This window comes from Acomys minous (genome assembly GCF_964271855.1).
Source record: "Acomys minous genome assembly, chromosome: 7".
Lineage (NCBI taxonomy): Eukaryota > Metazoa > Chordata > Mammalia > Rodentia > Muridae > Acomys > Acomys minous.
In genome coordinates, this window is record NC_140488.1 from 81359456 (window position 1) to 81484587 (window position 125132).

A 125132-nucleotide genomic window follows, 5' to 3' on the forward strand; every position below is an offset into this window, starting at 1 on the left:
AGATAGGGATTCTATAATCAATGTTATGTTTTTAAGATTTTATAAAAATTATCTGTAATACAGTGTTAGAAAGACAGCTCAGTGTACTTGTAGAGGACTGAAGTTCGGTTCCCAGTACCCAATGTGGGAAGGCTTAACAACATCCTGTAATTCCTGCTCACAGGAGATCTGAACCCTCTGACCTCTGCTACCAGTCACTCATGTGGACGTACCTCTCCCACATACATACAGTTAAAAATAAAATATATCTTTAAAAACTTGCTACAGCCGGGTGGCAGTGGTACAAGCCTTTAATCCCAACACTCCAAAGGCAGAAACATATGGATCTCAAGGAGTTCTCAAGGTGGATTTCCAGAAAAGATATGGCTGTACAGAGAAACCCTGTCTTGAGAGAACAAAAAAGGCAGGTGGGGGAGGTCACCCGGAAGCCCACCAGCCACATAGCCCATCTGTAGTGGGAACCACTACAATGTGCACCAGTATGTGATGGACAGATGGGAGAGAAAGAGAAGCTGGCCTGCTTGAACACTGTGAAGAGAGGTGGGACTGGAGGTGCCAGGGCGGAGAGGAACAGCCTCATGTGAGTAGCCTGAGCTGTCACCTGAGGCCACATTGAAGTCCTAGCCAGTGCCACCGCTGAGGGCCATGTCTGGGTCTCTGGCCATGCAGCAGCAGGGGTCTATGTCAATGTCCCAGGTCTGTGGTTCATATCAAGACTATGAAGACATCCCTGGTCTGTGCTGCCATCTGGTACCATGTTGATACCCAAGAACTGTGCAGAGCTGGTCCCAGCCTTCACTGGTTGCAGCACTCACAACAGGAGAGCAGGCCCTACACCTCACCTAGGCAGCATAGTAGAGCTGGTCTTGGTGGCATGGGTGCAGGAGATCTGCCCTTCCCACTTATCTGCCACGAGGTGGTGTGGGCTCAGGAGGAGATGCCCTCCCCTTCTTATCCCTTGCCACCGATGGCAGGCTGGAGAGCTGGCCCTGGGGTCATGAGAGCTGGAGAGCTGGCCTTTCTCCTTGCCAGCTACAATATTGGGTGAGCTAACCAAGGCAGTGCTGGAAAGCTCACCCTGGTGTTGTGGGTGTGGGAGAGCTGGCAGGCTGACCAACTCAGCTACCACCCAGACCCAGATCGAGGGTTTTGAGTTGGCCCATTCCAACATCTACCAAACCTGCAGGATCTCCATGACGTGGGGCAACAACAGGGTATCCAAGAGGAGTCCTGGTAAGGACTCAGTATTGATAGTGTAGCAGAAGCCAGAGGCCTCAAGCCAGACCAATGACTCACTGCAATGAACATTTGCAAGCAAAGATGTGTGGACAAAAAGGTACACTGTGGGACACACTAAAGTTTCCACGAGCTATTTTCTATGCGTATTTTATTTTTTGTTTTTTGTCTTATTTTGTGGGGCATGCTTGTAAGGGCAGAGGGTGGATATGAAGGAATGGGGAGATGAGTGGGATAGAGGTGCATGATGTGAAACTCAAAAAGAATCAAGAAAAAGCTTTTTATAGAGCAACACATTCCATGAAAATGCAGATACAACAATTGTGTTGTAGCCCCTTTGGATTATATTGAGTTGTTTTCAACTTTTTTGTCTGGTACAAAAAAATGTCTTGTCAGTTGTGAAAAAGAAAGACACATGCGCGCACACACACACACACACACACACACACACACACACACACACACACATTCGTAAAACCTTTCAATTTTGACTTTTACTACTGGGTTACGTATGGCCATTTTCATGCAAGGAAGTAATCTGCTTTGAACGTTACCCCAAACCAGGCCCTGCTATCCTCTTCCGTTCTCCCTTTCCTTCTCCATTATTTTGTTCCTTCACACACTTGCACTTCTACATTCATGCTATCTGCACATGATTTTATGTATCTATATAAAATCTTAAACACACAAATGAGAGACAAGGACTCACCAGGTAGCCCAGAGTGGCTTCAAACTCAATCCTCCTGCTTCTGTCTCCCGAACGCTGGACTGGGTCACCCCATCTGGATTTAATTTCCTTTTTGACTTTAAACCATAGCTTCTAAATGAGAGGTGATGTCATTCAAGGCTGAAAGAATTTTAGAAATCTATGATGGTATTAAAAAATAAGAATTGAGCTGGGTGTGGTAGCTTACCACTCAGGAGGCAGAGGCCAAGTGAATCTTTGTGAGTTCAAGGCCAGCCTGGTCTACAAAGCAAGTTTCAGGACAGCCAGGGTTGTTACACAGAGAAACATTGAAAATAATAATAGTAACAGGAGGAGGAGGAGAAGAGGGAGAAGAAGAAAAATTTAACACTTAAAGTTTGAGGACTAGAGTTGGAAATCATCCTGTGTTCTGAATGACCTTCAAATATCCTCCTAAACTTTCATGGAGGTGACAGTAAGCACTCAGCATCTGACCAACACAGACACCATACAAATTGAATGATGCTTGCACTTCCTTTTGGTTAGAATTTTCCAAGACTTGTTCAGCATGCCAAGAAATCTCACTAGCACAAGCAGGGATGTTTTGTGATCAGCATTTTCACTGAGCACCACCTGTGTCGGTCTCCATCTTGAGCTGTCACCACAGTGATACTCTGATAAGCATTGGAATCCCTTATGTTCTATGGTGTTGCCATGCCTTAAAGTTTGCACTATGAAATGCATGTTATTTTTTAGACATTTATTTCTCTTTTCTACTAAGCATTATACCATTTTATTACAAGTATGTAATACAGCATATGGTATCATCTGTATATTTCATTTCAAGCTAGTACAGGAGGCTATTAGCTACATTATAAAGAGATTATCAGGCCTTAGACTGCTGCTATAAATACATAATCCTTAGAATATGATAATACCTTTTCCTGTCCCAAGGCAGTTAATTAGTCTGCTTGCTATGTGACGCAAGAATGATTATCAGATTTTCAAGGCTTTAAGAGTAAAAAGATTGTTCATCCCTTCCTCAGTCTCTATGGTCATTATGGTGTACAATAACATCTTCATCCATTTTTTGATAACAATACTGACAGCTTTGCCATTTGTTCTCCGGAATATTTGATGCCCTCTTAGAAAAGGACATAATCAAAAAGGCCAGGGAATCAAATCTTGAAGGGAGTTTCACAGTGAAGAGAATCCAAGTTGCCTGGAGTTTAAAATTGTCCCTGGAGGCACTTGAAAGCAAGCATTAACAAGCACACTTATTTAGTGTTATGCCATGCACAGTGTCAATAAACACCTCAGTAGGGAAATAAGCAGTTAGTGTGATGCATAAGGTAACAAAAGTAAACATATAGTTTGAGCTGGATACAAATAAGAACCTACAGATCATGTTGTCAACACAGTCAAAAGAAAAAAGTGTGTCATCAGTGAGAAAACCTGTCATAAAGTGCAGGGTTGACCTTTGGCAAGATTGCAAAGTACCTGGTGTTTGTTTCTAGCACTTCCGTCTTTCTCTGGTGGCTGTCTCCACCCATTATACTCCTCACAACTGCAAGCAGAAGGCCCTCCATCAACACAGAATTAGCCAGCTGTTTTGAGATGAGAGGCAGAGATAAACAAATGACCTAGAGGCTTGCAGGACAGCAAGCCTCTAATACACAGCTTCAAAAGTCAGAAAGGCCCTCCCTCCACAACAAAGGAAGAGATAAATGACTCCCGAAAAGCTGCCACACATACAACATAAACAGAAAGACAAACAGACACACAGATGCACAATAAATAAACCAACCAAACAAAAACTATAGCTGAGTTCTTGTTTGGGGGAAACAAATTTCTAAACAACTTGCTTTTATCATTAATAAAAGCAAAAGTACCCAAGATTCACTGGAGGTGATTGAAGGCAGTAACTCAACAGTCAGCTTCATCATACAATTTCTGACTTTTTTTGGGAGTCCTCTAGTTAATTCTGAGTTACTAAAAGGCATGACCAGGCCAGAACAATGAAAAGCCTAAAGGTAATTTTTAAATAGCAAATTTAACTAAAACTCTATAATGAGGATTACGTAATTAACAAGATGATTCTAGATTAAGCTTTTCAACATCTGTTTTAAATGTTTATTTTAAAATCAGAAGAAGAATGCCAAATGTGGCAGTGCATACTTATAATCTCAGCATTCACAAGGCTGAGGATTGCTTAGTGTTTGTGGGCAGTCTGAGTTACATGGAGAATCACAGGCTGCGTAGCAAGATCCTACCTCAAAAAGAAAATCAGAGTGGCTGCATATAAAGGCAAATGGCCTTTAAACAGTTTGCTTTGGGAATTTACTTAAAACAGGAAGAGATTGTATTCGTTATTTGTCTCTATGCTGTGGCTAAATACCTGCCAAGCGTACTTTAAGTGAAGAAAGGTTTATTGTGATGCACAATGCAGGGGATATGGTCTATTATGGCAGAAACAGGAGATGGCTGGTCACAGTTGCATCCACAGTCAGGAAGCAAACAGCAATGAATACTGGTGCTTCTCTCTCTCTCTCTCTCTCTCTCTCTCTCTCTCTCTCTCTCTCTCTCTCTCTGTGTGTGTGTGTGTGTGTGTGTGTGTGTGTGTGTGTGTGTCTCTCCCTCTCTGTCTGTATGTGTCTGTCTCTGTGTCTGTCTCTGTGTGTCTCTCCCTCTCTGTCTGTGTGTGTCTCTCTCTGTGTCTCTCTCTGTGTGTGTCTCTGTCTCTGTCTGTCTGTCTGTCTGTCTGTCTGTCTCTCTCTCTCTCTCTCTCTCTCTCTCACACACACACACACACACACACACACACACACATAACCCAGAACCCCAGCCCATGGCATACTGTGACCTACAGTTGAGGTGGTCCTTCCTACCTCAAATGACACAATATAGAAAATCCATAACCATGGGCCAATCCATAACATTTGTCTCCTGGTGATCGTGGATCCCATCAACTTTGCAACTAAGATAAACGATCACAGATATTTTATTTATTTAATTTTTAATTTTTAAAAGATTCCTGGTATCTGTCTTCTGTTGTTTTGTTTTGAGTCAGGGCCTTTCCACATAGTCCTGGCTGTCTTGGAATTTGCTCTGTAGACTGGGCTGGACTTAAACTCACATAGATCCTCCTGCCTCTGCATCCTGAGTGCTGAGATTACAGGCCTGCACCACCATGCCCAGTCTAATTTTTATTTTTTATTTTTATTTGGAGGAGGTGAAACAGATCTCCCTATGTAATCTTGGCTGGCCATGAATGTACCCTGTAGACCTGCCTAACTTTGAACTCATGAAAATCCACCAGCCTCTGCCTTCCATGTGCTGGGATTAAAGCCATGCAACACTACCTCTGGCCTCTGATTTTATTTTAATTTCTTACTTTTTTTGTTTGTTTTTGTTTTTCGAGACAGGGTTTCTCTGTGTAACATCTGTGCTATCCTGGATTCACTTTGTAGACCAGGCTAGCCTCGAACTCACAGAGTCCAAGTGCTGGGAATAAAGACATGCACCACTACACCCAGTTAATTTTTTACATTTTTAAAATTTATTCTTGTGTATGGGTATTTTCCCTGCATGTGAATCTGTGGACAACATATGTGCAATACCCATGGAGGCCAGAAGGGGGTGGCAGAATCCCTGTGAGTGGAGTTACAATGCCTCCATATGGGTGCTGGGAATCAAACCTGGGTCCCACAGAAGAACAGCCGGTGCTATTAACCACTGATGCATCTTTCCAGCCCCTTATTTTACTTTTTTATAATGTGATTGTGTGGTCCCTGAGCATATACTTTCTTTTTACAACAGTATTTGACAATCTTTCCTTTCATGGAGGGTTTCAGATAAGCTTTGGTTAGCTCAGGCCAAAGAACCACAAAACCTTGAAACAGTGAAGAATACGTTTATTCTGTGTAAGCATGCTAATTGTTACTGGCTGGATAGGAACATGTGTAATTGTTATTGGCTGGCTTGGCAGACTCTTGGTTAATGCTTTTCATGTTCTCCTTGGGGGGAGGGCAACAGCCCTAACTTGTATACTCAGCAGCAAAGGCTTCTACTTCATCATCATCTACAATGTGAAAAGGCAGACCAGCTGGTCTCCAACTTCCTTCCAAGCTCTAAAATGCCAAAAGTAGATTATATTATAGGGATGCCCCTCTCTTTGTATCAGAGGGCTCAAAATAACCTACATAGGGTTTTCCTTGATAGTAATGTTTTCACTTCAAGAATTATTGATAGGAAGAGTGTATAAAATGTTTCATTTTTTTTCTTTTCCTTTTGGGAATCTTTTGTGGGTAAAATATTCACCAGGTAGACAAAGCCCAGAATATCCACAAATTGACAACCTCTTGGGGAGAGCAAGGGTTAAAGAATGGAAGTAGGTTAATGACAGAAGAGTGTATGCAATGAAAGCCACATTTGTCTCTGCTTCCACAAATATCTAGAATGTGGGAATAAGAGTCTTTCCCAGTTAGTATATATTCAGTGTTATCAGAAGTGATGTCTTCTATTTAATTTCAAGAACTGTCAGGAAAGTGTGTGTGACATGAAGCAAGAATGTTCCTAGGCCTGGATGTTCCCATTCATGCTAGTTTGAGGTGGATGAACATGGTAGTCCATAGCTAGCACTTTGAGGATCAGAGTACTTTAATCATCATGCTGAATAAGGGAAGTTTTAAAATGCAAATTATTTGCATGTAGAGCCCCCTTTGGCTAAAGAAGTAGTATTCTTTCTGAACATTGCCCAAAAATTATAAGTGCATCATTTAAAGTGGTTCAACTAAAGTTTCTTGATAAAAATTCTGCAGTCCAAAGTACCTTGGCAGTTTTTCAAGAAAATGTCAACATAGACAGGAGATTTGGGGCTATAAAGGTACAAGGGGAGGTCGCTTCAGCTGCTTGACTGGATCTCATTACCTTCCTGTGACTCTGCCTTCCTGTATTATTTCATTTTCTGATCCTATGACAAAAGACCCGAATCTAGGTAAATTCGAAAGAATGGAAGTTTAATCTGCTTACAGTTCTGGAGGCAGCAGATGCCAGCACCATGTTTCTGTTCAGAATCTGGTGTGCTGTGTCCCAGCACAGTGGAAAGTGAAAGGACAAGTGGCCTTAGGTACCTGAGGAAGAGGCAAAACACAAAGGATAGCCTTGGTTTATAACCGTCACTCTCCATGAACCTGATCTAGTTCTTCAAGATGGAGAATTCACTCCCATAAGAATAAAGCCAGAAAAAAAAAAGAATCAAGCCAGCACCTCTCAGTACTTGTTACACTGCAGACTACATTTCAACATGCATTTTGAAGGGAACAGGCCACAGCAAAGCCATGACACTCCCTTGTCAAGAGGGCATGAGTCTGGAAATATTCTGAATATACCCAAAGGTTGTATTTATGTGGTCACTGTGGAGTATATATATACTTTCAAGGAAGGGCTAATGTAAATAATATACAAGAGAGCCTGAAAGACAGTTATAAATCAGCACAGTCATATATATGAAATGTGCATTGTAGCTAAATTCAGAATTTATTCCAGAAAACTGCAAAGAAGTGACCCTTTGGAATGTGGAGTGTGTCCTAGGCTAAATAATGTCCTTCCTTCATCTTAACTTATTTTGTGCTGCTATAATAATATATGTGAGACTAGGTAATGTATAAAGAATGGAAAGGTATTCCATATAGTTCTGGAGACTAGCATGTCCAAGATTAAAGCACTGGTGCCTGGCTCCTGGTGAGAGCCTTTACACTAATCCTCCATTGCTGTGGACCTGAGACAGGGCTCAAATGTTATGACAGAGGATAACTGTTCACATCGTGACATCTAGGGAGTAAAGATTCTGAATTAAGGACCTGAGGCATACCTCCAGTGAGCTATATCTTCTACCCAGGGCTTGCCTCCTAGTTTCCATGCTTTCCCAACAGTGCCATCAAGTGATGAATACATCTCCAGATTGGCCTAATGATGAAGGCAGAGTCCATGGCTGTGTCAATGATTGGACTTATCAACCCAGGGACCAAGTCTTTAATAGTGGAGCCTTTGGGGAGACACTTCTTATGCACACTACAACAGCCTTCTTGCTGCATCCTCACATGGCAGAAGGCAAAAGGGCTAAAAGAGAAACAGTGTACCAACATGGAAGAAGAGCAGAAAAGAGTGCATTCACTTCTTTTTCTTTTTAAACATTTATTTATTTATCCATTATGTATTCAGTCCTCTGCCTATATGTACACCTGCATGCCAGAAGAGGGCACCAGATCACATGATAGATGACTATGAGCCACTATGTGGGTGCTGGGACTAGAACTCAGGACTTCTGGAAGAGCAGACAGTGCTTTTAACTTCTGAGCCATCTCTCCAGCCCTGCACTTACTTCTTTTATGCTGACATTATCAGTCTTCACAAGCCTGGACATAAAGAACTCCCAGAAGCCCACATTCACAATATCATTGTACTGAAGATTAAGTTTACAACCCATGAACTGGCCTGTGGGCTGTGGGGGCATTCAGGCCATAGCAATCCTCCCAGGTAGCCATTGCCCAATGCCACAAACCTGTAACTGCATTCTCTTAAGATGTTAGGAGGCTTTGCAGATATTAAGTTGATGATCTTGGCATGGGAAGATTTTCCTGGATTATGTGGATGGGCTCAAAGCCCTTTTAAGAGGGAGCCAGGAAAGTAAGGACCAGAGGAGGACATGTGACAATGGAGGTAGCCGTTGGAGTGATGTTGGTCTGAAAAAAAGCACAGGCAGCCTCAAGAAGTCTGCAGTTTTAAGGTTCTGCTGCCTTCTTCAGCAGCATTTGATGGGGGATCTTTTACACATTTGTAATAGATAGAAGTAAACCAGATTGGTTTTTAAAAATTGTAAACCATGTACCAAATTTCTGGCCGAAATTGTGTAGACTAACTTAAACATAATTGCATTCTATTAACCAATATGAGTGCATTTCTTATCCATACTTACGTTGAAATAAAGTTCTAAAAATAAGCATAAAACAAGAAAAAGAAGCCTGCAGTCTTAAGGTGGCCCGTGCTGATTAGTTTTTTTTTGTCAACTTGACACAATTTAGACCAATCTGAGAGGAAACAATCTCAGCTGAGAAAATGCCTTCATCAGATTGGCCTACATAGGCAAGCCTGTAGAACATTTTCTTAATTAGTGATTGATGTAGGAGGGCCCAGTTCACTGTGGGTGGGGCCACCCCTGGACAGGTGGTCCTAGGTTCTGTAATGAAGCAGGCTGAGCAAGCCATGAGGAGCAAGCCAGTATGCAGTGTTCCTCCTTGGTCTCTGCATCAGTTCCTGCCTCCAGGTTCCTGCACTGTCTGAGTGCCTGTGCTAGCGTCCCATGGTGATGTAGTTGTAAACGGAAATAAACTCTTCCCTTCCCAGTTTGCTTTTGGTCATGGTGTTTTATCTGTTTTATCACAACAATAGCAACCCTAAGACATTCCCTTAGAGCTTCTAGAATGAATAATGTCCTTCCTATTCTTTGATATATTTTTAAAGTTGATTTTACTTTTACTTAACAGTAATTGTGTTTATAATAGGTACAGTGTGGTGTTTTGATATATGCATGCGTCATATGATCAAATCATAAATTTAAATTTTTCCCTAGTTAAAACATTCAAAATATCCTCTTTTGTCTATTTTGACTTGCTCCATTTCTGATCTGGGCTAGTTCACAACCTCTTTAGGCAACCTGGTGGTCCTCCATTCCCAAGAGGTCACTATCAGGATGCCACAGTGCAGACACTTGGCATAGTGCATTGAGCCTAGAACTCCTGCACTCAAGTGACACTCTCACCTCAGCCTCCCCAGTACCTGGGATTCCAGGTATGTGCCACCATGCCTGGCCATTTTAGCTCCTTTAAAATGTAAAATGCATTACTATTATCTATACCTACCGTGCTGTGCAATAGAACATTAGACTATATCTCCACTATATCTAACACTTTGTGCCAATTAACCATTTCTCCTTTGCCTGCTCACAGCCTTTGATTTTTAGGTCTCGGACATTCAGAGCTGTGAGATACTAAATGTCTTGCTTTAAGCCACCAAGTTTGTGACCATGTGTTATAGAAGCTATCAGAAACTAGCACAGGAGTAAACAGTGTTTCCAATACAACAGGCATGGATTCGTGAGACCACTGTGGATAATGATTGGTAGAAGTGTTCAAAGAGTCGGCCACCTTAAAGACTTTCCTACTGCCGGCTGGAAACAATCCTAGGAATGGAGACTCAGTGGTGAGCAAACAGACATGGTGTAGCTGGTCTTTTGCTGCTTTGGGGGTTCTTTCTTTTAACCCTTTTCTACTCTTTTTCCTCCCCCTTCTCTACTCTTTTTCCTCCATCCATTCAACCCCCAACACTAAATATGAGAGAGAGAAAAAAGGGGAGAGAGGAAAGGAAAGAGATCCCTGAATAAAGTCAGGGTCGGAAAGGTGACAAACATTATCGTTAGACTATTTCATACTGATTAGGGGTGCCGAATTCCTTGAGGCACGTTTGATCTTCACCGTCAGGATGGCTAATTTCTTCTAGTTTCTTCTTTGAGCATGACTGCTTAACAAACCATGACCAACAGCAACCAATAACCAGCCAACCAACAACCCGCAACATCTCTCGGGCCCTAGCATTTATATATCCTCTAAAAAGGCCCCAGAATTCCAAACGTCACACAATTACAGACACTATCTGCAGCTGGCATGAGGCAAATCCTAATCACCTGCTGTGAAGCAGCCCCATACCCCCACACCTGGGATTAAGAAGAAAACAGTTTTATAATATTTCCATGTTTTTTAAAGAAACCAAAGTTCCAAAATTGTCACTATAGCATCTTCCAATATGGAACTTGAAGGAATGAGAGGAGGGCTGGCATTAAGCCAAAAATATATTCCCTCGAAGGTCTAGATGTGCTGGAGAGGAGAGATGTGTAGTGCTATGGAAGGAATTAAAAGGAGAGCCATTCACGTGGGTGCTTGGGAGACTTCCCTGAGATGTGATGTTCAATTCTGAGATAGAGTAGGAATTAGCTATTTTGTAATTGAAGGTAGAAAGAGTATTTCTGACAGAATGAAGATCATGGCCAAAGACTGCATGTGGGAAAAACATAACATGGTAAGGTGTTAATTTGAATCCAGTATTGTTAGAGCAGACAAAATAAGAAGTGAGTTGAACAGAGTAGGGAGTGAAACACGGTGACTGGGCCAAACAAGGGGCTATGGCCCACTGAAGGAGAGTGTTATGACCAGGTGAAGAAACATTTATAAAAATCACTCAGGCCTCTGGGTGTGGTGGTACACACCTTTAACGGCAGCATTTGGAAGGCAGAGGCAGGCAGATTTCTGAGTTCAAGGCTAGTCTGGTCTGCAGAGTTAATTCCAGGACAGCCAAGGCTACACAGAGAAACCCTGTCTCAAAAAACCAACACACACCCAGACACACACACACACACACACACACACACACACACACACACACCACTCAGGCCACAGTGGATGAAAGAATAGTTTGAGAGCAAGAGAGAACATGGGGCGAGCCACCTATAACTAGAGTAGTCAGATGAGAAGTAATTGAAGCCATGAGCAGAGAAGGACATAGAACTGGGAGGTCTGATGATGGATAGAATGCAAGAGAGGAGCAAGTGGGGGGTCTGGGAGTAATTTGTTGGTCCTTATTTTACACGGCTTGTTCAGCAGAGCCACAGAAGTCCCAGAAGAGAAGGAAACAAGCAGGAACATAATAGCACAATTTTGGATGTGTACACCTTGAGGGAATCACTGAGACATTGGTGTGGGAGTGGCCAGAGGCATCTGGGAGTATAGGAATCAACACCAAAATGGCAAAGTGAAGTCAGAGGGATAGCAGGGATGGTGCAGGAAAGAGAAACAAGAAAGAAACAGGCAAGGATCAAACTCTAAGGCACTTTTAGAAGTAGCAGCAGAACAGCAGTCACCAAGAGATCAAGCTGTGGCCAGAAGGCAGTAGGAGAAAAAAAAAAAGGTGGAATTGAACTCAGAGGAAAGAAAGGCTTTTAATGAAAGGAGTGATGCTGCGGTCAAATGAAATAGGACTAAAAAGCATCTCTTGAATGTGACAACCAGTGGCAGTTTTTAGCACAAATTTGCTCTACTGGATAATATGGCCTGTGAGGGTTAACTTTCATAGTCAGATGGACCAAGTGTGGAATCGCCTGGGAGATACAATTCTGGGCATATCTGTGAGGACATTTCCAGAGAAGTTGAACTGAGGGATGACCAACCCTGAATATGGGTGGCCCCATTCCATGGCCTAGGGTCAAAGACTAAATAAAAAGGAAAATGGGAGAAAGCAAGCTGAGTTCTAGCATTCATCTATCCTTTCTTCCTGACTGTGGGAGCAATATGACCAGCTGTCATATTGTGGTGGTCCCCAACCATGGAATTACTTTCACTGCTACCTCATATCTGTAATGTTGCTACTGTTATGAATTGTAATGTAAGTATCTGTGTTCTCAGATGGTCTTAGGTGACCCCCATGAAAGGGTCATACAGCCCAAAGGGGTCATTACCCACAGGTTGAGGCCCACTGCTTCAGACTGAGTCAAAGTGAACTTTTCTTCCCTTATGTTGAAATTTTCAGGTATTGTCGCAACAGCGGGAAAAGTAAGTACAGTAGCAGCAAACCTACCACCTTCAGTGCATCTGGTAGACAGTAGTGAGGATGGAGTTCTCAGGAAAAGCAGCATAGCTGAGGAAAGACTGCACATGTGCGCTAACCCCATCAGGAACTCTCTCTCTCTCTCTCTCTCTCTCTCTCTCTCTCTCTCTCTCTCTCTCTCTCTGTGTGTGTGTGTGTGTGTGTGTGTGTGTGTCTCCCTCCCTCTCTCCCTCTCACCCTCCCTCCTTCCTCCCTCTTTTCTTCCCTACTCTCCTCTCCGTCCCTCTGTTTGGAGCACTATGACAGAATACCATTGATTACATGGCTTATAAACAACAGACATTCACTTCTCATAGTTCTGGAAGGCTACAAACCCAAGATCAAAGTGTCAGAAGATCTCATGTTTGGGGAGGCCTTGATTTTTCAGAGACAGAACCTTCCTGCTGGGTCCACTCATGGTGAGAGGGAAATAGTAGCTGTCTAGAGTCTCTTTTACATTAGCACTATTCCAAGTCAGGAGAATGCAGCGTCTGCATCACACTGCAGGTGAAGACGTCAGCATACACACTGCAGGAGAGGGCACAAACGTTCAGACCATAGCACCATGCCTCCCCGCACACTTGTCTTTTGCAGCCCATCCTTTTTGCAGTCTCAGCTCCTTACTTGCTTGCTGCCATGTCTGCCAGGTCTCTGTTATTCTAATGTGTATTGTGAGCTCACTTGCTCTTTTCCTATTCTCTTCTCATTCTCTTGGCATTGGTGGAGAGGCTTTATGTCTCCTAGGGAGTGAGAGTTAGTAACATTTTCACTGCATTTGTTTCTTTTTACTTTTCTTTTTTTGTTGCTGTTGGTTTTGGGTGTGTGTGTGTGTGTGTGTGTGTGTGTGTGTGTGTGTGTGTGTGTGTGTTTTGTGTGTTTTGTTTGTTTGTTTTTGGCTTTTCAAGACAGGGTTTCTCTGTGTAGCCTTGACTGTCCTGGACTCGCTTTGTAGACCAGGTTGGCCTCGAACTCACAGTGTTCTGCCTGCTTCTGCCTCTCGAGTGCTGGGATTAAAGGCGTGTGCCACTGCTGCCCAGCTGTATTTGTTTCTTAAGCAGTGAAAATACATCGGCTCTTCACTGGGAACATGGCCACAGCCTTGCAGACAAAGGACAATAGGATGTTAGGCAGGCAAGTGTAAAAAAGGTAACAGGTAAGTCTCCTATCCATGAGAAGCCAAGAAGGCTGTCAGAAAAGCCCTAGGTTCAAGGTTAAGGGAAATAGTGTTGTTCTTGTTTTTTCCCCACTGAAAATCAGCTTGTGCTTGGCCCAAATGGAGTTCCTTGACCATGTGTGTGAAATACACACAGGAGTGAAACTTTCCCATGCTACAGATGGCGTAACATAAGAATGGGAATGGGTACAGCTTGGGTTGTGCTGCCAAACAAAACTTCCCTGAGACTGAAGTGACTTTCCCACTGGAACCAGTGATGACAGTGGGAGTCCTGAGAGGAAGAAAAAAACATGAAGGGAAAGAATAAATAAAGAATTCTGAGGGAAATAAGAAAGGAGCTATATTAACAGCTATGCAAGGAGAAACAATGCAAGCCTGATGTATCATTAGACTGCTTTGTGTTGCTGAAAGAGAAATAGAGTAATTGCAGAGCAATATCTGTTTCAAACTCCACTTTGAATAATATCTTCAATACAAACATAGCTTTCATTTGTACATTTTAAAGTAGGTATTTCATCCTCTTTTTACTATTTTCTTTTTCCTTTGTGTTTGGAAATTAGTCCCTCAGATAAAATAAAATGACTTCTTGTTCCCTGGGACATTACTTGTCCTAACTCTTCCCTCGGGATCTTTTGAATAAGTTAGTGCCTAAGGAACAATAGCCTCGGTGATGACACCAGCATCAGTAAATAATTTATTAGTGCAGCCAATGGCCCTCTAATAGACCCGGGTCTCCCTTTCAGAGGTCAGCAGAAGTTCAACCTTCTCCCTTTACAAGTGACGAAAGATGGAGGAACTGTCCACAACTCAGTGTGGCAGATCTGAAAGGGACACTTCAAGGCCAGATGTTTGCCCACATTATGGTATGCTGCTTGGATGTGAAACAGTAGCAGTGATCCTCATAACTGAAATCTAGCTGACAGCTGGAGAAGACTCTCTTCAGCCCTCACACTAAACTCATACTAAAGGCTTCGTTACTTCATTATCCCATTTCCAGATGAGAAAGTCAGGGCTCAGAGAAGTTAGATAAGTCATCGATTGCCACTGCATCAGTAAATGGTAGAACTGCCTAACTTTGTAGGATGACCATGTAGGGATTATGTAAATGTATCTAGGGCTGATCCTACTCATCAGTGAGGACAGGTGATGGTTCACTGGTGGCCTATGGCATGGCCAAAGGTCCATCCAACCAAAATTATCCACCTGCCTGCTTTGTTGTAGTGGCTAACAGTTGTACCCAGGGTTGCTACTAGAAAAGAACAAAGCCTTATGGCAATGGGGCACTGAAAAGCTGTCTCTTTTTGGCCAATGGGAAGGGGAATTATCAGAAGCAATAGGGATGGCTTAGTAGGATGGATCAGGTGGAGACTGAGGCATGATCTCTGGAGAAGGAAATGCTGTAATAAAAATACATACTGTGCAGTTCAGACTTGTCTGTAGAATGGGGGCTGGAAGGATATCTCAGGAATAAAGAGCTTGCCTTATAGGCATGGTGACCTGAGTTTTGTCCCCTAGAACCCACATAAAAGAGCTTGCTATGGTGATGCACACATGGAATCCCAGCACTGGGGAAGAGAAAACAGGTGAATTTTTGGAGATTTCTGGAGATTGCTGACCAGTTAGCCTAGCCTATTTGGTAAGTTTTAGACAAGTGAGAGAATATATATAGTGGATAGCACTTGAGAAACAACACCTGAAGTTCACCTCTGGCATGTGTGCATACACGGACATGTGCACATTCGAGCGCACTTGCACACGCGCGCGCGCGCGCGCGCACACACACACACACAGTGTATTCAGTGGGTGGGTCTATATCTTCATTGGGCTGTGGTGTTTATAAAGCTTGATTAACAGGTATTTATAACCCTGAATCAGTATGCCACGACTGTATTAATAGGGAAATGCGGTGACAGATGAGTAGAATTGATTTCATAATAATCTTGGGCTTGGGATATACAGATCCATTCCTTCCTGGCCTGCCTAAATAATGTGGTGTGTGTGTGTGCATGCGTGCGTGCGTGTGTGTGTGTGTGTGTGTGTGTGTGTGTGTGTGTGTGTGTGTGTGTACCCTTGGAGACAGAATAAGGTGTTAGATCCCCTGGAACTGAGGTTATAGGAGGTTGTGAGACTCTTAGTATGGGTCCTAGGAACCAAACTTTTGTTCTTTGGAAGAGCAGCAAGTGTTCTTAACTGCTGAGCCATCTCTCCGGTGCCTGGCCTGCTTTTAAAATAAACGACTGTAATCAGGTGTGGTGGCACATGTTTTTAATCCTAGTACTGGGGAGGCAGAGGCAGACAGCTCCCAATGGGATTCATCCTGCTCTGAATAATGAGTTCTAAGCCAGCCAGGGCTACATAGTGAGACTCCTTCTCATAACAAAACGAATCATGGGTAAGTATGAATACCATGAAACCAACGTCTAAAGCAAGAAATAAAAGCATTTGATGAAACAGCCTGACAACATCAAGGCTTGAAAAACAGGATATGAACAGATTAATGAAATCTTGAATTAATCTGAGAAGAAAGTATTTTGGTCAATTTGTAGATCTAAACATTTTCATATCTTTTGATTTAGCCATTCCATTTCTTTACCTGTAAACAATGTTTATGGCACGACTGTCTACAGTTTTCAGCAGTAAAAGGACAGAAGATAAATAGATGATAGATAGAAAGTGGATGAAAGGAAGAAAGAAATGAAGGGAAGGAGAGAGGGAGAAAAAGAAAGGAGAGAGCTACACCAGAAACAAACTAAATGGCCCTAAATCAACGCATGTAATGTGCCACGACACTTTGTAATGCTGAGTGCAAAAGCGAGTTTCCAGAAGTGTTCTGACAGTGCTCTTGTGTGGGTGGCAGTGCTAGAGAGTGAACCTAGGGCCTTCTGCATGCTAGGCAAGAGCTCCGCTACTAAGGCATAACCCTAGCTGTTTTGTTTTGTTGGTTTTGTTCTTTGAGACAGAGTCTCACTATGTATCTGTGGCTGGCCTTGGGACTTTACCAGAGACTGTGTAGACCAGGCTGACCTTGAAACCACAGAAATCTCTGCCTCCCTAGTTCTGGGGTTAAGTCGAGCACCACTGCCCCACCAAACCCTCACTATCCCACAGCCCTTTTACAATTTATTATTTTGTGACAAAGTTTCACTAAGTTTCCCAGGCTGGCATCAAGCTTATTCTGTATGCTGAGCAGACTCAGTACTTCTAAGCTTCCTTGCCTCAGCTTCCTGGAGTAGCTATAATTGCTGGCCTGTACTACAGTCTTCATTTATCAAGCCCAATGAATTGAAATAAAATTATATAATGTGTGTATGTTACAAAATTGGGTTGCAGAACATTTATTTATTTATTTATTTATGACACACAACAGGCCAGAAATGCTTAAAAGTTGCCTTCCTTTTCAAGGAATAGCCCTCAGCAACTACTGGTGGGAGTTGATTTACACATATTCTGGCTCCCTGGCCTCTCAGGTGCAGGTAGGATATAATAGTCCAAGTTACCCAACTTATATGGTTATCAGCCATTGATTAGGCTGCCCTGCTTCTCCTCTAGAAGTGTGTTTTGCCATCATCTCTTAAGAAAATCACTCAGTTTTCTTTCATTGCAACAAAAGAGCCAAATTAATCAACTGAAAAGAGACTTTTAGTGGGGGTGGGGAGACTAATTTAAAGCCAAGGCATTGTGTGTGCTAAGCGGACACCTACCGTTCAGCAATCCCCCTTGCTCAGGAAGTTTATGTAGGCTCACATTTATGGAGTGTTCAATCTATGGTCAGTTGGCCTGGTGCTGTGGGCCTGTGGTCAAGCAGTGCGTCATGGTCATGGTAGGAATGCCTGGTGAAGGAGGCCTCACCCATAGCTAAAAGTGAAAGAGAGAAAGAAAAAGACCAGTATCTTCTAATCTCCCACCCTCCCCCAACACCCCTACCCCCCACCCCCGTGAGGGCCCACCCATTGATTACCTAAAACCTTCCCTAGACTTTACTTCAGAAAGGTTTCACCGTGTCCCAGTAACACTACAGACCAGGGGTGGGTTTTCCTATGTGGGCTTATGGAGAACACTAATCCAAACCTGGAGCGATCTGCTTCAGGGAAAAACTAAGGTACTCTCCTATCTCAGATCCCAGGGAGGACACCTTCCATCTCGACACATGAGCTAAAGAGCCAGTATTAAGGAGTTAACATTGAAGCTCAGAATGGGGAGATGGCTCAGTGGGTATAATGTTTGCCATGCATGTGTGAGTTCCATAGTTCAGATCCCTAGCATCCATATAAATGTTGGGTGGATGGGATGGCCTGCCTGTAAACCTAGAGATTTAGGAGGTGAGGACAGGGGCTGACTGTCTATACTGGTTGTACCAAGTTGGCGACCTCTGAGTTCAAGTGAGGGACTCTGTCTTATTCTATAAGGTAGACATGGATCACAGAAGACCCTGATGACAACCTCTGGTCTCCACATGTAACTATCTTTAGCCAGGCAGTTAATAGCGCACACCTTTGATCCCAGCCACTGGGAGGCAGAGACTGGCAGATCTCTAAGCTCCAGGCCAGCCTGGTCTATAGAGCAAGTTCCAGGCTACACAGAAAAACCCTGTTTCAAAAAAAAAAATCAAAATCAAAACCCAAAACTATCTTTGTCTTCTCTGCTTCCTCTGCCTTCTCCTCCTCCTCTTTCTTGTTTTTAAAGATAGGGTTTTATAGCCCAGGCTAACCTTGAACTTGTTACATATCTAAGGTTAGCCATGAATTCTTGGTCCACCTACCTTCACCTCCCACGTGCAAGCATTAGAGGTGTACATCTCTGTACCTAGCTCAGGAGTCTTTCTTGAATGGGGAAAGTTGAGATTTTCAACAGCATTCCCTCTAAAATCCTAAGGTATGCTAGATAAGAGGAAAGTTATACTGTATTGCTTGTCACCAGTCGTGTGCTTATAAAGTTAGCATTAAGGACGAAGGGGATGCAATTATAATTTTTCCACGAGGCTTAATCTGTGCAAAGAGATTTGAATTCTGTGGAACATGCCCACACTCTCTTTTTTAAAATTTGGTTTTGCACCATGTCCCCTCCTTACATAAGTCTTCAGATCAATCATGGCACACAGAGAAGCCTTGGCAACTGAACGAGACCTGGAACAATGACCCAGTGTTGACTTTATTGGCAAGATTAATGTAAGGATTAAAGGCATACCTAACATAACCCTGGCACAAAGAAGCCCCGTGCAATACAGTTCCCTTCCTATTTCAGAAAGCAATAGGGGACGCACTGAAGGATATTTAGTGTAGCGCTGTCCCATATAACTCTAATGTGGACCCTAATGGGAGTCACAGATATCATTTGACATTTCTAGAAGCCCCACACTTAAAAAGTATAAAAGAAACAGGCTAAATCAGTTTAATAACATTTGATTGAGCTGACATATCCCAAAGCTTATCATTTCCACACACAGGTGACATACAAATGAACAAGAAGCACTGTCTTAATGTTTCCCTTGGTTTTCATACTAAGTCTTTGGAATCAGTGTGACAGTTACACATATAGCACATCTCATTTTTGACCAGGCCGAGTAGTGCTTGTGGTATTGTATCGAGCAGTGCAATTGTGGCATTGGATCTCCTTACATTTTGAAAGCTGGCCCTTTCTGGTCTATTTTATATGTCAAGCTGTGGGAATGGAACTACTTAGCTCTGGTCCTGTTCCATTAATATCATTAAGTTAGAGTTGTTTCATGATTCAAAAGGCAGATTAGTCTTCAAGAGCAACTCCCAGATTCGTTGTGAGGAATGACTTTCTTTTCTTCAAAAAGAAAGTTCCAGAAAGTTAGAGAAAGTGGAAGGCTCAGGATGGTGAAAAGAAATGAGGGTGACAATAAGTCTCCAGTCTCCAGAGACCCTCTGGGTAGCCGCATAGCCCTCCCTGATGGAATTCATAGCAGCTCTGAGATTCATCCAGATCATGTTCATTTTTTTAAATTTTTAATGGTTTGTTTGTTGTTGTTGTTTTGTTTTGAGATAGGGTTCTCTGTGTAGCCCTGGCTGTCCTGCCACTCACTGGTGACCAGGCTGGCCTTAAACTCAGAGATCTGCCTGCTGACTCCTGGAATTAAAGGCTTGTGCCACTACTGCTCTGTGTAAAGTTCAATTTCAATGACCAAATTGGTCAGACATAGGAAGGAAGCAGCGCCTTAAATAAATAAGGCAGATGAAGATATCATTAGGAGTCAGGCATGCCTGTAGTCCTAGCACTTAGGGAGGCAGAGGCAGGCAGATCTCTGTGAGTTCAAGGCTAGCCTGGTCTACAAAATGAGTTCAGGACAGCCAAGGTTACCCGGAGAAACCCTGTCTTGAATGTCCCGCCCCTCCAAAAAAAAAAAAAAGATATCATGAGGCTTGCTAGTCTAAGAAATGCTAAGTTTTTCAAGTAGCATGTGTTAGAAACGCCCATTTATAGATAAGAGAACAGAGGCTCAAAAAGGTTAAGGATATGTGGGCATTTTGCTCTGTATCTTTCTGTACCTTATTCTATGAAAAACTTGCATACTTTCTTCATAGATGACCTCAAATAAAAATTAAGGCATGATTTCGTGTCTTGCTTTTCCTTCCCTTAAATGGCTGCATTTTTTCATGTTCTCCTGTGAATTTCATGCAATGAACAGTTAAGATAAAAAAAAAAAACCTATGTGTATAGGAGTGTGACTGTGTGCATGTGAGTGCAGTATCTATGGAGACTAGAAGAGGGGGTAGGATCCCTGGCGCTGGAGTTATAGATGGTTGTGAGCCACCTAATATGGTGCTGAGAACCAAACTCTAGTCCTCTACAAGATCAGTACACACTCGTAACTGTGAAGTCACCTTTCCAACCCATAAAATGAATATTTAGTGACAAGGTAACTGTCCGTTAAGTGTATGTGTCATGATTTATTTGAGCAATGTCTTTTATTGTTTTTTTAAATATTTCTTCATTTTTATTTTATGTATATGAGTGTTTTGTGTGTGTGTATATATATATATATATATATATATATATATATATATATATATATATATGTCTATAATCCCAGCATTTGGGGAGGCAGAGGCAGGTGGAAACAGAGTGAGTTTCAGGACAGTCAAGGCTACACAGCAAAAGTCTGTCTCGAAAAACCAAAAAACAAAAAACAAAAAAACCCAAAAACAAAAATCCAGACATGGGGACATGAGTATATGATCCTCTGGAACTGTGGTTGCAAGGTTGCAGGTGGTTATGAGCTCTCATGTGAATGCTGGGAGTTGAACCAGGGTCCACTGCAAAAGCATCAAGTGTTCTTAACTGCTGAGCCATTTCTCCAGTCCCCTCTCTTATTGTTTTTCTCTTTGTGGATATTACAGGATATTATTTTGTTCTATATTTTAGGCACAAGAAGCATTATAATACTTTAGTTTTAATCAAATAACTCTGAATTAAATTCTCATGTATGAAGGAGGGATACAGAGGGCTTCTGTGACAACCCCTACCATTACCTCAATATCTTCTCCCTGCCCCCAAAAAGTAACAGCCTAAAAAGGAAACCATCAAAGAGAACTCTTAAAAACTGATAAGGAGCTGGGCATGGTGAAACATTACCTGTAATCCCAGCACTTGGGGGAGGTAGAGGCAATTGGATATCTGTGATTTTGCTGCCAGCCTGGTCTACAGAGCAAGTCCAGGACAACCAGGGTTATACAGAGAAACCCTGTCTTGAAAAACCAAAGCAAACAAATGAACAACAACAACAAAAAACTGTGATAAGGATGCTGAGGTGTAGCTCTCCCCAAGTGATGGCTTCTGGTGGGGATGCAGGTGAGAAAGGATTCAGTTTTTCTTTCTTTCTTTCTTTCTTTTTTTTTTCCTTCCTTTTTGTTTTTCTGTTTGTTTGTTTTGAGACAAGGTTTTTCTGTGTAGGCTTGGCTGCCCTGGAACTCATTCTGTAGACCAGGCTGGCCTTAAACTCAGAGATTCACCTGCCTCTGCTTCCCAAGGGCTGGAATTAAAGGTATTTGCTGCCACCTTGAAAGATTTGTATTTATGTGCATTGATGTTTTGCCTGCATGTATGTCTGTATGAAGGCATCATATCCCCTGGAACTGAAGTTACAGACATTTTGAGCTGCCATGTGGTTGCTGGGAATTGAACCCAAGTCATCTGTAAGAGCAGCCAGTGCTCTTAACTGATGAGCTCTGTCTCCAGCCCCTTCAGTTTTCTTTAGGGGGCTGGCCATTGGGAGTTTGACCACACTCCAGTGAGTGCATGGACAGCATATTAGACATGTTTTTTAAAATTTTGTGAGTGTGATAGTATGTATGATGTGAAATTCCCAAAGATCAATAAAAACATTATTTTGAGAAAAAAACTCTCATGTATAGAGGTCGCAAGATATCCAATAGTAAACATTAGTGGAGGGCTTGCAGTATCTGGACACTTCTTTGCATAAAGGTTAGAACACTTTTGAAGTAATATAAATTTACTCAAAATTTCCTAAAGCATACAGATGTATTGGCCTGTATAGCTGGAAGTTCAGAGAAGGCATAAGAGTTAGTTTGATAGTAGCCTCATGTCATTAAGGACCTATTTTCTCCCTGCTTCTGTGCTTCTGTTCTACTTTTTGCAATGTTAGCTTCCTTTTAGTCTCAAGATGGTTGCAAAGTGGTACTAATAGCTTCTTTTTTTGTTTTGTTTTGTTTTTTTTTGGTTTTTGGTTTTTTTTAGACAAGTTTTCTCTGTGTAGCCTTGGCTGTCCTAGACTCACTTTGTAGACTAGGCTGGCCTCAAACTCACAGTGATCTGCCTGCCTCTGCCTCCCAAGTGGAGTGCTGGGATTACAGGCGTACACTACCACACTAATTGCTTCTTTATTGGTATTCAGAGATGAAAAGAAGGTAGAGAGATGGAGAATAGAGGTCAAGAGGACTGTTTGAGAAGCTTCAAGGCTTTAGGAAATGTTTCCTCCTTTCCCATTAGCTTAAACTTTATCAGGTGTTTTGACATGGCAAAAGAGTATGGAGCTTCCTATTGGGACTCTAGGTGAGAGAAGCATGGGAGAATGGGGAAATAGAAGGATCCATAGGGTCCTAGAAACCTACAAGAAGAACTTTATGATGGGCAGATCTGGACCCAGGGGTCCTGCACAAACTATGACACCAGCCAAGGACAATATGTGCCGTAAACTTCAAACCCCTACCCAGATCTAGCCAATGGACAGAACATTCTCCACAGTAGAGTGGAGAGTGGGATATTACTTTCTCACATACTCTGGTGCCTCATATTTGACCATGTCCCCTGAATGGGGAGGCCTGGTGGCACTCAGAGGAAGGACAGCAGGCTACCAAGAAGAGACTTGATACCCTATGAGCATATAAAGGGGGAGGTAATCCCCCTCAGGAACTGTCATAGGGGAGGGGAATAAGAGGAAAATGAGAGGGAGGGAAGAATGGGAGGATACAAGGGATGGGATTACATTGAGATGTAATATGACTAAATTAATAAAATATATTTAAAAAGAGTACGGAGCTTCTTCCATTTTCTTTTCCTATTGAGGGCATTTTAGTTTGGCTAAAATTTGATCTCCTTGATGGGAAGCCCCAAGTCAAATTACCCAACCTGAAGTCAACAGGCCCAGATAACTTATTTCAGCTTCTGTTAAATCACTTGATTGTGCAGAATGCCCCAACCTCTCCAGCTAATTGCTTATCTAAGCTTCTGTTAAACTGTGTGCTTGTGCAGAACCTCCCCCTTTAGCTAACTGCTTATCTTAGCCTTTCTTAATCTGCTTGCTTGCACAGAACCACTCCTGAAGCTGCCGAAGCTGCCAAGCATGATACTAGAATTTGTGAGGTTGTAAATTTTGTTTAAAAAAATTGAATTTATTATAATTTATTCAGATTACATCCTGAATGTTATCGCCTTGCTTGTATCTTCCTGTTCCCACCCTCCCTCCCTCTCTGCCCTATTCCCCTCCCCTAGACCTCTGACAGAGGGAACCTCCTCCTGCACCATATGGCCACAGCCTATCAGGTCTCATCCAGATAACCTGTTTCCCCTTCCTCTGTGTGCCATAGGGCCTCCCCATCAAGGGGAAGTGATCAAATTGGGGACACCAGAGTTCATGTCAGAGGCAGTCCCTGCTTGTGGAGAATGAGCTATCCATTGGCTAGATCTGAACAGGGGGTCTAGGTTTACTGCATACATTGTCTTTGGTTGATACAGTAGTTTGTGCAGGCCTCCTGCCCCCGGATCCAGATCCACCAACCTTGATGGTCTCCTGAACCCTCTGGGTCCTTCTGTCCCCCCATTCTTCCATACCACTCTCACTGCTCCAGCAGCAAGTCCCAGCATCTGTCCTGATCCCCCACTGGGTGGAGTGTCTCAGGGGACATATATGTTGGGTTAATATCCACTTATATGTTAGTATGTACCATGTGTGTCTTTCTGGGTTTGGGTTACCTCACTCAGGATTTCTGGTTCCATCCATTTGCCTGCAAATTTCAAGATTTCCTTGTTTCTAATGGCTGAGTAGTATTCCATTGTGTAAATGTACCACAGTTTCTTTATCCATTCTTCGGGTGAGGGACATCTAGGTTGTTTCCAGATTCTGGCTATTACGATTAAAGCTGCTATGAACATTGTTGAGTGAATGTCCTTGTATGGTGGAACATCTTTCGGGTATATGCCCAGGAGTGGTATAGCTGGGTCTTGAGATAGAGCTATTCCCAATTTTCTGAGAAAGCGCCAGAGAGATTTCTAAAGTGGTTGTACAAGTTTGCATTCCCACCAGCAATGAAGGAGTGTTCCTCTTTTTCCACATCCTCGCCAGCATGTGGTGTCACTTGAATTTTTTATCTTAGCCATTCTAAGCGGTGTAAGATGGAATCTCTGAGTCGTTTTGATTTGCATTTCTCTGATTAGTAAAGATGTTGAGCATTTCTTTAAGTGTTTCTCAGCCATTCAATATTCCTCTGTTGAGAATTCTCTGTTTAGTTCTGAGCCCCATTTCTCAATTGGGCTATTTGGTTTGGTAGTGTTTAATTTCTTGAGTTCTTTATAAATTATGGATATTAGTCCTTTGTCAATGTAGGGTTGGTGAAGGTCTTTTCCCAGTCTGTAGGCTGTCATTTTGTTTTGCTGACAGCGTCCTTTGCCTTACAGAAGATTTTCAGTTTCATAAGGTCCCATTTATTAATTGTTGATCTTAGAGCCTGAGCTGTTGATGTTCTGTTCAGGAAGTTGTCTCCTGTGCCCATGAGTTTAAGGCTCTTCCCTACTTTTTCTTCTAACAGATTAATGTGTCTGTTTTTATGTTGAAGTCTTTAATCCACTTGAGTTTGAGCTTTGTACAGGGTGATAAATACGGTTCTATTTGCATTTTTCTACATGGAGACATCCAGTTAGACCGGCACCATTTGTTGAAGATGCTATCTTTTTTCTATTGTATGGATTTGGCTTCTTTGTAAAACATCAAGTGTCCATAGGTGTATGGGTTTATTTCTGGGTCTTCTATGCAAGACCAGCCTATTTCTATGCCAGTACTATGTTGTTTTTATTACTGTTGCTCTACAGCACAGCTTCAGATCAGGGATGGAGATTCCTCCGGAGGAAGATCTTTATTGTACAGGATTGTTTTAGCTATTATGGGTTTATAAAATTTAGTTTTAGTTTTAGTTTTAGTTTTGCTTTTACAAACCCCTTACTCTAGCTGGGTGTGATGGTGCACACCTTTAATCTCAGCACTCAGCAGGCAGAGATAGTTAGATCTCTGTGAGACCAGCCTGGGCTACAGGTGAGTTTCAGGATAGCCAAGGCTACCCAGAGAATCCCGGTCTCTAAAAGCAAAATAAAAGAAAACAAAAACCTAATTGGCTATACACTATGTCTGCATGGTCTTCTCTGGTGCCCCTCCCTGATAACAGTGTCTTGTCTTGAACCAAGGACTATGGCTAGAAATCAGAATGAAGCACGTCAGTTTTCAAATTGGCCCATATTTCTCATTATTGCAACTCATGTGAGCTATATTCTCTCTAAAGCACACATTTAATTCATGAAGAAGTAAACAAGAATGAGAGTAGTTATTAATAAAAGAGACAATAAATTTTATAGAGATTATCAAAGAATGTGCGCAGATACCCACAGAGGCCAGAGTAGAGCATCTGGTCCACTGGAGTTGGAGTTTACAGATGGTTGGGGGGCTATGTGATGTGGGTGCTGGGAACTGACTTCAGGTCGGAAGATCAGGAAGTGCTTATTACCACTGAGCCTTCTCTGCCCCTCCAGTTTCATTCATTTTTATTTGATGAGTAGTTGTTGTGCCTTTAAATAATGACAGATACTTTGGTAGAACATTGTCTACTGCGGAAGGGGACATTAATCATAGTAGAGCACAGTGCTAGAAAGGCTAGAGTGAAAGTTTCGTTTATTAAGAAACCATGTAGCAGGGGAAATGGATGGGCTTCTCAGATAGGGACGGGCTCCCTTCATGGTTAAGTGATTAGCTGCGATCTGAGGCATTTGGTAGGAGAGATGTGGAGTTAGGGTAGAGTGTGGTTCACATGTCAGAATCCTGGAGGGCTTGCATATGAGTTAACTGTTTTTGCATCACAAACCATCACCAGCTTAGCAGCTGGAAACAAAAAGCATTTAAGGCAAGGAAGTCTGAGCCTTTCAGAGTGTTGAGTCCAAGGATATCTATCTGCTTTGCATAAGTGTCTTTCAGAGATTGCACTGAGGTGTGAAGCAAGGCTTCAGGCCAGAGCTATGCCATCTCCAGTTTATTTGGTGGGAGGATCTGCTTCCAAGCTTTGAGGGGGGAGGAGAAAGAAGGGTAGTTGGAGGAGAAAAATAAAAACAAAAAAAGAGAGGGAAGAGGAGAGGTATGGGAGGAGGGGAGGGGCTGGGATAAGGGTGTAGGAAAGGGTACCAGGAGTATCTGTATTAGAACTCATTTGGTCCAAAGGCCAGAATACCTTAGTTTCTAAACAAAATATTTCTTTTTCTGCCCCAGAATCCTGTCCAGGAGAACATATTATATTTAGTTTTCACATCTCCTTGGGTTCCTTGCTGCTATGCCAGCATCTCTGATTTTCCTTGCTTTTAATGACCTTGATAGTTTTGAGGCATGCTGCTCAGGTATTTTGTGAGACATAGTAGTTTTCTAGCCTAAACTCCGAATGTAATCTCTCCACTTTTGACCATAATCTATTTGCTAGAAGCTAATGCCAAACCTAGTCCACATTCAGGAAGAGGGGACTTAAGGTGTATCTTTAAGGACAGGAGTATCAAAGAATTTCTGGTCAAGTCCTCGGGCCCTAACTCCAAAGTGTTGGTTTCAGTAGGACTGTGGTGGAATCCAAGAGTTTGCAATTCTAATAGCCTTGCAGGTCCTGCTTCTGTGAATGGGCCATAGATTTGTCTTAGGGTTTCTATCGCTGCACAAAGAGATCATAACCACAGCATCTCTTACAAAGGAAAAGTTTAACTGGAGCTGGCTTACAATTCAGAGGTTTAGTCCATCCATTATTGTCATGGCAGCATGGTGGCACACAGGCAGACATAGTGCTAGAGAGGTAGCTCAGAGCTCCATATCTGGATCAGCAGGCAGCAGGAAGAGACAGTGAGCCACTGGGCCTGGCTTGAGCATCTAAGACTTCAAAGCCCACCCCCTAGTGTAATACTTCCTCCAAAAAGGCCACACTTTGAGATGATTTAAACTCAAGAGATCTAATAATAACTACCAATAAAATCAACTTGCTTTAGTTTCTAGACTAACTGTACAAAAGGAGACCAATCTCATATATTTATATTAGAAATGATTTACTTTATTTGTTACAAATATAAGGGAGAGAAGTCATTAAATAACTGAGTCATTAAAATAATTGAGACACAGAAACACTGGTAGACTAGTCTTAGGTCACACAGCTTGTTAACGGACCATCACAAGTTTCCATTATACGGGCTTCTTCTACATTTCCCCCACTGTTAGGACTGTGCCACCTTTTAGGGGAGCATAAAATTAGGCACGTTAATTTTAAGTAATTAATATACCAGAATAAATATTTTTAAAGTAGCAATTTGTGCAGCAGAAAAGGAAAATAGGAAACAGTTGATGGGTAAGCTCAGAAAGATCAGCAGTGCTAGGACACATAGGCAGGAAAAAACTCTCTCTCCACAGGCATCCAACTTTTTACTTCTTGGTGATCCATAAGTGCTACAAGTAAAACTCTACCCATAGGCAGCACCCAACAGTAGACAACCACAGGCCACAACTTCTTTTTGTCTGCCCAAGCACTCCTCACTGCAGTCAATGCTCTCTTCTGTTCTTAATACTGCTGTTTAGAAAGGTTGTTACTAGCCTAGCACACACCTTTAATCCCAGCACTCAGGAGGCAGAGGCAGGTGGATCTCTGTGTGTTAGAGGCCAGCCTGGTCTACAAAGAGAGTCCAGGACAGCCAAGGCTACACAGAAAAACCTTGTCTCAAAAAACAATCAAATTGTTCTAAGTCTCTTTAGGCTTTGCTTTGAATGAAAAAGACAAAGTAGTCCAGGTATCACATGTTGCACTTGGAAATCTGGGAAGACCACTGGATGTCTCTGAATTCATGTGCTGTTTTTCTTTCAATTCAAACAGCAGAGGTGCAAAATTTTTATAAAGAAAAAAAGTGAACACATAACCAAGTGAAGGCATAAAAGCTTTATGCTAATAATTGGACCAAGAATGTTTTTACCCTTCTTTCTACTTGATGTTTACACATTACCAAAAAAGTAACATTGCTAAAGGATAAAGCAAGCATTATTTCGTGTATTCACATAGGAAGCACAGCACCAATTTCATATACTGAGACATGAATTCAAGTTCACTCACTGTCTTGCAAAGAAAACCTAGCACAGTGTAGACATAGATTCCTCACTAAAGTGGGATGAAACCGAGTCAGGGTGCTCTTGTGAGGGGTTGTGAAAGAGAGTGGTCAGTGGCTCTAATTTGAGCCTTTCCAATGGATGTGCATGTGGGGGCCAATGAAACAACTATGATTAATCCCAATCTACTGTTTTGGGGTAAGCGAATCTAGGAAGCATGGGAACTAAGTGTTAACGACCTTTTATTTGAAATTGATTCCTCCAATGGTAGTAGTGGTAAGAGGGGTATGAAGTAGTGACCCAAAGATCTTGTGCGTTTATTGGCCCAGTTGGTAGCTAGGAGGGCCAGGATCTGCAGCTAAGTGACGTAACAATCCTGTTTTATAACACCCCCCGTCCAACTGTGTTCACCAGAGTGAAGGTGGGCAGACGCGGAGCAGGATCTCCTTAGGCCAGGTTAACGGAGATTATGAATCCTTTTCAGTGGCCAGGGGTGGAGGGAGCGGGGGTGGGGGGTGGGGTGGGAGGGGAGTGGGAAGTTGGGGGGGCGGGGGTAGTCGGGAGGGGGGGGCGAACCTGTAGCTTCCATTTAATTCTGTGCGTAGCTGGAGAAGATTAAACAAAGCATGTAGTTAAGGCGCAAAGAATTTGAAAAAACGCAGAAAAGCAAGGAACAACTTAAAGCAAAGCAGTCAGCTGATCTGAGAAGGGCCTTCCGGAAGAGGGGCCTTGGCTTGGGGAGGTCTAAGGCCGCGCTAAAGATTGTATTTCAGGGTGTGAGCTCCCGGCGTCCTCCAGGTCTCAGAGCACCTTTTGCCCTCTGAAGACCTAATCCGGGGCGGGGCCAGCTGCAAGCAGCCTAGCTAGAGCCAGGCTGAGACCCACGAGCGAGGGCGGGAGGTTTGTGCACATTACCGGGACTTTAAGAAAGCTTTGGCGGCGGCGGCAGCCAATCAGCAGCGCGCGCGTGCAGCCGCATGCCCTTCGCGCCCCTAACATCCCACGCGCGCAGCGTACGTGCGGCGGCAGACCCCGCCTCTTCCAGGCGGGGTTTAAGAACCCGCGGGCAGGCGGCCACGGGCGCCTGACTGCTGCCCGTGTTTGTGTAGGTGCTGAGGCGGCGGGCGACTGCCCTGGTGGCGCCAAGGCCGAGCCCTAGGTGGAGGTAAAGCCCTGTGGGCACTGCCTCCCCGTTGTGGCTCGGCGTTGGCGGCCCCTGTGGCGGTCTGAGACATCTCCGGGGACAGGCGCAGAGCTCCGTGAAGATGCGGCTCTTCTTCAGGCTACTCAAGCAGCCCGTGCCCAAGCAGATCGAGCGCTACTCCCGCTTCTCTCCGTCGCCCCTCTCCATCAAACAGTTCCTGGACTTTGGTGAGTGCAATGCCTTGCAGCCACCTCCAAGGCCCCGAGGGAGTTAGGGGCCCGCCATCCCTGTCCTGCCTGCTGCTGGGGCTCTTTAACCTCTGGGCAAAGTCCATGGGAACCTCCAGGAGGGGTTATGGGGATGGATGTCTGGAAGCCTTCCTGGGGTTGGGGGAGGTGGAGGGGCAGGGCCTGAAACCCCCAGGCTCAGTTTCCTCCTAGGACCCTCATTCCAGCAGAACTCCCCGTCCATCCATCGTTAGCTTCAGATCTACTCGACTCAAAATGTACTGTCCTTTAAACTTCACAAAGAGATCTCTTGAACGTTTTTATTTTTAGAGGATTTTTTAATGGTTGGGTAAGACGTGTTTAGAAACATCTTGAGGTTGGTAAATCATGCAGTAGCATTTTGTTCCTTTTCTGCTGTGAGGTGTTGGGTAGCCTGGAGTGGCAGGACCTGACCGACTTCATTATCATGACGTCAGGAATAGTCACAGTCCTGGGCTGCAAATGCCTTAGGTGTTGGGCAAGAGCTGACCTGTGGGCTCCTGGCTACAGAGCTGGGCTTCTAGGACAACTCCAGCTTAAGTGTGAGGACCTTTCCTTGATGTCCCTTTCACCCTGTTGGCATCTGGGCTAGTACTTCCTTTATATGGATTGGGGTGGGAGAGGACTCCAAGAAAGGCTGAGGCCCACTTAGGCAGGAATAGATTCATCCACCTTCCATTAACTGATGTTTCCCCAGAGGATGCCATGCCAACTCCAGCAAGCCGAATGCAGTTGTGAAACACCCGAAAATAAACAAACAAAAATGGAACTTAGCATCCCCAAAGGAAAATCAAGATGACTTAGGCTCTCAATGCCTAGATCTGTTTAATTCATTTGATTTAAATGTCACGGGATGGTGTCAGGTATTAAAACTGAAAAATAGGTAGAACCTTCTGGGAAGACCAGATTTGCAAAATGTGATGTTGTCTATACTTGGGGGGAAACACACAGTATGGAAAGGGAGGTATTGGTCACTGGTTTAAGCTGATGCCAGATGCAATTGTAGAAGTTACCTTGCCAAAGATCAATGATGAAAGTCTAAGAGGAGTGAGAAGTAGGCCTTTGCATCTTAAGTTTTATTTTCAACACCCCTCCCCTCTGGCTACTTATAAAACTTATTTATTCTTAAACATTTTATTTATGTATGCTTTTGTGTTTGTGTGGGCACATGCGTTATAGTGTATCTGTAGAGGTCAGAGGACAGTTTGTACGAGTTGGTTCTCTCCTACCATGTAGTTCTCAGAGATCACTCTCTGGTGGTCCGGCTTGGCAGGAAGTGCCTTTACACACTGCACTTTCTTACCCGATTTCTGCTAGTCGAGTTTTGTAGGTTTGAGGCAGGTCCTGATTTCCCAGTGTAGAACGAAAATGTTGCTATTGCTATAAATAGGCATGTTTTCCTAAGTTAGGGTTAGAGATTGTTGTGAACATAAGAACCTTTTGTTAGAGTAAACTGAGACAGTAATTCTCAGTAAAAAGAACAAAAGGAATCTTGCTCACTCTCACCTTCAAAGTTTGTGAAAGTTTGAATAGTGTGCCTGAAAGTTCACTTGATTTATGCGATGGCAGAGTCTCCATGCTAATAGGCACTTAGGCAAGGATGCTATTTGAGTAGGAAACTGCAGTAGGGACTGGTGTAGTCGTGGATAATCTACGGGGTGAGTAGCTAGAATTGAATGCTCGCTAACTTAAAGCATTGAGATCAGTGGCTGGCGGCCAGGGACCCATGCCCTGAATTTCTGCTGTTAGTAGTATGTGGGTGGGATGTAGGGCACTGTTATTTTTAGAAGACCCCGGGGTCATTCTAAAACATCATCAAGGTTAAAGACCATTAACTAGGTCCATTTCTGGCTGATCTGCTACATCTCTTCTGTGTGAAGTATTTCTTTAAGCGCTTTTTAAAATAAGAATTTGTTGACTTACAGGAAAGATGTTTACTTCAAGTTTGCCAAATACAAACAGCCAAACTACTATGAATGTAACATTTATATAATTCCTGATTGTCTCCTGCTTCCTCTGCTATATGTAGCTTATTTTACTCATGTGTAATAATATAAATGTATATGTTAAAAAAGAAACATAATAAAAATATTTAAAAAAGAATTTGTTGACTATATTTTTACTGGATGTTAGGTCTGCAAGAATAACAAGTATTCTAAGTGGAGTATCCATTTACAAGGGTAGTACTGTATTACCATTCCCAAGGGCAAGATTTTTAAAAAATCCAACATCATCAAAAATTATATTTTCTTTTTTTGGCTCAAGATGATAGTTACATGGTTCTAAGTTCAAAAGATGCAGAAGGACCTAGGCAGGAAAGGCCTGTTTCCTACTTCTATTGACTAAACTTGCAACTTTTGCATAAGTTGCACTATATACTTTTATTTATATCTTGTTTTTTAAACTTAATGCAAAAGAACTTGCCTTATATGTACCTGTAAACTTCCTTTTCCTTTTTATTACTTCAGAGAGTTCATATGGGTGGACTGTAATTAGATACTCACAATTGATGTGAGTGGGGTGTTTCTAGACTTTGCTATGGCAACAAGTACTACAGTGAATTATTGTGTACATTGTAATTTCACGCATGTCTGGGTGTAGATAGAAGACAAATTCCTAAAGGTGACCTTGCTACAAAGAGGATGCACATTTGTAATTTTATTAATTGTTAACAAATTCCTTTCTATAGGACTTGTCTATTTGCCCACCTACTGGGCATTTTTTGAGACAAGTGTCTGTTCTGTGTTTCAGTACATGGTTGTCACACTTTTAATAGGTGAAAAATAATGCTTATATAGAAATGGTTTTTTTTCTTTGGGTAAATTTTATCTTGGCTTTTCATTATGAAAAATTGTAGCTGGGTGTGGTGGCACACTCCTTTCATCCCAGCACTCGAGAGGCAGAGGCAGGTGAATTACTGTGAGTTCGAGGCCAGCCTGGTCTACAAAGCGAGTCCAGGACAGCCAAGGCTACACAGAGAAACCCTGTCTCGAAAAAACAAAACAAAACAAAACAAACAAACAAACAAAAAACAAAAAAAGAAAAAGAAAAAGAAAGAAAAATTGTAAACATGGAAGTAGAAGGAATAGTTTGAACTCTTGGGTCATTATATTGAAAGCCTTATGTTATTTGTAGGTATTTGTGTATGTGGGATAGTAGTGTTTTTGTTTGTTTGTTTGACCAAAATTAGGCTTGTTTCAGAAAGACAGTGTTTTCCATTAGCACTAACTTATTCTTTTGAGTTAACTACTCTTTAAAGATTTGGTCTAACACTCCTGTGAAACTTTCCACAAGTTTCTCTAGTCTATGGATTTGGTCTGTGTAGATCTTTTGTGTATCTGGAGTTTATTTGAATAGATTTTTCTAGAAAATCATACTTTTCATAAAATTTTTGGGCCAGTTTGGGTAGATTAGATAACCTCTATCTCCATTTAGGACCTTGCTTTTTTGTGCTTTTAAACTTTTTTCTTTTGGTAAGTTTATAAATGTATATAATCCATTCTTACTTTCTCCCTCACCCATCTCCCATCCCTGTCAACCTCCACCACACACACAATCACTTTTCTAGATTCATAGCTTTTGGGTTGGTTTTATGGCCCATTTAATTTAGCCAGAGCCATTGGATTGGAGTTTAGTAGGGCCTTATTTGTTGAGACAGGATCTGGGAAACCTCTGTTTACACCAGGCTGCCCTCAAGAGATCTGCCTGCCTGTGCCTCCTGAGCTCTAGGATTAAAGACATGTGCCACCATGCCTGGGCTATATTGATTTATTTCTTTTTGACAGTCTTACTGTGTGGCCCAAGCTAGCCTAGAACTCACAAGCCACCTCCATAGTCTTCTGAGTGCTAGGATTAGAGGTAGGAGCCACTAAATGCATGTTGGTACTAGTCTTAACAGTCTTAATGTTTTCCCTTTCTTTCTTGATTTTTTTTTGTCTTTATTCTCCACCTTTCCCCCAACCTTTATTTTAGGTAAGGTTTCATTCTTCTAGAACTCACTGTATACCCCAAACTGGCCTTGAACTCTTAGTGATTTCCCCTGTCTCAACTTTTTTGAGTGAATTACAGGCATGAGGCACCAGGTCTGACTTCCACCTTCTTCTTGATTCAGTTAGCAGATGGTTTATTTGGTTAAATTTATTTCTTAGTTTTATGGCTTTTATCTTACAGTTCATGTTTACCTGACCTTGAGTCTCTGATACTTGTAGATAATTTTTGTTCTTTTTCTTTTCTTTCTTAAAAGAGTTGGATACTGGCTCCTTTTTTGTTGTTGCCTTTTATTTCTAGTCTTTTCATTTTATTTTATGTATATAGGTGTTTTGCCTTCATGTATGTCTGTTTACCACTTAGTTGCCTGGTACATGCAGAGGCCAGAAGAGGAAGTCAGATCCCCAGGAGCAGCAGTTACAGAACTGCCATGTAGGTGCTGGGAATTGAACCCAGGACCTCTGGAAGAACAGCCAGTGCTGTTAACTGCTGAGCCATCTCTCCAGCCCCTTTACTTCAGGTTTTAAGGCTTTTAGCTATGCCTCTAATCAGTGCTTTAGCAGCTGTTAGCTAGGTTATATTTGACCCTTACCCCCATCTCTTCCATATCCTGAAAGATGTTTATTCTTTCATGAATTAGGGTTAGCTTGAGAGTGCTGAACCTTACTGTAGGTTTATTATGTATACTAATTACCTTCAGTTTTACTGCACAATTGCAGACTGTTCTATAGAGTCTCTGAGTTCTTGATGTTTGTCTTTGTATGCGCTCATTTCCTGGGAGTATCTCTAGAGTAGCAGAAAGGCCATGCTCTCTTCTCAGGTTACAGAATTATATGTACCATATTGTTGTTTATGCTTTTCATACCTTGTTAAGATCCACTTGATTGGTTGTGGATCAAACATGAGAGAAGTTAGTCTTTTAATATTCTATTTTTCCATATGTCTCTAGTTTTTGTCATATGGTTGCTAATGTGATCCTTGATACTTATCTGTCATATCCTCATGGTGAGTTGTAGCCTTTAGCATTACTAGTTTAATGCTTTTTGGTCTGGATTCAGCCTTATTTGATGCTGAGATCCAGTTCCCTGTCTTCTTGTTTGTTTTCTTATTTTCAGTTTTTCTCAGTTACTTTGCTTTAAATATTTCTCTAAATGTAAAGTGGGTTTTCTTTTGTAATAATTGATTTCTTTTATATGGTAGTTTTAGCCTGGATGTACTTATTGGTATAAACCAATTGATCTGTCATACATAATGGCAAGCATCTATAGTTTTTCCTTTTTGTTTTTAATGCCTTAATTTTTCTTCCGTTCTATAACTTTCAAGAATATTTTTGAGCCAGGTGTGGTGGCGCACGCCTTTAATCCCAGCACTTGGGAGGCAACAGCAGGTGGATCATTGTGAGTTAGAGGCTGGTCTACAATGGGAGTCCAGGACAGCCAAGGCTACACAGAGAGACCTTGTCTCGAAAAACCAAAAAAAAAAAAAAAAGAATATTCTTATTTTTAGGTGTGTAAGTATTTTTGCTTGCATGCAAGTGTGTGCTTGGTGCCCTCAGAGGTCAGACAAGGGAGTCAGATCCCCTGAGACTGGAGCGAAGGATGGTTGTGAGCTGCCGTGTGGGTGCTGGAAATAGAAAATGGATCCTGTGCAAGAACAATTGCTCTTAACTTCCAAGTTATCCAGCCCCCCACTTCATTTCCTTAGATTAGACCTTCCTCTGTCCAGTCACCGCCTGCTAGCCTCATGGACCTCTTGAGCAGTTAAAATGTGGCTAGGTGGCTGAGAAAGTGAATTGATTTAATTTAAATATAAAGCAGACTTGATTCAGTTATTTTAAAATTGTGTCATGCGTAGGTATTCAGGTGTGTGTGTGTGTGTGTGTGTGTGTGTGTGTGTGTGTGTGCACGTGCGTGGTGTGGCGGCCAAAGGACAAGTTTGGTTCTCCTTCCTTAGGAACTAGATATTTTGTTTTGTGAGATAAAGTCTCTCACTTGCTGGGGGCTCACTGAGTAGGCTAGAGAGCCACAGTGATCTGTCCCTGCCCCTCCAGCATGAAGTCTAAGCCACCATGCCTCACTTTGTTTGCTTTTGAGACACGGTTTCTCTGTGTAACAGCTCTGGAATGTGTCTCTGGATCCACCTGCCTCTGCCTCCCAAGTGCCTGGATTAAAGGCAAGCACTGCTGCCACCACTACCAGCTGCCTGACATTTTTGTGTGTATTCTGGGCATGGAACTCAGGTTCTCATGTTTGTGAGGCAAGTACTTTACTGACTGACTTATCTCCGCATTCCTCAGTTATGCCCAAATATGTTTAGAATAATCTGGAAATAAGAATTTAACAAGTATAAGCCTTATTGAATCAAATACAGCTTCTGCATTATGATGTGCTGTACACGTAAGATACATAGATAACAGAGAATTAATACAAAACCAGTAAAATAGCTCTTAACTTATGAGGTAGTGAGGATGGACTCCAGAGCTTTAAAGTGTTTAGTAGGCCAGTGCTCTACCACTGAGCTATACTACACATCTTTTATATAGATTATATTAAATTATTTTACGTATGTCAGGATATACAAAATATAAAAATCTCATCTATTTTATGCTAATGCAATTGCTAAGAAATTTCAAATTACAATGTAGTTCATATTCTGTTGGACAGTATGGCTTCAAATAGTATGTAATTTATTAGTGGGAACACTGTAATGCCACATTTTATATACAAAAGAAAATTTTACTGATTTTATTTTCAATAAAGCTCTTCCATGTCCTGCTCTGTTTTCTTCCTTTCTTCTTTCTTTCTTTCTTTCTTTCGTAACATCTCTGGGTCCTAGTCTAATGTATTGCCTTTGAATAGCTGATAACATTATGGTGGTTCTTGTACCATTTGTACAACCCCTCAGTTCTGTCCCTTAAGTATTGTTTCTTTGAGTCAATAATTCTCTTAATGATTTTGTCTTAAGACTTTTTTCTTCTGATTAAGGATGATTAAGAAAGGGCCATCTTGGACTATCATGCAGTAATTAAAGAGACATTCTTCTGAATGCAGAGTGAGTTGATAGGAATCAGTTCACATTTTTATTAGTACTTGTTTTTCGTCTTTTACCCTCACTCTGCCTATTTCTGGTCCTCTCTTTAGCCACTATTGTCCCTCCCTACACACTCCCTGCACAGTCAATTCTGATTTATTTTCTCATTTACTCATTTCTCATTCACTTGTAATAAAGATATTTTTGTTCCTTTTTCTTTTTATTTCATCCTAACTCCTCTTTCCAAGAGTGTGGGTGCTTGCTACTTTGTAGCCTCTCAGCTCCTCAGCTGTTTTCTCTGCACAGCAAGAGTGGGAACTCCATAAATGACATGGACATTACATCACTTTAGTCAGTTACCGACGTTTAAACTTGCATAAAAATACAGCATCTCCCAAATAAAACCACCAGGAAGCAGACTGCTATACAAACCTCCTCTCTTTTTACAGAGCTCCAGGCTTGAGTCCTACCCTAACCCTGCCAGCTTTGTGAATCCTACAGGTGTTCGCTGTTAGACGGCAGCAGCAGCCAGTTCTACTGTTTTTGCTATTCTTGAAGTTTAAGGGCCCTGTTGTCTGTAGTTTTGCTTTTGAAATTATTTTAAGACTGTTACCCACTGAGACACCGACTTCAGTGCCAAATGCCTGCGCTCTGCAAAATCTCAAGGTTTGAAGTCATCTTGTTCGTCGACGCTTGATTCCCAGTAAACAGAATGGTGATTTCATTCCTGGAGAAGCTAAAAGGGCTTATTCAAAGACTGTTAGAAATGGGGGAGACAGTCTCATCCTTCTTTCTGAGCATGTTTATTCTGCTCCTTTACATGTGCACAACAGATCGTTTCTATAAGTAGAAAAGGGCTGATGTTGGGAGGGATTGCCAAGAAGTAGACCAACCTGTTTTAGAATTAAAAGGGGAGAGAACAATTTAGGTTAGGGTCTGGATATGGTATTTAGCTTCTTGCATCCTGGTCAGTATTTATAAAGACCTGGCTTGTAGGCCTTTATGATCTGATCAGTCTGGGTTTCCATGGAACCTCGTTTATTAGGCTCTGGGGTATCTTGAGGCATCTAAAGAAGGAGTTTGGGCTTTGTTCCTTTTATAGCACTTGCGTTGTCTTTCATGTGCTTTATTAGCTTTTTTTATACCATACAAGTTAAATTTCATTATAGCATTTTCATGTAAATCCTCTTGTGTTGATCTTCCTCTTCCCACTGCCCTCCCTCTGCTAGCCCACCTCCCCTTCCCATCTGCTTTCTTGTCACATGTGTTCTATTAACCATTTTTCTTTCCCTTCCATTAAGATGTCCTTCTAGTTTCATGACTAACACATGTGTGTGCACACATGCACATGCGCGCATGCACACACACACACACACCTAGCATTTGCGTAAAAAGAAAATATGTAGATTTTTTTCTTAACATAATTTCTAGTTCCATCCATTTCTTTAAAATATCATGATCTCATTTTTTATGGCTGATTAAAATTCATTTGTGCTTGCATACATTATCCTTTATTGGTTGATGGCTGTTTCCGTCCTTTTTTTTTTTTTTTTTGTTCTTAACAATGCAGCAGTGACCTTGTGTGTGCAGGTATTTCTATGGACTTGGGCTTCTTTGGCTATCCCCAGGAGTGGACGAGCTAGGTCATATATTCATCTACGTTCACATTTTGAGGCACTTCCATATTGGTTATCATAGTGGTTGCTCTCCTTCAAACTCCCACTAGCAGTGAAGAAGAGTTCTTTGAAGAGGACACAGCTTCACTTACTGACCTTGTTGGTGTCTGGCTGGTTTCCTCCTATTAAGCTTTTGGGAAATAGATCAGACTGTTGGCAAGATTTGGGAAACCTTAGCTTTGTGGCTAGATGCAATTAAAAAATATTGCCACTTTCATTTTTATATTGTATGTGCATTAAATTGTTTTACTTCAGTGATAATTCTGTCTCTTGGGTTGGGTAAATCGCTCTCTTTTTGGAATATCCTTGTCTAAGATTGTCTCTGATCAAAGCCTGTCTTTTTCCCTCATTGTTTTTTTAAAATTAGTAGATATTTAAGAGTATCTTTAGATTCATAGCAAAATTCTGCAAGTGCAAGTACCTCCCAAACACACAGCCTCCACTGCCTTCAACATCCTGTACCAGTGTGGGACCTGGAGTTGCCAGTAATCATTGTTAGAACTAATAAACCATCATTATCACCAAAAGTTCATTGTTTATACTAGAAATCATTCTTTGTTATCTGTGAGTTTTGACTTCCCCCCCCCCCGTTTTTCTTTTTTTTTTTTTTTAAAGATTTATTATTATGTATGTGAGAGCTCTGCCTGCATGTAAACCTGCACGCCAGAAAAGGGCACCATGTGGTTCCTGGGAATTGAGCTCAGGACCTCTGGAAGAGCAATCAGTGCTTTTAACCACTGAGCCATCTCTATGGCCTCTGTTTTTCTTAATAAAGCTTTACTGGAACATAGAAGTGTCATTCGTTACATACAGACTGTATCTTTAGTTTCCTCCACAACAGCAGAGTTTAGTTGTTGCCAGAAACTGTGTGTATGGTCCACAAAGCCCAAAGTGTTTATTGTCTAGTGTTGTTCTCCACCCCCTATCCCCCCACTCCTCCACCCCTACCCCCCAGTCCCCATCCCCCACCCCCCACCAGTCTAAGGCAGTATCAGCTCCCTCTTGAAAGAGTGAGCAGTGTTGCTCTTAAGGTGTATTAAATGACAAAGCTGTTTGTCTGCACCCTACTAGCATTCAGCTCTGCTTACATGGAATGTGACTTATTGGGTGGCTCAGAGTTTTCTAAATAATCTGATAGTTTACTTATGGAATGTCTTGTTTCTGAGTAGGATTTCCATATGAATGGCTCTGAAAGATTTCATAGGTTCAATTTACAGAACTGTCAGTAAATTTAAATGTGCGCGTTTCTCTGCAGGGTTGCCAAAATGAGATTTTGTGGTTTTAATTGTAGTACCTAATGTAGTTTTTTTCTGTTTTTGTTGTACATTCCCAACACTTTTGTTCTGCGTGAATATTTAGTAACGAGAACGTGGATTTTCAGTCATTTGCATAAAGTCCTTGTATGTTTTTGTGTTGGTAGTCAGTGAGGAAGATTTTGACTAGCGCCGTATGAGAACTGTGCGGGAGGCACGATGGGTGGGCCGCCTGCTGCTCTTAGGCCATCCTTTTTTCCATGTAGATTGGCATGGGGACTAGAACTGAAGTGTCTTGTATGTGTATAGGGCAGGGAGGGCTAATTTCCCATAATATATATATTTTTCCCCAGCAGAACTGAGTTTGGCCACGGCTCACATTAGGTATCCTTCATATCTCCCTTTGTTTGTTTGCCTGTCCCCTGCCAACAGGGTTTCCCTGTGTAGCCCTGGCTGTCCTCAGACTCACTTTGTAGACCAGGCTGGCCTGGAACTCATAGAGATCTGCCTGCCTCTGCCTCCCGAGTGCTGGGGTTAAAGGCGTGCGCCGCCATATCTCTTAATGAGAACCCTGCTGCTGATCATTGGTTCATCTTCTCTCTAGGACGGTGCCTTCTGCTGTAATGAATGACATAAAATTGTAGTGAGCAGTTAGCTCACACGGATCAATATTGATATGCTCACCCTAATTGAACACTTTGGGTTCTAAACCAATTGTACTTCATTTCCATAGGGTCATTCTTGCAGCTAGGATTTCATTTCATTCTTAGACTTGATCTGGGATTCTGCCATAACCTTTGCTTTGCACCTGTGACGTCTTGTTTCTTAGACTCATTTGGAGGTCAGTATACAGTAGTCTCACTGTTAGGAATAAATGATCAGCTCGTCTATATTTTCCACACCATGAAGCTTAATACTGTCCCATGTGGTGCTAGTCAGAAAACAATAGGGCCTTTTGTGGCATACCTGGCTTTCTCCAATAACTTGTGTTTTGATAGACAAGAGCATGCACAAAAAGCTCTGTGTAAGTGTGCCACCACACCCTCAGGCTTCCTTCTGAGCTTTCCTGGATATATTCCAGTACCATACAGTGCTTTTCTTAAGTTTGGTAGCAGATATTTCTTGATACCCAACTCTGATTTTATACAGGTTGAGTTAATTTTTTTTCCTGATTCTGCCAGTTAAATAGAAAGCGAAGTGGTCAGTTTTCTGTTACTGTTCCTATGCTTGTCACATAACATGCTGAAGGAGACACTTTTTTGGAGTAACCTCTTCTGAAGAAGCCTGCTTTGCTTCATACTGGATCCCTTATTCTCTAGAAAGTGTCCTTCCTGGACGTTACCCATCTTTGGCTAGTGCTGTTTACACATTGTGATGTCTTGTACATTGTAGATGTCTCTGGCCAGCGTACTCAGTCTTCTTTCCGTTTTAATCTGAGGTTGGCTTCACTGAAAACTATTTCAGTAGGAAATTAAATTAGACTTTATATAGCAATTAGAAAAGACTGAGTAGATGCCACTAGTATTTATAGACTACTTACCCAAACTTGGTATAAAATGTGTACCACTTGATTCTCAACAGCTGTACCCACTTTACAGATTAGGAAACTGAAATTCGGAGCAGGTGAGTTTCTGTTCACTTAGTCATCCTACCACTTCTTTATAGGTGAGAATGAACGTGCTGGATTGGGCAGGAGTGAAAGTGTGGGAAAACTTCAAAAGGTGCATAGTCATCACTTGTCAGACATTACCACGTTGTAAAGTACATCTCATTTCCTTATTGAATTTGTTCTGATGACTCCATTTGAGATCATCTAAAAAAGAAAGCGGAGAAAAAAAAAAAAAGACATGTAGCTGTGGTCAGTTTTCTACAAGGCTGAAAAAAGCTTTAACATGAAAAGACTAAACTATGTAGATGGCTAAATAATTTTGAATGCTTAATAAGGCCTCCATGTGAGCCTGAGGAATTCCTTGATTTGCTTTTCCTCATTTAGTTGTATATGATTAGATGGCTGTGTATGGTTCATGGTTCTCAGGCATAGCTGCTCAGGAGAATCGAATTGGGGTGTCTATAAATTGATAATGTTTCCCCACCTGCGCCACTTAATTCAGCCTCTTAGTGTCTAGGTGCTGGTAGTTTTGAGTTAAACGGTGATTATAATGTGCTTGGGGAGGTAAGATCCACAGTTAGGAAGTAGTAATGAAACAGTTTTATGGTTGGGGGTCACCACAACACGAGGGACTGTGTTAAAGGTCGCAGCATTAGGAAGGTTGAGAATAACTAGACTCTAGCTGATCACAGCTGTCTGGTGGAAGTTCCGCGTACATCCATGCCTTGCTCTACTCTCAGACGCACCATGGTGCCTTATTGTCACTGGATTTATTATTTACAAGTGGGATTCCTGGGTCATCTGGTAGTTCTGTGTTTGTGTGTGCATGTGCGTCCATGGGTGCAGAGGCCAGAAGACAGCTTTGGAGTGGTGTAACTCAGATGCCATCCATTTTGTTTTGCTCACCAGTGAGGCCCCTGCCTCTCTAGTGTTTGCATTGCAATTGTGTGTCACCATGTTCTGAGAAAAAAACAAGTCAAAGAGCTACCCGAAATTATGTCCTGTTAAAATTTCCCAACTGAACACAGTTAATGGATAAAATGCATTCCAAACTCCAGCATTTACTTGATAGTGTTATAAAAAAAAATACTATCTGGGTGAGCAGGATTATTCTTTTGGTTTTTCAGGCCCTGTTAGTACTTTTTCCTTTTATCATTTTCCTTCTTAACTTACTACTGCTATTCTTTAACCAACCCATACAGTGTTATAGCTGAAAGATGGAGGCAAAGATAGCCTTCAGAAACCCACACAGGAAACTGTTTTAGGGGCCACTGACTTCTCACAGTGAGACAGATCATGGAAGATATCCTCAGCATTCTCCTTTAATTATAAACATTCATCAGGCCATTTCACCGAACAGTAAGGTTTTTTTTCCCTCTTGGTTAAAGGCACCAGCTATTATGGAACAATCCTGTCTGGGAACTTGTGCTCTTGGGTGGCTAGACAAACACCTCGCGTTACCTCCTTGTGGAAGATGCTCCAAATTTTTGTGTGTGTGCCTATTATTCTCATGCTTTGGTGAATATTAAAGCTATATAGAGCTGTCCTAGACAAGGCAAACCATAGGGCTCTTTGCACATAAATAGCTGTCTCCAGCTTTCCAGTGAAAGGGCAGAGTATAAAAACCAAAGAGGCTGAGTAGCACATGCAGAACCCTAGCCTTAACTACCCAGCACTTAAACCAAACAACCAAGAGAGTTAAAGGATCATGCCACCAAGAAGAACAACCCTGGGAATATATTTCAAACTGGTGACTGGTTTCCATTTGCTAAGTCAGAATTTTCCAAGCCTCCTCACTGTTTCCTCTTTGTCATCTTCTAAATGGATACTAGGAAAAATTAAATAAGAGGAAGTGTATAGAGAAATGGAGACTAAAAATAGAAAATAAGAGTTAGGAAATGTACAGAAGCCAAGTAAGTGGGGAGCAAAGAATGGAGTCAAATAATTCAGAAGAATAGCTGGAAAAGACCTGTAAAAACAACCTTTGAGAGGACATTTATTAGAAACCAAGGGTTTCAGTGCATTTATTATAAAAGTGGTTGCTAGTACCCCTTGATTTAAGCTAAGTATTCAACATCTAGGATAAAATGCCTTTAATATATGAGGAAAGCCACAGAAAAGTTGTAAAAATCAGACATTTATTTTTAGGTTGACTAATTAACTAAAAAGACTTATGCTCCTGTTTAAGCTGATGTGTAATTAAGGTAGCTAAGTACAAAGAATTTGTTCTTGGGGCTAAATTAGAATGTAGGAGGGAAAACGTGGAATTTTTTCTAATAGCTAATTTGCCTTAAAAATAAAAACCTCTGAAAGCATGGTCACATCTTCCAAAAAGTCATTGAGAAACTGTGATAGATGCTATGGGGTATATCAAGACAAAACTTCACTCTGTGGGTTTGTAGCAGTCTGATCATCCAATTCCACCAGAGTCAAATACTTTCTGAAACTAGCTCTCTTACATCGTACCTAAAAGGCAAGTTTTCTAGACAGTACAGAGTTGACTGCTATATCATATAGGACTTTTAAAATAGTGAGTGGTGGGAACACTGAACACACTTCCATTTTTAGAAGTCATGTAGAGTTCTTAAAGTGATGTAGAGCTGTCAGATGAGCCGAATGCGGCCCACACCAGTCTGGAATAGAGACATGCTCTGAGGACTGACGGTGCGTGTAGCAGACATTTGATGATTGCTGCTCATGGCTTTAAACCGTTCTGCTTGATCATCACCAGGCATTAGTGGATGCTATTTGATGACATCTACTTCTAAGAATAAGGAATGCATCAGTGTTCATTGTTGAACACTAGCCTTCACTAAACCTCTATGAAGAATGTGCTTTTATTTTATGGGTGGTTAAAATGAGCTATAGGAGGGTGAAGAAGTCTGTGAGTGCTTAAGATTCAGACCCAAGTCTAGCTAAGAAGCCTACAAGATCTTGTTATTGTTATTCGGTCTGAATCATGAGGTTCAAAAGTTCTGAAAATAGAATTTTAAGTTTTGGCGCCGCACTTATTCTTTGGCAGAATCTGATTTGAGCTGACTTAAAAGAATGGACTATATACTACTTACTATAAATGTCCATATATTTCACGGTAGCTATATTGTATCTGTATAGTATTCCATAGCACATAAGCATGGCATATACTCTTTACTGTTTAAAACCTGGGATAGCTTTCAGTTCTGGAACCATCTAGTCCCATGGGTTTCAGAGGAGAGACATGGGCCTGCTCACTAGCTTTTGCTGGTCACAGCCTTCATCCTACCCCCGTGTTTCTAACTTTTGTTCCTAACCAGCTATAGACTGGATAATTTAAGCATGTAAACTTTTACTAGACACCCTCCGAAAAAAGCCCCTCAGGTTTTTGACGTTTTTACTTCATACTGGTACTTCCAATTTTAGTTCATTAGTACAGGGGTGTTTTATTTCTTCCACATTCCAGAATAGTCTTCTCCCTGTTAAGAAAGTATTAATAATCTTTGTTAAGGGTGGTGTGGTGGTTTGAATGAGAATGGTCCTGATGGAAGTAGTGTGTCACTAGGGGTGGCTTTAAAGTTTTAAAAGTCCATGCTATTCCCAGGGGCTCTCATTTTGTCTTGAATTTGTGGATCAAGATGCAAGCTCTTAGCTACTGCTCCAGTGCCATGCTTGCCTGCCTGCCTGCCTGCCTGCCTGCCTGCTTGCCTGCCTGCTTGCCTGCCTGTTTGCCTGCCTGCCTGCCTGCCTGCCTGCCTGTCTGCCTGCCTGCCTGTCTGCCTGCCTGCCTGCCTGCCTGCCTGCTTGCCTGCCTGCTTGCCTGCCTGTTTGCCTGCCTGCCTGCCTGCCTGCCTGCCTGCCTGCTTGCCTGCCTGCTTGCCTGCCTGCCTGCCTGCCTGCCTGCCTGCCTGCCTGCCTGCCATGCTTGCCTGCCTGCCTGCCTGCTTGCCTGCCTGCTTGCCTGCCTGTTTGCCTGCCTGCCTGCTTGCCTGCTTGCCTGCCTGCCTGCTTGCCTGCCTGCCTGCTTGCCTGCCTGCCTGCTTGCCTGCCTGCCTGCTTGCCTGCCTGCTTGCCTGCCTGCCTGCTTGCCTGCCTGCCTGCTTTCCTGCCATGCCTGCTTTCCTGCCTGCCTGCCTGCTTGTCGCCATGCTCACTGCTGTTATGCTTACATAGTCTAACTCTTTTAAACCATAAGCCCCAAATTAAATGTTTTCTTTTATAAGTTGCCTTGGTCATGACTTTTTTTAATCACAGCAATAGAAAAGTAACTAAGATGGATGGTGGGGGAACTTTATTCAAGTGTGACCACTGCAGTGAGATTTTATAGCAGAGGAGAGAGATTGGGCTCAGCTCTCAATTCACCATGGACAAGTTGGAGACTTACAGTTCAGGAACAGTGTATGTATGCATGGGTGGGGAAAGGACTAGTGGAAAGAAAAGTACTAAGAGGGATCAGTGCTTGGGGAGAGTCTTACTTACTAGATCCACTAGACTCATGCTGAAAACTGGAATGTTCAGATACCTAGAATAGACCCCTGAGTATCAAAGAGTGGAGGAGGACCAGGGTTGCGTTTGCACACATGTTGCCTTTACAAAGTTTGACCCCTGCCTTACAGATTAGGGCAGCTAAAGTTCAGAGGTGTGGTAAGGTAAGCCTTAGCAAATGTTTCACAATCCCATGATGGCCGACTTTGGACCAGAGAGTGTTTTTCTCCTTTATTTCCCACCTAGCCCCTAGCTATACGTTTGTAAAAGGTTTACAGAACTGCTCTGGCCACCAGACAGCCGGAAAAAGGAATCAGACTTCCTCTTTTAGGTGATCAGATGCTTTTTCTCTCTTCCTGCCCCATTTATGTGAATGCACACAACCATCTCTAGAAGATTCTCTGACTGTGTGTTGTCTTTTACGTCTTAAAAATGAGATATATGGTAATCTAATCTGTTTACATGACTCATATTAACTGAGTTGTATATAATGTTCAGTACATGATATAATTTGCGTAGTGTTAACATCAGGTTAAAGATAGTTATCTTCTTAAACATTGATCCTTTCTGCTTGTCAAACTTTGAAAATACTTCTAGATTTTTGAAATATATAGTACATAGTTGTTAGCCACATTGTGCAGCATTTTGCCAGAAGTTACTTCTTCTAACTTCAGCTTAGGAGCTATTGATAAAATCTCACCCCATCCCCACTATCCCTAACGTCTAGGAGCCATTATTGTAGTCTCAATTTCTGCTATTCCTTACGAGAGTTCACATGCTACTTGATTGCTGTGCCTGACTTACCCCACTGATAGATTTGAGTCTGTATGATAGTTTTCCTTCTTGGCCTTTTTATAGTGGATCATTCACCTGGGAGTACATTGTAGGCTGTTTTTTGAGATATACTAGTCTTATGGCTTAGAGCCCCTTGTTTGAAATCACAGAGCTTCTGCTTCCAGGATGGCTGAGCAATGTGTTTCTTTACATTGGAAGAACACTCTTAAAGAACAGGACTATTTACAGAGTGAAAGGATTATGTTGCTGCCCAGAAAACCCCTATGAACAATAGTGGATTTATATGCTGTGCTATTTCTGCACATGGCAATTTCCCTACAGTGTTTATTTGAAAACAAACTCAAATTATATCCCAGGTCACTTTTATATTGTGGCCGGTAACACTAGTTACATATTTGTGTTACCAAAAAAACTGCTTTCAAAGTTGCCTCTTGAAATAAATGTTCTTTTTCTCTTCTAATTAAGTGGTTTTCTTAAACTTGCTATTTCAGAGAATAAAAATCTAGCTAGACATTGTTATACTACTTAATTTTTCTTTTTCTGACCAGTAGTAATTCTATTAACATGGCAAGCATTTTTTTTGTCTCTGGATGTTAATTTTTGGAATTTTTCATCTCTTAATAGGAAGAGATAATGCATGTGAAAAAACTTCATATATGTTTCTGCGCAAAGAGCTTCCCGTGCGACTGGCTAACACAATGAGAGAAGTTAATCTCCTGCCAGATAACTTGTTGAGCCGCCCTTCTGTGGGATTAGTTCAGAGTTGGTAAGTAAATGTTGTGATCACCCCACAATTTTTGGGACATTTTGGCACTGGAACCATTTTTTTCACACAAGTGCACATATTATCTGGAAATAAGTCATTTGGGATAGCTAGGCTTTCCTTGCATTTAAGAGCTTTTCTTTTTACTATTCATTTTAAAACTTTAATGAAAGTATCTTAAAGCTTAAGACACTTTAACTTTTTTTGTGTGTTATAGACGTGGTTCCTCATTGGAAAAAGTTAGAGAATAAAAAGAATGGCAGTGCAGTGACCAGGAATCAGTGGAACCACTTTCATTGAAAAAAATTGAGGCAGTGTCTCTTGTATCCCAGACCAGCCATGAATTTCATCTGTAGCCTCGGTGACCTTTGCATTTCTGATCCTCTTGCCTCCTGCCTGCTGGGAGCATATGCGTGTACCAGCATGTCCAGCTACTGGAGAATGAAGCAGGGTTTTGACAATACAGAGGGCTAAGCAAATGCTGCAAATTTGTCCAGATTTGGATAGGGAGATGTTTTCTACTTTCAGTAACTCTCAGCCTTGTCTCTTTTATTTTTGCTTTAAAGATCTTCCATGAAGGAAATGCATTTTAGAACGAGTCATTTACAGGGGAACTTCACATGGAAAAATATCAGCTCCATGTTGTGCTGCATCTCCTGTGTAAGAGATCTTAAAGTTAAACCAGCTATAGCTCTGATTGTAAAACATGGATTTAACATGAGGGAGTGGTGTCTGTGACAGCTGTTCCCTCCTAGGCGAGATTGATGAGTGGGAGGCTATAAGAAAAGATGGTATGTTTTTAGACAGAGATTTGTATGTTTGGTGTACTCTGCTATAAAAGCATGGTGGAAGTGTCTGGAGAAACCTGGAGGCAAACATAGTGCTCTAATCAGGAAGAGTGTTGAGAACGAAAAAGGCAGAAAATGCTGGCTGTGGTCTTGTACTCTTCCTTGATGGATGAGTGGAGTTGACTGGTGCAGAGGACCATCATAAAAATCAACATGAGCTAGAAAACTAGCTCAAAATCAGTTTGTGGTGACCTGTCTTCTGATAGAGAACGTACATTCGATGGCTATTCCTCAAGAATAATGTAAGTTCTTGTGAAAAGCACTATTTTATGCTATGACCTGGCATGGCGTAGGGCTTGCCCTACCTCAGATGACTGGGAATGAAGGAATGACAGATGCACATACAGGAAAGCTGGAGTTGTGGGAGCCAGGCATTCTGATGGAGTTGCACCAACTCCCTGAGTTAAGGAGGCTGACTTATGCTTTACAGCTCAACAAGCAGGCAAGTTTAGCTGTTGTAAGTAGTGGGGTCTCTGTAGGCAAACAGTCTGAGTCTGTAAATCTCTGGTAGGAGGAAACTTCAGTGGGCATTTTCTGTATATGCTGTCAACATCCACACATGGACAGTTCCCATGAGTCTAAGGCATTGGTATCCCTGAAAAGCCATGCTCATGCCAACAACATGCATTTCCTCAGGATTTCACCGGACACACATTCACTCAGGACTTCTCCTCCTACCCACAGTTTTAGATGGTGTTAGAGGTTTGTTGTCTAATCCCCTTTCCAGAAAATCAGCAGGAAGCTCCTGTGAGGGGCAGAGTCCTTGGGCTACAGGAAAGGTCACATTTGATACTCTAGTTGCATTCTGCTCTGGATGGATAGCTTGTTTTAAAATGAAGGAGCAGCAAATGCTTGTTTGTATGAGACTTGTTTATTGCTTAAAGCTGTCATTGGAAAGTCTGCTGTAGAAAGTGTAGGGACCACTATGTTGATGTTCTTTGATCCAGTAGTTGGTAGCAATTAACCAGTTTTCATCACTTATGTAGCAGTTACTTCAGGAACATCAAAGTGATTTGCTGCCTCGGAAGTGTTTTCCAACATTAACCACTTCTCTGGTTCTCCAGGCACCAGCTGAGTGTTCAGCAATTCTGTCCAGTCCTGATACTGAGTATCTCAAGTCAACACAGACCCTCCCACAATTTCAGGGCTCAGTCCCTAAAGACTGACCATGCATCAGATGCCAACTGCAAGTCCTGGATTGCCATGCCTTTGACTGGCTTGTGCATTGAGTTTTCATGACCCACTTCTGAAGTTTGATAACTTATTAAAATGGGTCACAGAGCTTAGGAAGGTACTTTGTTTATATTTATAGGTGGATTGGAAAAGATAGACCCAGAAACAGCAAAATGGAAGAAATATATCAGACAAGGTGTTGGCGTGGCTTTGTAGTATCTATGCCTCCTTTGAGTGTGCTCTGTTGGTGCCTCCAGGTTTTCAACACAAAGCTTTTGGAATCTCCTAATTTAGGTGTTTTTTATAGTTTCATATCCAGGCCTCATGCCTCCACAGAGGCTGGGGAGTAGACTAAAAGTTCCAGCTCTCCAGTCCCTTGCTCATTGTTTTGATCAAGATTATGTTGACAACTGTTTAGAGGCCCCACACCCTAAGTGACCTCATAAGAATAACTCAAATGTGAGCCATAGGTGCTTCTTGGGAGTAACAAAAGATACTCCTTTCATTCTGGAAGTTTGAAGGTTTAGGAGTTCCTAGGAACCACGAATAAATTATAAATTTATTTTTGTATCATACACATATATTGGCAAAGTGAAGTATAGTCTCAGATTACTGTGTTAAACCTTTCTTGGTATCCTCTTCATCGTCCATGTCTACTTCAGACTATGCATGCCCTTTCTTTTTGTTCTTACACATTCTATTTTGAAAAGACAATTTCCTAGTAAGACTAGTAGAAATAATTGCCATTTACCTTCATCTAGCTTCACTAATAACATTTGGCTATATTTGTTCTTTCATAATTCATGTTTATGTTCTCTTTCCTACCTTGAGTGGGGAAAGAGAGTATGAATATATATGCACATGTGTATACATATGTAATATAACATTCACATATGCAAGAAAGAAATGTAAAAGTTGTCAGGGTCAAAATGGAATTGCTAGAGCTAGGGAGTTACTTAGAAAGATTTCTTCTGCATGGTTGCTTGTTAGCGACTAGTCCAGGATTCTGAATCCACAGTTCATACAGTGGCCAGCAACTTTTCAACCTCCAATACATTCTACCCTTCCACCCTTGTTTTAATCATTACAACCAACAGCTCTTGGATCATCTTTTCTTTAAAAGTCCCCTTGCTGGGCCTGGAGAGATGGCTCAGAGGTTAAGAGTACTGACTGCTCTTCCAAAGGTCCTGAGTTCAATTCCCAGCAACTACAAGGTGGGTCACAACCATCGATAATGAGATCTGGCGCCCTCTTCTGGCCTGCAGGCAGAGTACTGTATAGATAATAAATAAATCTTGGGGAAAAAAAAGTCAGCCTAGCTGGGCGTGGTGGCACACCCCTGTAATCCCAGCGCTTGGGAGGCAGAAGCAGGTGGATTGCTGTGAGTTCAAGGCCAGCCTGGTCTACAAAGTGAGTTCAGGATGGCCAAGGCTACACAGAGAGACCCTGTCTCAAAAAACCAAAACCAAACCAAACCAAACCAAAAACCAAACAAACAAACAAACAAAAACTAAAAGTCCCCCTTGCCTTGGAGTGTTCTAGGATATCTAGTAAGACCCTGTCTCAAAAAAAATCTGTGTCCTTTTTGAGGAATCAGCTGTAGATTTGGAATATTTGTTAGGATGCATTTGTGGTAGCAGACAGTCCAGCTGAGCCTGGCTGGTACATCTAGAAGGATGGGCTCTTTTGCTAGTTTGAATCAGAGTCGTGTAAAGCTAGCAGAGCGATGTTTTTGATAGTGTTGGCTTTGTTATCTGGTGAGCTGCTTTCCAGGTGGCAGACTAGCTGGAGAAGTTGCAGGTTTCATATTCATTTAACACACTGTACAAAAGCAGAGAGGTCAGTGTCTTTGCCAGTAACCTCTAGCAAGTCTTCTGTGTCCTTCATTTAGCCTGAATTGAAGCAGTAAGCCTATTCCTAAGACAGTACCCATGTTCAGGGATGCACACAATTCATAGTCTTAGCTATGGCCTATGGGACTCATGAGCAATTCTTGACTGATGGGCAATTACTGACAAGGGGAAATGGATCTCCCAGAGAAAAATGGGGCTACCTTCATGCTTTCGAGGGATCAAAGTAGCCCGAAGCACTTGAGGTACAGATGTGGAGTGAGGCAAAACTTGAGTGAACGCTTGATGTACTGTTGTGAAGAGGGAAGGCTGTTGGGCAGGTAGCTAATGTGCTGACTCTTCTCTTTTAGGTACATGCAGAGCTTCCTTGAACTTTTAGAATATGAAAACAAGAGCCCAGAAGACCCACAGGTTTTAGATACGTAAGTATGATGCCAATGACCTTAAAGTAAAAATACCTAGGCAGAAGAACATTTCAGTAACTGGAACTCATAAGACTCAAGAACTAAGGCCAGGCGTGGTGGCGCACACCTTTAATCCCAGGACTTGGGAGGCAGAGGCAGGCAGATCGCTGTGAGTTCGAGGCAGGTATGACAGTTTGCCGGTAATCCCAGTGCTTGAGACTCAAACTGGGGATCCCAGGGAATCTGACTAGCTGCACTCCCTGAATAACTGAGCTCCAGCTTCAAATGAGAAACCCTGTTTTGACAAGTAAGGTAGAGAGTGAGTAAAGAAGACAACTGAAACTAACATGCCCTCCACGTGTATATGTGCGCACATTCATGCACTGTCGTTCTAACACATGCACACCCACACGTACTACACACACATTTGAGAACACAAGAAAACTATAAATCAGACAACAGTTCTGATTGTTGGATTTTTTAAAACCCTGAGTTGAGAATTTAGCATAGTTCACAAAGAATAATGAACCTTCAATTGATCTTCATGCCCCAGTTCTATCTATCTATTTATTTATTCACTTTACATCCTGGCCGTGGTCCCTGTCCTCACCTCCCAGTCCCACCCTTCCTCCTTCTCCCCTTTTCCCTCCCCTACTCCTCAGAGAAGGTGAACACCCCCCTACCCACCTACCCCAGCACATCAAGTAGCATCAGGACTGAGCTCATCCTCTTCCCCTGTGGCCAGGGGGACGTGATAGAAAATCAGGCAACAGAGTCCATGGCAGAGACCGCCCCCACTCCCTTACCTGAGGACCCACATGACGCCTGAGCTGCCCATCGGCTACATCTTTGATATATTATAGTCAAGGTGAAGTGGACACCCGCTCAATATAAGCAGTTGTAGAGAATGTTCCATCTAGTGGTAGCTTGAAGAATGCAGTAGCCTCCATATATACATGAATTATCTATCTAATCTATCTACTTAAAAATATTTTCCAAGCCGGGCGGTGGTGGCACACGCCTTTAGTCCCAGCACTTGGGAGGCAGAGACAGGTGGATCTCTGTGAGTTCAAGGCCAGCCTGCTCTACAAAGTGAGTCCAGGACAGCCAAGGCTACATAGAAAGACCCTGTGTCAAAAAACAAACAAACAAACAAACAAAAAAAAGTTTTTCCAATGGGATATTACAACTATCAGAAAGTTGTAATGATTTTGTTTTGGATAAGCATGAAAGGGTGGTTTTTTTTTTATATATAACGATCTGAATTCTACTGCTGTCATTATGCACAAAGACTGCTGAATTCTCATGTTACTGGAAAGTATTTGTTTTACATTTTTGTTCTCCAAGAGAAATTAAGTAACCCTGTCACTCAATTTCTTCCTGATTGGGGTATACACAATGAATGCTGACAACTTTGTTTTTTTTTTTAAGTGTAGACTTAATCCACGTAATGGTGAGACAGACATTTGACGTGAACATGCTCCATGAAAAGAACCAGGGAAATGCTATACTGTACAAAAACAATCTTGGAGAGTTTTAACCCAGACATGTGAATTTACAAACAAGGAAATAGAGGTCATAGGTGTGGAAGGCTGTGCTCAAGGTTGTGACACTGCAGAACAGAGCTAGACCTATGAGTCATTGTTCCTTTTCCTCAGTACACTGGTTGTTTGCATTGTGCTGTGGCCAAAAATGCTGGTTCCAGCTGGGAGAAAGGAGCTTGGGTTTAGTTGTATTTTATCTAATGAATCTGTAAGTTATGAAATGTGCACGTATTGGGTGAGAGCCACACATACAATTGCTTCCTTATATAGTCACTTCTGTCATTTAGTGTATGACATTAAATGGATTGATTCCAAGAGCTTTGTTTCCTTAAGTCCTTAGTTGGGGACATTTTGAAATTCTCAAAATGAAACTGGCCTCAAGCTCTATAGTGAGGCTATAGATTTGGAGAAGTACATAATTAATTCCTATGGTCTTTCTGGAGTCCTGTCTCTCTAAAAAGTTTTTCATCACAGACAATTTGTGTAAATGGAGCATGTGTGCTAGGTCTTGATGACAGTAGCTCTTGCTGGCTTTATGCAGCTAGGTTGCAAAGCTAAGCTTTGTGGAGCCTCGTGCTCTTAGTGATGGGGGATGTAGAAGACGAGCTAGTGTCCTGGTAACAACCTTTTCTGTTCAGCAAGAACCTCTGTGTGATCACTAGCTTGGGGAATAATTTCTGTCACTCACATGGTCATCATGATGGAGATAGAAAAGCCCAGGAGGGTAGGGAGCTATTCTGAGAATTAATCCATCAAAATAAGCCTGTTCCTTTCAAGTAAAGATGTTTCCGCACTATAATGAATTGTTTCATTTTATAGATACTTAATTTATAAATACTTGGAAAGTACTTATAAAAAATTACCCATTAAAAAGTTTGTTGAGAATAATTGTGAACTTGGGCTTTTTTGTTTTGTTTTGGAGACAAGATTTCATGTGTGGATCAGTCTAGCTTTGCACTCACAGTGATCTGCCTGCCTATACCTCCTGAGTGTTGTGATTAAAAGTATGTGCTGCCAAGGCCAGCTAATTGTGAACTTCTAGTTTCAGAGTTCATGTATCTTTGCTGTCTTTGTATGTATATTTGTTACATAAACATTTCATTGAGAAAAAGAAGATTTCAGATAAGTAAAAGAAACTTATCCAAATTTCCATTACTAGAGGACAACCACAGCTAACATTTTCCTCTACCTTTATTTTCTCCTAAGTATTCATATTTATGAGTGTAAAGTTTTTTGTTTTTAAATACATTTATTTTATTACACATATATAAAGCAAACTACATACAGCAGGGAGAACTATGTGATAATCATGAGTTCTATAAATGTTACATTCATAGTGATTTGATTGTTTGTATTTGTCCATCTTGAAGTAAACATCTTTCCTGTCTTGTTGAGTCTAAATCTCTATATGAAATTCAATATCTATCCTATCTCAACTCTAATAACTTAACTTCTTTATCTTGATCTAAACAGATCTTATCTCCTAACCAACTAAACTTGATTGTAAAACTATACTATCTGGCCTTCAATTCCCCTCAGAGACTTGAGAAGGAATAAAACTTAAATTCCTGAGTGGCCTAGCAGTGTAGGTTAGTAACTTCCAAAATGTGCAAATTGACTTAGACGGTTTACTGCCTAAACAGTCAGCCAACACTCTATAACATTGGAGCCTCATCTTCGGCTTTCTGGCCCAATATCTCTGCCAGACTTATTTGCAGGGCAGGAACTATTGACTTGGCAGAGTACAGCCATTGACTCTGCCTGCATCTAAGCTGCCCATTTTTAGTCAGAATTCTGTTTGTGGCAGGGACGAGGACATTTTGCCCAGTGGCTTGTTTGCCGGATTTGAAACCATCTTCATAAGGAGGCTCTTTGATGCTCATCATCTTCTTTGAGGTTGGCTGGGTGTTGCCAGGAGTTAACTTGTCTTGTTGTCAAAGAAATTTAGGAATATAAAAACAACTTTAAATGCCATATTCTGTGTGTCTCTGAGGCTTTTGAAGACCTTATTCAACTATTTTACCTCATATATCTATCTGTTAGACTTAGGATATATATTCTTGTGCTAAAATCTGACAAGTATTTGACATGCCCATGTTTTGTATTAATATACTAAATTCTATACCAATGACTTAGGCATAACCTTCATTATGAGTAACAATTAAGGCCTTGAGTTAAGGAGTAGGTTCAATCATCTAGCTTTTGTTCTATTCTTCTTCTATGTTCCTATGTCTCCCTTTCTTTTCAGCTCCTATCTCCTTACCTACGTGCAAGATAAAGGAAAAGAGAGACATCCCTGAGTTTCACCTAGCTTTTTCTCTGTATAAGACCAATAATGACTTATGACCACCTCCCGATGAGAAGTATTTGTAGACCAAGAGAGAAAACAGAAACCAATAGGACCCCCCCTTAGAGGGAATGGGGCTTTGTTCTCTTAAGGTTTCTTCAGGCTGACTTGAGGCAAATAATACCTTGGAAGGGGCCCAGAATGATTGGAGAAAATGGTTAAGCAAGCCAGGGATTGCATTTGTGGTCCAGTTTCTAAATGGTGAGAGATTCCATGCTGAATCAAATGGAAATGGTAGTCCAAATTGGATCAGAAGTTTTCAACAATGTTGTCCAGGAAGCTGTCCGAATCTGATGGGTAACAGCAACATCTGAGGATGGAGCTAGGAGGATGCAGGATGTCAGCGTCCATCATGCTGAGAGGAATGAATCCTGTCAGGTCTGATTCAGCATCAGTGTCTGCTTCTTTTGCTCTGAAAACATGATTCCTCACAAGCATTATACAGTTGTTAACATTATATTTGTATGAGGTGTGCAGGATGTACAGAGCAATTAAGGCTGGTTTTCTGCTCATTGTATGAGTCGACGTAAGGTGTCTGCAAATCTTCCTTCATGCCTTACTAAGAGTGGCCTCTAATACTAAGTCACAGAGAATCTCTGGCCAACATGAGGCCTCTCTATGCCTTTTCATTCATATCTCTGCCAGTCTCAGAGCTGTTCCCATGTAGTAGGATTAGGAATATAAATTACCTGCTTGTTCTGCAGTTTGAATTCTTTATATCCCAATTGTACCACTCCACCTCATCCCCTCCCGATCCCACGCCCTCCCTCATCAACTCCCAATCCTATCCCCTCCCTCATCCCCTTTCCCTCCCTCCCCTAGTCCTTAGAAAGTGGAGCCCTCCTTCCCTAACATCTGACTTTAGGTTATCTAGTGTCCTCTGTACTACATATGACCTCTTCCTCTGTGGCCTGGCAGGGCCACCCTACACTTTACCCAGTATCCAGCTTCAATTCTCTGTAACTGTCCCTATCCCCCATTGGGAAGAGTCTCTCCAAGGATGTCTGTGTTGGGCTAAAATCCACATATAGATGAGTATATACCATGTGTGTCTTTTGGGGTCTGGGATATCTCATTTAGCATGATCATTTCTAATTCCATCAATTTGCCTGCAAAATTCAAGATTCCCTTGTTTTTAATAGCTGAATAGTATTCCATTGTGTAGATGTAACACAGTTTCTTTATCCATTCTTTAGTTGAGGGACATCTCTGTTGTTTCCAGGTTCTGGCTATTAGGAATAAGGCTGCTATGAACATAGTTGCGCAAATGTCTTTGTTGTATAGTGGGACATCTTTTGGATATATGCCTAGGAGTGGTATTTTTTGTTTTTCAAGACAGGGTTTTTCTATGTAGTCTTGGCTGTCTTGTAACACACTTTGTAGACCAGGCTGGCCTCGAACTCACACAGATCAGCCTTCCTCTGCCTCCCAAGTGCTGGGATTAAAAGTGTGTGCCACCACTGTCCAGCAATTTTTATAAAAATAAGTGTTTATGATATAGTTCTTGACCGTTATTAATAGTTTAACAGTATCACTCAGTGACACATATCTTAGAGAAATGCTTCATGAGGAAAATTTGTTTGTGTCAACACTGTGGATTATCCTCATACAAACATATGAGGACTACAACTTTACTTAGTAGCATAATCTTTTGGGGACACTGTTGTTTACAAAATCTATCATTGAAATGTTAATTGTGTAGTATGTAGCTATCAATACTTACACAAGCAAACACACACGCATATATGTAAATTGTCTCTTTTTTTGAGACAAGGTTCCTCTGTGTAATAGCCCTGGCTGCCCTGGGCTCTCTTTGTAGAACAGGCTGTCCTCGAACTCACAGAGATCCCCACCTACCTCTGTCTCCTGAGTTCTGGAATTAAAGGTACGCACCACCACTGCCCAGCATATACTTATATTATTAATTCTTCTATAGATAGGTCATGCAATTTGACCTACTAGTATTGAATTTGACTGGTTTGTAGTTTGTAAAGATACTTTTTCATGTGTATGAGTATATGATATATTTCATAGGTATTTGTGTATGAGAATACATGTGTAATGTTGTGTGTGTGTGGAGATCAGAGGGCAAATTTGGGTGTTGGTCTTTGTCTTACATTTGCATGAACTTCAGGGATCCAAACTTAGGTCAGTACGCTTACACAGCACGTCCATTTCTTCACTGAGTCATCTTGCTGGCATAAACACTGCTCTAAAAACAGCATTTGTTCTCTCTTTGTTTCACTGCCCCCCATTTTCTGTGTACAATATATGCATGTATATCTGTGAAAAGCAGTTTTTAAAAACAGCTATTCATCTTGTCCAGTTGTTTCTCAAGCACTGACCCTAGAAATGGAATTATCTTCTTTGGACTTCAGATATATTTGGTTAAATTGCCCTTAGAAAAAATGTTCCATTTAGTGCCCACACACAGCCTCCACTGGTTATTATTTGCCATTATAATAAAGAATGTTTTACTTTGCTTTTGTGCTGATAAATTGATTGGCATTATGCTTGCTTTTTCTTAGATTTTCCCACTAATGGCAGATCCTTCTAGTCTTCCAATAAGATGTTCATCTTCACTAAGTACAAGGACTCTTGTTTCTTATTTTATTCATAACATATTTTTCTGTAATTCTGCAGTCATGTTCTTTGTTTTTTTGTACTGTTTCTGCCCTTGGCAATAAGCTTAGAACAGCCTTCTTTATCCTAAAGTTATATACTTAATTCGGCTGATTTTCTTCTATTATTTCTGTGATTCCACTCAGAACATTTTTATCTTTTTAAAAATAAATTAATTTCTGTGTATGGTTTATGTGTACATGTGTCTGTGTGCATTTCCATGTGGAGATCAGAGGTTGACATCAGATGTTTTCCTTGATCACTCTCACCTCATTTGTTCAGACAGGCTCTCTCCCTAAACAGGGAACTTGATATTTTAACTAGACTGGCTGGCCAGTGGTCCCCTGGGACCCACTCGTCTCTGCTACCCTGGCTCTGGGATTACAGAGATGTGCTGCCATACCTGGCTTGTATGTGGGTACAGATCCTCATCACTTTACTCACCCCTAGCCAGCTCCCTAGTCTTAACTCGTATATTTTTCATTTACTTGGGGATTAAGGCTTGACATTTCTATATGATTTAAATTGTTGGCCCTCTAGCTTAGTCAGTTCAATGATTTCTTTACTGACTTACAATGTTACATTCATTTAAAAAACATTTTTAATGATTATTTTTATTCCATGTGCATTGCCTTTTCCTGCATGTATGCCTGTGTGAGGGTGTCATGATCCACTGGAACTAGAGCCACAGACAATTTGAGCTACCACATGGGTGCTGGGAATCAAACCTGGATCTTCTGGAAGAGCAGCCAGTGCTCCCAACCTCTGAGCCTCTACATTGTATTCTCTACATGTATGAGCCTCTACATACATATTCTAGTATGCTAAGTTTGGTGCACACCTACTCACTTAACCTTGAGCCTGGCTTCATAATTTAATTTTACTGCTTGACTTATTGTCCTGTTTTTAAGTTACTGTATTTTTATATACATGTTTTTAAATTATTTATTTTTAATTCTATGTATATGGCTGTTTTGTCTATGAAATATGTGTACCACATGAGTGTTTGGTGCCCATATAGTTCAGAAGACGGTGTCAGCTCCCCTGGGACTGGACTTACAAATGGTTGTGGGCCACCATGTGTGTCTTAGTTAATGTCCTATTGTTGTGAAGAGGCACCATGACCACAGCAACTTTTGGGGTGGCGGGGGTTCGAGATAGGGCTTCTCTTTGTAGCCTTGGTTGTCCTAGAACTCACTGTGTAGAATGAGCTGGCCTCAAACTCAGAGAGATGTGCCTTCTTCTGCCTCCCGAGTGCTGCACAGCAACTCTTATAAAGTAAAACATTTAATTGGGGCTGACTTTCAGTTTCAAAGGTTTAGTCTGTTATCTGCATGACAGGAAGCATGGTGGCATTCAGGTAATGTGGTGCTGGAGACGTAGCTGAGAGTTCTACATCCAGATTGGCAGGCAGACGGAAGACAGAGTTGCCGGGCCTTGACTTGAGCATCTGAAATCCTAAAGCCCACAGCCAGTGACGTGCTTCCTCCAACAGGCCATACCGTCTAATAGTGCCACTCCCTATGAGTCCACGGGAGCCGTTTTCATCTAGACCACCACAGTGTGCAGAGTGGGTCCTCTGGAAGAGCAGTCAGAGCTCTTGACCACTGAGCCATCGCTTTGGCCCCTTCCCTATGCATCCTTACAATAATGGGCCAGAACGCTTGACGGTGGTCTGTGTGTTTAACTTTGGGATGGCTGTCTTCCTAGTGTTAAATACACTGGCTCAAGTAACCTGCTGCCTCTGCGTTTGAGTATCTAGAAGCATGAGTATGTGCCATTGGTCCCAGCAAACACTTAAGGACTTTGGTAGGATTATCTTCATGTTGTCAGGAGAAATGTTGATATGTTCAGGAATTCTTTAGTCAAAAAGCACTTATAAAATCCCAAAATGTCAGTGCATTCCTAAAAAAAAAAGTATTTGAACTCTTAAAAAACTTTATTAAAACCCTTTACTTTGTGTAGCTCTGAAAGAACTTCAGTAGTAAGTTTCAAGCCAAAGCTTGGTTTCGGTTTTAGTGTCCGCGACTACTTACTTTTACTATCTATGAGAGGAAGTTTCTACTTATAAAGAGGTCCAGCAGGTGGCTGGACAGAGGTGGGAGGTGGGTTCCGGTCCATGAAATATAAACTTACCACATTTTGTTTCCTTCCCATACAGCTTTCTCCACGTTTTGGTTAATATCAGAAACAGACACAATGATGTTGTTCCTACAATGGCCCAAGGTGTGATTGAGTACAAGGAAAAGTTCGGATTTGATCCATTCATTAGCAGTAACATCCAATATTTCCTGGATCGTTTTTATACCAACCGTATTTCTTTCCGGATGCTTATTAACCAGCACAGTAAGTCGGGTTATGTTGAGTCTAGATTTGAAAAGTTAACCATATTAATTTTTTTGAAAAGTTTTCATTTTGCCTCACTTTTAATTTGCTGACTTAGACTTTTGGCTGTGAAATTTCATTTCTAGTTTGGTTTTTCTTAAGTGAGTCTTTCCGATTATAAAAATATTTTTTTCTTTTTTTTTTTTTTTATTAATTTATTCTTGTTACATCTCAATGGTTATCCCTTCCCTTGTATCCTCCCGTTCTTCCCTCCCTCCCATTTTCCCCTTACTCCCCTCCCCTATGACTGTTCCTGAGGGGGATTACCTCCCCCTCTATATGTTCATAGGGTATCAAGTCTCTTCTTGGTAACCTGCTGTCCTTCCTCTGAGTGCCATCAGGTCTCCCACTCCAGGGGACATGGTCAAAGGTGAGGCACCAGAGTATGTGAGAAAGTAATATCCCACTCTCCACTCTACTGTGGAGAGTGTTCCGTCCATTGGCTAGATCTGGGTAGGGGTTTAAGGTTTACCGCCTGTATTGTCCTTGGCTGGTGCCTTAGTTTGAGCGGGACCCCTATGCCCAAATCTGCCTATCATAATGTTCTACTTGTAGGCTTCTAGGACCCTCTGGGTCCTTCTACTTTGCCTTTCTCCCATGATTCTCTCATCTAGAATCCCACTAGAATGTCCTCTCCTCTGTCTCAGTTTCCTGGTAAGTGAAGGCTTTCGTGGGACATGCCCTTTGGGCTAATATGCAGATATAAGTGAGTATATACCATTTGAGTCTTTCTGCTTCTGGGTTAACTCACTCATTATGATCATTTCTAGCTCAATCCATTTATCCACAAATTTCGGGAAGTCCTTGTTTTTAATAGCTGAATAGTATTCCATAGTGTATATGTACCACAGTTTCTTTATCCATTCTTCTATTGAGGGACACTTCGGCTGTTTCCATGTTCTGGCTATTATGAATAAGGCTGCTATGAACATGGTTGAGCAAATTTTCTTGTTGTGTGCTGGAGCATCTTCTGGATATATTCCAAGGAGTGGAATAGCTGGGTCTTGAGGAAGCCCTATTCCCATTTTTCTGAGATAGCACCAGATAGATTTCCAAAGTGGTTGTACTAGTTTGCATTCCCACCAGCAATGAAGGAGTGTTCCTCTCTCCCCACATCCTCGCCAGCATGTGGTGTCGCTTGAATTTTTGATCTTAGCCATTCTGATGGGTGTAAGATGGAATCTCAGAGTTGTTTTGATTTGCATTTCCCTGATGACTAAGGAGGTTGAGCATTTCTTTAAGTGTTTCTCAGCCATTTGATATTCCTCTGTTGAGAATTCTCTGTTTAGTTCCATGCCCCATTTCTCGATTGGGTTATTTGGTTTGGTGGTATTTAATTTCTTGAGTTCCTTATATATTTTGGATATTAGACCTTTGTCAGACTTAGGGTTGGTGAAGATCTTTTCCCAGTCTGTAGACTGTCGCTTTGTTCTCTTTACAGTGTCTCCTGCCTTACAGAAGCTTCTCAGCCTCATGAGGTCCCATTTATTAATTGTTGACATTAATGTCTGGGCTGTTGGTGTTCTGTTCAGGAAGTTGTCTCCTGTGCCAATATGTTCCAAGCTCTTTCCCATTTTTTCTTCTAAGTGACTTAGTGTCTCTGGTTTTATGTTGAGGTCTTTAATCCACTTGGATTTGAGTTTTGTACAAGGTGACAAATATGGGTCCAGTTGCATTTTTTTACACATAGACATCCAGTTAGACCAGCACCATTTGTTGAAGATGCTATCCCTTTTCCATCGAATGGATTTAGCTTCTTTGTCAAAAATCAAATGACCATATGTGTGTGGATTCATATCTGGGTCTTCGATTCGATTCCACTGATCAACCAGCCTGTTGCTGTGCCAGTACCATGCTGTTTTAATTACTATTGCTTTATAGTACAGTTTGAGATCAGGTATGGAGACTCCTCCAGAGCACCTTTTATTGTACAAGATTGTTTTAGCTATTCTGGGTTTTTTGTTTTTCCATATGAAGTTCAGAATTGAACTTTCAATGTCTTTAAAAAATTGTGTAGGTATTTTGATAGGGATTGCATTGAATCTGTAGATTGCTTTTGGTAGGATGGCCATTTTTATTATGTTAATTCTCCCTATCCATGAGCAAGGTAGATCCTTCCATCTTCTCATGTCATCTTCAATCTCTTTCTTTAGGGTTTTGAAATTTTTTTCAAACAGGTCCTTCACTTGCTTAGTTAGAAAAATATTTTAATCAGTGTTTTTTGTTCAAAGCTGTCCTTGGAAGGCATTTGTGATGCTTACATTAGAGGCAAGACCACTGCCTGCCTTTCACGACCTCTGCTGTTAAATTTCTATTAAGACAAGGGACTGGCTTTAATGGCAGCTGCATTTACTTTCTCAATAATTATTTATCCAGGAGTACAAACATGCATTTTCTTTTTTTCGTTTTAAAAACACTAATACTGGAAATATTGAATGAGCATGTTGGATATATAAACAGTTTCCTTTTTTTCTACCGTGATAGCTAAAATCTGAGGAAGCAAAATGTCCATGATGCCACATATTGAGAGTTTTAGTCTACTCTCCACAGTCATAGACAGGGAGAAAAATCTAAAATTCTTTTAACACAACAAGCATCTTGACTGATTTTCAGTGTTGTCAACTTGGTTGATTTTTTAATTCTAAGGGAAAAACATCCACATATTTGGAGTCACCCGTGCTAAATCAGAGAATGAACAAAGCATTTTTAAAACTCAATTGATTTATTAGATAGATGAATGTTACAGAACTATTAAGTATGTGTTTAGAGCCAGGCAGTGGTGGTGCACACCTTTAATCCCAGCACTCCGGAGGCAGAGGCAAGTGGATCTCCATGAGTTTGAGATCAGCCTGGTCTACAAAGTGAGTCCAGGACAGCCAGGACTACACAGAGAGACCCTGTCTTGAAAGACAACAACAACAACAACAAAAACCCTAAAAAACAAAGTATTTATTTATATATTTTTAGAAGCAAGTAATTGACAATTTATAGAGAAAAGGGAGCCTAAATACTAGCTAGCTAATGTACTGAGATAGTGACGATTTCCTTATCTAAGCATAGATGTGCATATATTAAACTCATACACCTGTTTTTCCTGGTTTTAATAATTTAGACTTCATGCATTGGCATATACCCACGTTTACTATGTTTTATCATCTCAAATAGTTTATTTTTTGTTTAGGTATTCTCCTTTTGTAGAATCTAAAATTATTCCCAAGTTTCGATTGATTTAATATAAAGTATACGTATAAAATTTAGTTTGAGTTGCTATTTTTTTCTTTACAGCTTCTTTAGGCTTTTATTTAGGAATACAAATTTGCAACTATTGTGTAGAGCAAAATGGGGTATTTTTCTAAAAGTACTTGAACAAATACTGTTTGTGGACACAGAATAGAAAAAGAGCCTCTGTGATGGAGACATTTGCAGTGCTGCCAGTGAAGGTTCTACACAAATGGCCCAGACTGCATGTTGTAAATATTTAGTGACTGTAATAAATGGCTACAAGTCTTGAGCATGGAAGTAAGTGTCTTGATCTAGTTTCCATCAGCTGAGGAAGAAAGTATTGGGCCCATGACATGTCCACTGCTTTAGGATCTACTGGCTGCCACTGATGGGACTTAAAGTACATCCTTCATCCTTTTGGCTGATGTATCTGCTCAGCCATTAGCTGTATTACATTACTCTAAGTCATTGCAGATGCTGAAATGATTCTTAAAAGATCCTTTGACAGTTAGAAACTTATTTCTGTGCTTGACCATCCCAGCCTGCTGTGTTTCAATCCCTTTCTTTCTCTTTTGTGTTCATTTAGCACTTCTGTTTGGTGGTGACACTAATCCTGCTCATCCTAAACACATAGGAAGTATCGATCCCACCTGTAATGTAGCTGATGTGGTGAAAGGTAAGGATACCAACCCAGTGCCACAGACCATGGCAGCGATAGCATTGTGGCTTATTTGAGGCAGCTCAACTGTGGGCCTATGTTGCTGTGTAGTCGGTGATTCACTGGGCCATGATAGGCCTAAGCCATTTAATCCAAATAGGAAATATTTCTAGATCAGAAAACAATGGATCATTTCTAATATTCAAACTCCAATTTCTACTTTGTTGGTCAGGGTTGTACTTGTAGTTCTTTCTTAAACAATAAACATTTCAAGAAGCTCCAAATTTTGGCTTGCCACCATTTTCAGCCATTCCCTTGTTATAAAATGAGTCTGAATTCACATTTGCCACATCTATGTGTCTTTTGTTGCATATTCCTGGTGTGAGAAGCTATACAGCATGTGGGCTTAGCTGGATGTACACTATGCCAATAGACCCAGGGCAGAACAGGCCAAGTACACATGAATTCCTGGTACACTGGGGACTGTGAGTTTCAATACCCGTTCCCCATTATTCATTTAAAATAAATGCTAGATACTGTCGGGAAAGCTCAGCTGGCTGTAGTCCACTAGGTTCCAGTACTTCTTAAATTTTTATGTCGTGCAAATTTGTGTTCCCAGTTTGTCTCCTTCCCCAGACTGTATTTCCACATCTGCTTCTTGTCTCACTTTAAACACTCCCTGACAAGCTACATGAGCGTACTACGTTCTGGTTTTCATCAAGGACCTTAGGTGCTATTCAGCAGCCACTGCTAAAGATAGTCTGTGCAGTATGGGTTTCAGGGGCTGCCTGGGTCTCTGGTTGCCTAGAAGACATTTACTCACATTATTTCAGTTCTAAGTGACCAGGTCCAGCTGATCCATGGGTGCCTTTTCTCTTGAATTGTTGTTGATATAAGGCAAGGGAACATGTCTTTCCTGGTTTGATAACATAGAACCTTGGAGTGCCTATAGAGAAAAATGATCTGTAAATATTCTGTGGCTTGATAAGTTTTAGACATTTACAAATGTTAATTTTATTATTAAAAATGTGGACATCTGGCAGTGGCGCCATACACCTTTAATCACCAGCACTCAGGAGACAGAGGCAGATGGACCTCTGTGAGTTCAAGGCCAACCTGTTGTACAGAGCGAGTTCTAAGACAGCCAAAAAACCCTGTCTTGAACCCCGACCCGCTACAAAAACAGTGGCCTAGAGAGATGACTCCGCTGTTAAGAGCATTTGCTGTTCTTACAGAGGACCCAGATTCCTTTTCTAGTACCCATGTAGTAGCTCAAAACTGTTGTAACTCCAGTTCTAATGTCCTCTTCTGACTTCCTCTTCTAACCACATGTATGTATATATACAGACATATATGCAGGCAAAACACTTGTACAGATTAAGTAACGTAAAACAATTTAAGAAATTGCAAGGGCCTGGACAAATGACTCCGTGTCTTCCTGAGGATCCAGGTTCAATTCCCAGCACCCACATGGCAGCTCATAAACTGTAACTCCAGTTCCAGACACACAGGGAAAACACCAGTGCACATGGAGTAAGAATAAATACATTTAAAAAAAGAAATTTCAAATTAAAAAGTAGCACACACTGGAATTAACTAGTCCCAAAGTCTAGTTTTTTATTGATAGTGATAACTTTTTAGTCATAACTTTAGAGATAGAGCGTCAAGAGATATTTTTAAATGTCTGTACATGGTATGTAATAATGGATTTGCTTCAAATTTAGACAGAAGATGGGAAATATAAAAAAAAGCCTGGGCCTATGTGAAGACTAGGTTGAGGCTTTCGTGAGTGCGTGGCAGTTCATCGTACTGTGGTTTACACTGGGTACATATTTGAAATTCTTCATGATAATGTTTTTAAAATATCATCATTATCTCATTCCTTTCTTTACAATATAAAGTCTGACTAATTTTTAGGGAGCCTATAGCTGAGGACCAGAGGAATTTGATGTATCTTGGGAGTTTCATGAAACGCAACAACTTCTGTAGTACGGAGAGATTAAGCAGTGCCACGGTGCATCAGAGGCCTTGTAGAAACCAAGGAGCAAGTTCCCTGTGACTTGACTGCTAAGAGCTGAGGGAACTTAAGCGTTATGACTGTTACTGTCAATGTTATTCCAGTATTTAGTACATATTAACTAATATATACTTTGATCTCTAACTTTTGCATAAGTATTTCAAGATGGCCAGAGGCTTTTGCATTGCTTAGGGACAAGTTTTATACCAAAAACTAACTGAAAGATTATGCAGAATAAGGCAACAAATATTTGAAAGAAACTCAAAAGCCGGAAAGTTTATGCCTGAGTCTCCCAGTCACCCTCAGTCAGTCAGCTTTCTATTGCTGTGAAAAATACCCAAGGAAATCCATCTAGGGGAAAGAATATTTATCATGTTGGTACAGTTTCAAAAGTTTCAGTGCACTGTTGCCTGGCCCCATCCTTGTGTACCTGTGACAGTGTAGAGTAACGCGGCAGTGAATGTGTGCCAGAGCAAAGTTACTTCTTTAGGGTAGCTGGGAAACACACAGAAAAAGGAGACAGTCCCATTACCCCTTTCAAGATCAGTGACCTAACTTTTTCACCCTTATCCCCGCCCCAAGGTTCTGTCTAGTAGCACCATAAACTGGAGGCCATTTAATGGCCTTTCGGTGACATTTAGGTTTCAAAAACATTTTTTAAAAACCAACCAATTTTCTTTGTTTATTTTATTCACAAACCCAGTCTCTCCCTTTTCCCCATTCTCTCAATATTTTTGCTGTGCTGGGCCTTAGCCATAGTGAGCAAGCACTTTACCATCAAGCTTTATTTCCAGCCTTTTTATTTTTTATTTTGTTACATGGTTTTACCATGTCTACGAGGATGGCCTTGAATGCACTTTGTAGCTCATGTAGGCTTTGAGCTTGTGATCCTTCTGCCTTAGCCTTCTTAGTAGCTGGTATTATAGGCCTGCACCGCCAGGCACAGCCCACTTACAGACTTATCTTCACTCTTTTAAAAAGAATTCTCCTCATAAAATGCCTCTTGACTGTAGCCTTCTCTCCCTCTACTCTTCACAGTCTCCCCTGCCATGGCGTCCCTCCACCCCAAATCCATTGCTCCTCTGATTCCCTTGAGAAAGGAGCAGGCCTCCTAAGGATATCAACTGTACATGGCATAACGAGTTACAGTAAGACCAGGCACAAACCCACATATCAGGGCTGGATGAAGCAACCCAGTAGGAGGAAAAGGATCCCAAGCACAGGCAATAGAGTCAGAGGCAGCCCCTACTCCCACTGTTAGGAGTCCCACAAGAACAAGCTGCGCAACTACAGACAGAGGCCCTGGCTCAGACCCGTACAGGCTCTGATTTTTGCTTCAGTCTCTGTAAGCGTCTATGAGCTCTGCTTAGGTGATCCTGTGGACCTTGTTTTTATGATGTCCTTGACTTGTCTGGCTCCTACAATTCCTCCTCTCCCTCTTCCTCCTTACCCTCTTCCATAGGAGGATTCCTGGAGCTCCACCTAGTGTGAGGCTGTGGGTCTCTGCATCTGCTTCTATCAGTTGATAGATGAAACCTTTCTGTTGATTATTGGACTAGGCACCAATATTTATAACAGAATAGCATTAGGAATCATTTCACTGATGCTTTTTTGCCAGTAGTGTTTGCTTCTATCATGGGTCTCTGAGCTATTCACCCTCTAGTTCCTGGCCATCCAGGAAGTGTCTACCACTAACTTAAAACAAAACAAAACAAAACAAAAAACGACACTTTCTGCCTAGTATATTGCAAATAAAGTTTAGTATAGTCTATTGTGTGATCTGGGGGGGCGGGGAGTATAACTAAAGCCTAGATTCTTGGTGAATTTCTATGTAGTAACTGTCACTCCCCATACTCCTCTGTCACTCCACTTCCCCAACACAAACATGCCTGCGCGCACGTGCGCGCACACTCTCTCTCACACACACGCACACGCGTGCACACATGCACACACACACACAAGCACGCGCGTCCTACCGCCATACTTATGAGGTGAAGCTGGAGGACTAACACATTCTCTCTTCCTCTGTGCATCTTTCAATATTATCATCTCTCATTAGCCTCTTTTCCTTAAGTTAAAAGCACTGGAGGGTGGTATCAGATCCAGACGTGTACACTGCTACATCTACATAATCAACTTTATTGCAACCTTCCTTCCCATCAAAGTGCTTTAAAAGTATCTACATTTATAACACTGTTTTTATAATACTAGATATTGAACCTAAGGTCTCACATGCTGAACAAACACTCCACAAGTGAACTATATTCTGATCCTCTTTTCATTTTTCATTTTGGAACAAGATCTTGTTATGTTGCCGGGCTTGCTCTGGACTCACTTCTGTAGCCCAGGCAGGCCTTGAACTTGTCCTTCTGCATGAGCCTTCAGAGTAGCTGGTATTGTGGGCCTGCACCACCAGAACACCTTTTTTGGCTTCCTTAGCTGTGACAAGCTTGCATGGCTTAAGCATAGTTAAATGTCCATGCCAATTGACCCCTTGTATATGTACATTCATGTGCTAGTGTGTGTACACATGTGTTTTACAACCTTCACAAGTCTTAATGAACTAAAACTGATCCCATACTCACAGTTTTTGAGATATCCTATAGAGCGTTTTTTGTGTAGAAGGGTAGGAACCCTGTTTTATTTTTTGACTAGACAAATGTATAAATGCATAGAAGTAGGAGTGCATCCAGCATAATGATAACTGCATATACAGAAATCTGTTAAGCAGGCCTTCCTGTGGCTTATTCAGAATATTAATTTTTACCTCTATACATCTGTAAATTATAGACTCAGGGCAGTAAATGCTAGAATTGGTGTTATAAAGCAACTCCTATTATCCTTTATGAGGAGCCTTCTGTTGTGTCCCTTTTCCCTCCTTTCTTTGTAAGAAACCAGAAAATCCTGTGATGAGAGTGTTTTAAAGATACAAATTTAAATCTTTGCTTTGGTACAGAAGTTGACTTCCACAGCATTGATAACTTTTCCCTGTCATTTTTGTGTGTTATTATTGCTTAGCATGAGAGCATTCAAATGGCCTCCTGAGTGCATGGTATTATTTCAGCTCAAAAATAATATCTTATGCTCTCAATTTGGCCTCCTCAGGTTGCAAGTAACAGACTCACTCTAGATCCAGGAATAGGTTTATTAAAATAACTGAGTAGGTCCTATAGTCAGGGCATGAAACACTTTACAGTCAGAACTTTAAATACTAGAATAAAGAAACAAACATTCCAGGTTGTTTTCTGGGTATCTTGTAAATGGAGTTGCAAAATACAGCTTCTCTACTTGCCCCCCCCCCCTTTGTATGCCCTGGCTAGCTTGACTGAGCCTACTTAGGACATTGCCAAGTACTCTAGGCTTCCTGCATCATGATTCTTCTCAGTGCCCTGTATTTCATGCTCATCCGGAATGTCCCATCTTGAGTTTCCAAAAGATAGAGTTTATTGCTTCAGTTCATCTTGTTTTTTCCTGTGACTATAAGTTTTAATAGTCTGGCCATGGCTGGCCTGTGGATTCATTGTCCTTATGTTAGATGTTTTCTCTGAACTTCCCCAGTTGGCTCTGTTTATGAGATTGGAGGATCTACTGCTTTGAAAAATTGGTGGATTCCATTTAGAATGGATTTTTGGTAGGAAGGCTAATAATATATATTGTATTGTATTTCTTTGTAACTTAAGGGGTTTCTAAAAATTAGCATATTGGTTCTGGAAGTTTTTTCCTAAGGGAGGACATCAGTCAGTATGGTGTTTGTAGACATTCACCATAGGTGGCCGGGGTCAAAAAAGTGCAGAAGGTGAGCGGATATCTAACCCATCAGCCTCATCCCCAATTCAGGTATGGATGGGAGAGTGAGTGCATGTGCAGCAGGAAGGCTACTGTTTTTGTCTTGTTCTTTGTTAAGACAGGATCCCATGTAGCCCAGGCTCAAACCTGCTAGAGCTGAGAATATTATTTTATGTGTCTGGGTACTTTGTGAGCATATATTTCTGTGTACGACATGAGTGCTGGTGCCCACAGAGGAGGAGTGCTGGTGCCCACAGAGGATGAGTGCTGGTGCCCACAGAGGAGGAGTGCTGGTGCCCACAGAGGAGGAGTGCTGGTGCCACAGAGGATGAATGCTGGTGCCACAGAGGATGAGTGCTGGTGCCACAGAGGAAGAGTGCTGGTACCACAGAGGAGGAGTGCTGGTACCACAGAGGATGAGTGCTACTGCCAAAGAGGATGAGTGCTGGTGCCACAGAGGAGGAGTGCTGGTGCCCACAGAGGATGAGTGCTGGTGCCACAGAGGATGAGTGCTGGTGCCCACAGAGGAGGAGTGCTAGTGCCACAGAGGATGAGTGCTGGTGCCACAGAGGATGAGTGCAGGTGCCACAGAGGATGAGTGCTGGTGCCCACAGAGGAGGAGTGCTAGTGCCACAGAGGATGAGTGCTGGTGCCCACAGAGGATGAGTGCTGGTGCCCACAGAGGAGGAGTGCTGGTGCCCACAGAGGATGAGTGCTGGTGCCCACAGAGGATGAGTGCTGGTGCCCACAGAGGATGAGTGCTGGTGCCACAGAGGATGAGTGCTGGTGCCCACAGAGGATGAGTGCTGGTGCCCACAGAGGAGGAGTGCTGGTGCCACAGAGGATGAGTGCTGGTGCCCACAGAGGAGGAGTGCTAGTGCCACAGAGGATGAGTGCTGGTGCCCACAGAGGATGAGTGCTGGTGCCCACAGAGGAGGAGTGCTGGTGCCCACAGAGGATGAGTGCTGGTGCCCACAGAGGAGGAGTGCTGGTACCACAGAGGATGAGTGCTAGTGCCACAGAGGAGGAGTGCTGGTGCCACAGAGGATGAGTGCTGGTGCCCACAGAGGAGGAGTGCTAGTGCCACAGAGGATGAGTGCTGGTGCCCACAGAGGATGAGTGCTGTTGCCCACAGAGGAGGAGTGCTGGTGCCCACAGAGGAGGAGTGCTGGTGCCCACAGAGGAGGAGTGCAGGTGCCCACAGAGGATGAGTGCTGGTGCCCACAGAGGATGAGTGCTGGTGCCACAGAGGATGAGTGCTGGTGCCCACAGAGGAGGAGTGCTAGTGCCACAGAGGATGAGTGCTGGTGCCCACAGAGGATGAGTGCTGTTGCCCACAGAGGAGGAGTGCTGGTGCCCACAGAGGATGAGTGCTGGTGCCCACAGAGGAGGAGTGCTGGTGCCCACAGAGGATGAGTGCTAGTGCCAGAGAGGAGGAGTGCTGGTGCCACAGAGGATGAGTGCTGGTGCCCACAGAGGATGAGTGCTGGTGCCACAGAGGATGAGTGCTGGTGCGACAGAGGATGAGTGCTGGTGCCCATAGAGGATGAGTGCTGGTGACCACAGAGGATGAGTGCAGGTGCCCACAGAGGATGAGTGCTGGTGCCCACAGAGGAGGAGTGCTGGTGCCCACAGAGGAGGAGTGCTGGTGCCACAGAGGATGAGTGCTGGTGCCCACAGAGGATGAGTGCTGGTGCCACAGAGGATGAGTGCTGGTGCGACAGAGGATGAGTGCTGGTGCCCACAGAGGATGAGTGCTGGTGCCCACAGAGGATGAGTGCTGGTGCCCACAGAGGAGGAGTGCTGGTGCCCACAGAGGAGGAGTGCTGGTGCCCACAGAGGATGAGTGCTGGTGCCCACAGAGGATGAGTGCTGGTGCCCACAGAGGATGAGTGCTGGTGCCCACAGAGGATGAGTGCTGGTGCCACAGAGGATGAGTGCTGGTGACACAGAGGATGAGTACTGGTGCCCACAGAGGAGGAGTGCTGGTGCCCACAGAGGATGAGTGCTGATGCCCACAGAGGAGGAGTGCTGGTGCCCACAGAGGATGAGTGCTGTTGCCCATAGAGGAGGAGTGCTGGTGCCCACAGAGGAGGAGTGCTGGTGTCACAGAGGATGAATGCTGGTGTCACAGAGGAGGAGTGCTGGTGCCACAGAGGAGGAGTGCTGGTGCCCACAGAGGATGAGTGCTGGTGCCACAGAGGATGAGTGCTGGTGCCACAGAGGATGAGTGCTGTTGCCCACAGAGGATGAGTGCTGGTGCCCACAGAGGATGAGTGCTGGTGCCCACAGAGGATGAGTGCTGGTGCCCACAGAGGATGAGTGCTGGTGCCCACAGAGGATGAGTGCTGGTGCCCACAGAGGAGGAGTGCTAGTGCCACAGAGGATGAGTGCTGGTGCCCACAGAGGATGAGTGCTGTTGCCCACAGAGGAGGAGTGCTGGTGCCCACAGAGGATGAGTGCTGGTGCCCACAGAGGATGAGTGCTGGTGCCACAGAGGATGAGTGCTGGTGCCCACAGAGGATGAGTGCTGGTGCCCACAGAGGATGAGTGCTGGTGCCCACAGAGGAGGAGTGCTAGTGCCACAGAGGATGAGTGCTGGTGCCCACAGAGGATGAGTGCTGTTGCCCACAGAGGAGGAGTGCTGGTGCGACAGAGGATGAGTGCTGGTGCCCACAGAGGATGAGTGCTGGTGCCACAGAGGATGAGTGCTGGTGCCACAGAGGATGAGTGCTGGTGCCACAGAGGATGAGTGCTGGTGCCACAGAGGATGAGTGCTGGTGACACAGAGGATGAGTACTGGTGCCCACAGAGGAGGAGTGCTGGTGCCCACAGAGGATGAGTGCTGATGCCCACAGAGGAGGAGTGCTGGTGCCCACAGAGGATGAGTGCTGGTGCCCACAGAGGATGAGTGCTGGTGTCACAGAGGATGAGTGCTGGTGCCCACAGAGGAGGAGTGCTGGTGCCACAGAGGATGAGTGCTGGTGCCACAGAGGAGGAGTGCTGGTGCCCACAGAGGATGAGTGCTGTTGCCCACAGAGGAGGAGTGCTGGTGCCCACAGACGAGGAGTGCTGGTGCCACAGAGGATGAGTGCTGGTGTCACAGAGGAGGTGTGCTGGTGCCACAGAGGATGAGTGCTGGTGCCCACAGAGGAGGAGTGCTGGTGCCCACAGAGGATGAGTGCTGGTGCCCACAGAGGAGGAGTGCTGGTGCCCACAGAGGATGAGTGCTGGTAACACAGAGGATGAGTACTGGTGCCCACAGAGGAGGAGTGCTGGTGCCCACAGAGGATGAGTGCTGTTGCCCATAGAGGAGGAGTGCTGGTGCCCACAGAGGAGGAGTGCTGGTGTCACAGAGGATGAGTGCTGGTGTCACAGAGGATGAGTGCTGGTGACCACAGAGGATGAGTGCTGGTGCCACAGAGGATGAGTGCTGGTGCCACAGAGGATGAGTGCTGGTGACCACAGAGGATGAGTGCTGGTGCCACAGAGGATGAGTGCTGGTGCCACAGAGGATGAGTGCTGGTGCCCACAGAGGAGGAGTGCTGGTGCCCACAGAGGATGAGTGCTGATGCCCACAGAGGAGGAGTGCTGGTGCCCACAGAGGATGAGTGCTGGTGCCCACAGAGGATGAGTGCTGGTGTCACAGAGGATGAGTGCTGGTGCCCACAGAGGAGGAGTGCTGGTGCCACAGAGGATGAGTGCTGGTGCCACAGAGGAGGAGTGCTGGTGCCCACAGAGGATGAGTGCTGTTGCCCACAGAGGAGGAGTGCTGGTGCCCACAGACGAGGAGTGCTGGTGCCACAGAGGATGAGTGCTGGTGTCACAGAGGAGGTGTGCTGGTGCCACAGAGGATGAGTGCTGGTGCCCACAGAGGAGGAGTGCTGGTGCCCACAGAGGATGAGTGCTGGTGCCCACAGAGGAGGAGTGCTGGTGCCCACAGAGGATGAGTGCTGGTAACACAGAGGATGAGTACTGGTGCCCACAGAGGAGGAGTGCTGGTGCCCACAGAGGATGAGTGCTGTTGCCCATAGAGGAGGAGTGCTGGTGCCCACAGAGGAGGAGTGCTGGTGTCACAGAGGATGAGTGCTGGTGTCACAGAGGATGAGTGCTGGTGACCACAGAGGATGAGTGCTGGTGCCACAGAGGATGAGTGCTGGTGCCACAGAGGATGAGTGCTGGTGCCCACAGAGGATGAGTGCTGGTGCCCACAGAGGAGGAGTGCTGGTGCCCACAGAGGATGAGTGCTGTTGCCCACAGAGGATGAGTGCTGGTGTCACAGAGGATGAGTGCTGGTGCCACAGAGGATGAGTGCTGGTGCCACAGAGGATGAGTACTGGTGCCCACAGAGGAGGAGTGCTGGTGCCCACAGAGGATGAGTGCTGGTGCCCATAGAGGAGGAGTGCTGGTGCCCACAGAGGAGGAGTGCTGGTGTCACAGAGGATGAGTGCTGGTGTCACAGAGGATGAGTGCTGGTGACCACAGAGGATGAGTGCTGGTGCCACAGAGGATGAGTGCTGGTGCCACAGAGGATGAGTGCTGGTGCCCACAGAGGATGAGTGCTGGTGCCCACAGAGGAGGAGTGCTGGTGACACAGAGGATGAGTACTGGTGCCCACAGAGGAGGAGTGCTGGTGCCCACAGAGGAGGAGTGCTGGTGCCCACAGAGGATGAGTACTGGTGCCCACAGAGGATGAGTGCTGGTGCCACAGAGGAGGAGTGCTGGTGCCCACAGAGGATGAGTGCTGGTGCCCACAGAGGATGAGTGCTGTTGCCCACAGAGGAGGAGTGCTGGTGCCCACAGAGGATGAGTGCAGGTGCCACAGAGGAGGAGTGCTGGTGCCCACAGAGGAGGAGTGCTAGTGCCAGAGAGGAGGAGTGCTGGTGCCACAGAGGATGAGTGCTGGTGCCCACAGAGGATGAGTGCTGGTGCCACAGAGGATGAGTGCTGGTGCGACAGAGGATGAGTGCTGGTGCCCACAGAGGATGAGTGCTGGTGCCCACAGAGGATGAGTGCTGGTGCCCACAGAGGATGAGTGCTGGTGCCCACAGAGGATGAGTGCTGGTGCCACAGAGGATGAGTGCTGGTGACACAGAGGATGAGTACTGGTGCCCACAGAGGAGGAGTGCTGGTGCCCACAGAGGATGAGTGCTGATGCCCACAGAGGAGGAGTGCTGGTGCCCACAGAGGATGAGTGCTGTTGCCCATAGAGGAGGAGTGCTGGTGCCCACAGAGGAGGAGTGCTGGTGTCACAGAGGATGAATGCTGGTGTCACAGAGGAGGAGTGCTGGTGCCACAGAGGAGGAGTGCTGGTGCCCACAGAGGATGAGTGCTGGTGCCACAGAGGATGAGTGCTGGTGCCACAGAGGATGAGTGCTGGTGCCCACAGAGGATGAGTGCTGGTGCCCACAGAGGATGAGTGCTGGTGCCCACAGAGGAGGAGTGCTAGTGCCACAGAGGATGAGTGCTGGTGCCCACAGAGGATGAGTGCTGTTGCCCACAGAGGAGGAGTGCTGGTGCCCACAGAGGATGAGTGCTGGTGCCCACAGAGGATGAGTGCTGGTGCCACAGAGGATGAGTGCTGGTGCCCACAGAGGATGAGTGCTGGTGCCCACAGAGGATGAGTGCTGGTGCCCACAGAGGAGGAGTGCTAGTGCCACAGAGGATGAGTGCTGGTGCCCACAGAGGATGAGTGCTGTTGCCCACAGAGGAGGAGTGCTGGTGCGACAGAGGATGAGTGCTGGTGCCCACAGAGGATGAGTGCTGGTGCCACAGAGGATGAGTGCTGGTGCCACAGAGGATGAGTGCTGGTGCCACAGAGGATGAGTGCTGGTGCCACAGAGGATGAGTGCTGGTGACACAGAGGATGAGTACTGGTGCCCACAGAGGAGGAGTGCTGGTGCCCACAGAGGATGAGTGCTGATGCCCACAGAGGAGGAGTGCTGGTGCCCACAGAGGATGAGTGCTGGTGCCCACAGAGGATGAGTGCTGGTGTCACAGAGGATGAGTGCTGGTGCCCACAGAGGAGGAGTGCTGGTGCCACAGAGGATGAGTGCTGGTGCCACAGAGGAGGAGTGCTGGTGCCCACAGAGGATGAGTGCTGTTGCCCACAGAGGAGGAGTGCTGGTGCCCACAGAGGAGGAGTGCTGGTGCCACAGAGGATGAGTGCTGGTGTCACAGAGGAGGAGTGCTGGTGCCACAGAGGATGAGTGCTGGTGCCCACAGAGGAGGAGTGCTGGTGCCCACAGAGGATGAGTGCTGGTGCCCACAGAGGAGGAGTGCTGGTGCCCACAGAGGATGAGTGCTGGTAACACAGAGGATGAGTACTGGTGCCCACAGAGGAGGAGTGCTGGTGCCCACAGAGGATGAGTGCTGGTGCCCATAGAGGAGGAGTGCTGGTGCCCACAGAGGAGGAGTGCTGGTGTCACAGAGGATGAGTGCTGGTGTCACAGAGGATGAGTGCTGGTGACCACAGAGGATGAGTGCTGGTGCCACAGAGGATGAGTGCTGGTGCCACAGAGGATGAGTGCTGGTGCCCACAGAGGATGAGTGCTGGTGCCCACAGAGGAGGAGTGCTGGTGCCCACAGAGGATGAGTGCTGTTGCCCATAGAGGAGGAGTGCTGGTGCCCACAGAGGAGGAGTGCTGGTGTCACAGAGGATGAGTGCTGGTGTCACAGAGGATGAGTGCTGGTGACCACAGAGGATGAGTGCTGGTGCCACAGAGGATGAGTGCTGGTGCCACAGAGGATGAGTGCTGGTGCCCACAGAGGATGAGTGCTGGTGCCCACAGAGGAGGAGTGCTGGTGACACAGAGGATGAGTACTGGTGCCCACAGAGGAGGAGTGCTGGTGCCCACAGAGGAGGAGTGCTGGTGCCCACAGAGGATGAGTACTGGTGCCCACAGAGGATGAGTGCTGGTGCCACAGAGGAGGAGTGCTGGTGCCCACAGAGGATGAGTGCTGGTGCACACAGAGGATGAGTGCTGGTGCCACAGAGGATGAGTGCTGGTGACACAGAGGATGAGTACTGGTGCCCACAGAGGAGGAGTGCTGGTGCCCACAGAGGATGAGTGCTGATGCCCACAGAGGATGAGTGCTGGTGCCCACAGAGGATGAGTGCTGTTGCCCATAGAGGAGGAGTGCTGGTGCCCACAGAGGAGGAGTGCTGGTGCCACAGAGGATGAGTGCTGGTGTCACAGAGGAGGAGTGCTGGTGCCACAGAGGATGAGTGCTGGTGCCCACAGAGGATGAGTGCTGGTGCCCACAGAGGATGAGTGCTGGTGCCCACAGAGGAGGAGTGCTGGTGCCCACAGAGGATGACTGCTGGTGCCCACAGAGGAGGAGTGCTGGTGCCACAGAGGAGGAGTGCTGGTGCCCACAGAGGATGAGTGCTGGTGCCCACAGAGGAGGAGTGCTGGTGCCCAAAGAGGAGGAGTGCTGGTGCCCACAGAGGAGGAGTGCTAGTGCCACAGAGGAGGAGTGCTGGTGCCACAGAGGATGAGTGCTGGTGCCCACAGAGGAGGAGTGCTGGTGCCCACAGAGGATGAGTGCTGGTGCCCACAGAGGATGAGTGCTGGTGCCACAGAGGATGAGTGCTGGTGCCCACAGAGGAGGAGTGCTGGTGCCCACAGAGGATGAGTGCTGGTACCACAGAGGATGAGTGCTGGTGCCACAGAGGATGAGTGCTGGTAACACAGAGGATGAGTACTGGTGCCCACAGAGGAGGAGTGCTGGTGCCCACAGAGGATGAGTGCTGGTGCCACAGAGGATGAGTGCTGGTGCCACAGAGGATGAGTGCTGGTGCCCACAGAGGATGAGTGCTGGTGTCACAGAGGAGGAGTGCTGGTGCCACAGAGGAGGAGTGCTGGTGTCACAGAGGATGAGTGCTGGTGACACAGAGGATGAGTACTGGTGCCCACAGAGGAGGAGTGCTGGTGCCCACAGAGGATGAGTGCTGATGCCACAGAGGATGAGTGCTGGTGCCCACAGAGGATGAGTGCTGTTGCCCACAGAGGAGGAGTGCTGGTGCCCACAGAGGATGAGTGCTGGTGCCCACAGAGGAGGAGTGCTGGTGCCCACAGAGGATGAGTGCTAGTGCCAGAGAGGAGGAGTGCTGGTGCCACAGAGGATGAGTGCTGGTGCCCACAGAGGATGAGTGCTAGTGCCACAGAGGATGAGTGCTGGTGTCACAGAGGATGAGTGCTGGTGCCCACAGAGGATGAGTGCTGGTGCCACAGAGGATGAGTGCTGGTGCCACAGAGGATGAGTGCTGGTGCCACAGAGGATGAGTGCTGGTGCCACAGAGGATGAGTGCTGGTGACACAGAGGAGGAGTACTGGTGCCCACAGAGGAGGAGTGCTGGTGCCCACAGAGGATGAGTGCTGATGCCCACAGAGGAGGAGTGCTGGTGCCCACAGAGGATGAGTGCTGATGCCCACAGAGGAGGAGTGCTGGTGCCCACAGAGGATGAGTGCTGTTGCCCATAGAGGAGGAGTGCTGGTGCCCACAGAGGAGGAGTGCTGGTGCCACAGAGGATGAGTGCTGGTGTCACAGAGGAGGAGTGCTGGTGCCACAGAGGATGAGTGCTGGTGCCCACAGAGGATGAGTGCTGGTGCCCACAGAGGATGAGAGCTGGTGCCACAGAGGATGAGTGCTGGTGCCACAGAGGATGAGTGCTGGTGCCCACAGAGGATGAGTGCTGGTGCCCACAGAGGATGAGTGCTGGTGCCCACAGAGGATGAGTGCTGGTGCCACAGAGGATGAGTGCTGGTGACACAGAGGATGAGTACTGGTGCCCACAGAGGAGGAGTGCTGGTGCCCACAGAGGATGAGTGCTGATGCCCACAGAGGAGGAGTGCTGGTGCCCACAGAGGATGAGTGCTGTTGCCCATAGAGGAGGAGTGCTGGTGCCCACAGAGGAGGAGTGCTGGTGTCACAGAGGATGAATGCTGGTGTCACAGAGGAGGAGTGCTGGTGCCACAGAGGAGGAGTGCTGGTGCCCACAGAGGATGAGTGCTGGTGCCACAGAGGATGAGTGCTGGTGCCCACAGAGGATGAGTGCTGTTGCCCACAGAGGAGGAGTGCTGGTGCCCACAGAGGATGAGTGCTGGTGCCCACAGAGGATGAGTGCTGGTGCCACAGAGGATGAGTGCTGGTGCCCACAGAGGATGAGTGCTGGTGCCCACAGAGGATGAGTGCTGGTGCCCACAGAGGAGGAGTGCTAGTGCCACAGAGGATGAGTGCTGGTGCCCACAGAGGATGAGTGCTGTTGCCCACAGAGGAGGAGTGCTGGTGCGACAGAGGATGAGTGCTGGTGCCCACAGAGGATGAGTGCTGGTGCCACAGAGGATGAGTGCTGGTGCCACAGAGGATGAGTGCTGGTGCCACAGAGGATGAGTGCTGTTGCCCACAGAGGAGGAGTGCTGGTGCCCACAGAGGATGAGTGCTAGTGCCACAGAGGATGAGTGCTGGTGCCCACAGAGGATGAGTGCTGTTGCCCACAGAGGAGAAGTGCTGGTGCCCACAGAGGATGAGTGCTAGTGCCACAGAGGATGAGTGCTGGTGCCCACAGAGGATGAGTGCTGTTGCCCACAGAGGAGGAGTGCTGGTGCCCACAGAGGATGAGTGCTGGTGCCCACAGAGGATGAGTGCTGGTGCCACAGAGGATGAGTGCTGGTGCCCACAGAGGATGAGTGCTGGTGCCCACAGAGGATGAGTGCTGGTGCCCACAGAGGAGGAGTGCTAGTGCCACAGAGGATGAGTGCTGGTGCCCACAGAGGATGAGTGCTGTTGCCCACAGAGGAGGAGTGCTGGTGCGACAGAGGATGAGTGCTGGTGCCCACAGAGGATGAGTGCTGGTGCCACAGAGGATGAGTGCTGGTGCCACAGAGGATGAGTGCTGGTGCCACAGAGGATGAGTGCTGGTGCCACAGAGGATGAGTGCTGGTGACACAGAGGATGAGTACTGGTGCCCACAGAGGAGGAGTGCTGGTGCCCACAGAGGATGAGTGCTGATGCCCACAGAGGAGGAGTGCTGGTGCCCACAGAGGATGAGTGCTGGTGCCCACAGAGGATGAGTGCTGGTGTCACAGAGGATGAGTGCTGGTGCCCACAGAGGAGGAGTGCTGGTGCCACAGAGGATGAGTGCTGGTGCCACAGAGGAGGAGTGCTGGTGCCCACAGAGGATGAGTGCTGTTGCCCATAGAGGAGGAGTGCTGGTGCCCACAGAGGAGGAGTGCTGGTGCCACAGAGGATGAGTGCTGGTGTCACAGAGGAGGAGTGCTGGTGCCACAGAGGATGAGTGCTGGTGCCCACAGAGGAGGAGTGCTGGTGCCCACAGAGGATGAGTGCTGGTGCCCACAGAGGAGGAGTGCTGGTGCCCACAGAGGAGGAGTGCTGGTGCCCACAAAGGATGAGTGCTGGTGTCACAGAGGATGAGTGCTGGTGCCCACAGAGGAGGAGTGCTGGTGCCCACAGAGGATGAGTGCTGGTGCACACAGAGGATGAGTGCTGGTGCCACAGAGGATGAGTGCTGGTGACACAGAGGATTAGTACTGGTGCCCACAGAGGATGAGTGCTGGTGCCACAGAGGATGAGTGCTGGTGCTCACAGAGGATGAGTGCTGGTGCCCACAGAGGATGAGTGCTGATGCCACAGAGGATGAGTGCTGGTGCCCACAGAGGAGGAGTGCTGGTGCTCACAGAGGATGAGTGCTGGTGCCCACAGAGGAGGAGTGCTGGTGCCCACAGAGGATGAGTGCTGATGCCACAGAGGATGAGTGCTGGTGCCCACAGAGGATGAGTGCTGTTGCCCACAGAGGAGGAGTGCTGGTGCCCACAGAGGATGAGTGCTGGTGCCCACAGAGGAGGAGTGCTGGTGCCCACAGAGGATGAGTGCTAGTGCCAGAGAGGAGGAGTGCTGGTGCCACAGAGGATGAGTGCTGGTGCCCACAGAGGATGAGTGCTAGTGCCACAGAGGATGAGTGCTGGTGCCCACAGAGGATGAGTGCTGTTGCCCACAGAGGAGGAGTGCTGGTGCGACACAGGATGAGTGCTGGTGCCCACAGAGGATGAGTTCTGGTGCCACAGAGGATGAGTGCTGGTGCCACAGAGGATGAGTGCTGGTGCCACAGAGGATGAGTGCTGGTGCCACAGAGGATGAGTGCTGGTGACACAGAGGATGAGTACTGGTGCCCACAGAGGAGGAGTGCTGGTGCCCACAGAGGATGAGTGCTGATGCCCACAGAGGAGGAGTGCTGGTGCCCACAGAGGATGAGTGCTGGTGCCACAGAGGATGAGTGCTGGTAACACAGAGGATGAGTACTGGTGCCCACAGAGGAGGAGTGCTGGTGCCCACAGAGGATGAGTGCTGATGCCCACAGAGGAGGAGTGCTGGTGCCACAGAGGATGAGTGCTGGTGCCACAGAGGATGAGTGCTGGTAACACCGAGGATGAGTACTGGTGCCCACAGAGGAGGAGTGCTGGTGCCCACAGAGGATGAGTGCTGTTGCCCATAGAGGAGGAGTGCTGGTGCCCACAGAGGAGGAGTGCTGGTGTCACAGAGGATGAGTGCTGGTGTCACAGAGGATGAGTGCTGGTGACCACAGAGGATGAGTGCTGGTGCCACAGAGGATGAGTGCTGGTGCCACAGAGGATGAGTGCTGGTGCCCACAGAGGATGAGTGCTGGTGCCCACAGAGGAGGAGTGCTGGTGCCCACAGAGGATGAGTGCTGTTGCCCATAGAGGAGGAGTGCTGGTGCCCACAGAGGAGGAGTGCTGGTGTCACAGAGGATGAGTGCTGGTGTCACAGAGTATGAGTGCTGGTGACCACAGAGGATGAGTGCTGGTGCCACAGAGGATGAGTGCTGGTGCCACAGAGGATGAGTGCTGGTGCCCACAGAGGATGAGTGCTGGTGCCCACAGAGGAGGAGTGCTGGTGACACAGAGGATGAGTACTGGTGCCCACAGAGGAGGAGTGCTGGTGCCCACAGAGGATGAGTGCTGGTGCCCACAGAGGATGAGTACTGGTGCCCACAGAGGATGAGTGCTGGTGCCACAGAGGAGGAGTGCTGGTGCCCACAGAGGATGAGTGCTGGTGCACACAGAGGATGAGTGCTGGTGCCACAGAGGATGAGTGCTGGTGACACAGAGGATGAGTACTGGTGCCCACAGAGGAGGAGTGCTGGTGCCCACAGAGGATGAGTGCTGATGCCCACAGAGGAGGAGTGCTGGTGCCCACAGAGGATGAGTGCTGTTGCCCATAGAGGAGGAGTGCTGGTGCCCACAGAGGAGGAGTGCTGGTGCCACAGAGGATGAGTGCTGGTGTCACAGAGGAGGAGTGCTGGTGCCACAGAGGATGAGTGCTGGTGCCCACAGAGGATGAGTGCTGGTGCCCACAGAGGATGACTGCTGGTGCCCACAGTGGAGGAGTGCTGGTGCCACAGAGGAGGAGTGCTGGTGCCCACAGAGGATGAGTGCTGGTGCCCACAGAGGAGGAGTGCTGGTGCCCACAGAGGAGGAGTGCTGGTGCCCACAGAGGAGGAGTGCTAGTGCCACAGAGGAGGAGTGCTGGTGCCACAGAGGATGAGTGCTGGTGCCCACAGAGGAGGAGTGCTGGTGCCCACAGAGGATGAGTGCTGGTGCCCACAGAGGATGAGTGCTGGTGCCACAGAGGATGAGTGCTGGTGCCCACAGAGGAGGAGTGCTGGTGCCCACAGAGGATGAGTGCTGGTGCCACAGAGGATGAGTGCTGGTGCCACAGAGGATGAGTGCTGGTAACACAGAGGATGAGTACTGGTGCCCACAGAAGAGGAGTGCTGGTGCCCACAGAGGATGAGTGCTGGTGCCACAGAGGATGAGTGCTGGTGCCACAGAGGATGAGTGCTGGTGCCCACAGAGGATGAGTGCTGGTGTCACAGAGGATGAGTGCTGGTGACCACAGAGGATGAGTGCTGGTGCCACAGAGGATGAGTGCTGGTGCCACAGAGGATGAGTGCTGGTGCCCACAGAGGATGAGTGCTGGTGCCCACAGAGGAGGAGTGCTGGTGCGACAGAGGATGAGTGCTGGTGCCACAGAGGAGGAGTGCTGGTACCCACAGAGGATGAGTGCTGGTGCCCACAGAGGATGAGTGCTGGTGCCCACAGAGGAGGAGTGCTGGTGCCCACAGAGGATGAGTGCTGGTGCCCACAGAGCATGAGTGCTGGTGCCCACAGAGGAGGAGTGCTGGTGCCCACAGAGGAGGAGTGCTGGTGCCCACAGAGGAGGAGTGCTGGTGCCCACAGAGGATGAGTGCTGGTGCCCACAGAGGAGGAGTGCTGGTGCCCACAGAGGAGGAGTGCTGGTGCCCACAGAGGAGGAGTGCTGGTGCCCACAGAGGAGGAGTGCTGGTGCCCACAGAGGATGAGTGCTGGTGCCCACAGAGGAGGAGTGCTGGTGCCCACAGAGGAGGAGTGCTGGTGCCCACAGAGGATGAGTGCTGGTGCCCACAGAGGATGAGTGCTGGTGCCCACAGAGGAGGAGTGCTGGTGCCCACAGAGGATGAGTGCTGGTGCCACAGAGGATGAGTGCTGGTGCCCACAGAGGATGAGTGCTGGTGCCCACAGAGGATGAGTGCTGGTGCCCACAGAGGAGGAGTGCTGGTGCCCACAGAGGAGGAGTGCTGGTGTCACAGAGGAGGAGTGCTGGTGCCACAGAGTATGAGTGCTGGTGCCACAGAGGAGGAGTGCTGGTGTCCACATAGGATGAGTGCTGGTGCCCACAGAGGAGGAGTGCTGGTGCCACAGAGGAGGAGTGCTGGTGCCCACAGAGGATGAGTGCTGGTGCCCACAGAGGAGGAGTGCTGGTGCCCACAGAGGATGAGTGCTGGTGTCACAGAGGATGAGTGCTGGTGCCCACAGAGGAGGAGTGCTGGTGTCACAGAGGAGGAGTGCTGGTGCCCACAGAGGAGGAGTGCTGGTGTCACAGAGGAGGAGTGCTGGTGCCCACAGAGGAGGAGTGCTGGTGTCACAGAGGAGGAGTGCTGGTGCCACAGAGGATGAGTGCTGGTGCCCACAGAGGATGAGTGCTGGTGCCCACAGAGGATGAGTGCTGGTGCCCACAGAGGAGGAGTGCTGGTGCCCACAGAGGATGAGTGCTGGTGCCCACAGAGGATGAGTGCTGGTGCCCACAGAGGATGAGTGCTGGTGCCCACAGAGGATGAGTGCTGGTGCCACAGAGGAGGTGTGCTAGTGCCACAGAGGAGGAGTGCTGGTGCCCACAGAGGATGAGTGCTGGTGCCACAGAGGATGAGTGCTGGTGCCACAGAGGATGAGTGCTGGTGCCCACAGAGGAGGAGTGCTAGTGCCACAGAGGATGAGTGCTGGTGCCCACAGAGGATGAGTGCTGTTGCCCACAGAGGAGGAGTGCTGGTGCCCACAGAGGAGGAGTGCTGGTGCCCACCGTGGAGGAGTGCTGGTGCCCACAGAGGATGAGTGCTGGTGCCCACAGAGGATGAGTGCAGGTGCCTACAGAGGATGAGTGCTGGTGCCCACAGAGGAGTAGTGCTGGTGCCACAGAGGAGGAGTGCTGGTGCCCACAGAGGATGAGTGCTGGTGCCCACAGAGGATGAGTGCTGGTGCCCACAGAGGATGAGTGCTGGTGCCCACAGAGGATGAGTGCTGGTGCCACAGAGGATGAGTGCTGGTGCCCACAGAGGATGAGTGCTGGTGCCCACAGAGGATGAGTGCTGGTGCCCACAGAGGATGAGTGCTGGTGCCACAGAGGATGAGTGCTGGTGCCCACAGAGGATGAGTGCTGGTGCCCACAGAGGATGAGTGCTGTTGCCCACAGAGGATGAGTGCTGGTGCCCACAGAGGATGAGTGCTGTTGCCCACAGAGGAGGAGTGCTGGTGCCCACAGAGGATGAGTGCTGGTGCCCACAGAGGAGGAGGGCTGGTGCCCACAGAGGATAAGTGCTGGTGCCCACAGAGGATGAGTGCTGGTGCCCACAGAGGATGAGTGCTGGTGCCCACAGAGGATGAGTGCTGGTGCCCACAGAGGAGGAGTGCTGGTGCCCACAGAGGATGAGTGCTGGTGCCCACAGAGGATGAGTGCTGGTGCCCACAGAGGAGGTGTGCTGGTACCCACAGAGGATGAGTGCTGGTGCCCACAGAGGATGAGTGCAGGTGCCCACAGAGGATGAGTGCTGGTGCCCACATAGGATGAGTGCAGGTGCACACAGAGGATGAGTGCTGGTGCCCACAGAGGATGAGTGCAGGTGCCCACAGAGGAGGAGTGCTGGTGCCCACAGAGGAGGAGTGCTGGTGCCACAGAGGATGAGTGCTGGTGCCCACAGAGGAGGAGTGCTGGTGCCACAGAGGATGAGTGCTGGTGCCCACAGAGGAGGAGTGCTGGTGCCACAGAGGATGAGTGCTGGTGCCCACAGAGGAGGAGTGCTAGTGCCACAGAGGATGAGTGCTGTTGCCCACAGAGGAGGAGTGCTGGTGCCCACAGAGGATGAGTGCTGGTGCCCACAGAGGATGAGTGCTGGTGCCCACAGAGGATGAGTGCTGGTGCCCACAGAGGATGAGTGCTGGTGCCCACATAGGATGAGTGCAGGTGCACACAGAGGATGAGTGCTGGTGCCCACAGAGGATGAGTGCAGGTGCCCACAGAGGAGGAGTGCTGGTGCCCACAGAGGAGGAGTGCTGGTGCCACAGAGGATGAGTGCTGGTGCCCACAGAGGAGGAGTGCTGGTGCCCACAGAGGAGGAGTGCTGGTGCCCACAGAGGAGGAGTGCTGGTGTCACAGAGGAGGAGTGCTGGTGTCACAGAGGAGGAGTGCTGGTGTCACAGAGGAGGAGTGCTGGTGCCCACAGAGGAGGAGTGCTGGTGTCACAGAGGATGAGTGCTTGTGCCCACAGAGGAGGAGTGCTGGTGCCCACAGAGGAGGAGTGCTGGTGCCCACAGAGGAGGAGTGCTGGTGCCCACAGAGGATGAGTGCTGGTGCCACAGAGTATGAGTGCTGGTGCCACAGAGGAGGAGTGCTGGTGTCCACATAGGATGAGTGCTGGTGCCCACAGAGGAGGAGTGCTGGTGCCACAGAGGAGGAGTGCTGGTGCCCACAGAGGATGAGTGCTGGTGCCCACAGAGGAGGAGTGCTGGTGCCCACAGAGGATGAGTGCTGGTGCCCACAGAGGATGAGTGCTGGTGTCACAGAGGATGAGTGCTGGTGTCACAGAGGAGGAGTGCTGGTGCCCACAGAGGAGGAGTGCTGGTGTCACAGAGGAGGAGTGCTGGTGCCACAGAGGATGAGTGCTGGTGCCCACAGAGGATGAGTGCTGGTGCCCACAGAGGATGAGTGCTGGTGCCCACAGAGGAGGAGTGCTGGTGCCCACAGAGGATGAGTGCTGGTGCCACAGAGGATGAGTGCTGGTGCCCACAGAGGATGAGTGCTGGTGCCCACAGAGGATGAGTGCTTGTGCCCACAGAGGATGAGTGCTGGTGCCACAGAGGATGAGTGCTGGTGCCCACAGAGGAGGAGTGCTGGTGCCCACAGAGGAGGAGTGCTGGTGCCCACAGAGGATGAGTGCTGGTGCCACAGAGGATGAGTGCTGGTGCCCACAGAGGATGAGTGCTGGTGCTCACAGAGGATGAGTGCTGGTGCCCACAGAGGATGAGTGCTGGTTCCCACAGAGGATTAGTGCTGGTGCCCACAGAGGAGGAGTGCTGGTGCCCACAGAGGAGGAGTGCTGGTGCCCACAGAGGAGGAGTGCTGGTGCCCACAGAGGATGAGTGCTGGTGCCCACAGAGGATGAGTGCTGGTGCCCACAGAGGAGGAGTGCTGGTGCCACAGAGGATGAGTGCTGGTGCCCACAGAGGATGAGTGCTGGTGCTCACAGAGGATGAGTGCTGGTGCCCACAGAGGATGAGTGCTGGTGCCACAGAGGAGGAGTGCTGGTGCCCACAGAGGATGAGTGCTGGTGCCCACAGAGGATGAGTGCTGGTGCCCACAGAGGATGAGTGCTGGTGCCACAGAGGAGGAGTGCTGGTGCCCACAGAGGATGAGTGCTGGTGCCCACAGAGGAGGAGTGCTGGTGCCCACAGAGGATGAGTGCTGTTGCCACAGAGGATGAGTGCTGGTGCCCACAGAGGAGGAGTGCTGGTGCCCACAGAGGAGGAGTGCTGGTGCCCACAGAGGAGGAGTGCTGGTGCCCACAGAGGATGAGTGCTGGTGCCCACAGAGGATGAGTGCTGGTGCCCACAGAGGATGAGTGCTGGTGCCCACAGAGGATTAGTGCTGGTGCCCACAGAGGAGGAGTGCTGGTGCCCACAGAGGATGAGTGCTGGTGCCACAGAGGAGGAGTGCTGGTTCCCACAGAGGATTAGTGCTAGTGCCCACAGAGGCCAGAAGAGGGTACAGGATCTCCTGGAATTAGAGTTACTGATGGTGATGAGCTGCTGTATAGGTGCTGGATTGAAGCTGTGTCCTGGTCCTTTGGAAGAGTAGCCAGAGCCCTGAACTGCTGAGCCATCTCTCCAGTCCAAGATTAATTTAAAATAGTTGAGGAAACAACTACTTAGATTGTACTAACAGGATATAATATTGTTCTACTACCAACTGGAAATGACTGATAAAATGGTGCATTGTTAAGAAGGCATTAATTGGAAGCTTTGGTGTCTTTGGTTTGGCAAGGTAGTTTGAAAACATCTTCTTCTGTTGTTTTGATTACCATTTTTTATTACCACATTAAAATACTGGTGTGTTTTTGTTTAAAAAAAAAAAAGAAAGAAAAAGAAAGAAAGAAAGAAAAGAAAAGAAAAGAATCTTGAGGCTGGAAGAATGGCTTAGCAGTTTAAAGCACTGACTGCTCCAGAGGCTGTGGATTATTTATTTATTTATTTATTTATTTATTTATTTATTTATTTATTTATTATATGAGTACTCTGTCTTCATGTACACCAGAAGAGGGCATTGAATCATAATACAGATGATTTTGAGCCATCCTGTAGGTGCTGGGAATTGAACTCAGGACCTCTTAACCACTGAGCCATCTCTCCAGCCCAGTGGGCTCAATTCTTATTGCCCACATGGTAGCTAGCAACCATTTGTAACTCTCATTTCAGAGGATCTGGTGCCCTCTTCTAGCCTCTATTGGTACTGCATGCGCATGGTATGCACACTGGACATACATGCAAAACACCCACTCACATAAAATAATAAATAAAAAAATCAGAGCCAGAGAGATTGTTCAGTGGATAAAAGTGCTTACCATGCATGTACACACATAGACAAACACACATAAAAGATAAATAAAAATGGTGTTTTATGACTTTGCAATCTTTTATGGCTCTTTATGTGTACTTTTTTTCTGAAGGGAATTTTAAATTTGAGTTTGTAAGATTTTTTATTATGTTAGACTTAGTTATTGTCTATGACATGTTTAGTTTAAAAATTCCAATATTCCAATTCTAGCTCCTTATGTGTGCAAATGAGTGATCCAATGGGTTAAGTATAAAATCTGATAGTTGATGTAAGAGTTATATAGAAGTTTTGGAGTAGACAAGTCTAATCAACTAACCTCCATAATCTGTTAGCATTTCCTATTGTATTTCTGAGACCTGTTTCATGACTAATGATGGCTCTGCTGGAAATAATCAGTTACCGTTGCAACCATTCTCTTTTAAAAAGATTTATTTATTGATTATGTATACAGTGTTTTGCCTGCATGTACACCTGTATGCCAGGAGAGGGCACCAGATCTCATTATAGATAGTTGTGAACTACATGTATGTGGTTGCTGGGAATTGAACTCAGGACCTCTGGAAGAGCAGCCAGTGCTCTTAACCTCTGATCCTTCTCTCCAGCCCCCATTGCAACCATTCTTAATGCAATGACTATCACTTATGTGTACTCACAATGACAATTTCCCATGTTTCCTTTTTAAGGTTAGCAGTAAATACTAGTTGAAATATAGTACAGGTAAAAAAAAATAGTTTGGCAATATCTTTTCAAAATTTTGATTTCTAATTTTAAAATAGGAAATTTTCATTAGAGAACTTACTATAAGAAGAGCTTACAAAAACTCTAAATGAAAAGAAGTTTCCAAACTAGTAGATGAATTTTAGTTGTTGGGATTTTAAAAAAAGAGGTTGTAATTTATGTTAAATTACTTAGGTAAAAAATGCCCCATTTTAGTTTTACCAAACTCCCAGTAGCTTTGTGATCATTTATGTCATGGAAGAGAAATATGACATAGCCTTGAATTTTCAAGCAATTGAATGTAGATTCCCTCCAAAATTACTTGGCTAGCCTGGAAATCACTATGTAGACTAGGCTGGCCTCCCAACTCAAGAGATCCACCTGCTTCTGCCTCCTCCTCCTCCTTCTTCTTTTTTGGGTTTTTGTTTGTTTGTTTGTTTGTTTGTTTTGGTTTTTCAAGGCAGAGTTTCTCTGTGTAGCCTTGGCTGTCCTGGACTCACTTTGTAGACCAGGCTGGCCTCACAGAGATATACCTGCTTCTGCCTTTCAAGTGCTGGGATTAAAGGCATGAGCCACCATGCCCAGCTCTGCTTCTGCCTTCTAACCCTGAGTGGTGGCATTAAAGGCATGTGCCACCACACCTGGCCTACATGCTGATTTAAAAAAAAAAGTCTGTCCCTAGGCTTCAAAATAGAGATACTGCCTCAGAATTTCCAGGGGATTATTTCATAATGTGAACTATTTTTACACTCGACCTTATCCAAAACACTAGTAAGTAATAGTTTACACTCCTTAAATTTGCTAATTCACATTAATACTCTGGGACTCTAACCTCCAATCTAACTAAAAGGAACACCTTCTGTTGGCACAATTTACTGAATACTGAAAACTTTAGTATTGGCCAGAGAGGATTGTTCCATTTAGCAAATGCTTTATTTTTTGTTTTTATGCTGTTTGGGATTGAATGGAGGCCTTTCATATACTAGGCAGGCACTCTACTACAGAGTTACAACCCTTACTCCCATGCTTACTGTATATGTGTTTTATCCAAAGCATCTTAGTATCCTATGAGGATTTATGCATGTTAATATATATTTTATTAGTAATATTCTCAACATTCTCTTGGCCGGTGTGTGAGAGTTTACATTGCAGTGTCTTGGGATTTTCAAGAGTAATGAGATAATTCTTAGTTAAAGCATTGATCCACTGCATAGTATAATGAATCTAAAGTATTCTTTTTCACATGTGGTCTTTGGAGCCACACTAAGTTTGAAGCTGGCTGTTTTTATTTGGACTCTTAGTATGTTTTCAGTGTTATTGTCCTCATAGTAATGGTGATTCTAATGCCATGGCTAATTAGAACATTGAATTGGGCTAGTTTCTATCACTGTTTTATAGTGAACAGAATTTCAATATTTAAACATTATTATATATCTTTAGGAGTTGTGGTACATTAACTTTGTATATTGATAGGAAAGCATTGTAAATTTCAGTATTTGGGGTCTTAAAAGTTCGTGGTCAGCTTTTGTGCTATCACGTCACTAGGTGGAGATGTAGCATTGTTTGGTAGACTAGCCAGAGCAAAAGAGCTGCTTCTTGATTCATATTCATGTTCGTTCTCTCTCTCTCTCTCTCTCTCTCTCTCTCTCTCTCTCTCTCTCTCTCTCTCTCTCTCTCTCTCCAGAATACTTTACATATAATTGATGAGGTTTATTATGTCCTAGGGAAAATTTTTGCAAATTTAACTTCCACTTTAGTGTCTATTTTCACACTTTTAATTCTTGTAAAATTATTTTCTGCTCTTACTGCTATTTCCTTTTTGTTTTTTACTTTTATTGTATCTTGTCAGAATTAGTCTGATTTCTCTGTATTTTGTGCTTAATTCTAAAAGCTTAATGAGATGTGAGTTTTTAATGTTTGGACAAATAATATTAGATAATTAGAATATAAATTTCTGATTTGATAGCAGTAGAAGAAAAATGAACGTAGAATTTGAACATACCCTGTTCTTACCTTTGTATTAAGGTATTAATGTCAAATTTTAACATTTAAGTTTTCTAGAGCTTATTTATCTCCATTTCTGTCTTTTCTGAGAACATTGCAAATGTACCCATGAAACATCTTAAAGTAATTTGTAAATCTCACTTTTGGAAATTGTAAAGGTGAAACTAAAAAGTCTTGTTCTGATAAATAATCAGACAGTTCTCAACTGTTTAAATGGAGTTACCATATAGTTCAGCATTCTTAGGTACATGAGAAACAAAAGCATGTTCACACAAAAGCTTAGACATGAATATTCATAGCAGTATTATTCCTAATAACCAAACAGTGGAAACATCTCAAATGTCTTATCAGCTGATAAGTGGGTAAAGAAAATGTGATATATTTGTACAGTGGCTATTACTTAAAATTTTTTTATATTATGAAGTTTAAATATATGGAATGGAATACTGGTTCATGTTATAACATAGATGACCCTTGAAAATACTGTCTTAGTTTCTTTTCCTTGCTACAATAAGTTGCCCTGACAAAAGCAACTTAGGGGAGAAAGGGTTTATTTGGCTCTAAATTCCAGGTTATATATAGCCCATCATGGCATGGAATCCATAGTGGAAGGCCCTTGATAGGATGGGTACACTTACATCCACAATCAACATCAAAGAACGGTGAATCAATGCCTGCATGCTAGTGGTTCACTTGCTTTCTCCACTCTTAGTTTAGAATCCCCTTCCTAGGGAATGGTACTTCTCAAATTGGCCAGGTCTTCCCACCTGAGTTAATATAATCCGACTCGACTTTAGACCAGTGTCTCTTGTTGAGACTCCTTTTGCAGGTGATCCTCGATTATGTCGAGTTGACAGAACTAACCATCACAAACACTATGCTGAAGGAAAGAAAGAAGTCACAACAGACCACATATTACAGGATTCCGTTTATTTACTATGTCCAGAATGGTAAATCAGAAGAGGAGAGAAGGGCGGTCGCCAAGGACTGGGCAGAGAGGAATGACTTAGAATAGTGTGGGGTTTCTTTTACAATGATAAAAATGTTGATTGTGATAAGCGGTGTACAACTTGCAGATAATACTAAATGCCAACGCATTGCATGGTCACTATAAATGGATGAATTGTATGAGAATTATGTATCAGTAAAGGTTGAAAGCGCGTTACCAAACGGCTTATGCTATCAAGCCAAGGAATCGTGCGGTTGGCCACCTAAATAGGCTAGACTAAGTAAGTTATGTGGAATATTATAAAGTAAATATGTCACAGATCCTCACCTCATATTGGTTTTGTCATTCTTTTTCTTTTTAAAAATGATTTACCGTTCAAGAGAAAAGTTAATAAATATGTCATGAGGCACTTCTACTTTCTAAGTTTATTCCCCACCTTTTAAACTTTGTACAGCCATCTTCTAGCTAGCTTTGTAATGGTCTTCATTTTCTTGCCTGATGTCTATCTATTTTTCCTGTTGGAACGCAAACTCTTGCACCTTAGACTTTATGTCATCTGTAAGCTGTTATCCTTAACCAACTAAAGGACATTTTAAAGAAATAGGTGGATTTAATAATTTAAATTCTGATTCTCATGAAAACCCGTTTACTCAAGTTTTTCTTGATGGTTCATTTGTCAATAGCTGGAAAACTCTTAGCTGTTGGCAACTTTTAAAGATTCATTTTATGTGTATGAGTGCTTTGCATCCATGTACATATGTGTACCATGTACATGTTTGGTACCTACAGAGGCTAGAGATCCCCTGGAAGTTGAGTTACGGGTGGTTATGAGCTACTGTGTGTGTGCTTGGAATTGAACTTGGGCTCTCTGCACGAGTAAACCATGCTCTAAATCACCTAGCCGTCACTCCAGGTCTGACTTGTCACTTTTTTAAATTATAGAAAGTATTGTTTTCCTACAATTTTAATCAGATTCTGTAGTATTTAGATGCACAGCTCTAAGTATATAAATTTTTGCGAAAAGTATTTTTTAGCAGTATTTAAAAGCTAACCAGGTATGTGCTTGGCATAAACTTAGCTTTATTGTTGCTAGTCTATGATCCTAATATGGCTGTGGGTGTTAAAACTTAGAATGTATTGAAACCAAAAGCGTGTTTTAACAGATAATATTGGATTCATTTAAAGTCACTTCAACAGAGGATTTGTTTCTGTGTACGTACCCACATGTTTCTATCGGTTATTAATGCAACAATTCAATTTTTCTTTCTTAACAGATGCATATGAAACAGCCAAGATGCTCTGTGAACAGTATTACCTGGTAGCTCCAAATCTGGAAGTGGAAGAATTCAATGGTAAAAGATAAAGCATTTAGATGAGCCCAGGATGGGTGGTATGGCCATAGGCAAGAACAATTATTTTAGTGTTAAATACAAAGAAAGTTACTTAAATGCTGATTATACTCAAGCTGGATTTCCAAGTGACCCTACAATGGTACTGCCTTTCCATCTGTGTGTCCCTTCAAAATGGTTCCTATACGTTTAGCCAACTGGGAATATTATTATAAGTCACTTTTCAATAGGAATGTGCAGTGTGTCCATTCCCTTGGGGATTAGTCTTATGCTGTCACCTTTTCTTTTATATGTGGTTTTTTTCCTGCTTAGCCTCCAGTTTCTGCTTATCATTCTTAAGGAAAGTTATCTGAAAGTAAAAGTCCTTATGTCTGTATAGAATCCTGTTGGCATTTATTAAGTACTGCTTCAACTAATGTGGTTTTGGGTAATGACTGTGCAAAATAGACTTTATTATTTTGAATCTCAAGCATAAAAAAACCCAGACCACTATTTTCACTGACTTTTAAAAATGTACTATTAGAGGGAATATTCATATTCTGTTCATCTTATTTTAGAATGTCAACAAACCTCTACTAATCATCCGGTACAGCCACTAGGCCAGGCTAAGGGAAAAATCACAGCCAGAAACATTTTACATGGTTTGAAAAGGAAGAAAAGAAATGTCAACTGTAATATTCCCAAAGAAAAGTACACATAATTGAGCAAGCCTTTAGATGACTCCTAGAAAATGTTGTTTAAACTTAAAAGAAGAAAACAAACTGTAAAATGTTTTTCATTTCCTTGAGATTTGGACTGAAAAGGTTGAATTGAATTCTGAGGCTGTTTATATAACTAATGATGCTGCTTGCCACAGGATAAACTAAGCACTTAGCTTGCTTCTCAGGCCCCATTACAACCACAAAAAAAGAATCCCATAAAAACAGCAAAGGAAGCCAAGGAGGCTTATAAGTGGACCACTGTATTAGTCCCTTCAGGCTCCTAAACAAAACCATCAGAGACTGGGTGGATTAAATAACAGACATTTGTTTCTCGTGGGTCTGGAAGCTGAGAGGTAGAAGATCACAGTGCTAACAGATTTGGTGTCAGTGAAGGCCCATTTTCTGCCTTACAGATGACTTCTTGATGTGCCTTTACGTGGAGTAAGGGACTGAGGCGCTCTCTGGGTCCCTTTTATAAGAACACTAATCCCATTCATGATGTTCCACTCTTATGAACTAATGAACTTGCAAGTGTCATCATTTTAGCAATTAAAATTAATTGAGAGGAACACAGACACTGTGTCTGTGGCAACCCACTAGTGCCAATGTGTGGAGGAACACAGCCAGATAGAAGTATGCTAACTGATAGGACAGGACAAGACCAACCAAAAAGGAGTAGGCTGCTGCCGAGATGGCAACCATTTTTCCCAGTTATCCAGGAGAGGAACTGTAGGGGCAGAGCTGAGTGGCGCAAACAATTAGAATGGGAAGGAAGCTGAAGGACCAGGATTAATTAGCTGAAAGCTGCTCTAAGGGGAGCCTGGAGAGATGGCAGGGAACTCTGTCTAGGCTCTGCCACCAACAGCAGCGTGAGAGTGCATTGTTCAAGAACAACTTATTGGGTAGGTTATGTGAATAATATTACTCCAAAGTAAACCCTTCTTTGTTGGTAGTAAAGGTTATCTCTGTGCCCGCTTTAGCTCCCACACAATGAGACCTGTTACATTTATTAAGTTTCAAGCATCATAACTGGACAGATATTGATCTATATCTCTTTTTCTCTTTCTATTTCCTGTGTCTTTCTTTCTCTGCTATCTAGTGTTAAAGAGTGAAAGGGTCAGGGTAAGGGATGAAAAGGGAGGGATATAACAATAACAGGACAAAGGGGTAGAGAGAGGTCACCATGGAGTAGTCACCACGGGACAAGGATGAAGGTGAGGCAGTCAGGGCAAGACTAGAGGATAGGGAATGGGGCACGTGGCTGGGAAGTAGGCCAGACTAGCGTAGTCAAGTTTGAATAGATTGCTATCTACACAGTTATGATGCTTGAAGCTTATACATAAATGTAGCAGCTTTCTGTCTCATTATCTGGAAGCTAGAGTAGGTGTAGAAATAACCTTTAATGCCAGCACTTCTTCATTTTAGTATTTGAAGGCTTCTCTGGTCACAGTCTACCTTACTAAGGGCTTATTCTAAAACTAGTGGAATCTTGGTTATATTTCAAAAACCCCAAATCAGCCTTCTCTGTATGAGCCATATCCAAAGGGAAAGGAACACTAGCTACCTCAAGTGATGAACTCAGTTCTAAAGTGAGTTCCTAAAGAAAATCACAACCACAGTATGTCAGACCAAATTTGGCAAAAGCCAGTAGCTTAAACAATACCTAACTGGCATTGAATTTCTCTGATGTACTATTACTGCCAGAATATGCCTCTCTTTACCAAATTCTAAGAATGATTTTAAATTCCAAATTCTTTACCTAGACAAACTCTCAACTGAGTCAGGATTATCCCGTGCACACTTTAGTAAAGTAGGTCATATAACTGGGTCAATGGGCTGTATAATACGGATGTAAAAAATTCATGAGGCATTCTAGAACCTCAGAAATGGCCATGTAGCATGTTTGAAAAGTAACTGAATCTGATTTGAAAATTCCTAAGGAATAGAATGGATACCAAAAGAAGAAGCTGGAAGATTTGGTCATGCAGCGAGGCTACCCAAGAGGAGAATAATTACATACAGTGGGGAAATGGATAGCATATTAAGAGAGACATGCACTGTGTAGTGGTTATTTTTCTGTCATAATAAAATGCCATGGCCAAAAGCAAATTAAGGAAGAAAGAGTTCATTTTGGCTTATGGTTCCAGGAGGACAGTGTCCTTCATGGTGGGAAAGGCATGTCATGGCAGCAAGGGAAGGAAGCTGGCTGATCATATATTCATTAGCACATAGGAAAGAGATGGAAGAGAGAAGGATAAAAGTAGTCAGGAAATAAAATCATTCCTCCAGAAAAGCTTTGCCTCTTAAAGGTCCCATTAGTTGCCTCCCCCTAACAGCATCACCAATGGGGGACCAAGTATCCAAATACATGAGCTTTGGCGGGGATGTTTCTCATTCAAACCACCACAGACTGTATGTGATGCCTTCTAAAGGGGTGATGTGATGTTGAGCAGTTGAAAGAGTATAGACAGAATCTACTTCACTGTAAGACTAAAAGTATTTCCTCCAAGTAACACATGAGTCATGTCATGTCATTGGACTCAGATAGCGTATTGCCAACACTACTGATTTTTAACTTTCTTAACAGAGCCTGCAGGGAAGAGATAAAAGAATACAGGGTATAGAAGAGAATTTAACTACATAATATTTTAAATAACTTATCATCAAAGGGTTTGGGGTTTAAAAACATAGCTCCCTTGGTAGAGTACTTATCTAAGATACATGAACCGCCCTTTCCTGGCACTTCTAAAAATGCTTTTAAGCCAATTGTATTAGCTATGGTCTGTTGCCATGATAAAAATACCCAAGATTACAACCTAAAGGAAGAGAGATTTATTTTAACCAGTGATTTCAGAGGTTTCCATCCATGGCGGTTTGACTCTATTGTTACAAATGTGAGTCTGATCCACAATACAGAATATCTATGAGTGTGGCTCAGTACAAAACCATAAACTACTTAAAACATTTAGGGTCATCCCCTCTGTGTCCTTGGGGCAGGAGTAGCCCTGTAGGTCCTATGGCAGGAAGCAGCATTATGGCAGAGAGGATATGATGGGCTACAGTTGCCAGGAAGCAAGAGAGAGGAAGAAGCTAGAGTCCAACCAAGACTGATTTTTGAAGGCATGCCTTCAGTGACCTGTATTCTTCACACTAGGTTTTACCTCCTGAAGGTTCCACCACCTCCTGTTAGCACCACAGTCTGACAACCACGTCTTTAACATCTTGCCTTTGGTGATACATGAGTTGCAAACCAACAGAACTGAGTGTCCAATTTCAGCATCACTTCTGTTACCATGGTCATATCAGCTATTCCAAAGCCTGTTTGCTCATCTGTAACTGATGCTACCACTACATATTATCATAGGGATACAACTTCATGGTAAATAGAGAAGCTTATAATAAATTGCTTAGAACCAAATCATTATTATCTCAAATTTGTGTTATTAATTCCTTTATTAGAGGAGATGCTAAGTTATAAGGCATATCTGTTCAATTTGAGAAAGTTCGTGTTTCAATGTCCCACCTGATAGCAGGTCGTGAGGAGGAAGAAGGACTTGATGCTGAGCGTCTCCAATCTACCTACTGTTCTTAGTGCTTTGCATGAGGCTCAGTTTCTTGGGTTTGTCTCAGAAGATCCCTGGGCCACGGAGAATACTATAGATATTCAGGGTCTCGTTGTGGCAGAATGTTACGTGAACCTCATAGTCTACTCTACACTATGTCCTGTTTGCCATAATATAACAGCATTTGTAATTAGGTTACTTTTGTCTCTGTAATAATGGAAAAACAAATCAAGAAGGAATGGTTTAGGCTCACAATTTGAAAGGTTGCAGTCTCTTGATTGCATTTCTTTGGGCCTGAGGCAGGGCAGCTCTCACGGCAACAGGAGAATTTGGCAGAGGAAGCTGCTCCCCTCACAGCAGCCAGGAAAGAGCAAAAAGAAGGGGACTAGGGACACGATGCCTTCAAGGACATGGACCAGGAACCTACTTTCCGCCAGGCCCCACCTTGTCTTTTCCATCATCTCCCTATGCTGTCATTAGATTATGTGTCTATCAGTGGATTAAGCCTTCATTTTATCAGAGTTCTTTTACCACATTCATCAATTTCCTAAAGCCTATCTTCTGGCAGCTAGTCAAGCCTTTCAACATGAGCGTTTTAGTGAACACTTCAGATTCCAGCCAGAATAGTGTTGTTAAGTCCAGTTCAGCACTCCTTCTCATTTGGCCCATATTCTCACAAATGACTATTGGGGTTGATAGCAGATCTGTCCTCCAGATTTGAAAAATTCCAAATGATGTCTGGATGTCCTTATGTGATACTAAGAATGCCATGGCACAAGTGATACTATAACAACAGTTCTGTTCAACAAAGTTTGAAAGATCTTGACTGATTTACTCAGGGTCACAAAGCTGCAGTGAAGGCAGTGGAGTTAGTCACTGCAGTTCTGCTTGATTCTGAAGCATGTGTTTTTGCTCAGTTGTGTCATTCAATGTGGGAATCTGTATTATTAGTCTTTTATGGAGGTTTGTTTGAAGTACTTGGAGAATAGAATACAAGTATCATTTTTTAACTTTCTTCTACTTGGCTCCTTATTCATTGATGGCTTTGTCTCTGTTTTCAGCCAAAGCACCAAACAAACCTATTCAGGTAGTTTATGTGCCGTCACATCTGTTTCACATGCTATTTGAGTTGTTCAAGGTAAGTGGAATTTTAAAATGTGAAGAAGTCTTCATTTTAAATGGCTTTGATTCTGGGCATAATGGATTCATTAGATTAGCATAAGAAAAAGATTTTGCATAACCGTTTTTAAAAGTCTATTTCTGATACCCTGTGGGCTTTATAATCTGTACACTGTGAGATGAAAAATTGCTGTGTACAGTATAGTTTTGCGAATATTAGTACATATTGATTTTGAAACTTAATTATACTTTGGCGACTTCACATCAAATCCATACTGTTTTTCTTTCAGTTAGGAGGTTACAGATGCTTTTTAGATTTTCAAACCTGGAAAAGGATTTATTGGTGATTACTAGACCAAAATAAAAACATGTCTCTGTGTATCTGTGATTCTGGAGCGTTAACTGTGCTGATGCATTATTTGTTCCAGTCTTGAGAGATTCTGTAACCATTTTATCATTTGAATCAGCTCAGAAGACCTGATAGAGGCACAAGAGGAAAAGTGTGGAGCCTGGGCTAAAAAGGAAAGAAAAAAATATTTTCAGACTCTCTACAAGCCTGAGTTGTTGTTTTTGTTACCCAGGGGCCACTGAAATTTGTAGTGAAGTTATGAGTAAGGGTATTTGAGCTAACATTTCATTACTCTTAATGTATAAAATACTAAATTGAACACCTAAAGAACCAATTCTTCCCAAGGACAAGAATGCCACCGGTGGGCATTCAGTTGTGAGCTTTCTCTTCATCTGCTGTGACCTTTCAGTCTCTCTCTCTGCCCCCTTTCCCCCCCTCCTCCCCCTCCCTCTCTTCGTTTTTCGAGACAGTTTCTCTGTGTAACAGCTCTTGCTATCCTGGAACTCACTCTATAGACCAGGCTGTCCTCGAACTTACAGAGATCCACCTGCCTCTGCCTCCCAAGTGCTGGGATTAAAGGTGTGGTGGCTTCGGTATCTCTTTTTTATTTTAATAATTTATTCAGATTACATCTCAATTGTTATCCTATCGCTTGTTTCCTTCCATTCCCCTTCCCTTCCTCCCTCCTGCTTTCAACCTATTCCCCTCCCCTAGGTCTGTGACCAAGGGGGACCTCCTCCCCCACTATATGGTCATAGGCTATCAAGTCTCATCGTGATAGCATGCTTGTTTTATCCTTTTATTTTTCAGTTCATTGACTGTTGTGGGAAGTATGAATCCCTTTAGATTTTCTGTCTGCATTTGAGGAGAGGTGCTTTAAAAATGCAACTGATAAATAGGACTTAAAGTGCACAAACCAGCTTCTACAGCCTCATTACATGTGATAAAAAACATTCTTCTTGGTTGAGCTGAATAATTTTAAAACCCTACAACCACCGGGTATGGTGATACATGTCTTTAATCCCACCACTGGGTGGCTAAAGACAGGTGTATCTCTATGATTTCAAGGCCAGCCTAGTCTATATAGTGAGACCCTGTCTCAACCACTACTCCCACCCCCACCAGATCCCCAAAGCCAAAAATAAAAGAAAGAAAAATGTTTAACATATGGAATGGGGTTACAACTAAATGCAAAATAGAATATAAGGAAAAATTTCCTTGATGGGAATCCATAGATAGCCAAGCTCAATAGAGGAAAAAATCCATATAAATCTTATTAATAGCACCTTCACAAAGCAATTATCATATATAAGTAATCTTGTACTTGTTTCTTTTTTGAAATTGTGGTTTTTTAGGGCTAAGGGTATAGCTCAGTGGGAGATTGCAAGCTTAGCATGTGCATGGCTCTAAGTTCTAACCCTAGCACCAAAAATAATTTAATTTTACTTAGTCAGCAGCATGGTTTTTTTTAACTTACTATTTTAGAACTCAATGAGAGCTACAGTTGAACTACATGAAGATAGAAAAGGGGGCTACCCGGCTGTTAAAACTCTCGTTACTCTGGGTAAAGAAGACTTGTCCATTAAGGTAATCTTTTGCTTGCATTTTTACTTTAATCATCGGTTAACTTAATAGTATTGTATTTAGTAGTCTGAGAGGGAAGGAAAGAAAACTGTCATTTTTTGAGTGTTATTTGTAAGTAAAGTCATGTATTAGTGCTTCCTCAGCAATGAACCTGACCACTTAGATTGTGGTAGTCCCATAAGATGCTATTGTCTAGTGACATTATAGTCATCTTGTTCTCTAGAAGCATCTTCTATGATATTTGCATGATGACATTGACTACTGGCACATTTCTCAGAATGTGTCCCTGTCATTTATGGACACATGACTATATTATGCTGGATTCTTGGCTTAAGTTACCTCATTAATTGTTCATGAGCAGGACCTCAGTCCTAATCCTATCAAATTTTGCTGTGCTACTCTGTCCCCTTTGTTTACACTGGGGGACAGCCCTTACTGATTTTAGAGTATTCTAGCATGTACTTTATTTAATGGTCTCTCATCACCTCCCTCTTAAGTACCGATTGACTCCTCTTTTATTTTTAACATTTTGTACGCTGCAGATAAGTGACCTAGGTGGTGGAGTCCCACTTCGAAAAATAGACCGTCTTTTTAACTACATGTACTCAACTGCTCCCCGGCCCAGCCTGGAGCCTACAAGAGCTGCTCCCTTGGTAAGCATGCAAACTGCTACAGAAGGGAAGGTCTTTCCCACAGGCGTAGCGAGCTGCACATCTCAGGTGGTTGTTCTAGCCTTGCCTGAATGAGGATGTTTCTGGCATGGTTGGAGCCGATGCACCTTTCCGCCTTAGCTATTTAGTTTGTGAGTTCTTTGGCCTGAGAGTACTTTTACTAATTTGTCCAAGAAATACTCCAAGCTGAGTGTTTCACTCCCAAATGCTTTTCTCTGTGCTAAGAGAGCCACTTCTCATTGTGCACCTCCCTCAGAGAGGTGGACAGCACCCATGGGTGAGCACAGGGACTACTTAGAGTGGATGACTACAACTTAGTAGGAGGTACTTTAGTGCTGTGTACCTTATAGGCCCAATTCCCCGAGAGCTTTTGAGTCACCAATGACAAATTTGTTTATATAATTAAAATACTTAATTATGAAAACATTGACATTTTACATTGAATAATCTAAGTGCAAAACATATAGGTGATGTGTGTATTTTCCGAGGTCTCTTTGTAGCACTCTAGAAATAACCTTCAGCCTTTTTCAGGCAATAAGAAAAGCCTCTGGTTACCATGGTAGCATTTATTCCTGGTAGGGCCACACTTTCTTCCCCTGCTGAGTGTTTCTAATTGACAAACAACAATTGAAGCCTTTGTCATTAAACACAGCAATGTATCTATCAGTCTGCAAAATGGCTCAGGGTATAAATTAAGTTTCATTTTAAAGTCCTACCTGACTGATAAGCACATAAGATTATATTTTATTTGTATGAATAAAATCAAACACTTTGCATTGTTATTTGAGGCAGAGTTTGTTAACTCAGCATGTGGAAAACTGAGGAAGTCATTTATACAGGAGTCAAGAAAATTCATAAAAGACCAATTCGGAATAGTATTGCCTTGGTCAGGGGCTGGTGCAAATTTTGTATCTTCTTTAGTTGTTTAAAAAGAATATGGATTTTGTATTTCATGTCTTAAAATAGCATCCTGAGGGTAGCTTTTTATGCCATGATTTTCATTGTGAAACAGATGACTCCAAGGGACCACCCATTGTTTATCCACCTTCCCGTTATATAGATGAGGGAAAGAGGGTCAAAGCAAATTAATAGTAGAGCTGGTCCTGGCAGTCTGTAACTTTCTGGTATATGGTTGTGGCTGCTTCTAAAGAAATGCTTCCATCAGCATCTCTCCCCTTTAATAAAGTGTCCTTAATTTTAAAGTGGATACATGGCTGTATGCTACAAGAAAAATTTCTTTTCCAAATGGCTTAGAGTTTTACATATCTGCCTTCCTTCATATAGCCTAAATTGAACAGATTTTTAACTATTTTATATGTGTAAGTGTTTTGCCTAAACATATGTATGTGTGCACCACACATGCATGCCTAGTACTCGCAGAGATCAGAAGAGGACATTCGATCCTCTAGAACTGGAGTTACAGATGGTTGTAAGCACATGTGTGCTGGGAACTGAACCTGGGTCTTCTGCAAGAGCAGCAAGTACACTTAACTGCTAAGCCATCTCTCTAGCCCTGATGATAGATTTTTAAAGTGTGTGTGTGTGTGTGTGTGTGTGTGTGTGTGAGAGAGAGAGAGAGAGAGAGAGAGAGAGAGAGAGAGAGAGAGAGAGAGAGAGGAAGGAGAGAAGTCAGAGGACATTTTTATAGAGATGAACTCTGTCCCTTTACCTTTTTGTTGGTTCTAGAGATTGAACGATTGAACTCAGGTTATCAGGATTGCACAGCAAGTGCTTTGACCCACTCAGTCATGTCACCAGTTACAAGATCTATCTCTTCTGTGGTTGTGATTTTGAGACAGTCTGATGTCATTCAGGTGGGCTGAGTGCTGCCTGAAGCTAGGACATCCCTGAACTCTTGATCTTCCTGTTTGGAGGACAAACCGGTGTGCCACCCCAGTTTAGGGGATGCTTGGGAATCAAATCTAGGGTCTTTGGTATACTTGGCTGGCATTCTACCCACTGAGCTACAGCCCCAGTGCAACCCATGTATTCATATGCACCCATTTTACTTAGTTAAGTTTATAGATGATACCTTTTTACGTTAGAAATAGTGTCCTGTTGATGTTGCTGGACAAGTGATGTCTATGTGCACTATGAGGTGTGGAGCCATCCTGCCTCTGCATCATGCAGTTGAGCCAAATGATACATTTCCATGACAAGGTACAGCCAGAAAGCCACTATTTTACAACTTAGAGCATGGCATAGCCTGATCTCCACATATCCGAATTTCATTTTGGGGGAATATCTACTATGCCTCTTAAGTCTTTGATGCTTTGGGAGGTCAGAGGACAACTCTGTGAGGTAAAGTCTCTGCTTCTGTCTTTCTGTGGGTCCTAGATATTGAAGTTAGGTTTGTCAACAAAACTGAGCCGCCTTACTAAGCTTTACTGTATGGTAGATAGTACACAGAGGTGGCATTTATTATATCATATAATTCTTTTCAGCTCAGAGGTGAGCTTTCCAGTTCATGGTGAGAACAGTCTTAAAGAAGTTGAATGAAGTGCTGTCACACAGAAATGTGGCTTTCAACTTAGCCCTCAGAGTCAGAAGCCTCTTTCTTTATGACCCTATTCCTGATCCAGATTTAATCCAAAGTGCAAAAGCTTACTGCATAGCATCTCCCCATACCACCCATGAGCACCACTGAGCTCAGTCTATGGAGTGAGTTCCAGGACAGCTAGGGCTATTACACAAAGAAGCCCTGTCATGAAAAAATTTCAACCCTTGTGCTATTAATTCTCACTTTAGACAGCAGGGAAATCTGATAATGAAACTTGGAAGTGAATGTGGTTTTATGTTGTCATCAGATCAAATTCCACTTGATTGGGTATTCACTTTCTAACCTAATATTTTTATTCATTGAGGATTTCATACAGCATGTTTTCTATTTGATCATATTCACTCCCCACTTCTCCCCCCAGTTTCCCTACTCCCTCCGCTTCTCATTTTGGATCCTTTCTGTTTTTAAAGACAGACACTATCTTGAAGCAGATCCCCTGATCCTCTTAACAGTCCTTCTGTCCACCTTTTCAGGATGCTCCCTGAGCCTTAAGTATAGGGATTGTGTTAGAGGGCTGTCAACTGAGGGCAGGCACCCTAGTCATTTGTTCTGTGCATTTTGACCAGTTGTGGCTTTCTGCAATGGTCTCTGTCTGCTGCAGAAAGAAGCCTCTTTTTTAAGCTTGTATTGTGCTGCGAGTACAATAAGTATACACTTTTTAAAAGTAACCCTTGGAGCTCAGGGTATTGTTCAGTTGCTGGGGTCGTTGCCTGGTATGCATGAAGCTCTGCATACCAAGGCATGGTGGTTCCATGCCTATAATCCCAATACTTAGGAAGTGGAGGCAAGAAGATCAGGAGCTCAAGGTCAACCTTAGGTACATAATGAGTTCAAGACCAGCCTAGGATACACAAAACCCTATCTCAGGAAAGCTACTCTGACTTTATGCTCAGACATAGCTAAAAACTTTCTTTAAAATTTAAAAAGAAACATTAATCAAAAATGAGGGTTTTTTCCTTGTTAACCAAACTTGAAAAGTGTTTTTTGTTTTTTGTTTTTGTTTTTTTTTTAGGTTGGTTTTGTTTTATTAGTAGAAATATGGAATTTTGGGTCATAGATTATAGGCACAGCATTATAGAGATTAAGTGACTAATTCGTGTGATTTAAATTCAAATCAGGGATTTGTTTTTAATCTTCTGTAAGTGGTCCCCTCTGAAGCATTTGTCCCAGTCTCACTCTACTAATTTTCTTTTCTTAATAGGCTGGATTTGGTTATGGCTTGCCAATTTCTCGACTGTATGCTAGGTACTTTCAGGGAGATCTGAAACTGTATTCCATGGAAGGAGTGGGTACCGACGCTGTCATTTATCTGAAGGTACTGTGCTTTGTTTCTGCTAGTGTAAAGGCCCCAACTTTGTAATGCTGGAAGTACCCATAACCAATTGAGAAGAGCACTGTATCATGCCCAGCACTTGGAATGGAGGGGCAGGCTAGCCTGGTCTGTGTAGAAGGTTCCAGGCCAGCCAGGGGATACATAGTGAGACCCCGACTTAAAGACTAGCAACAACAAAAACCTGTAGTAGATTTGGTTCTGTATTTATAAATAGGTTTAAAAATATAATCTGAAAGACATTTCAGCAGCTTAGTCTTCTTTCTTTTTTTCAACATTTATTTATTTTATGTATAGGAGTGCTCTATCTGCATATACACCTGCACACCAGAAGAGGGCATCAGATCACATCATAGATGGTTGTGAGCCACCATGCGGTTGCCGGGAATTGAACTCAGGACCTCTGGAAGAGCAGATGGTGCACCACTGAGCCATCTCTCCAGCCCTTACTTTTCTTTCATAACTTTGAAATGTATCTTGCAGAGCTTTCCACAGCGATTCATGTAGAACTGGCTCATTCTTTTTAACTGAGGCATAGTTTATTACTAGAAATGATATCACAGTTTTACTAGTTATTTAGACGTCAGCATATCTCAGTGATGGAGCCTGTTTGCTTGCTTTGGTCCTGGGGACGGAGCCCAGAGGCCCCTGCATGATACTAGACGTGCTTTCTACCCCTAAGCTATATTCCCAACCCATAAATGATGTGATATTTAATAGCATTTGATGGTAAATGTTTATAAATCTGGTATGAATGAGATATTATTTCTTCTGGGGCTCTTTTAGGGAAGCAATTGCCTCTGGAACATGTTCTGGAAAATGCTTGATCTTAACACATATTGTCAAAACAATATTGAGTATCTCAAAGCAGTATTAACTGAATTACAATCTATTCTGTTCCTGTCATATTGTTTCAGTATTGATTCTGAGTGAGTGAGCGAGCAAGCAAAAGACTTCACTCATTTACAAAAGGTTCAGGATAATTTTCCTGGTCAGTCTAAGTAAATCTGCAAAATAAATTTTAATATTTCAAAAATAAACATATAGTTACTGGTGTTTAAGGGAGTAAAATCTGTGAGCTTCATGTGAGATCAATCCTGTCCTAGACCTTTGATGGGTATATTTTTTTGTAACAGGCTCTTTCAAGTGAGTCCTTTGAGAGGCTGCCAGTCTTCAATAAGTCTGCATGGCGCCATTATAAGACCACTCCTGAGGCTGATGACTGGAGTAATCCCAGCAGTGAACCAAGGGATGCATCAAAATACAAGGCTAAACAGTAAGAAACCACTTTGATTTCCATTATAAAATATCTGATTTGTCTCCAGAAATTACCAGGCAGACAATTGAACCATATTTTACATCATATATTCTCTGTTGGTTTTATCACTGGAAAAGCAAAGTGATCCTTAGAGAAAGATTGGAGAAAGACTTTTATGCTGAAAAGAACAAGAGTTGGGTAGCTAGAATTATCGTTTAAATGGAATTCCCTGTGTCCTAGGGATTCTTGCACTTTGGAGGTATTGACAGTGAACAGGGGCATATTCTACTGTGAATGTTGTTTTAAAATTTTTTCTGTTTATTGTCACTCTTAGAGATTGATAGAAAAGTTGTTTAGAGAATTGTTGTGAGTTAAAACTGAAATAATGATACTAAAATAATCAAAATGTAGTTAATTTACACAATGAAACATTTAGTCTTTGAAAAGAATGAAATTCTGATGCATGCTTCAATGTAGATGGATCTTGAAGTAATTATTTGATGTGGAACAGGCCATACTTCAAAGACACAAAAAAATGCTCTTCCATTTTTATGCGATACCTAGAGCAATGATTTTGGAGAGTCAGGGTAGAAGGGTGGATGCCAACGCTTCGGGGGTGGGGTAGAGCAAGACATTGTTTTTTGTTTTTAAGATTTATTAAGTATACAGTGTTTTGCCTACATGCCAGAAGAGGGCACCACATCTCATTATAGATGGTTGTGAGCCACCATGTGGTTGCTGGGAATTGTACTCAGGACCTTTGAAAGAACAGGCAGTGATCTTAACCTCTGAGCCATCTCTCCAGTCCAAGGAATTGTTAATGAATACAAACTTTCTATTTGTGATGGTGAGAAAGTTCTTGGTGTAGGTAATGGTGATGCTTATGCAGTAAGTTCTACATAATGGATAGTTGATCACAGTAAATCAACAATGAAAAGTTGTTACTCAAAGAACAGCTATCACTATTTTATGTTAGTAAGGATAATCTAGTCTCTGGTTTCACTTAAAAATGATCTTTTCTTAATTTGTATGTTACAAAAATAAACAACAGAAAATCTAGGAAACAATAAATGAAAAAAAGGCGGGGTTACCAGGTGATGGCGGCGCACACCTTTAATCCCAGCACTTGGGAGGCAGAGGCAGGTGAACCTCAGAGTTTGAGGCCAGCCTGGTCTACAGAGTGAGTTCCAGGACAGCTAGAACTATACGAAACCTTGTCTCATGTGAAAAAGAAAAAAGAAAGAAAGAAAAGAAAATTCCTGAAGTTGCCAAACTGGGATCCATTCCAGGACCACGTGACATACCTGTATAGTCTGGATGGTCTCATGTTGTTTTTAATATAGAGACTGCTGTGGTTAAAAGACCATGTCAGAAAATATCCCCGCTCCTCTGAAGTATCATTTAGTTTGTTCCTTATTCCCATATTGCCAGAAATCAGACATTGTTATAAAGGCTCTGAGTGGAGCTTTTTAATGTTTTTTTGCTGAATACTCTATCAGTACCATTGCAGAGTTAAGTGTTTAGACTCATGATTTCTGCTTGATCCATTGTTGGTGATGGTACAGGTAGGCTGTAATTTAGGTGATGGCTGATTCCTCTATGGCAGTGCTTCTCAGCCTTCCTAATGCTGCTACCCTTTAATACAGTTCCTCATGCTGTGGTGACCCCCAGCCATACAGTTATTTTTGTTGTTACTGCATGGCTATATTTTGCTACTGTTAGGAAACATAATATGAATATCAGTGTTTTCTGGTGGTCTGAGGTGACCCCTGTGAAAGGCTCATTCAAGACTTCTGGGTTGTACCTCATGGTTTGAGAACCCCTGCCTTAAAGGCTGGGACATAAGTTTCTTGCCTTGTGTTTTTGAGCATTGTAGAATTAAGAATGTTTTATTGTTTTATACATTATACTCAGCACTTTTTATTCAAGTATAACATATAGTAGGAATGTCTACAAATCTAAAGTCTGTGGCTTAACAAATATTTACGTCTCTATTTCCAGTACCCTGGAAGACTCCTTTATAGCCAGATTGTTCTTCTCTCTCTACTATAGATGTTTTCTGACCATCACCAGAGGTATTTTTTTAAAGCAGAACAAAAAACACCTGTAAATATGCACTCTTGTCATCTCTGCCCACTGTGAAATCCATTCGTGATATTGTATGTAGCAGTAACTATCCTTTTTGTTGCTTAAATTGGGACACTTGGATATAAGGTTTATTTTGAGCTTGATTTTTCTGTGTTCTATTGACAAAAGTGCATTAATTTTGGAAGGCTGTCCTACTTTCTTGCCCAACATGATATCCTAAGCTCATCTTTTACCCTCTATGCCGCTGTCTCGGAATCAGCCACATTATAGTTCTTTTTAACAGATATGAGAGAGCCTCATCTTGAAGGGTAGGGGTGTTCATTAGACCTCTTCTAAGCCCTTTTCCTGGACAGAGGTTCTGAACACTCGCATATATGTGCATATGTTTATACCTATATACATAAATTCATATTGATAATTTCATTTTATTTTACCATTATTTCACCCTGATGTGTTTTCTTATATACATACATACATATATATTTCATTTCATATGTATATGTATATATATGTATATATGAAATGTGTATATACACATGCAGTTTTCTTATATAGTTCTTAACATACAAACCTTGATTCTTAGGATCTTTAACAGAACAGAACAGAAACATTTATGGGCAAATACACTTTATATAGCTTTGCAATTTTATACCAGAAAGTGAATGCTGGTGTTTTCTAATGAGTGGATAAAGGATAAAATACATCTGTACTGCTGTTTAATCTTTCCTACAGAAATACGTGGTAGATCTTCATATAACTCGTCCTTTTTTTAAAGAAATGTATTTACTTCTTTATTCACTTTACATCCTGATAGTAGCCCCATCCCTCCTCACCTCCCAGCCCCACCCTCCCCTCCTTTCCCTCTCTCCCCTCCCTGTTCCTCAGAAGAGAGGAGCTCTCCTTCCCACCCACCCCAGCTCATCAAGTCCTGTCAGGAATGAGCATGTCCTCTTCCCTGTGGCCTGGCGAGGCAGTCCCACCAGAGGGAAGTAATTGAAAGTCTGGCATGAGAGTCTAGTCAGAAAGTTGGAGGTGGGAGAAAAAAGGACCCGGAGGGGACAGGAGCTCCACAAGAAGAGCAACAGAGCCAACTAACTGGGGCCTAGAGGGGCCTGTGGAGACTCAGGCACCAACCAAGGACCATGTGTGGACTGGTCGTAAGTCCAACACATAGATGTAGTGAATAGGCAGCTCAGGCTTCATGTGGGTCCTCTAGTAGGGGAGTGAGGCCTGTCTCTGCCATGGACTCTCATGCAACTCATGTTAAAACATAAAATTTAAAGGCGATTAGGTCATTTACCATCAGTCATATGATAGTAGCAGGAAAGTTATCTCTGTTGTCCCCACAGTAGGTGATTTTTCCCAGGGAAGAGTTGTGCTCTGACAAGCTACATAAGGCTTATTTGCCTCATTCTCTTGGACACGCACATGCACTCACACATTTCCCATTCTTAGTGGTAAACTGATTAGCTTGAAAGCCTACATCAGATCAGTTTCCTACAAACTCATTTTCAGTCTGTATGTAAGTCAAATATCTTGTTGGACATCAATGTGGCCAGTAATTCAAACTGTTACTCAGCTATGTAGAGGGCTTTAGAGCACACCAAAGCATCTTTAATAAGAGTCATTTAGAGTGTTGAATGATGGTTTTAACTGAAAGCTTTTTTCACAGCTTTTTTTTTTTTTTTTTTTTTTTTTGGTTTTTCAAGACAGGGTCTCTCTGTGTAGCCTTGGCTGTCCTGGACTCACTTTGTAGACCAGGCTGGCCTCAAACTCACAGAGATCCGCCTGCCTCTGCCTCCTGAGTGCTGGGATCAAAGGCGTGCGCCACCACTGCTCGGCTCAAAGCTGTTTCCAGTTGGGCATAGTGGTGTTAGCCTTTAATCCCAGCACTTGGGAGGTGGAGGCAGATGCATCTTTGTCTTTGAAGCTACCCTGGTCTACATAGCAGATTCTCAGGACAGGTAGAGTTACATAGTGAGATCCACAGTAACTAGCTTAACATATTTTATGCCAATTAAGGATTGGTCCTAATTTCCAGCATGTTCTTTTCAAACACATTTTAGCAAAAATGAAATCCTAAAGAGTTAACTCAGCAATTTAAAATTGTTAAGCTCTACAAATAGAATAAAGGTTAAACACCCAGGGAAGGATCTCAGGAAAGAAGTGGAGTGGGAAAGTCAGTGCTTATATGGAAGGAGGTTGAAAGCTGTATTCTTTAGCTAGTTTTTAAAGTAGCAGTTTTATTGAGATATAATTCATACACCATACAATTTGTTCTTTTGAAGTATACAGTTAAGTTGTTTGGGGTATATTCAAAGTTTGCAACCCTTGCCACTGTTCTAAATTGAGACTTTCTCAGGCAAAGAAGAAATCTCATATGCATTAAGTCACTTTATAGTTATAATCGATTTGGGGGGACTTTTTAAAACATAACCCTTGCTGTCCTGGAACTCACTATGTTATACCAGGCTTTCTTCTAACTCAGCTAAGATCCACCTACCTCTACTTCCTGAATGCAGGGATTAAAGGGATGTGCCACCTTACCCAGCTTCCAATCAAAATTTTAATTGCGAATAAAGAACTAAAGTAATGGAATGCCACTTTTTCTATAGTGACTATAGAAAATAATCCTGAGTTACGGTAGAGGTTTTGGAATCATTAATATAAATGTTCTGAGTACATTTTGGTTAAAATAGAGGAGGCTATACTCATGAGCTCTCTATGGATTCTTTTCTTCATAGGGACAAGATGAAGACTAATAGAACATTTTAGAAAAGGAGTGCTGTGATCGTCTCTGAAGAAAGATTCTCTTCTGCAAGTCAACCAGAGACCTTTATTTCCACCAACTCTTATCTGTGGCACTATTGTTATTTGCAGTGCTTGAATATGTTGCTTTCTTTAATTGGCTCACTGTTTCAATGGAGCCCTTCCTGTAGTTACTCCAGTCATACCTTTCACTAAAGTTGTAACCTGAGCAATTTGTCATGGTGTCTTGCTGTGGCATCATTAGCACCCGTCACAAAAGAGCACAGAGCCTCCTTAGCACTCTTGAATCCTATACTCTACCTTGTTAGGGAGTTTGGTGTCTGAAGTCTGCCCAGGATTTTAAGCTCCTTTCTCATTCCAGATACAGCAGTGGATCTTACTGCTGCTCTTTGTGACCAAAGCTCTAGCTAGGGCCTGGGGAGTCTGGAAGTGGAAGGCATCAGTGGAACACATCCTGAATGTTCATTCCCCGGGTTCTTCCTGTCCCTGTCCCCTTCATTCTCTGACTTAGACTGTTGCTGCCTCCCAGCTGACTGTATTGTCATGGTGAGGTGTGGTACTTTGATGTTAGAACCTATTCATCTGTAATAATTGGGCTTTAAAGTTCATTTGCTTACTTCTGTTCCATTGATTAAAGTGCTCTAAAAGTTGTCTTGGAATTTCTCACTTAACACCTTGGTGTGAAATTTTTTAAGTGAAAAACTACTTTCTAGTCAATATTAGACTTGTAAAGAAAGAGTGGGAAGTACAGGTGTGTGTTTCTGTGAAAGCTTCACTAGCCTCATACTGTCTCTTTGCCATATGAAATTCCTCGTGTAGTCATCTTAGGACCTGGAATTCTGTGCATATATGATGTACTTGACTCACTGTAACACAGATTGTCACATTATTTTTTTAAAATGTTAGAGATTTTGATAACTTTCATTGTCATTGCTTTTGCCAGTTTTAAAACTGTCCACTCAATCTGATTTTTTTGTTCGTTTGTTTTTTTGTTTGTTTTGTTTGTTTGTTTGTTTTTTGCAACATAGTTTCTCTGTATAGCCTTGGCCATCCTGAGACTCACTCTGTAGACCAGGCCACCCTCCAACTCACAGAGATCCTCCTGCCTCTGCCTCAAAAGTACTGGGATTACAGACACACACCACCATGCCCAGCTCTCAATCTGATTTTTCTATTTCCTCTTGCTGAAAGTTAGTAGGAATTAGCAGAGAGCTTGTGGTAAGGAAAGAAATTGTGTGCTGGTTATCTTTCATAAGAGAGGCTTTCTGTGAGTCTGGATTCAAGGCAGGCCCTGGCTTCTCCAGCTCCCTGCTGTGTGTGCGTCTCCCTCTTCACTGTACCTTTTCACATACATATCATCCACTCGGACATTGGTGTCATTTACTGTGTGTAGAAATGTTTCTATCTTCTTCAATCTCAAATCCACATTTAGAAGTTTTAATTTGTAGCCTGGCAGGCTGGTACCCACCTGAAATCTCAGTACTCCAGATGCTGAGGCAGAAGGATCATGATCATAGCCTGAGCTATGTAACAGACTCCTCTCAAAAAAAAAGTTTTAACTTTAATTATCATTACTCCTCTATCATTCCTGCTGTAGCATTGCCATCTTCCCCACTGCCAACTCAGTGAAGGTTCTGCATCAGAGGCCTACTCTGGTTAGCTACACTTGGCTCGGTTGTAACTTTGTATGAGTCTGACAGCATCTGATTTTCTTCATTTCCTTATGTTGCCTGGCTTTCTGGTGGCTCCTTTTGTCTTATAAAGACCTCATTACAGGGCTGACAACATAATGAGTCAAACATGAAGAATGTTGATTAACTTCAAAGAGATTAATGAGAGACTCATTGACAACAGGTCTAAGTCAGTATCCTGAAGGTCAGGCTATATGACTATTTTCTTGTGATGGAAAAGCTGTGAAAATAATGTTCCTTTACGTTTAAAAATCCAGTCTGCCTTATAAACACCAGCTGGTAGGTCCATATCTTCTGAGTCTCACTTTCCAGCCATCTCCCTTTACAGTTGCAAGTTTGACGACAGGAGAAAGGAAGCCACAGGTTCGTACTGTGGCATCTGTTGCCTTGCTTCTGCATTATTTGCATTGTTTGAGGGTTGCCCATTGATTGCCACACTGCCACAACGAATGCCACATAATGATTGGTTTTGATATAGAAAAACCTTGTCATATTCATTGTCTTTTTGAAAACAAGCATCTGTTTAACTGTCTTAAGGATTTAATCTACAGTCCTCTAATATTCTTGGGCTTGACTCATGTCCATCTGAGCCTGGGGCATTCCAGCTGCTCCTGTGTTTGTGTCATCAATAATAAGAGTTTCAGGAACATCCTGCATTCTCAAAGTTTACTCTCCCCTTGACTAGAACGTTTATGTGTCCTTTGTGCTGATGGTGCATGGCCCTCTCTGCTTAAGCATGTCTCATGAGCGAGCGCTTTAGAAATTTCTACAGATATTACAAATTGATATTGAGCACTTTTCAGCTGAATTTATCCCCACTTCTCTGTAATGGCCTTCAATTTATACTCTTCTTCTATTTTAGGTAGTATATTTGAAACAGTACCTGGCACATAGTAGGTACTTAATATGTATTTGTTGACTCAAAGGATGAAACCTAATAGAAGTTGACAATGGCTGATGTGCAAACATCTAAGTTCTTCAGATATTGCTGACTTCAAATTGGTAATGATTCAGGTCAAGAACTGTGGCAGTGCCGAATTTCTTTTAATAATGCTAAGAGATGGCTTTAAAATATAGAGTAGTAACAGGAATTAGAAGTGGATCTGTATGAGCCATCTGATTCTGTCTCTGAATATCTAGCTTTAGATTCATAATACAAGGGCTTCTTTCTGTCTCGTGACATGGTCTTACAGCCGCCTTAGAGATTCCAAAGAACTGAACATTCAGCATCCCATATGATCCTTACAATACCAGGAGGTGGACTGTACAAAATATCTTTTCCATGTGAATTCCAAAGCACTTAATGGCTTGCCAAGGAGACATGGAAAGTGAGTGGCAGAACTAAAGTCCATGCTTGGGTCTTCCTGTTCCTGGGCCCTTGCTCTGAACAATGTCATATGGTTAGAATGATCTCTTGAGTGGAATTTCTTGGCCATATTAATCCTCAATGATAATCTATAAATCAAATGTTTTCTGCAGTGCAAGACAGACTCAGGAAAGGTTTTCTTTGGTGTACTTCCATTCTGTTAGAGGAGACAAGTGGACTAGGCAGCTTTTTGCCTTGTAAAATAGAACTTTGGACTAGCATAGGTCATGACTAGAGTTTATATTTAAATTAGATCAGTGCTTGCTGCCAGCCTTTTTGTATAAAAAGTCTACATTTGGAAGTTGATGGTTTTGTATTTTGGTGGACTCAACTATACCTTCAATTAGATGTTCTTACAACTCTTTCTATTGCCATGACTTAGAATAATAGCTCAGTGGCTGTCAGAACCATGGGGCACATTCTTTCCCCTAGATCTTTAGAGACTTCATTGTCTATATCTGCTAGTGCCCCTAAGTCAATGAGGACAGATGGGTTTTCTTTCAGTTTTGTAGACAACCTGCTTGCTTGGCATGGTTGCATGTTTATCCTTGATATTTTGTAACTTCATTTCAGTATAGCTCAGGATTGGTAGTTGTCTGTTGGCTTTTCCTGGCCCACAGTGAGCTTTAGCAAGTCCAATATTAGACCTTATTACATTTTGTATCATTTTGTACTGTCCTTCAGAAATTTATTTCTCTATCAGCTTTGTGTTATCCATCTTCCACATTTATCTTTATGGTTTTCATCTCCTTGACTTCTTTCATGTGGAATTTTCTGCCCTTGAGCCTTATTCCCCATCCCTCATTTCACCAACTTGCTTTCTACTGTTTTTTCTAGGCCTTGTAGCTTGCTTTCATTTCTGTCATGGCTTTATTTTTTAATTTACTTCTCTCGGCTCATTATGTTATTATTCTCTGATGCCTGATTTATTTGACGACTAAGCCTTTTGGTCTAAATTTATGGTTTCTGAAATCATTCTTTTTCCAGAATGCATTTGTGTATCTTTTGCTTAGTATGTCAGGCACACATCTGGAGTCCATGGTACAGGATTGTGGCTTTTATTAATTTCATTATAGATGACTTTTTGCTCAGTTTTTGGACATGTGTGCTGGCCAGGGGGGATAGAACACTTACACAAATGTGTATTTATTCTGCTGTCCTTCCCAGTGGTCCAGATGCTTAAACATTGACTTTAAAGATAATGTCCTTCATAATCTATATGTTAGTAAACAGAAGGAACCAATATTGCCAGCAGGAGAGCGCCATTAACTATTTAATCAATACAGGATTTTTGTTTGCTGTTCTGGGTGAAAAGATAACTTTTAACTCGAGTTCCTGTTATCACACTGATTAGAGATATCAGTACCTTCTGGTTTGAAAATAGGGGACATGTGAAATGTTAATGAACTTGAGAAGTTATCAGCCACTGACAGTGATTAATTAGTTAATTAAATATGGTAGAATACTTCAAACTAGGGCATAATCAGCTGTCAAGAGAAGTATAAGCTTGTTTTATTAGCAGTTTGTAGACATTCTCGCTGAGGGTATTGACCATTCTAAGAGCTTCACTGTGACATGTTTTCTTTCTTTGTAGTCAACCATTTTAAAATGGGGTTCATTAAGAAGGAGAAAATTCTGCTGATCCTGATGATATAACTTTGTAATCCTAGCATGCGGGAGGTGAAAACAGGAGCAAGATGTAAGGCCAGCCTAGGCTACATAGTGAGAACCTTTGTGAAAGGAGAGTAGAGGAGAAGGAAACAGGAGAGAAGGGAAAAGAGAAGGAAGAACTAAGAGTGAAGAAGGGAGGGAAGGATATAAGGAAAGAGGTGTGGAGTCTTCATTGTGCCTTATTCTTGTTATTTACGAATACACATTCAAACAGGTTGTAGGTCTGGGATCTAGCATAGAAGAACATGAGATAATGTTTTACAAGTGTATTTGCAGGTAGATCATGAGGCAAAAGCTTATTTGGAATGCTTATAGGATCGAAACTTCCTTGCCTTTGCAGCCAGAACATTCTAGTTGGCAGCCAGCAGTGAACGGTATCACCTTCAGAGTTCATACAATGATCAAGGACCACAGTTGATAGCTGTGCAGTGCCCTGAGGCCAGTCTTTGCCGCAGGTTGTATTGGTGTGAACTAGGTGATTGAATATAGGTTTCTTCAACTAAGGAAAACTGGAAGCGAAAGTGGCAGATACAGGAGTCATGGGAAGGAAGATGAAGTGCCATCTTCGATTTCAATATATTATGTTACCACATCCTAGAAACTACACTCACTGCTGGGCATGTGACAATGGTCAAATCAGAGTGATATCCCTGCCTCATGAACTTTCTGTTCTAGCACGAACAAGATAGAGTAATTTTGTGGTTCACTTGGAAGCAAGTACTGTGGGGAAAGTTAAAGACTTCATTTTCATAAGGGGTAGGGATAAAGGAAGTATTCATGAATTTGCAAGTTTCTCCTCTTAACCTGTTGGCATGAATTGCGAGAGCCTGTCTTATGTCCTTGGCTCTTTACTGGGCTCTGCAGGATCCCTGCTGAGGTCCTTGTTTTATAGCTTCAATAGATAACGTGGGACTGGGCCAGAGAAGGTGGTCTGCTGAGAGGGGCCATGTGACAATCACATCTCATGGAGTAATAAGGGCCTCAGTCATTTGATTCTTTGTAACGAAAGCTCACCACACATTCGGATACATCTTTTTAGGACTTCAGAAACTATCATTTAAGGACCAGTGAGATGGCTGAGCTGGTAAAGGTGCTTGCCATCAAGACTGAGGACCTGAGTTCAGTTTCCATGTCCTGCGTGGTAGAAGGAAAGAACTAACTGCTGCAAGTTGTCCACTAACTTCCGCACATGTGCTGTGGTGCATGCACACTCTCGGACTAAGTAAAGGTAGTAGTGTTTTCACCAACAGTTTAGAAGTGTGTGGAGAATGAGGCTAGAGTTACAGTTGCTGCTTGTCAGGAGGAGGCCCTGTTTAACACTTTAAATCCTTTCAGAGCCTGGGGGGAAGGGAGCATCCAGGAAGGCTTCCCTCTGAAGCATACCAGTCGATGTCAGCTGTATTCGCTTGCCAAAATGAAGGCAGCACTCCAGCCACTGAAGTCTAGAGAGAGAGACCTCCCCTTCCATGTTTCTGTCTTGTCTCTGAAGTATCTCCGTGATACAATTTGAAGTGGCCAGAAGTTTGAGGTGGCTATTACTTCATGTACGCTACACACAGCTTCCTGGCAAGTTTCACTTTCCCTCAGAGGGACTCTTAGAGCCACAGGCGGACTGGACCTTCTCCATACCCACCTCCCTGACTACTTGGGGCAGATCTGAGTGACTCAGCAGTGGGAGCTTTAACTGATTGGAGAAAGGGGGGTTGTGTTTAATAGTGTCTGTAGGTAGATCCAATTTCTCACCCTTTCCACTGCCCACTTTTACAGAAACAAATCACATTGGAGCATCAGGACTGAACATCTGCAAACATTTGATAGTTATATACCTGCGTTAAAGAAAATCACCCCCTAATTAAGTCAAGATATCTTGTATGTGTGTTTTACTCTACAAAAAAAATACCCACATTGCAGAATTAACCTCAGTTCTCAACATGCTTGCTCCCTAATTGTGGGTGACTACAGGTACAGTTCCAACCAATTCAAAGTTGGTGGCATCAGCCTGTGATGGAAGTCTATTTGCAAGACCCTTGGAAGTGAAAAGAAATACAACTTGATGTGTGGACTCTGGTCCAGTTAGGACTATGGGGATTTTGCAGAGACTTTTAAAAAAGACTAGACAGTTGAGATAAATCTGTGGAGGAGCAGGTCTGGAATGGGTACAGTAGAAAAAGGAGTATGAACTTCAAAAATACTTCTATAAATCTCTCAGTGACATTTGGATTAATCAAGCATAATTAAATGTAGTTAGGTTTTTGTCAGATTGTAGTTCAAAACAATATTCATCTATGGAGAGGGCAATATATTCTGTAGAAATTTTATTAAGCATTTTAGTTAAGCAAACAGTAAGGAGAACAAAATCAGCCTCAGGAAGGTTAATTACTAAAAAAACACGGAGTATAGTAGATTATGTAAATCATTTTCATTTTGAATACCATGGCTTGAGCTTTAATTTACATAGAGAGGTATTTTGGACTTGTTTTTTACATTCTATTTTTCAAAAGTACCAAATTACACTTGCATTCTTTAAAAGTTCTAATCACTCCAGGCGCCCATTAAGCTTGCTCTAACTTTTTCCTATTATAGTTTGCAAAAATGAATTACACTTTCCTTCCAATGAATTCTCTTAGGATTCCAGCTCGTTTGTGGAAATGATGAGAAAGAACTATGTTTTTATTTCTTTACCCAACAGTGGCTTTGAGTGAAGTATCAGGGGAGAGTGTATGCAAGCATTCACCCAGGTGTGCCTTTGCAGCAAGTGTTCATTTAAAAGAAAAAAAAATAAGATCAAATATAGATCAAGTTGGGTTTTAGGTGTTATTTCTTCTTGAGTGGAGACTTTTCTCTCACCTTGCCCATCTCAGGGAACAGGTTCCAGTAAGATCTGGAACTGTTCGGTTCACATTTGGTACTTGCCTAAATTTCACAGTGAGATTTTCAAAGGTGTTGTCATCCCAGCAATAGAAGCTTACCCAGGAAGCCCAAACTTGTCCTTTTTGCAAGAAGTGATACCCAAATTTCCTTTGTGTAGGACAGAGACAGAGGTCTAATGCCCTCTGAGATTTTCATAGAAACCCCCTGCACTTTGGTTTTGTTTGGTCATTTGTTTAGTGTCTTTTTAGAGAAGAGTCTATGTTTCTTTGGAACTGGCTTCTTTAGAGATGGTGAGCTTTCATTTAAAAGAACATCTCATTAAGTATTTCTGACTTCCTTTAAAAATGGCCTGCTGATTTAAACGCTCTGGATAACTTTTGTAAATGTCGAAGATCCCACATGTTTGGTAACTAAGGAATGCTGGCCCTGCAGTTTGCTCAGTAAAGAGGTACCGAAATCTGGCAGGTGGGGCTGGCCTAAATGCTCTCCAGTTCAGTTTGACATCACAACTTGATTGAAAATGGCACAGTTCCAACAGAATTCATATTAGTATCAGCACTGCTTCACATTACCTTTGGATTCTTCTTGAGAGAAAAAAATGCAATGTTAACATTCAGTGTGAACGTCTCTTGGATGTTGGCACATGCTAGTCACAAGGAAATGGTGAAAATTAACTGTGATGACAAGTCAATGACAGTTGCCACTTAGCCATGCTGCATGTCATGTCCAGAAAGAATGTGTAAAATCAGTTAGGGCAAGTATCAAATGTGATATTGTTTACATTGTGGAATCCCTTTTCATAGTTTCCATTTTATTTTTGTCATTTGAACTATGTTGAGATGCCTCAGTCTTTATTTTAATTAAAAAGCATATATTTTTAGGAAGAACTGACTTATGCCTTTATCTTAAATGTTGAGCTTAATATCCCAAAATGTTGAATTAGGATGCTTGAGCATAGTGACAACTGAAGCCTGTAACTATAGGGATATGAGAAGACTTGAGACTGCCTGCCACTAAAGAGGGACCAGGCTGGCTCTTACAGCCTCACTTGGCAAGTCCTTTCAGGAGGGAGAATTTCCCAACTGTTTACCCAGCATGCAAAGGAAAGTAGAAGGCCCAACAATAGGCCCTGTATCTGTTCCCTTTCCTGTGGGTGTTTATATAACTTCCTGGGGGAAACATCACAAAGTCATTTGGTTTCTTTTCACATCAGAAAGTTCTTCTTAGAACGGACACATGATTTAGGCCAATGCACATCATTTTGAGACTAGTAAGTGTATTTTGACTCAGGTGGAAAGCAAAGGCAAAGCTTACAATCCGTAAAGCACTTGTAAGATGTGCTTAAGGACCACTGAACACTTCCCTGCCATGTATGGAGGCCTGCCTTCCACCCCTAGCATTGAAAACAGGAAAGAAAGTGCTATGAGTTATATTACATGTTGCAGGAATTGGGTCCTATTGTTCCCACAGTTTCCCTTCTGCTCATTGTTACAAATGCTTCTTTCTTAATGCTGTACTCGAATTGTGCTTGAGTTAGTCCTGGACAATGGCACTCTTAGAAGAAAGAGATTGCTAACCCTAATTTCTGCTGAATTTGTGGTTTAACATTATTTGAAATCATAACTGCTGCTTAAGGTTTATAAACAGAGCGTTTGCTGTTCCAAGTTCCCACCCAAGTGCTTGATGTGGAACTGTTTTCCATACTCAGAACACAACCTTGGAACACCTAGGAGACGCTTGAACTGTGCAAGAGGCACGTGAGGGAAAGGTTCAATGCTTTACCAAGTTCTCTTTGTAACTCCTTGACTTATTAGTGTTGTCTAAATGGAATAATTGCTGCTTTGATAAGAGACAAATATTAGCTTACACATGAACTAAATGTTCATTGCAGCGTTGTACCCATAGGTACAGGTCTGACCTGATTCACTCTGTGCCTCTGTTGACTTTGTTACGGTGATGAATGTACACACATGTCCTCAGTTCCCGAGCAACCTTGTGCTTTGTAGAATGAAGCTTAGCCCCCATACGCTATGCTGTCATGAATGAAGAATGACTAGATGGGGTCATTTGTCACTCTGTGTTCCACGGAGAGAAGTGTGTTGTGACTGTTGGAAAAACACAACGGAGACGTGTGGCTTGGACCACACTCTTGAGTTGCTGAGCAATCTGTTGTTTGTCATAACCAGACCAATCCTGCCGCACACGGGCAATTCTGTACCCTAGTAACCAGAACAATAAAATGGCAGTTGTTATTCACAGCTCATTAGTGTGTTGTTTTCTCTGCTCTCTGTGGTCTGTATTCTCATCACTCTCACGTAGATAAACTTTGCCTTCTGTTTCTGAAATTTAATACATAAGCAGCAGGAAGCTCCTTTGCAAGTTGCCTAGGATGCACAAGGACACTGACAAGTTATTTTGATTGATAAAGGGAAAATCAACTCTGGGTTCTCTGGAGCAGAGAACATTGAAATCACACTTTAGGGACTATACATCCTGCTGGTAAAACACAGGAAATGCATAGCCGTAAACTGTTCCCATGACATCTTTCTAAATATGGTCCATGTTTGGGGTAAAGTGGACCATATAATGTCCATTCAGGACACTTAAGTGAAAGGAACACTATTGTGCTGTAGACTGTGTAAACAGGTATAAACTTGATTGTTCTCGGCAAACCCCCTACACCAGAACTACCTTGACTCTCTTGGTTCTTTTGACTCAGGTACCCTGGGGTTAAGGTTCAGAAATATTAAATGCTTCAGGGGGGTGTGATTTTAGAAGCATAAATTTGAGAGCTTCTGTAGGTGGCTTGGAGACTTCAATTAAATGGTCATTTGTTTTTGTGGTGTCTTGGAAAGTGGCAGGAGCAATACCACTGCCCCAAAATATATTTAGGTGCAATCTTGGGCTTCCTAGATAAAAAGATGGATTCTTTATTTTACTTAGCTGTCTGTCACTCGTACTAAGGAGTCAGTAGTAAAGAGGTGTTGTTTTCAAATTTATTTTGAAAGCCACTTAGCCACTTGACTGTTCATCACTGGAAACCAAAGGTCTCGAAAATTGTAGGCAAGCTTTGTAGTTGATTCATGATCTGTTACTAGTTCCGTTAACTGAGCTTTGTTTCCTCTATAAATGTATTTGTATTACGTGTGTTCTCAGGCCCTTACCAAGCTTGATGTTTTATGGTACTTAAAAAAAAAAACAAATCCTAAGTGATTAGTAATCAACTACTCAGGCCAGGAATGGTGGGATGTGTGCCAATCCCAGCACTTGGTAAAGGCAAGAGGATCAAGAGTTGAAAGTCATCCTCAGTTATATCGTGAGTTCAAGGTCAGCCTGAGCTACATGGAATTCTATCTCAAACCACCAAAGAAAAGCCAGCTATTTTGATGTTGCCAGTTTTGCCTTAAGATTATAAAACTCTTAGAAGTGAGTTTTGGTTTTAGGATTTTCCATCTATATTTTACCAACCAGTGACCCATTGTACTAGACCCAATGTACATGACTTGGACACTGCATTCTCATGGCTGCTGCCCCTGTCTTGGTTTGGAATTCATAAAAGTAAGTGTAGTTCAGACTCGCAAAGAGACTCTTGTGCAGGAGGCTGTCCTCCAGGAAGCTGCTGCAGCGCTTTACACTGTGGTGTGCTGGAGTTTTTTATTTCCTTGTCCTTCATTTCCAAATCCTTCCCAAATGACTTCATAATGCATGCTCACCAGTGGCTATCTGCCGAAAATGGTTTCAGATGCTCACTTCATAACAACACATAGATCAACACTTTGATCACATGAATGCATCATAAAGCAGTGTGTAGAAGGGGTTGCCCTCTGGGAACAGTTCCTGTAGACTACCCCCACCACTCAAACTCTGCATTGATGCTGTTCTGTCTATGCCTGTGCTGTCAGCTGTGTCGACACTGGCCACCTCAACAGCTCAAATGTGGCTAGTGCAATTGAAGAGCTTTTTGAATTTAAATTATTTTTAAAATGTAGCCACCTATGGCTAGTGGCAACAAAGACCCATCTACAGCCTTTTCTTCTGTTGGATTTTTAGAAACCCGTTAAGCTCCTATTTTCACTGGCCTAGGTGTTTGGTGGCAACTGTCGTTTCCAAATGTTCATCTGTCCCTGAACACTGATGACATCATCAGAATAACAGTCTCTCTGGATCAGGAAATAACAAAATAATACTTGATTTTTCCCCCTTGTCGTCCTGCAGCAGAATGCGGCTCATCCTTGCTCCCCCTGCCACAGATCTGGGTCCTCTGCAAAGCAGCTCCAGCCAGGCTCCCAGTGTTCTCTGAGATGAAGTGTTACTGTGGCCACAGGCTCCTGGCCTGGTTCCCTGTCAGAATCTCCGAGGCCTAGCGCTTACTCCAGGCTCACTTAGGAGACTCTCAAGTGTTGCACACACTGACAGTGCACAGTATAAAGTGGCCATTGAGAATGGCTAGAGTGTTTGCAGCCAACCCACCTCTCCGGCACAGCAACATTACTGATGCTCTGTTGAACAGGACAGGTAATTGGACAGCCAAAAAGGAGAAAGGATATTGTCAGCTTGGGCTTTGTGCTTTGCTGTTTCCTTTTGCACAAAAAACCTCTTAAGGTAAACTAACATTACTCAGTTACTATTCCCTGGCATCTTATCCAAACAGAAGTTTTGGTCCTCAATAAAAGTAAACTTGTTAGTACTAGATGTTGAAGCTTTCAGCGATGTTTTTAAAGGTTTACTTTTTATATTTATGTATATGTGTCTGAGTGTGTGCCATATGTGCAGATTCCCAAGGAGGCCAGAAGAGGGCATCAGATCCCCTTTAGCTGCAGTTACAGGTAGCTATGAGCCACCTAATGTGGTTGCTGAGAACCAAACCAGCCCTTTGGAAGAGCACCAAGTGCAATTAAGTACTGAGCCCTCTCTCTAGCTCCCTAACAATTCTTTTAACAGCTTAATTAGCTGGTGTCATGTTTTCTAAAGTTAGGGATAACTATTGTAACCTTAGCACAATAATTGGAATGGAGCTTCCTATATGAAAACTGCTCTTCTTAAAACCAGTAATGAAATAACAATTTATAAAGGTAAATGAATATCCTGTTATTCCATTAAGGAAGCCTTTCAGGCACTCTGTGATTTAAAAAAAAATCTAGGATGAGACCTAGGATGGGCATTTCATCCATAAAAGAAACTTTGGTCAATTCTTAGAGTTGCCTAGTACTTGCCAAGGTCCTCAAGGTCATCAATAACTTTTGAGGCTCTTTGTAGCCTTTCTGCTATTTATGGGCCTAGATGTGAGATAATATTGCCAGTCTCCTTTTTCAACAGTCTCAAAGAATGGTTTCAAGTAGTTTTTGTATTTTCCTCCACTCTGAGTGAGAATTGGAAATCTTTGTACTCTACAGTTAGAGTACTCTATCCTAAAGAGATTAGTAAAAGTGCTGAGTTGGTATGATAGTTCTAAAATTTTACTCAATAGGATCAGAATAGGTTTTCTTTTTTTTCACTTTTTTTATCCTTTATTAATTTATTCTTGTTATATCTCAATGGTTATCCCATCCTTTGTATCCTCCCATTCTTCCCTCCCTCCCATTTTCCCCTTATTCCCCTCCCCTATGACTGTTCCTGAGGGGGATTTCCTCCCCCTGTATATGCTCATAGGGTATCAAGTCTCTTCTTGGTAACCTGCTGTCCTTCCTCTGAGTGCCACCAGGTCTCCCCCTCCAGGGGACATGGTCAAAGGTGAGGCACCAGAGTATGTGAGAAAGTAATATCATGCTCTCCACTCTACTGTGGAGAATGTTCTGTCCATTGGC

The 125132-nt window shown here is 43.5% G+C and overlaps 1 protein-coding gene across 2 annotated transcripts; it reads left to right on the forward strand.

Moving 5' to 3' along the window:
* The first annotated feature begins 29676 nt into the window (after nucleotides 1–29676).
* PDK3 (pyruvate dehydrogenase kinase 3) lies at nucleotides 29677–121586 on the forward strand. Of its 2 annotated transcripts, XM_084788968.1 has the most exons (13): nucleotides 29677–30012; nucleotides 47484–47625; nucleotides 51844–51915; nucleotides 60572–60756; nucleotides 64604–64693; nucleotides 93663–93740; nucleotides 99063–99139; nucleotides 100955–101056; nucleotides 101596–101706; nucleotides 105486–105599; nucleotides 106751–106890; nucleotides 108874–108947; nucleotides 111705–121586. In XM_084788968.1, the coding sequence occupies exons 1-13, from the start codon at nucleotides 29907–29909 to the stop codon at nucleotides 111713–111715; spliced, it is 1302 nt and encodes a 433-aa protein (XP_084645094.1). In that variant the 5' UTR covers nucleotides 29677–29906; the 3' UTR covers nucleotides 111716–121586. The 2 variants fall into 2 exon arrangements, with proteins under 2 accessions (XP_084645094.1, XP_084645095.1); XM_084788969.1 differs by lacking the exon at nucleotides 108874–108947 and having other exon boundaries at nucleotides 29678–30012.
* Nucleotides 121587–125132: the final 3546 nt, after the last annotated feature.

Bases quoted from the DNA above. Each gene is read 5' to 3' on its own strand.
- PDK3 (XM_084788968.1), top strand. From the start codon at position 29,907: ATGCGGCTCTTCTTCAGGCTACTCAAGCAGCCCGTGCCCAAGCAGATC. The intron at 93,741-99,062 runs GTAAAAGATAAA...CTCTGTTTTCAG, and splicing joins GGAAGTGGAAGAATTCAATG to CCAAAGCACCAAACAAACCT. The intron at 101,057-101,595 runs GTAATCTTTTGC...TGTACGCTGCAG, and splicing joins AAGAAGACTTGTCCATTAAG to ATAAGTGACCTAGGTGGTGG.